The sequence below is a fragment of the Zingiber officinale genome, chromosome 6A, assembly GCF_018446385.1.
Source record: "Zingiber officinale cultivar Zhangliang chromosome 6A, Zo_v1.1, whole genome shotgun sequence".
In the NCBI taxonomy this organism is placed as follows: Eukaryota; Viridiplantae; Streptophyta; class Magnoliopsida; order Zingiberales; family Zingiberaceae; genus Zingiber; species Zingiber officinale.
Window position 1 is genome coordinate 117,803,334 of NC_055997.1, and position 112,292 is coordinate 117,915,625.

The 112,292-nt window shown below is 41.8% G+C and overlaps 5 protein-coding genes across 6 annotated transcripts; 4 read left to right on the top strand and 1 right to left on the bottom strand.

Annotated features, from left to right (window-relative positions):
• Nucleotides 1-9,320: 9,320 nt before the first annotated feature.
• Nucleotides 9,321-15,971, bottom strand: LOC121997680 (S-formylglutathione hydrolase-like). 2 transcript variants are annotated; one of them, XM_042552232.1, is made up of 8 exons: nucleotides 15,835-15,971; nucleotides 15,290-15,479; nucleotides 13,474-13,591; nucleotides 12,640-12,687; nucleotides 10,942-11,138; nucleotides 10,756-10,854; nucleotides 10,605-10,670; nucleotides 9,321-9,722 (listed from the first exon to the last, which is right to left on the bottom strand). In XM_042552232.1, the coding sequence occupies exons 2-8, from the start codon at nucleotides 15,434-15,436 to the stop codon at nucleotides 9,546-9,548; spliced, it is 852 nt and encodes a 283-aa protein (XP_042408166.1). In that variant the 5' UTR covers nucleotides 15,437-15,479; nucleotides 15,835-15,971; the 3' UTR covers nucleotides 9,321-9,545. The 2 variants fall into 2 exon arrangements, with proteins under 2 accessions (XP_042408166.1, XP_042408167.1); XM_042552233.1 differs by having other exon boundaries at nucleotides 15,290-15,470; nucleotides 15,835-15,969.
• On the top strand, nucleotides 15,866-24,019 carry LOC121997681 (stress response protein NST1-like). Its single transcript, XM_042552234.1, has 3 exons — nucleotides 15,866-16,005; nucleotides 22,810-23,121; nucleotides 23,774-24,019. The coding sequence occupies exons 1-3, from the start codon at nucleotides 15,866-15,868 to the stop codon at nucleotides 23,829-23,831; spliced, it is 510 nt and encodes a 169-aa protein (XP_042408168.1). The 3' UTR covers nucleotides 23,832-24,019.
• Nucleotides 24,020-25,935: 1,916 nt separating this feature from the next.
• On the top strand, nucleotides 25,936-35,452 carry LOC121997679 (4-alpha-glucanotransferase DPE2-like). Its single transcript, XM_042552231.1, has 22 exons — nucleotides 25,936-26,491; nucleotides 26,579-26,699; nucleotides 26,785-26,840; nucleotides 26,952-27,079; nucleotides 27,213-27,342; nucleotides 27,473-27,669; nucleotides 28,228-28,306; nucleotides 28,421-28,459; nucleotides 28,963-29,082; nucleotides 29,220-29,321; nucleotides 29,470-29,553; nucleotides 29,655-29,897; nucleotides 29,991-30,116; nucleotides 30,270-30,344; nucleotides 30,435-30,506; nucleotides 31,267-31,386; nucleotides 31,480-31,577; nucleotides 32,700-32,859; nucleotides 33,012-33,110; nucleotides 33,996-34,193; nucleotides 34,271-34,364; nucleotides 34,900-35,452. The coding sequence occupies exons 1-22, from the start codon at nucleotides 26,135-26,137 to the stop codon at nucleotides 35,118-35,120; spliced, it is 2,919 nt and encodes a 972-aa protein (XP_042408165.1). The 5' UTR covers nucleotides 25,936-26,134; the 3' UTR covers nucleotides 35,121-35,452.
• Nucleotides 35,453-37,306: 1,854 nt separating this feature from the next.
• Nucleotides 37,307-39,670, top strand: LOC121997682 (ubiquitin-conjugating enzyme E2 19-like). Its single transcript, XM_042552235.1, has 6 exons — nucleotides 37,307-37,493; nucleotides 38,358-38,385; nucleotides 38,635-38,862; nucleotides 39,034-39,097; nucleotides 39,187-39,246; nucleotides 39,331-39,670. The coding sequence occupies exons 1-6, from the start codon at nucleotides 37,372-37,374 to the stop codon at nucleotides 39,369-39,371; spliced, it is 543 nt and encodes a 180-aa protein (XP_042408169.1). The 5' UTR covers nucleotides 37,307-37,371; the 3' UTR covers nucleotides 39,372-39,670.
• Nucleotides 39,671-42,268: 2,598 nt separating this feature from the next.
• On the top strand, nucleotides 42,269-43,453 carry LOC121994343 (bidirectional sugar transporter SWEET12-like). Its single transcript, XM_042548413.1, has 5 exons — nucleotides 42,269-42,403; nucleotides 42,523-42,767; nucleotides 42,846-43,007; nucleotides 43,081-43,200; nucleotides 43,269-43,453. The coding sequence occupies exons 1-5, from the start codon at nucleotides 42,352-42,354 to the stop codon at nucleotides 43,443-43,445; spliced, it is 756 nt and encodes a 251-aa protein (XP_042404347.1). The 5' UTR covers nucleotides 42,269-42,351; the 3' UTR covers nucleotides 43,446-43,453.
• Nucleotides 43,454-112,292: the final 68,839 nt, after the last annotated feature.

A 112,292-nucleotide genomic window follows, 5' to 3' on the forward strand; every position in this document is an offset into this window, starting at 1 on the left:
TCAGCCGAACGGATGCCTTGGCTCGCTCCTCGTCAATCATATCCAGCTCCATGTTCCTCCGATCGGCGTTGCCTTCATCGTACAATTGGACCCGGACGGACTCGACGCCGACTTCAACCGGGATGACTGCTTCGCCGCCGTACACCAGATGAAAAGGTGTGACGCCCGTTGCTTCCTTAGGAGTCGTCCGGATGGCCCATAAAACGCCCGGCACTTCATCCGGCCAACTTCCTCCCACGTGGTCGAGCCGAGCGCGCAGAATACGGAGAATTTCCCGGTTGGCTACTTCGGCTTGACCGTTGCTTTGGGGGTAAGCCACGGACGTGAAGTGTTGCTCAATGCCATAGCTTTTGCACCAATCTTCTAGCACCTTTCCTGTGAATTGCTGCCCATTGTCGGAAACCAATCGGCGAGGGATACCGAACCTGCAGATGATGTGTTGCCAGATGAATTTTTTGACCATCTGCTCGGTGATCCTGGCTAGTGGCTCGGCCTCCACCCACTTGGAAAAATAATCGACCGCCACCAGCAAAAATTTCCTCTGCCCGGTCGCCATCGGGAATGGACCCACAATATCCATTCCCCATTGATCGAAAGGACATGAAACGGCTGATGTCTTCATCTCCTCTGCCGGTCGGTGCGAGAAGTTGTGATACTTTTGGCATGAAAGGCACGTAGATACTGTCCGAGCGGCGTCCATTTGTAAGGTCGGCCAAAAGTATCCAGCTAGCAAAATCTTCTTGGCTAGTGATCGTCCGCCCGGATGTCCTCCGCACGATCCTTGATGTACCTCTTGAAGGATGTAAGCCGAGTCTTCCGAGCTCACACACTTCAACAGCGGGCGAGAGAAAGCCTTCTTGTAGAGCTGATCGTCGATGAGTGTGAATCGACCGGCCCTCCTTCTGAGCAGCTGGGCTTCATCCCGATCGGCAGGAGTGGTGCCCGAACGCAAAAACTCCATGATAGGTGTCCTCCAGTCGTCCGGAAACATGAGGCCTTCCATCCGGTCAACATGTGCCACCAAAGATACTTGTTCAATTGGCTTCGGGATAATGACCGGCGTTATAGAACTTGCTAGTTTGGCCAACTCATCGGCTGCCTGGTTCTCCGTTCGGGGAATCTTCTGAATAAGAACCTCGCGGAAATTAGCTTTGAGTTTTTCAAAGGCCTCAGCGTAGAGTTTAAGCCGAGCGCTGTTGATTTCAAAGGTGCCCGACAGTTGCTGAGCGGCCAACTGTGAATCCGAATAAAGTGTCACCCGACCGGCTCCCACATGCCGTGCTGCCTGCAATCCGGCTATGAGGGTCTCATACTCTGCTTCATTGTTGGTAGCCTTGTAATCCAGCCGGACGGATAAGTGCATCTTTTCTTCCTGAGGCGAGAGCAGCAATATTCCAATCCCACTTCCGAGCCGAGTGGAAGACCCATCCACATATATTCTCCACAGAGCTTCCGGCTCTGGCTTTTGCACTTCGGTCACAAAATCAGCCAAGGATTGCGCTTTGATCGCCGAGCGGGGCTGATATTGGATGTCAAATTCACTTAGTTCTGTCGTCCATTTGATGAGCCGTCCGGACGCTTCTGGATTCAACAGCACTCTTCCTAGTGGGTTGTTCGTCCGGACAATGATGGTGTGAGCCAAGAAATATGGTCGAAGGCGCCGAGCGGCTAGAACCAAAGCAAAGGCCAACTTCTCGAGCCCGGTGTAACGAGATTCAGCATCTTTTAAAATGTGGCTCAGAAAATACACCGGCTGCTCTTCGCCGCTCGCCCTCACAAGTGCTGAGCCTACGACAGATAAATATAAAGTGACTCACCCCCGATCGGCTTGGCAAGTACAGGCAGAGAATTGAGATATGTTTTCAATTCTCCGAACGCTCGGTCACATTCTTCATCCCACTGGAACTTAGTAGCCTTGCGCAAGATCTTGAAGAATGGTAGGCTCCGGTCGGCGGTTTTGGAGATGAATCTGGACAAAGTAGTTATCCGACCGGTCAACCGCTGCACTTCCCTTGTATTTCTGGGAGGCGGCATGTCTTGTAGAGCTTTCACTTTGCTGGGATTTGCTTCAATTCCCCGTTCAGTCACTATGTACCCCAAGAAACGCCCTCCTTTTGCTCCGAACAGGCACTTCTGGGGATTTAGCCTGACTCCATATTTGCGTAGCGTTCGGAAGGTTTCTTCCATGTCCTTGAAGAGATCGGCCGCTCGGACTGATTTGATAAGAATGTCGTCCACATAGACTTCCAGATTCCGCCCGATCTGCTCCCTGAACACTTTGTTCATCAAGCGTTGATAGGTGGCCCCGGCATTCTTCAATCCGAACGGCATCACATTGTAGCAATATGTGTCGTCTTTTTCTTGGTCTTCACGGGTGAGCGGCACTTGATGATAGCCTTGGTAGGCGTCGAGCATACATATTAACTCGCAGCCGGCCGTAGAGTCCACCAGCTGATCTATCCGGGGCAGGGGATAAAAATCTTTGGGGCATGCTTTGTTTAAGTCCCGAAAGTCGATGCAGACTCTCCACTTGCCGCCCGGCTTGGAGACTAATACTACGTTAGCCAGCCAGCTTGGGAACTGCACCTCGCGTATGTGGCCGGCTTCCAGAAGTTTTTCTACTTCCGCCCGGATGATGGCATTCTGCTCGACACTGAAATCTCTTTTTCTCTGCTTCACTGGCCGAGCGTCCGGTCGGACATGCAATTCATGCTGCGCTATGCTTGGCGAAATTCCGGGCAACTCATGTGTCGACCAGACGAAGACATCATGGTTTCGTTGGAGGCATTGGATTAGCTCCTCCTTCTGCTCCTCCTCCAGATCAGAAGCGATAAAAATCGTGGCCTCCGATCGGGTCGGATGGATCTGAACCTCCTCCTTTTCATCATAAATTAAAGTAGGAGGTTTCTCGGCTATGGCGTGTACCTCGATCCGGGGCGCCTTCCTCGATCCGGGGCGCCTTCCGAGCGGAACAGGCTTCTGCTCGAACCATTTCTATATAGCATCGCCGAGCCGCTAACTGATCTCCTCGTACTTCTCCCACCTTGTCTTCGACGGGGAACTTCATCTTCTGGTGGAAGGTTGAGACGACCGCTCGGAATTCACCGAGCGCCGGTCGTCCCAAAATAACGTTGTAGGACGAGGGAGAGTCGACCACCACGAAATTTATTGTCCTGGTCCTCCTGAGCGGCTCTTCTCCCAGTGAGGTAGCCAACCGGATCTATCCGACCGGCTGTACTTCGTTACCCGTGAACCCGTAGAGCGGCGTCGTCATGGGTAGCAGCTCGGCTTGATCAATGTGCAGCTGATCGAACGCCTTCTTGAATATAATGTTGACCGAGCTCCCTGTGTCAACAAATATGCGGTGAATAGTGTAATTTGCTATTACCGCTTTAATGAGCAGAGCGTCGTCGTGGGGCACTTCTACTCCTTCTAAGTCTCCGGGCCCGAAAGTGATTTCCGGCCCACTTGCACGCTCTTGGCTACAACCGACTGTGTGGATATGTAGCTGCCGGACGCCCGCCTTTCTGGCTCGGTTGGAGTCTCCTCCGGTCGGCCCACCAGCAATAACGTTGATCTCGCCTCGGGAAGTATTGCTTCTATTTTCCTCTTCCCGAGCGGACGGCCGGGATCGTTCTCTTGACGCTCGGCGATTTTCCTGCCTTGGAGATCTATGCCGATCGGGCGTCTGTTGATGTCGCCTCTCGGTGCGAGTCCGGTCGGCTTCATGGGTCCTTCGCCTCCTGTCGATGGAAGGAGACCGTCGCTCGGCCTTCCTGGGAACGGGATTAGCCACGAAGGGAAGACTTCGACAATCCCTTGTGTTGTGCGTATCCGTCCGGTGGAAGGAGCAGAACATAGGGGTCCATTTCTTCTTTGGCTTGGTTTGAGCGGCAGCTACTTCTTGTACTTGGGACCTTACACGAGGGGAGCGGATTGCTTCGGCCCTTGGTCCTCTCGGCGGTTGATGAGCGGCGTGCTGTTTCCGTTCGGCCTGAATAGGTGCCCGCTCGGTTGGAGCTTCCTTTTTCCGGGCAGCTTGCGCTTCTTCCACGTTAATGTACTCGTTGGCTCGGTGTAGCATGTGATCATAATCCCGGGGCGGCTTTCGGATGAGCGATCAGAAGAAATCTCCATCCACTAGGCCTTGTGTGAAGGCATTCATCATGGTTTCCGAAGTGGCCGTTGGAATGTCCATCGCCACTTGGTTGAATCTCTGGATGTAAGCTCGAAGCGATTCCCGGGCCTCTTGCTTGATGGCGAACAGACTTACGCTTGTTTTTTGATAACGCCGACTGCTGGCGAAGTGGTGGAGGAAGGCCGTTCGGAAGTCCTTGAAGCTTGTGATGGATCCGTCCGGCAGCCTTCGAAACCACCGTTGAGCCGATCCCGAGAGAGTGGTAAGGAAGACTCGGCACTTTACTCCATCGGTGTATTGATGGAGCGTGGTTGTGTTATCAAACTTACCCAGATGATCATCCGGGTCAGTTGTTCCATTGTACTCGCCGATCGTCGGAGGCACGTAGTGCTTGGGCAGAGGGTCTCGCAGGATAGCCTCCGAAAATTGGCGATTGATCCGCTCGGGAGATGAGTCCGCTCGGGGAGCTTTCCCCTTTCTGTCATCTCGCCTAGGCATCTCGTCTGAAGAAGATCCTCTATCCCTTCGAGCTGGTATGGCTTCAGGGGTACGAAATAAGGCTCGATGGAATGCGACAGTGGCTGGAGGTGCTTCCGCTCGGCCACCTGACGCAGACGTTGCTTGTTGCTCCGGTCGTTCGACTGTTGATTTCTGTTTTTGCTCCACAAGTTTGGCGGCCCTTATCTCGACCAGAGCGTCCAACTCTTCTTGTGAGAGTGCCACGGTATGTATTCTTCCAGCCTCGTCCATTGCCTTTGCTCAGATGCAGGTGCGTTCCCACAGACGGCGCCAAATTGATCCTGTCCGAACCAGGGGTCAACGAACGCTGGGGACGTGGCGCTCCCTGCTGGATCCTCGAGTGCTCCGGCGAACCTGCAACAAAACCGAGCTGGGAGGGATGTCCCGGCGACGGCCCTCCGACGCTCAAGTTAGGCGAAGGAATAGATGAAAGTGGTTGCCGGATGAAGACTCGCGTATCTCCGGTTGAAGAAGTGGAGACCTTATATAGACTTCTGAGGAGGCTGATGTACATATACCGAGGCACACACACGTGTCCTCAACCCATACCCAGTATGGGCTTGTCAGAGGAGCTTGCCTGACTCCTTACTGCTACAGTACGAGCACGTCTTTGATGAGACAGTGAGCGCATATCCTAAGATCCTGCATATCATCTGCTGTCAGAAGATGTTTCTATCCTTGCCTTTTCTTACTCCCCGTCGATCGTCCGACCGGTCGGCGGTTTCCTCGCGTCCGGCCGATCGGGTGTTCTGATCCGCGCGGGAGCTTCCTGGTCATGTGCTCTCTGGACTGTTCGCAGCGTTGATGTTTTATTCCTTCGGCCGAGCAGGCCCTCTGCTCGGCCTTTCCTACTGTTCATCATGAGCGTCGGAACCCCGACTCCGGCGGGGTGTATTGCTTCCGCTCGGAAGCTTCAGCTGGTCGTCGCCCTCCTTATCCGCTCGGCCAAGGCCTTTGGCCCTCCTCGCGGTGTTGACTGCTAAATGGGGTCCCCTATTCTTACTATCAGATCAAATACCATTTCAAATGTTTTTTTAGAAACCCTTGATATCATTTATAGGGTAAAAGATTACTCATTCATCTCAAATGTCTCTAATCGCTGGCCTCATAATGAAATAAAAGGAAAGAAATCATGATGACCGAATGAAAATAATTTTAGAGCTAATAAAAATGACTCATCTTCACTAATTAATCAAAAGGTATAGCTCATGCATGCCAGATCAGATATTTCCAAAAGGGGAGCAGGACCATCGTAAAGCAAAAGGCTAATTATGGGAACAAAATTATACCTCTCCTTTCATGCCTCTTACAACTCACTATGTTCCATTTAGGTCTTGTCCCTTAGGTTGGAACGAGAATTTCCATAGAGGGGACCCTCCGGCCATAAGATTTTCGACCAAGGATTACAATTTGGCTTTCCGATCGATCGGGTGAGAGTTAATTAGCTCAACTCATAATAGCTAAATCACTTGGAGTCCTCCGAAGGAAACACACAATTTAAGGAACAAAATTGTAGTCCTTTGTCTTTAGAGGGCTTTTGAAAGGAAAGAGATTGATAATTATAATGATAGAATTATTAGACGATGGAAAATTTGTGAATGAAAAGTCGATGAAAGTTTAAACTTAGCTCCTAACATCTTTAGTACCATCCGTCAAAAGTGATATGGCCACTAGCTAATATCAAGGAGGAATTATAGCTAGCCATGTGCTACGATATTGTTTCAACTTTACGAGATTGACATCGGTTATTCCCTAGTAATTAACATCGAGAACTCATTGAATATCACATCTAATGAATCTAAATAGATCTAGAAGGGGTCCCAAATGCTTCAAGAAATGAACTCATCAAATGAGGTGATGTAATTAGCCATGGAACTTTTGGACATCATGTGGGGAGCAAAATACATGGCATTGGACCAACCTAAACCCACCTCGCATTGCTTAGTACAAAATGTGTCTTTACTCTTTTGTGGCCCTCTCCCTATGAGAATGAGATATCGCTATCTTGCTTTTCTTCGCACGGGTAAATATTGCTAGGTTAGATCTAAACTATGTACTCGAATCCTAATCAAACATCGTCAAATTTCTCGGTTCATAGCTTAGCAAGAACAACATCAATTCACCCTTCATTCAGTCGTGGAGCTGGCCATGAGAGGCGCTTGACGTAAGTGTCATCATCATTTGTCACCGTATATTCATTTAAAATTACAAAATGAGGACAAAACTTTATTGAGATGACATGTCGTTGGTTAAGTTTGGTCATTAGTAGTAGAAGAGTTTCATGTGAACCCTTCGAGAGGTACACTTGTGGAGGAGGTGGGGTTAAGAGTACACAAAGAATCCAATTGATTTAAGTAGCAAAGATTGTGTTGTCTCGGAGGTTATTGTCATCTAGATCTTCCCTATGAATTTTATTACACATGTTTTGTTGGAGATTCAATCGTGAAATGTCAATACATTATACACAAGCTAAGGCCAGAAGGAAAAAAAACATCCCTATCTAGATATTGTTGATTACCGATTACTAGGGCTAAAAGAAAGGTTAAAAAGATGATGCTAATTGAGGATGTTAAAGTCAAAGCTACAATTGAAGTAGATTTGACCAACAATAAATTATATGGCTTAGTCAACCTAATTCAAGTCAACTTAGATGAGCTTAATTAGTTTTTTAATATTTCTAAGTAGTAAGGACAATTTTGATTTGTAGGTTCAATTTATACCTTTATTTGGGTTATAATGTCTCTTCTAAATGATCTTTTAGGATTTTTTAGGTTATCTTATAATTATAAATAAAGAGGGAGGTGGCATCAAATGTATCTTTTGATATGTTTCAAAAATGCCTAAGAATCTACGTCATGTACGAAAAATACCCTCTTGCCTTTTTAAATTATTGTAATGAAAAATAATTTAATAAAAAGTTTGCATAGCAATACTCACATCACATTTCCATAGAAATTTTCTATTAACTATTACGATAAATTAAAAATACTCATATTAAATGACCAATCATCTCATTATTTTTTAGTCAACCGTTCATTAAAGATATTCATATATAAATTTATTAAAATTGGAAATTAATTTTTAAATATTTGCAAATTTAGAAGATGAAGAGATTGAAAAATTAATAATATATAAGAAAATAAAAATAGATAAAAAGTTTAAAATAGATTTTAATATTATACATATATTGGGCCGGGTCACCTCAAGTAGCAATGTCAATAATTATAATCCTAAAATGACAGAATTTTAAAAATAATGAAGGATATTTTCATGATTTACTTAAAAATAAATCTAAAATGAAAAAAAACTCTGATTCTATTAATTGTTCTTTTGAGTATTTATTAACACGATACTTATGTGCACACTTTCGAGAGACAACATATTTCCACAAAAGATGCCTAAATTATTTCGACTTTTTTTGTCCACAAACTGTGAGGCAAAGTGGATACGTGATTGCTTCATGATAAGACTAGGAACTTGAATATTATCCACCATTACTTATGCGAGAAAAGGCATCATTGTAGCAATATATTGGGGGTGGCAACATTGACTTCGAAGATGAGATGAATGATATTATTCTCGTAATATTTCCTTTTTTTCAAAAAATGAGAATAGCAATATTATTATTCTTGTGGTGTTTCTTTTCGAACTTGAGTGGATAATATTGTTCTACATGTTTATTGTTCTCGCCATATTTCTTTTTTTAAAAAAGTGGTGACTCATATGTTGTCGACTATTCCTTCTTATCATGTGTATCTTTAGAAAGATTTTGTGTCGATGGATATGTCGATTGGACATTGTATTTCACACACAAAGTTAATGTGACAATTTATGCCTTTAATAAATCTAACTTAACTTTAGTGCCCCGTCTCAAACATAGTGTAACAATCAAATTTTTTGTGCTTATGGACAAAACATTTAAAATTTGAATCTAAAGGCTTTTCATAAAAGATTTCTCCTATCGTATCTCTTCCTCATGTGTCTTAGCCCCATAAAAAGATACCTTAAGGGAATGCTAATCTCTTCGAAATATTATGGACTTAAATTTTGTGCGTTTCAAATAATTGTTAGCATTAATGAAATAACAAATCATTTTTTTAAAAAATTATAAAATAAAATAAAAAGCAATGGACTTCCCTTTAAATCTACGCACAATTTCAACGAAAACGACACTTGAATTATTTTTTTCTTTCCCTCATCCCGCATTTTCGCCAAGGAAACACTACACTTTAGGGTTAGCTTTTGAAGGAATAGTTATCACACAATTCGAGCATTAGCTCACTCATGGCTCAACCAGGCCCCTACCTTATGGTATATGCCTTGCTAGGGCCTCTCCAACTCAACCTAGCTCAATAAGATATGATGTTGGATTTAATATACAAAATCAAATGAGCATTTGATGTCTATCATGTCTTTTAGAATTAGGGTTAGTTATTGTTGATAATTATCATACAACATTAAGTACTGAGGAGGGAGCTAGAATTAGTGTTAAAACCCGTACTCTAGATTTTTTTTTATTGTTACAAAAGGTAATTACGCACACTTCATGCGTCTCTCAAAGCCAATCCCCAGATTATGTGAAGGAGGGCAAAATACTAGATTAGGTTATAGTCGACTGTCAAATGACTAAGGATTACCTATAAGGGTTATGAAATGCAAATGGTGAAATCCCAAGTGAAATCATATTTTTCATAATATCAAGAAAGTAGGGAAACAAACATGCTACGGACCTGCAACTCTTAAAAGAAAGTTTTAGCCAATACAGAGTGAAATACCTGGTTCAGTTGAAACAAGCAAGCACACAAACATACCGATAAGCTGATAAAGTACTGCTATGAAAAGTGATACATCTTCTGTGTCCAGAAACAGCAGCATTGGTGGTAGATTTTTATTTGAGAGCTTGGGCATGGTGGTGGATGTGGTCGTCTATGAAGGTTGAGATGAAGAAATAAGAATGGTCGTAACCAGGCTGCATTCGAAGTACTAATGGAACGTTTGCAGCTTTGCAGGCTGCCTCAAAGCTAGTTGGAAGAAGTTGGTTGTGAAGGAAGTTGTCATTCTCTCCCTGTCATTCAAATCACAATTGTGTCAGAATTTGAAAATTTGGTATCATTGAAAAATCAAAGCTATAATTCATGAATCATAGTATTGAATGATGTCGATTGTGTATTTGTCCAAGGGGAATATAAGTGATGCTGCAAACTTAAAAGAGTACCCATTTTGTGCTGCCAAATAGCTTTTTTCCGGCTGGAACATAACTTGTGATGAACTCATATCAAGTAAGATAGCTAGATTCTCTCCAAAGTGTGGTGCAGGTGGAATTGTGCATTGTTTAGGAACATTGGAAACCACTGGAAACAAAATCACACCAGGCTGGCTTCTTTACACACTGTGGATGGCACAATGCTACAAAATCTTTAGAGGTAAAGAACTATTAGACGAGTTTTAGCAATCATCTGACTGGAGCTGCTGTTAAACTGGAGTGCCAAAGCACAGAATACTTGAGTTGAGTGAGTCAAACGGGTCGCATGAGCTGAAAGGTCACTCAAAATAGGAAAATGGACTAAAGGGCCAATTAGCCTGGTCAGGTTGGACAGGGCAAATGGGTAGGGAAGTTTTGTCACACCCGACTGAGTAGATCATGCAAGTTAGACGAGGCAGATAAAATAGTTCATACAGAGATATTTAATCATTATGTAAACTATTCCTTGTTTATTCTTTAACTTCTTATGAACCAAATATAAAAATAATTGTTTCATATCTATTTCATTTCATAAACTAAACTAATGAATACTTATTTCTTCTTTTATTCCTTAATCATGCTATTCCATTCCTGAAACCAAGCATCCTAGAAAAGGTGTTACCATCAAGGATGCATTTACTTTGCAAAAGGCAAAAGAAAGATGGCCGACAAAAAAATTGTAAATAAACAAAACAATATTAATACCTGGTCAATTAAGATGGTTGTTGAAATATTGGTGGTCTTTCCAACTAAAGATGTCGCATCATATTCCTGAAAGTAATAGAAAATAGAAGTTAAATTTTAATGTTCTCAAGAATTCAACAGTTATCTGACAGATTAATTGCAAGATGCATACCTCCCAGTCTGATTTATTGCTGCCAAGATAGTTTGAAAATGCCTTTTGACCCCAAGGGCAATTTATGGGATTTGCAATGGGTGCAAAAGCCGAAACTGACTGAAAGCAATAGCAAGATGAACTGACATACACTTATGTAATTTTCTTACTTAGCTGTTGTTAATTCAAGCCAACATTTCAGAGTACCTTATATTTTTCCTGATTTTTCAAGTATATAGTCAATGCGCCATGCCCACCCATCGAATGCCCAGAGATTGATGCTCTTGTGATGTCAAGTTGTTCGAAATTTTCAGTGAGAACTTTCGGTAATTCCTTTATGATGTAGTCATACATACGCCAATTTCTCCACTTCTCCTCGGTGGCATTTAGATAAAACCCAGCACCTACAGAAAACAAAAAATGAGTTCGATCAAGAAATGACAGGAAATTATTCCTTAATGTTAAGAATGAGATAGCAGTAGGTATCATACAGCAGGGAAGACATGCGAATTAAGGACTAGACTTGAAAATTAAAGCCAATTTTGAAACTGATATGCAATCTGAGGATAGAAAATTTCCCTGTTATTAGTAATTTCCAGATAGGTTTGAAACAAAAAATTAGTTTTAATTGGTAATATTACCTTGAAGGGTTTAACAAATTAGAGATTATCTCTGAGAGTATTGCTATGAGAATGAAACATAGGAATTGTTTTTCCCCCTATGCTATTGGCCTATTGCAAAAGTAACTGTCAAATAACCTAAGACAATTTATATGAATGAAAATTCAAATATCGGATAAAGAAGCTGCATAAATAAATTACACGAATTATATAATACTCATGTAAATGAGTTTTGTGTGAACTTTTGATAGGTTCATTTCCTAAAATTATGATTTACGTGTTATGCTTCAATAGTTTTATTAAATGCAAAGTAAAGTAATCCAAGATGAACATAATCTCATTAAATATTGCAGGCACTAATATATATATATATATATATATATAAGTTTTAGCCTGCACACTCATGGGCGACCCTCGGCGGTCCAGGCCCGGACCTATGAGGATCGCCCATAAGTGTGCAGAGTAAGGGTGTGCAAGGTATCATCTCTCTCTCTCTCTCTCTCTCTCTCTCTCTATATATATATATATATATATATCAGCCTGCACACTCATGGGCGACCCTCGGCGGTCCAGGCCCGGACCTATGAGGATCGCCCATAAGTGTGCAGAGTAAGGGTGTGCAAGGTATCATCTCTCTCTCTCTCTCTCTCTCTCTCTCTCTCTCTATATATATATATATATATTAGCCTGCACACTCATGGGCGGTCCAGGCCTGGACCTACGAGGATCGCCCATAAGTGTGCAGAGTAAGGATGTGCAAGGTATCATCTCTCTCTCTCTCTCTCTCTCTCTCTCTATATATATATATATATATATATATATATATATGTGTGTGTGTGTGTGTGGAGAACAAAGTAGACCCACTAAAAATAAAAATGCAGACTGAAGTATAATATTGGATCTATATGTTCCAATCAGGCTTAAAAATACAAGCTACATATTCAGAATGAGATTGGTAATTCTATATAGTTATACTGAATTTGGAAGGTAAATTGCAATCTTTGTTTCTTCCCCACATACATCAAAGCCACATCCATGCTTCACCAGCTTTTTTTTTTTTTTTGTCTCAAAGCAATGATCAATTTCCAGTGCATCATATTATCAATTGATTTAGACATTGACCTAGTTCAGCTGCATACCAAAAAGGCATGTAGGAAGATTTTCAAAGTCCCTGAGAAACACTATCCTGTGGAACCAACAATGTTCTTTGCTTGAATGAAATATGAAAGGGAGATAGAATCTCACTCAATCAAATATGCTTAAAACATGATCTTTCTATGCTTACCAACTCCAAAGTCCCAGTTATCTGCCTCCCCTTCCACATTTAGCCCCCCTGCGTGGACCACAAAGAAACATATTATGTGCTGCATAATCCTAGTCCATCTGCTGAGCAGTCAAAATTCAAAACACATTAAATCTTATCAACCATAAAAGTAATAATGGTGGGAACAAACACGAAGAACCAATATTTATGATGCTTATGGGACACATAGAAATACACCTGAATATGGTTTTTCTAATTTAGTATAGAAATTGCTGGCAGAGCAGGAGGATAAAATTTGCACTTCGCATCTCATTCTGACAAAGAAAAATGATACCCATCACCGTGTGATAACATGATGGTGGTTCCCCAAAATTGTATGTCATAAAGTAGCATAAAGTCATAAACTTCTCTTAAAAGGTGATACACTAATTTGAAATACCTTAATCCTTTTTTGCTCTATTGTTTTTTCTTTGACGATGAACTTTAATAAATTGAAAAAATAATAAGTGGCTTCTATATTGAACAATGATTTTGACAAACTTGTGCAAAATGATTTGTTAATAAATTTATACAAAAATATATAATATCTCAGTAACATCAGAATTTCAATAATGCATTCAAGGACAATCTCTATCTCATTTTAGACTTTTAAACTTCTCCCCAAATAGGGAACTATTATAAAGAGATATCTTAAAGTCACTAATATCGGATTGCCTGGGATGAGTCGTGTATGACAAATCTCCTATGCTCATTGGCTTTCTGTAAAAAATCTGGTAGTAAAGCAATATTGAAGGATAAAAGAAGAAAAAGAACACCTAAATCCCAGTAACTATTACTCCTTAGCAAATAGCTTACTTGGAGATGTGTCAGGAGCAACTAAAGCGATGCCCTCACTTGAAGCAACTCGCTGTGCTCCAGATTTGATAATAAAATTTTCATCGGTACATGACAATCCAGATAGCCAGTAAAGGATCTGACATAATATTGAAGTTTACTGGTTAGGCCAAAAACTTGAAGCAGTATCAGCAAAGCAACTAACAGAACACCCCAATTTTGTTTTATTGTAAATTTTCAGAAAAAAATTTACCAAAGACCAGAAAAAATCAAATAAACTACATATATACAAAACAAAAGTCATAATCAGAAGTGACAAGTTAATTGCAATCTGTACAAGGAGAAGAAAAAGCATCAAATTACATCCAGAAGTCTAGGTAATGTAATAATCTTGTTAGGAGAAAAAATTGTTCCTTTATCTACTTTTCTTTGCCCTGATTTTATCCATTTGTTTCTAATTGTATCATAATTATGTGACAAATAATATGATGAAGTACTATGCAATAACATTACAAATCATTTATGTACAGATGGAAAAGCCAATTTAATCATCCTCCTTCCTATTTTGTCTAGTTACCAAGTTAATCTATCATATGTTCAACAGAGCATGAAAGATGTAGCACATGTGTGCAGTAGCTTCAAGGCACTAATCCACCCGAAAAACATCCAGTTCATCCATGCTAAAGCCACAAAATGTAACAAACTAACAACTACTTTGACAGCTCCTCAAAGTTCATGTTCTTCAACAGGTGCTCCTTGTCCAATTCCAGATGAAGTCATTCTGTCGATGCCCTAGCCATTAATGCTGAAACGAAGTTTGACATCCCTTATTGCGGCATCACTATACATATTCACGATACTCTGTCAACTGCCATGAGTGCATTTCCTTCAACTCATTTTTTTCATCTGTGATCTCTTGCATCCTGTCTGCATGTCACTATTGTCAGCCAATTACCAAGTGAAGCCAAGGACAATCAAATGAGCAACTCAACCAGCAAAGTTCGCTGAGTTATTTCTGATCGATTGCTGTCAAAGTTGAAACCTCTAAGACACTTGGTGGACCTCTTCTAGACTATGTGGCCACTTGATATCTCTATTTGAAACTTTATCTATCAGTGGAATCTCAGCTTGAGGGGGTGTCAAAGGAAAGATTATTTCTTCCATATCTGCTTTGATTTACCCCAGTGCCAATGCTATTCTCATCCAAATTTTCCTCCCACATATGATACTCATGCCTATAAAATAGGGCATCTAACCCATGGATGATGAATCATGCTTCACAAAAAGCTTTATCAATACTACAAGGCCCAATGTGTGCCTGTATAAAATGTCTCCTCCTCAACACGTTAGCTCGTCTCATATTTCTACTTTATTTATTTATAACAAAAATCTAAAATGGACAAGGTCAACAAAGCATTACAGTATTATAGCATAATTATCATAAAACGTCGATTCAAAAATGAAAATTCTTGTATATTAAATAACTGCAAAGATGAATTCGGATTAGTCATTACTCGTCCAGATCTTCAGTGACGAAAGAGTTCACTAGGTTTACGTTCCGTACAATACCCAAGGAAGAAAATTCTTTGTTACGTATAATACAAAGAAATTTATAAAAATGACTTTTTTTATTATTTCCAAATATCCTAATTTTGTAACCTTAGAAGTGAAACACAGATGCACATCCAAGAGGAAAGGCTAAAAGGCAGGCTTCATTATCGCGTACAAAAGATTAACAATTTCAATAATGCAGCATAAATTAACAAAATAAGGTCACTAATCTGGTGGCCAGAGTAAAAGAAAAAGGAATCCAAATAGAGAGAAGTGGCAAGCGTACCGGGAACTTCTGGGAAGGGGAAGAGGACGGGGGGAAATAGACGGTGAAGGTCATGGCGCAGCCCAGAGTGGGGCTGAAGTGGCGGAAGCGACGGTTGTAGCCGCCGAACATCTTGGAGCTGCTGATCTCCGCCGGCTTTTGGTCCATCTCGATCAGGAATCTTGAATCGGTTTGCCTCGATCTGGAATGTCTTATCGATACAAGGGGAACAAATCATTTCACACCTCCACAGTTTATATTTTGTCGGAAAATAACTTTTACAGTTTTAAAAATCTCAAAAACCTTCAAAATTTTAAACTCTTATTATCTGTGAAATTATTAATTAATAGTTGAAAATAAAATGGCTGAGTTTAAAAATGACATAATTTTTTTATTGGTGAAAATGTGAAATTATTTATTATTTATTATTTATTATAAATAATAAAATTAAACTATTTTTAAGAATGTTAATATAAATGAATTTAGAAATCCTAAAGTATTTTTTTAACAATTCTGAAATTCTGAGGGTTTCTCTGAAGAGTCTTCTAAAATGAACTAGAGATCACCTAGAAACAAAAAAAGCTGAAGGAGGCGAACATGTCAGCGCTGGTGGATTACGCCGCCTCCGACGAAGAGGAGGAGATCGACGAGGTGAAGGAATCTGCTGCTCCTCCTCTCTCTTCACCCGCTCCGCCGCGGCTGCCGGCTTCGATTCCGCCTCCTAATTCCCGGAATCGGTAACCCTTGCTTCCTCTCGCTCTCTTTACAACTTGTCGCTGTTCGACTTACGATGGTTAGGGTTTTTTTAATGGGTGCAATTCTCCTATATTATGGTTCAACTCGTCGAGAGGTTGACCTATTGGGAGGTGGATTAGGTTCATAATCTTTCTTGCCCTGCTGAATTCGTGATTGTTTTGTGATAGGAACCCAAGGGCCTATCACGTGAAAAAAATCGAAAGAGAAAGGGAAAAGGGGGATAGGGTGATCGCTTCGAGGGGATCGGCCTCCAATAATCAAACGAAATTGATTAATTAAAAGGGAAATTGCTTATCTTCCAAAGTTACATAACGTCTCTTTAAATAGAGACCTAAATTACCTTTTCAAAAAGAAAAGGTCTAAAAGAAAAATAAAATAAAACTACCTTTTCAAAAGAAAAGGTGTAAAAGAAAAATAAAATAAAAATACATTTTCATGAGAAAATGTCAAATTAAAACTTATCTAAAATAAAAAAGAAAAAATCTAAAACTTATTTTAAAAAGGAAATAAAGTTAATGGATTTATTTGAATAGATCCATTAAAGGATCTTATCATTCCACCGCCCTTCAAAACAACCTTGTCCTCAAGGTTGTTTATCAATAAACTCTGAAAATTTTCTTGAATGATATCATATAATTCCCATGTTGCATCATCGATAGATAAATTGTCCCATTGAATTAATAGCTCAACCGTTGCTTGATTGTTCTTCTTCACAAGTCTCCTTTCTAAAATAGCATGAGGTTGAAATTTAACTTCACCATCTGAATTCACTTCAGGAAGATGTTGTTGAGGAGTAAATTTATCGCCTAGTTTCTTCTTTAAACAAGACACGTGAAATACAGGGTGTATTTTAGAATCTTGTGGAAGCTCCAAGCGATAAGCAACAGGTCCAATACGTTCCATCACTTTATAAGGGCCATAAAATTTCGGTGACAACTTCATAGAGTTTGAACGACGAATTGAAACTTGTTTGTATGGTTGTAGTTTTAGAAAAACCCAATCTCCTATTGCAAATTCTCTTTCCGAACGATGCATGTCGGCCAATTGCTTCATTCTTGCTTGTGCATCGCATAAGTTATTTTTCAAAAGTTGCAATATTTGGTCCCTTGTGCGTAGATTTTGGTCGACTTGATGCACATTTGTTGATCCACGTGTGTATGAGCTAACTGAGGGTGGTATACATCCATAAACGGCCTCAAATGGGGTAATCTTAGTAGCTGAGTGGTAGGTCGTATTGTACCACCATTCTGCCCATGGAAGCCAACGAACCCACTCCTTGGGTCTATCACCAGTTAAGCAACGTAAATAATTCTCTAAACATCGATTAACAACCTCTGTTTGTCCATCAGACTGTGGGTGGTAAGATGTGCTAAAATTAAGTTTAGTACCTTGCAATTGGAATAATTCTCTCCAAAATTTACTTGTGAAAACCGGATCTCTATCAGTGACAATAGATCTTGGTAGACCATGTAGTTTGATTATATGGTCAACAAATGCTTGAGCAACACGGGCAGCAGTATAAGGATGCGATAATGTACAAAAATGGGCATACTTTGTCAGACGATCAACGACCACCATGATAGTACTTTGTCCTTGTGAAGTGGGTAACCCATCTATGAAATCCATGGAAATGTCTGTCCAAATTTGTTCAGGTATAGGAAGGGGTTGAAGAAGACCTGGTCTTGCTACATTTTCTCCTTTGTTTCTTTGACATATATCACATTCAGCAACAAAGTTTTTGGTATCCTTCTTCATTCCCTTCCAATAGAAAGCTCTTGAAATCCGTTTATACGTGCGTAGGAAGCCAGAATGCCCTGCAATTGGTGAACAATGAAATTCCTCCAGTATTACTTCCTTTTCTTCTGAGTTTGTTGGAAGGACGATTCTATTTTTATATCGTAAAATTTCTCCATCCCAAGAATAGTGGGGTTCTGGCGATGAATTTTGTAATATGTTTTGGATGAGAGCCTGTGCCGCTGAATTTTCCTTTTGCTCTTTTTTTATGTTCTCCAAGTTTTTGCAAGTTACTAAGGATATAGCAGTGAACTCTATTTGGTTAGGAAGGCGAGATAAAGCATCAGCTACTGTATTTTCCGTTCCCTTCTTGTAAACGATTTCATAATCATATCCTAAAAGTCTCTTGATCCATTTTTGTTGATCCATATTTGAGATACGTTGATCCAAGATGAACTTAAGACTCTTATGATCAGTTCGTATTTGAAAGCGTCGGCCAAGAAGATAGGGTCTCTATTTTGTAACGGCATGTATGATAGCCAACATTTCCTTGTCATAAATTGACATCTGTTGATGTAGAGGAGATAGTGCCTTGCTAGTAAAAGCTAATGGTTGTCCTTCTTGCATAAGTACTGCTCCGATTCCAACTCCAGATGCATCGGCTTCAATGACAAATTGCTTATTGAAATTAGGTAGTGCAAGAACTGGTGTTGTCGTCATAGCCTCCTTTAAATTTTGAAATGCGTTTTCTGCTTCAGGACACCATCTAAATGCATCTTTCTTTAACAAAGCCATTAGTGGAGCGCTAATCTTTCCATAATTTTTTACAAATTTACGATAATAACCTGTGAGACCCAGAAAACCACGTAATGCCTTGATATTCTTTGGGGTGGGCCACTCCTTCATAACTAGCACCTTTGAGGGATCAGTAGCTACTCCTTTTTTACTTACAATATGACCAAGGTATTCCACCTTAGTTGTCCCAAAGCTGCACTTAGATCTTTTCACAAAAAGGGAATGCTCACGTAAAAGAGTGAGTACTTTATAAAGGTGATGCAAATGATCTTCGAATGATGAACTATAAACAAGGATATCATCAAAGAAAATCAAAACAAACTTGCGGAGATAAGGCCTGAAAATATCGTTCATCAAACTTTGGAATGTAGAAGGTGCATTAGTTAAACCGAAAGGCATGACTAAAAATTCATAATGACCATCATGAGTCCGAAAGGCTGTTTTTGGAATGTCCGGCTGATAGATCCTTATCTGATGGAAGCCTGAGCGAAGATCCAATTTTGAGAAGAATGAGGAACCTCCTAATTCATCAAGTAATTCATCAATGATGGGGATGGGATACTTATCTTTCACCGTAATTTTATTGAGTGCCCGATAATCTACACACATTCGCCAACTTCCATCTTTCTTTCGCACAAGCAGTACTGGAGATGAGTATGGGCTTACACTTGGGCGAACAATACCAGCTTCAAGCATCTCTTGTACAATCTTCTCAATTACCTCCTTCTGTATGTAAGGGTAGCGATAAGGTCTAACATTTGCTGGTGCACTCCCCGGTATTAGAGGTATACGATGATCATGTGAACGTGATGGAGGAAGTCCCTTTGGCTCAGCAAATATCATAGAAAATTTAGAAAGAAGTGTCTCTAATTCTGGAGGGGTATATGAGGTACCTTTATGATCCTTTTTGATGGAGAGTTGCATAAGAAAAATGGAGCAATCTTTCTTTAATAGCCGCTCTGCCTGATAACTACTGATTGATGTGATAGTATCTTGTCTCTTGCCTCTGATGCAAACTTCTTTTCCTTGATCTTGGAAGCGCATTGTTAGTTGAGAGAAATTCCATATTATGTCTCCTAATGTTCTCAACCATTGTGCTCCAAGTACAACATCGCATCCATCCAGGGGTAGAAGAAAAAGATCTGTGATTAATTCATAATTTGGTAAGATAATTTTAATACCTTCGCATTTTCCTGGACTTGTAAGTGATCTTCCATCCGCCACCTTAACATCAAATGTAGATGCTCGCTCTATTTTTTGTTTAAGCCTTCTTGCTAAGGTTGAGTCTAGAAAATTGTTGGTGCTTCCTGAATCTATAAGTATCATTACTGGTTGCTTTTTAATGAATCCTTTTACCTTCATTGTTTGTGGAGTTTGTAGTCCTTCTAAGGCATGTACTGATATTGCCATAGAGTCATCTTGTACTTCGTTGATATTATCTTGTGTTTCACCTTCATAGAAATCATCTTCTTCCTCAGAGTTCTCTATTGGTTCAATCATCAGTATCCTCTTTTGCTTGCATTGATGACCACGGTGCCACTTTTCATCGCAATGCCAACATAATCCCTTTGCCATCCTTTCCTTGATCTCTTCTTTTGTCAATCTACGAGGTGTTGAATAATGTGATGGGTTTTCACGAATTACCTTGTTATTTCTTCTTCCTTCCTCATTGATCTTCTCTTCTTGTAGTCGTGCAAAGGATAAGGCAGCCTTCATGGTGCGGGGTTGATTCATTTTTACTTCTCGTCGTATATCAAGGCGAAGTCCTTCAATAAAAGTGCCTAGTAGTTGCTTTTCTGACCAATCACGTGTTCGATTAGAGAGTCGCTCGAATCGCCCTTGGTACTCTAGTACGGTTGAAGTCTGTCGAATTTTGGCCAATTCTCCATCAACATTCTCATAACCGGAGGGACCAAATCGATTAATGAGTTCTTCCTTGAATTCCTCCCATTTTGGAGGCCCATGGCATGCTTCAAGCCAGTCATACCATTGGATGGCATCGCCTTCAAGATTTATAGATGCTAGTTCTACCTTTGCATTGTCCGACGTGCCGTGGAAGCGAAAATATTTTTCAGCCCTTGAAATCCATCCAATCGGATCGTTGTTCTCCCAGCGAGGAAATTCCACCTTCATACGTAGATGGTTGTGCTCTCGATCTTCATTTGAGTTTGCTCCTTGGTCATAATGTTGTCGAGATTGTTGATTTATTCCCTTTTTGATTAGTATGCTTGAGCTGGAATCTGCTTCTAAACGATCCTTCAATTCTTGCACTATTGTGACCAACGATGCCATAGTTTTTTCGAGTTTATCCATCCTTGTCTCGTGCTTAGCTTCAAATTCCAAGGCCCATTTGGCGTCAGGATGAGATCCTCCGGTCGCCATGACAGAGTGAATTTTCTTTTCTTGAAGTCGGGTTAAGACCATGCGCTTGTTGAAGTTGCTGCGAGATACTATAGGACGAAGATGAAATGAACTTGCTCTGATACCAAGTTGATAGGAACCCAAGGGCCTATCACGTGAAAAAAATCGAAAGAGAAAGGGAAAAGGGGGATAGGGTGATCGCTTCGAGGGGATCGGCCTCCAATAATCAAACGAAATTGATTAATTAAAAGGGCAATTGCTTATCTTCCAAAGTTACATAACGTCTCTTTAAATAGAGACCTAAATTACCTTTTCAAAAAGAAAAGGTCTAAAAGAAAAATAAAATAAAACTACCTTTTCAAAAGAAAAGGTGTAAAAGAAAAATAAAATAAAAATACATTTTCATGAGAAAATGTCAAATTAAAACTTATCTAAAATAAAAAAGAAAAAATCTAAAACTTATTTTAAAAAGGAAATAAAATTAATAGATTTATTTGAAAAGATCCATTAAAGGATCTTATCATTTTGTGAGGTGGACTAGGTTCATAAGGTTTCGAGTTTGTGCTTGACCCCAAGCACGAGGTACGTGGGAATTGTTGGCGGTGGTTCCCTTTGTTTTGCAAGTGGGTGATCAGATAGATGTGTTCATGTGGAGCACTTATCTGCTCTTCTTCTAAAGATGTTAATTGTGGTCATTGTCGTGTCCCTTGCAGCTGTAGTTCCTTGCTTTGTGAATCCCATGTTCATGGTGTTGAAGTCCGAGAGGATGGAACCCTACGTGCTTGACCATTCAGTATCTACTATGTCATCAAATTTTGTTAATGGAAGAATAAGGAAATCAACCGTTATAGTCTTAGTGCCCATTAGTGCTTTAGTAGCTAAATTCCCAAGTATACCTTGGTCTCTTGGTGTCATTCTTAATTGGCAATCAACACCAAAAAGTTGAGATTCTCATATTGTTTTTTTATCTATTGGGAGCTGCTTGCTTGCTGATAAAATTGTATGTTCTTCATAAATGATAAGGACAGAAATAGCGTGCAAGTTGGTGGTGGTAGGTGCTTGCATTACTGGGAACTAAGGAACTTCATGGATAATTATCATTGAGTAGTTAGGAGGTTCCTTTGATCCTTTATCTTCATCATGTATTGAGTTTGATGGTCTTTGCCGTCTCTCCTATGCCACCTTTGGATAGCTTTTATTGTTTTCATAAATTGCTGAGACCTGCATGAAGCACTTTTATTCTTCTTCTCATTCTTGGGCATATAGAGTATGCTGTTCATTATGATCTTCTAGTATTTCTTTGGAAAATTCCAACATGGTTTGTTGGAAATCATCACCCATGATTGGCTCTTATACCAATTAATACTATTTCAGAAATCAGAGGGAAAGTATAATAAAAATTCTCTCTTCTTATCTCTTCTTGTACCTTTCTTCTACCTCTCTCTCCCGTTTGATTCTTCACCTCTTCCTCATTTGTCTTCTCCTTCTCCTTCTCACTTTCCTTTTCTCTTTATTGACATTGCAGTGCTGGACTCCTGGGGTTGTAATAGTTTTTCACCATGTTTTCATGGAAGAAATTTCTCCTTCGAGCCTTCGAGGTTGTAGGCATTGGTGTTGTAATCTTTATAGAGTTCATATAACTAGCTTCTGATAGTTTTAAAGTTTCCATTTTTTCCCCTAAATACCAGTGTCGTTCAGAAACTAGACAGATGTTGAGTCGTTGAAAAACAACCCAAATGCAGTATCTTTATCATGATAGAATTCTTTGTCTATGATTGTTATACTGTTTTTTTTTTATTGATTTTCAAAATATAAGGAGAGCTTGTATTTTGGGTTCTTCATATTATTGATATTAATCTTCTTCACTTCATTTCCCTTCACACATTGTATCCCAGTGGTAACATGGCAACAAATCAACATCCAAATGTAATCTCTCCCTTGCCACCGCCATCACTGGAGGGACTCCCAAGTGTATCAGCTCTATTTGCTGCACCATCACCTGCTTTGCAATCAAACCAAATGGTTGGCAATGACCATTCCTCTAGAGTTGCTGCAGCAGTTGCAGAAAGTGCATCACGAAAGAGACAAGAAAATGGATCAAACAATCATCAACCGCCTAAGAAGCATCCTAGAGGAAAATTATTACATCTAAGAAATGTTCCGGACACACATGATGGCTCGTTAGTACCACCCCAGCTCCGTGGAAGGTTAGCTTTTAACTTGATCTTCTCCCTTTGTTATCATAAGAAAAGTAGCTGAGATTTCATTTGAAAGCATCTATGTAATTTGGCAATGAAAAAAAAAAAACATTCTTAGTGTCTCTTGCATCACTAGAATGAGTTTGATCCTATAATGTCTTTCACTTAGTTTGTTGCTTTTGAATGCAAGTCTATAATAATTATACAATCAATATCATTTAAATTTTAGAGCAGCATATTAGAAAAATATATGAAGAACCTCAACCAATAATTATACTTTACTAATACCAAAATGAGTGCGGTTCATCGGATGCGAGCTTTCTTCTTGTAGCATCCTATTGAGATTAGATCCATAATTTGTTAAGATTTATATTAAATGATGTTCCTATGAGATTTGACATGTGCATAAATATATTTCTGATTGTCAAAGGAGTGTTTCTTTGGCCCTTGATTTCCATACAAAGAACACAATGAGTATAATTTTGTTTTTAACCTCTATTCTGATTGATTGTGTCTCTCTCATAAGGAACCAAAGGAAGTTGCCATGATTTATCCTAGGAAACCCCTAAAAAAGATCCACACTATATGTAGATATATATAATTACATCTTTCTCTTGATATAGAATTTATCTAATTTCGATCTGTTTTTCTGTTTTGACAGGAGTAATGTGGTTACTGAAGATATAGGGAAGTTATTTGTTAGCAGGCGCACGGAATAAAATTAGTAACCTAAAAAGCGAAGGACACTATCTTGCTTATGATCTTTGAGAGGAGCATTGGCAGCTAATGGATTTCTATCTACTTCATTAGGACACTGACAACCATGATACTAGACCAACAATCATGTATTATGGGCATCCTTGGTTTGTCTTTCTTGTAACCATGGTTTTCTTGGTTCTTCTCCACCTTCGCATGGTATTCCTCGATCATACTTTTATGCGGTCAGCTCGTAATACCAAACAAAGTGTTCGTTACGATCATCGACCAATTGCGGTGGAGAATAGCGTAGGGAAACATTCGAATTAAGTAAATAAAATGAAATACATAAACGAAAGAGACTAAGTATTTTTACATGATTTACAATTAATCAGTTACTAGTCCAAGAATTATACCATCTTCTCCTCTTTGGAAATGTCTAAGAGGCGGAGAAATATTTTATAGCAATAAAGCACAAGAGTACAATGAAATTTGAGTGTGTCTTTATAGTTGAGCTCCTCGTGTTTATTTATAGACATTGTTTAGAGTGTTGTTAAGGTATGTTCAATTGAACTGTTCGATCGATCGAAAAAGTTGACATGACAGATCAGCTTTTATACATGCAACGGTCGCTTGCTCGATCGTTTGTTGACATGGCGGATTAGCATTATATGTTGTAACGGCCAACTTCTCTGTCGTTTACTGACATGGCATATGACTATTTGTTGATGTGGCTGCCACTGTCATCCACTCAAAGGATCATTTCTCTCTGCTAATGTGATATTTGATTGATCGATCTGTAGGTTTGGTTTACCAATTCTTATATTTGATCAACCGATCTCACTTGCTCGATCAATTGGATCTAGCTCCTCACACAACTTCCTTCGACTCCTCAGATGCTCACTTCTCGTGTCATCCTTTTTGCTCTAGAGTATTCTTCCGTAGCTCCTCATTTCTCAGATGCACTTAGTTTGTTGGCTCTCTTCTCATGTCTCGCATCATCGTCTGCTAAGGCTTGTCATGTCTCATTGTCTGCTAAGGCTTGTCATGTCCGATGCTCTTTATCCTTTTCGATTCCTCGAGTGTTTCATTCCACTCTTTATCGTACTTCATCTGACCCTTAATATACTTAGATAAACACATTAGAGACCTAACAAATCCTAATTTTTTTTATTTAAGAAAATATCAAGAGTAGATCGTAGAAAAATCCCCAACTACAATTTCAACTTTGCATGTAGTCCTCATATAAAAAAAAATATTTCTATTTCCTACATGTAAAATTTTATTTGCTTCAACTCCTTTATGCAAACATCACTATATAATTGTCCTCATATTTTTTAAATATAAAAAGTCCAAAAATAAGTATAATTCCTCTTAAATTCAACACTTTAAAATAGAGTCGAGTATATTTTTCTATTATATTGAGCATGATTTTTTTCCCGCTTAATTTAAAGAGAATTTACTATATTTTCCATCCAATTGAGCATCATTTAAAGAGAATCTAATATATTTTACATCTAAATGAGATAGAAAAAGAGTCGTGCTTAATTTGATAGAAAATATACTAAATTTTAATTTAATGTACTAAATTTAAGATGAATTATACTCATTTTTAGACTTTTTTATCTAAAAATATATAAAAAAATAATTAAATAAATTGATATCTATTATATTTAGTTAAGGAGTGGGAATAAAATTTTCAAAGTACGAGGACTATATACAAAATTTAAATTATGATTGAAGAGTGGATATAAATTTTCCCTAATATGAAAGCAACTGTGGCTCGTCACTTGAGGTTCAACATGAACATCACCCATTTGATGAAGTTTACTCATAATTAATCAAATGGAGATGGAGCCACATTTTTAGAAAATTTTAAGAGATCTATAATGTTGGCTTATTTCAAAAATTAAAATTGATTGTTATTACGTTTATCACGTAAAATAGAAAAGGATCTATAAGAGATCTATTTAGAAAAGGATTGAAAGAATAAAAAAACAGAGAAGAAAAAATCTACGCTAAATGTTTATCACGTTTATATTTTATTGCATCGTTAATTTTTTTTAAAAAAGTTGATCTTTTAATTAAATCACTAAAAAAAAACACTCCTCCACCGTTCAATCCTCGACGCACAGAGACGTAGATATTTTTGCAGCAATTCGCGCATCACGACGAGCAGTCTCGTGAGCTCGTCGCTGCGGAAAAGCGAGATCCCCATCGCATTGTTCGCTTTTTCTTCCCCACCGCAATCGCAGAAGAGGTCTCCATCCACCGATTGTCCCTACCGGATCTGCCCTGCTCCAGACCCCCTTGGCTTCGACGAGCCATGCTGCTCAATCTGGGATCGCACTCCGGGATCAAGTCCCGCAGCACCGTCACCCTTGTCTTCCGGTTGCCTTACTACACCCAATGGGGGCAGAGTCTCCTCATCTGCGGCTCCCAGCCCCCGCTCGGCTCCGGGAACGTCAAGCAAGGGCTGGCCTTGAGCCCGTCGCACCAGGGCGATGAGTTGATCTGGTACGCTAAGGTCTCCGTCTCCGCTGGTTTCAGTTGCGAGTACAGTTACTATGTCGTCGACGATAATCGAAATGTGCTGAGGCGGGAGGCGGGGAAGAAACGGAGGTTTACGCTGCCGAGTGACGTACCGGAAAAAGCCGTAGTGGAAATTCGTGATCTTTGGCAGGTGGGTTTTGAGTTTTGTTGGAAATTTTCCATCGTGTAGCGTGTTTCTTTTGTTTGCGATTGCAATGTTCGTTTGTCGTGGTTGCAGGAAGCTTCGGAATCTTTGTTCCTTAGCAGCGCATTCAAAGATGTCATTTTTGGCGGAGAGAAAGACTTGGACACTGACGAAGAGGGTCCTGATGTTTCTCTGAAAAGCTTGGACTGGCAAGGTATTTCACTATTCAAATTCTCATTGTTTCGCATTACATATATGTATATACGTTTAAGGATTCTGATTCCAGATGTTTTTCCCAGATTCAATCGTTGTTCAATTCATGATTAGATGCTCAAAAATAGAACACGGAGCTTCAGTAAGTCTATATCACTTTCCTGTAATTAGAAAAAAAAAAAGATAATCAATATTTGTCAAACTTTTCAACTTATATTTTCTTATTGGAGTTCTCAAAAGAGATACTTTGCAGATTGGTGTTACTGGAAGTGCCTCCCAATTAGGCAAATGGAAGACCCAGGATGGACTAAGGCTAAAATATGCAGGAGACAATACTTGGAAAGCAGAATGTGTGTTGAGGAAATATGAGTTCCCACTTAAATATCCTTTTCTTTGGCCATCCAAATTTAAATTATTAAAATTGTTTTTTTTCCCTTTTAGTGGATTGCCTGGTTCTATTTATTGTGTATTTTACTGGCCTACTTCATATTTTTGTCCTTAATCATAGTCACACATATAAATATTATCAAGTTCATGAATTGACTGATCCTACTCTTGAACTTGGACCCAACAGAGAGTTATCTGTTGACTCCCAGTCAATTCATCCTCCCAACTACATTGTACTAGCAGATGGCCCCTTTCGGGTAAAGTATATTGTTGGATTCAAGCTTCTAACTATCAAGGAAAACCTAATTTGTTAGGTTGATTAGATCATGTCATCTCTGAGCTGATTGGCATTGGCAGATTCTTACCAATAAACATTTACTTTGACAGGTAACTGCGTGGAGGGGTTCTGGTGTTGCTATACCAATGTTCTCCATTAGATCCACTGACGATCTTGGAGTTGGAGAATTCCTAGATCTGAAGTTGCTTGTTGATTGGGCTGTTGAATCTGGTTTTCACCTCGTACAGCTTCTTCCAATCAATGACACCTCAGTTCATAGAATGTGGTGGGATTCTTATCCATACAGGTATCGAAGATCTTTCGGTAATTATGCTTCAAGAACTGATCGGGCCTGTGTAAATGCAAAGGGATAATCATTCTACTGAAGGCATCTTTGTTGCCTTAATTATGTGAATATTTATATAATTTCTGGTGTTTCTAATGATATGTTAAAATCAGTTTCCTTGCCCATTGAGATGCACAAATTTGTAGACAGTAATGCCCAGCAGCATATATTAGTTAAGACTTTAGAATGCAAGCATATCATAACATTTCTTTGCCAGCAGTTCTGAATGCTTTCTTGTACATTATTTACCAGTCTTTTTTTTCCACAAAAAGATATTTACCAGATTGATATATTATGTATTTAGTTAAAACTAATGCCAACAAACCCCACCAAATTTTCCTCTCTTTTTCAGTGGCTAGTTGCTTAAGACAGTAATTCAATCACAGTGCCTTTCTATCAACATCCATGCTATTTAGCATCTATTATCTTTTCCACTGTAGCAAATTTAAACTTCTAATATATTAAAGTTCTGAAATTGTTGGTCCCTCGTCTAATATTTTAAACTTCTGAAATTGCTAGTTCTCTCTCTGTATTTGCACTGCATCCTTTGTACCTGAGAGTTCAAGCCCTTTCAGATGACATCCCAGAAAACATTAAGGTTTTCTCATTAACCTTTAAATACGTGACATTAAGTATTTGACACCATGAGATTTCATCTGTTCAGTGCCTCAAGACTTTTTGTTGTGTTTTTTATGTTCTTTTCTTATTGCAGGAAGAGATACTGAAGATGAAACAACAATTGGACAAAAAGGTAATTTTGCATAGCATTAACTAGCTTTGCTTCAGGACTGAAATCCACACCACGCCATAATTCCTGAATGGTTTGGAGGGAGCTTTCCTTTTGAACTATTATGTATGGAAGAATATTGGTATTAATTGGATTGAATATCAATCTAGAACTTTTATAGTGCTCTTCATTTATAACCTCCATTAATCCAAAGAAATGTGAAATTTATAAAACTTTCAATCCCAAATCCCTTTCTGTCAAAACACACCTTCAATCTATGCTATTCTTGTTAGGAGAAAAATTCAATCTAGAAATTTGCTGATTGCACAAAACTTAAATGCAATTCTATGCTCATGATTTAATCTATGATAATATGGTTTGTTGTGAGAAGTCCACTTTGTAATTTTCAACTGTGTTATATTTGTATGTCAAACTTTACCTTCTTTTGAGTAGATTGCATGTCTTTTTATTGATTGACTCTTTGAACTTCAATTTTTCCTATTTTTAAACTCCTTTTCTGTATACAGGATGTTGATTATGAGGCTACAATGGCTGCTAAATTATCAATTTCAAAGAAAATATTTGATCTAGAAAAGGAAAAAATACTAAATTCTGGCTCTTTTAAAACGTTCATCTCTGAGAATGAGGTATTCAACAATTCAAACGTGTGTTGTATGATGTTGCAATATTTATGACGGAAGTCTAAGTTGACTACGAGTTAACTTTTTCACTTAATTAAGGCAATGTATTTCTTTTCCTCTGAATCTAGAATTTCCTTGAACAGAATTGGTTGAAACCATATGCAGCATATTGTTTTCTAAGGGACTTCTTTGAGACATCAGATCGCACTCAATGGGGTAGCTTTTCTCATTTCTCCAGTGAAAAGGTACTACAGAATTTCCTTTAAAATTTTCATGGATTTTTTTTTTTGGCTATAAACTGTATCTTTTTTCTCACCCTTAGATTTTTGGTGGCATATATTATCTAACTTATTAGTGTATGTCTTCTCAGCTGATAAACTACTTCTTTCTCAGCTCGAGAAACTGGTCTCAGAGGATGCCTTACATCATGATGTTATATTCTTTCACTACTATATTCAGTTCCATCTACATAAGCAAGTAAGAGTGGATGTTCGTGGCTGTATTTATTAGTCACAATACCTGCGTTGGCCTTTTTTTCCTGTTGGGCTTGTAATTCGTTCTGTTTTTCTTTCTGATAGTTATCAGAAGCAGCAGATTATGCAAGGAAGAAAAAAATTGTATTGAAAGGTGATTTGCCAATAGGTGTTGACAGGAACAGTGTAGATACATGGGTATATCCAAACTTATTTCGTATGAACACATCCACTGGAGCTCCTCCAGATTATTTTGACAAAAATGGACAGAATTGGGGTTTTCCTACATATAACTGGGAGGAAATGTCAAAGGACAATTATGCATGGTGGCGAGCTCGGCTGACACAGGTTATAAAGTGTGTTATTATCATCTTTTGTGTTATGTGTCAGTTCAGGCTGATTTCTTCTCTCATATCTCTGCGGTTTTCTTGCTATTAACAGATGGCAAAGTATTTTACAGCCTATAGGATAGATCACATCCTAGGTTTCTTTAGAATTTGGGAACTTCCTGATCATGCTGCTACTGGTTTAGTTGGAAAATTCCGTCCATCTATTGCCTTGAGTCAGGTAATACAATATGTCATCAATTACAAAGAATTTTTGTCAATGAATAGCTAACAATCTTTCAAAAGCATACTAAGTTCTTTGTTATCACTCTTTGAGGTATATTCTTGTTATATTGTGCTCATTATATCTAGTCAAATAATCTTCCATTTTTAGGAGGAGCTTGAAAAGGAAGGCATATGGGATTTCAATCGGTTGAGCTGTCCATATGTTCGGCAAGAAATCTTACAGGTTTCTGTTGATTTACTTTCCTTGCAAAGCTTGGCCACGAATGATAGGTAACATGATATTCTAATTTAGAATTACATTTTTTTTCTGCAGGAGAAATTTGGAACATTTTGGACTGTGATTGCATCGAATTTTTTCAATGAATACCAAAAGCTCTGTTACGAGGTAGGGTCGTAAGGGATGAAGTTGAGCATTATACATTTCAATTTTGAACTAACTTGGATTCTAGTGTTGGATGTCATAGATATTTAGACAAGCTAATGCAGGCAAAATACAACTAGATTAATGGTTCCATTCCATATCATATAATATTGGATGTTATCCCCCCAATACTGAATTTGTGTTGATATAACTAATTGCAAGACTAACAAGAACTTGGCAATTCGAGTAGGATTGCAGGAGAACCCATTATTCTGTAATTATCTTAAAATAAAAAATATAATCTACTAAATCAATTTTTTTGCTTTCAAAATGGTTCAACTTGATTTGAGAAGTCTTATATATAATTTGAAGAGGAGCCTTGGTGCAACGGTAAAGTTGTTGCTTTGTGACTTAAAGGTCACGGGTTCGAATACTGGAAATAGCCTCTTGCGAAAATCAGAGTAATGCTGCGTACAATGGATCCTTCCCTGGACCCACATGGCGGGAGCTTCGTGCGGGCTACCCTTTTTTTTAAGTCTTATATATAATTTCTTTTGGTACAGTTTTCACAAGAATGTTTGTTGAATTATTATAGTTTGGAAGCTCTAGAATTAATTGGCGCAGCAACATAATCAAACATATTCAGCTACATATATTTGCTTGAATCCAGAGACAGTTCTAGATTGTTTTATTTTAATGCACATTTAGATTTCCAGAACCTTTTTAATTAGATAATGCTATCAACTCAAAGACAACCAATCTCTTAAGTTGCTTCGCATTTCAGTTCAAGGAAGATTGCAATACAGAGAAAAATATTATATCCAAACTCAAAACCCTTCCTGAAAAGTCACTGTGGTTGGAGAAAGAAAGCAAGATACAAAGTGATCTTTTGGAGCTTATACAGGTTAGAATAACATGTCCGTGAATGCAAAAAATGGTGTTTTCCAAGAGAGGACCTTGAAAAAATTCTTGTTGGTTAAACATTATGTTTGTGCAGAATATTGTTCTTATCAGAGATCCTGAAGACCCAAGGAAATTTTATCCTCGTTTTAATCTCGAAGACACATCCAATTTTAAAGCTTTAGATGAACACAGGTACATGCTCTTATGCTGGGGAATAAATTTCTTTCCTCCTATTTGGTTTAAGGCTGTTTCTTTTTCTTTGATGGTGCATTTGGTTCATAGCTCATGAAAATAACTACTTTATTCTATACGAATATCCTTGGAATAAGCATTTCTATGTTTAGTTGCAACAATGAGCTCGGAGTACCAATTTTTATGAAAGTGTGATTATTTTAGAAATAACTATTCTGTTTGTATTCCATTCTTCAAATAATACATATTCTTTCTTCTTCTATTCAACCCTTATATATATCTTACAAACAAGTAATCAAGGGGCTAGACTTTTGAATCAATCAGGTTAGGTGGGCCAAGTAATCTACTGTTCAGCAGCCAGCTCAGTCATACCAGGTAGGCCAATTTGACACAGTTGAATTGGTTGACCTCTCATGTTGGACTAACCTGATGGGTCGGTTGGGGTCAAGTTGATAGGTTTGGGCTAGCCATGCAAGCATGTCAAGCCAAACCATTGGATGGATTGATCCGGTCAGATGATCAAACATGTTGGTCAGGACTGATAGGCCTAATATGCTAGTCAGGCCAGACCAGTTGATGGGCTGGCCATGCTGGACAAACAGATTCACTTTATAATTACGTTTATTGGTTTGAGTTGGACAAGCAGGCCGGTTTTGTTAGTCAAGACAAGTGGGTCAAATGGTTGATTGGGCAGATAAGTTAGGCTGGGTGAGAAGATTGGTCTGGTCAGACTCACTGATTGGATTGAATGTTTGGACTAGATGAGTCAGTTGAACTTGCCAAATGAGTCAAATGGATCAGTCATCCCCATATGGGCCAGTCAGACTAGAAGGGTGAACTAACAAGCCAATTAACTGAGTATGGTTGGCTGGGTAAAGTAGATCATTGAACTGGACAAACCATGTAAACTATGAGTCAGACAAAATAATTCATGTAAGGATACTTTTTCATTGTGAAAATTGTTTCTTGTCTATTCCTATTAAACATTCATATCAATAGTTATTCCATTGGGTATTTTCCAATCTAGAACCAATAAATGATAAATCTGTCTTAAAGTACGTGTACATTCTCCAATCTGCATTATTAGTTTCTAATTCTCTTGGCAAACTTTGCTTCCCACAGCAAAAATGTACTTAAGAGATTATACTACGATTACTATTTTTGCCGGCAAGAAGATCTATGGCGTCAGAATGCAATGAAAACTCTGCCTGTACTATTGAACTCCTCTGATATGTTGGCCTGTGGGGAGGATCTTGGACTCATCCCTTCTTGTGTCCATCCCGTATGTCCTCTTACTTGCAAGTTCAGCCATTGTTCTTTATCTTTACATATCAACTAATGTTTCTCTATTCTAATAATGCAGTGAACTTTTGTTCACACGTATCATTTTCAGAGACAAAAAGCTAATGTTTCCCTGCTACCTGTTCTGCTCAGGTAATGCAAGAATTGGGTTTAATTGGCTTACGCATTCAGAGAATGCCTAATGAACCAGACAGAGAATTTGGTATACCATCTCAATACCCTTATATGACGGTAAGCATGACCACTCCTTATTTCAGATATTGAAGATTGTGTTGGTTAACCTGATCTTCCCTAGAACACCAATCACGAGCTCTTTTCCATTACTTTTGTATATCATCGTCTCTGTATTCCCTTTTATGTTTCAATTTCAATCATTATGGCACTGGTACCTCTTCCTTGGAGCAAATTTTGAAAAGTCAGTAGGTTGATTCATTCTTATAAATTATAATTCAAGTATATTCATTAGCTTTCATCATCAACATCCTGAAGTCATATTAGTCCAAAATATTTGGAGTTATATATGTTAATTTTATTCTTAAGCTCATCCAAAACCGAGATTATGAGGTTGAGTGTTGCGTCTAGATATTGAACATTATAAATTTCTGAACCCAAGTGAGTATGAATCTTAATCTTATTTATTACTGGATATCGAGATAAGAACTATGTAGTCAACCTCATAGAGTTGGAGCAAATACAACAACTCTCCATTAAGCTCTATGTCAGGAGTTATCATAAGAGTATTTCAGATGATCACAATGCTAAGAAACTACTTTCATTTTCAAATCATCTCTTGCAATGCTACGGTTAGATTTCTCTTTTGCAACAAAAAAAAAGGCAATGCTAATTTTAGATTTCACCCTCTTTAATTTTTTTTCACCAATAAAATATAATAAACATTTATCATTTTCCAGTGAATAAATGTTCTCTGATTGATTAACTAGAATACTTCAGATGCTCATCTTGTATCTCGGCTTATTTGATTCTCCTTTTCAAACATTGATATTGGCTTATTAACTTGATGTTAGAACAGTTAACTAATCTACTTGATTGATTACCATCTTCAGAGTAATTGTACAGGGTTCGCTCACATTCTTTTAACCCCCTTTGATTGTCTAGGTCTGTGCACCATCTTGCCATGACTGCTCCACCATGCGCGCTTGGTGGGAGGAAGATGAAGAAAGGAGATGCCGGTTTTACAGAGATGTTGTTGGTTGTAATGATATTCCTCCTCCTCGTTGCACCCCAGACATAGCATACTACATTATTCAGCAGCACATTCAAGCACCATCGATGTGGGCAATTTTCCCACTTCAGGTGCTCACTGAAACTCTTTCTGGTATTAATCCATACTTGCAGGTATTCATGTTGGTAACCTTTGTTTGCTTTGTTAGGACATGTTGGCACTAAAAGATGAATACACAACTAGACCGGCAGTAGAGGAGACCATAAATGATCCAACAAATCCAAAGCATTATTGGCGATATAGTAAGTGAAACTTCGTTCTGGGTCCAGAACTATTTGCAGTTTCCATTCTAATTCAAAATGTCAGTTATTCTCGAAATAATAGTCTAAAAACTAGAACAAGTACTCAGATAAACCCAGTAATAAATAATTATGTTTGTTTATCATCTTGTCAAAAATATTCCTATAAAGTTAATGTATATGGATTGAAAATTCATCAATTTCACACTCCTGACATCTTATAATTAATCAGTATGTTTCAATGTCTTGGCACTACTATGTTAATTTTTAGCAAGATTTTAACGAAAAATCTTATTAAGTTGCAATAGAAACAAACTTGTTAAACTAAAAATTGTCAATTTCACAACATATTTGAGTGTCCAATGATTTTGATTTGGTCTCAAATCGGCTTACATCCTTATGCAGTAGGAAAAGATTATGTAGAAAAAGTCCGTTTAACAACCGATGATTTTGATTTGGTCTCAATTCAGACTTACATCCTTATTCAATTTAGTTTGCACCAACAAGTATCTTGATATTTGTTATTTCACATCTACAGGATTACATATCACCTTAGATTCCCTGTTGCTTGATAACGATCTCAAAAACCTCGTAAAAGACATGGTGATTAACAGTGGAAGATCATATCCTGTGGAGAAGAACAATGGAATTGGTGTTGCTGCTGCCTCAGAAAAGAAGCAGGCAGAGAAAGTTCAAGAAGGAATTGCCACCATCCAAATAAATGGCAGTTCATCAAACAGAAGCTCCATCCCTGTTTGATTCAACTCTCACTAGAGCTCTCTCTATGTGTGTCTTTTCTTTAATAGAAAGCTATGAAAGTACAAGGATTATAAATTTGAGGTCATAATTTAGCTTCATAGAAGAATGAGGTTGATGAATAATAGTGCCTCATAGCATGAAGCACCCCCTCAATTTAAATTTGAGGCATCAACTTGAATGGAGCTCAAACTTGAATTATAACAGATTTTACTGCATCTGTTTATGTTTTTTTAACACATTCGAAGTCCTAAGGAGAGGCTCCACTGTTGTAATTCTTTACATTAGGGTTTGTAGTGGTCAGAATTATATGGTTCTAGATTCATATGTTAAAAGGTGATTCGTGTATCGTCTCTGCCGGTCCGTCCCCAGGCCATCATGGTAGATTCATATGTTACATGATGTGTGCAGGATGGACTATGATTTACATTAAAAATGATATGACTTTTATATACATAAGAAATGAGAAGAATCATGAGGATTTGATTTGGTACTTGCATATCTATTTAGAGGTGAGTAAAATTTTGATTAAATCAAAATGATCAAATTAATTTAATTCAAAATTTTAATTTGATTAATCTAGAAATTTATTTTTTAAAAGAAGTTATTTCAATTGATTTGGTTGGATTTAAAATTTAATTAAATCAATTAAATTGAATTGGTTTAATGTATTAGTCTAGGTTTGTGATAATTTTTTTTTAAAAAAATGCTTAAATCATTGTAATCATGAAGTTGCTACTTGGATTTGACATTACTGACATGATTAATCATTTTCTTTAGAAGTCAAATTTTTCTTACTAAAAATTAAAAATTAAGTTGAGTTTAACATTTTTATCGCAAATTAAATTAATGATTATAAAGGAATAAAGAAAGAAGGGTAAAAATTCAAAGAGCATTCGTATTTTTTTAAAATTATCAAAAAGACAACTTATTTTAAATTTTTTTTTATCAAAAGCGTCCTAGCCCAACCAATCCATATAAAAGGACACGATTACCTCTAATATTATTCTTATTATTATCCTAGTTACGAAATAATAACTATTACAACTATAACAATTACAATTTATAGTTATAACAGTTACAATTTCATAATTACTACAATATAGAAAATAATCTTAATAAAGATAATTAAAATTAGAGCATCCGAAAATACTTTAAATAATACTTTTTTGGGCTTAAGACTCGGTCATTATAAGTTACACCTAATAACAAATGTAGATATTTGAATGAGTTTCGATTTAATATATTATACGTCCTGTGATTCAATCCGAGTTAAAAGTTATGGTCTGTCAAAATTTACCTAACATTCATATTGTATAAAGTTGTCAGATGGACTGACCTATAGCAGGATGGGCTGACCCATAGTAAGCTGACCGTTTGGCAAGGCGGGACCTATCATCTTAGCATATTGGGAAATCCCAACCCAACCTAAGGTGGATTACGGATTAGGCGGACCAATCCACGAGCCTACTGGCCAACTCAAGCCCGCCCGGATCGTCTCGTGCGGATGGTGGGCCTAGGCAAGCCGCTGGTCTATGCTCATCTTTAAATTGATTGATAAAATTTTAACCAAATTTACTTAAATTGTCTGGTGGGACAGACCAATCTACGAGTCAAATCTAAATTGACAACTCTAACATTATATCAGTTATAGTTTCATAATAACTATATTATGTAGCAACTCAACTATAGTAATTATAATTGTGTAATAATTACAGATTCGTAGCTACTATAACACACATCCGATTTATGATTTAGATGAAAAATATAAGTAAAAGATAATAATGATTAATATAATAAAAGATAATCGAGGAATTATAAATGGGGTGAGAGACCCTAAATAAAAGGATTTTAAAAATAAATTGTGCCCTTACGAATTTCAGAAGAGATTTTATATTATATTATAGAAATAAATATAAAGTTAAGTTGTAGTTTCAAATGATTAAAGGGTGAATAATTTAAGTTTGAATTTTTTTTATATGCCATTTTAATGAAAAGAAGGTAAACTAGAAAGAAATTTAAATTCGTCTAAAATATATATTTAAAATGAGAATAAATATTTCAGCTGCGCTCTTGAGGAAAAGAAAAGAAAAGGAAAGGAAAGAGCCGTTGGAGGAGGCCAGCCCAACGGTCAAAAAGCCAAAGTATGCCTTTATAAATCGCCGCCTCCTTATCGCCCCCTTAATATTCACTCTCTCTTCCTCCTGTCTCGCTCTCGTCAGTGAAACAAAGAAGAGCGGAAAGGAACGACGAGATGGCGAGGGAGAACCAGGACGTTCAAGATAACATCCCCACTTCCACCGCCGACGCTCCTTCCGCCGCCAAGCAGCCGGCTCCTGTCACAAAGGGCACGGACAGCCAAGCCGTCCTCAAGAGGTATTCTTCTCTGACTCTCCTAATCTCGATGTATTTGTCCGTTTTCTTTTTTCTAAGGATTATTATCGGGAACGCTCGTGATGAGAGCCAAACCCTAGGTGTTCCCCTTTGATTTTTGTTTTTTGTTTTTGTTTTTTCATCGGCTTATTGGGGTTTTTAGCGTTAATCTTGTTTCTCTGGAACAATTACGAGGAGCAGAAGCTGTTTTCTTTCTTTCGATTGAATTCATTGGGTTTTCCCCCACCTAAACTTGAGGGCTGAAGTATTTTTTTTTTTTTTGGATTTTCCCATTGACTTTTCATGGATTGATTGGACTTTCTGTTCACAGTTAATCGTGTTTCTCCTTGTAATTTTTCAAATCTTGTTTTTCATTTATTCAATCCCAATTTTCAGAAAAGAAATTTCACAGTTAATCTGTCAATATCCCGCTTTTAGGGTATCAACGTTTTAAATTTGATTTCTTTGTATTAAAGATTTTGTCTTTAGAAATCATGCAGATCTGGTTTTAATTATCACTCTCCTTTCCATTAGTGCCTATTTATCTGTTTCGATAGCAAGAATTTATTAAATTCGATCTCTCTTTGGTAACGATTTCGTCTTAGAAGAGCATATCTGGTTTTAATTAGCACACTTTTCCATTAATGTCTATTTATCTGCTTCAATGCCATCAATCTATCAAATTCGCTTGCTTTCCCCGCGGTAAAGCTTTCATCTTTGATTGTCAAATCTGGTTTTAGTTCATACTTAGATCGACCTTGCTTCTTCCTGTAATTTACCTGGTCAAAATCTCTCTTTCTTTTGCTCGCTAATATCTAAATATGTGACGACGTATACTCACTTTTGTTTCTATCTTTATGCAAACAGGTTGCAGTCTGAACTAATGGCATTAATGGTGAGCAAGCTGAATACATAGAAAAATTGTAGCTTGATAATTAATTGTATATGGGGGTGTTACCCTGTGTACCTCCTGTGAACGCCTCCGTGGACAACTGAGGGGGGCTGCCCACGTGGCAGACACCGGTCAACTCTGCCATGTGGCTAGCTCCTCTCAGTCGCGCACGGAGGCGTGCACAAGGGTGTGGGCAGGGTATCATTACTCGGTCGACTAATTGTTGTTGATTGATGATCCCAATTTTTTTAGATGGGTGGAGATCCTGGCATATCGGCCTTCCCCGAGGGAGACAACATCTTTTGCTGGAGGGGAACGATCACTGGCAGTAAGGACACAGTTTATGAGGGCACGATCTACAAGCTCTCTCTTGTCTTCCCCACTGATTACCCATTCAAGCCTCCAAAGGTGAAGTTTGACACTATCTGCTTCCATCCAAATGTGGATCTCTCCGGCAACATCTGCTTGGATATTCTTCAGGTATGAAACATGAAATAATTGGCCACCTTCCTCGTTCTTGTAGAGTCGATTATTCTCCATCATCATTCACTAGTTGTATTTGCTCAATTCACCAGCTTTGTGTTTTATTATATTAATTAAAATTATCTTGTAGAATCTGTATTGATCTTGTTTAACAATTGTTGTAATCAGGATAAGTGGTCGTCTGCGTATGATGTTAGGACCATATTACTTTCAATCCAAAGTCTTTTGGGTGGTAAGTAGAAAGGAAAATTTGCCACAATCTGAGAGATTAAGAGCATTTTCATGCTTAAAATTTATTGAATTGCTTGATGATTATTGTAGAGCCAAACAATGACTCTCCCCTCAACACCCAGGCAGCAGCTCTTTGGTCCAACCAAGAAGGTATATGTTGTTATTATTATTATTTTCTGAAATCCATATAAATGAGCATTTTCTGATTTTCTTTATCCAATGTAATGGAACCAGAGTTCAGGAAAATGGTGGAGAAGCTGTACAAACCAACTTAGTCTGTGGGAACATGGATTTGAAGATTCATTTGGTTTCTATGCTTTTTGCTCATGGATGGCTTTTCAATTTACAAGCTATACAGATTGTTCTTGAGCGTCGAGTGCACTTTTAAGATTGTCAAAGAGGATGCCTGAAATATTCAATTTTGTTTTGTGTTCTCATTGTTTTACATATTGTTTATTTAAACTGGTAGAACTCAATGGATGAACTATTCGATCTTGAGCTAAAAGATAATTGCTGAAATGGACTGTTGTTCTATTCGATCTTGAGCTAAACTAATGGCTGAAATATTCAATTTTGTTTTGGGCTCTAAACTATTTGTCAATTGTGTTCTCACAATGACAATATTGGATGAAAGTTTTAATGATTCTAAACAATGCTATAAAGAAATTTTCAATCACAATTGTCGATCATCTCCAAGTCATAAGACCATACAAGTGGTTCCAAGTCATAAGACCATACAAGTGGTTCCCTTAACAACTAAAAAGCATTACATTTATCGCAAGAACTCGACCATCTCCTTGGGTTAATACATCATGACTTTCCATAGTATGAGTGGGTGAAGCTTCGGAGCAACTTGTGAGACTTTAAAGCATGAAGCATTGAATAATTTGACTCAATGGGATCAAGTGGCATGGAGAGAGCTCGTGGAGTTTGGTGCACTCTATAGATTGATGACTTGGGTTAAGGAAGCTAAGAACTAGAGTCTGGAGGCATGAAAGAACCAAGTGCATATAATCTTGGATTTTGCTTTTTGAGGAACTAGAGTCTGGAGCTAAAGAACTTGGGTCGATTGGAAATGATTTTCATTCAAATTGGTAGAAGATTTTGAACAAACAAGACTTAGCTTCTACTAATTCCAATCGAGTATAGACTAAATCACAACTGGTGAATTTGAAAGCAAACTCATATAGCTATTGTCCGATCGAGAACCAATCCATGACTACTAGGATTAAGTCCCAATTAAGGAGTTGGGAAGCATGACTGCGAAATCCATAAAATATTCAACCCAATGATTGAACTTATATAATCAAGGGAGGCAAGGAACATTCAAGCACTACTTTTGTGGTTTGAATAATTTCTGTATAAATACAAAGAAAGCTCATAACGTATCAAACATTTGTCCTAGTCTAATTTGTCTTCCTTCCATTTAGTCTTAGATTTCTTTCTAATTTCATAGTGCCATCTTATCTTTAGTTAAGGTGAACACTAAGATTCACATCTATCGAAAATACATTGGCCGGCTCGAGAAAGATACTCGAATGCCATCATCTAAATTTGCTAAGGTTAGCATATGTTGATAAGTCTTAGCTCATCAACACTTGCGAGGGTAACTTGGCAACCATGAGTAGGTTGGAGCAAAGTTATACTCTTTAGTTAGTGTTGAATCAAAACCATAGTTTTCTCCTAATGTGGCCGTATTAGGTTTGCATCTGATGATTAATTAGAGTATGATAATACGAGTTAAAGGTAGCTAGATAATCTATGTATATTAACTTGGTGCTGTAGGTTAAAGTGCCACTTGAAGCATGCAAAAGTGCTAATTAAACTAAGAGTCCATGGCCTACGAGGACACTCCTTGTGGCAGATGAAGATAATGCCACAGATGAGATCATCACCAAAGAGTTCTTAGAGCGACAGGTAACATTTCATCAAACACATTCAATAATTAGTGCTTTGAACCTTACTTGAAATTTTATACCATACCATTTGGACGAAATAGTTAAAATATATTATTTTGATAAATCATCAAAATTCTATACCACTTGATACCAAGACTTAAAATATCTAATCAAAGAGTATTGGAAAGATATTGTTTCAGCTTTGTGTGGGCACTTCAATGCATAGAACAAATTAAATGGCAGATTAGAGATGGAAAGAGGAAGGAGATGAAAAAAAAAAATATTAAGTGGTATTAGTTTTGATAATTTATCAAAATGATAAGTTTTCACTATTTTATCTCACATTGGAACAAGATACAAAACTTGACTGACATAAATTCCTTGGTTCTTCAATTCTAATTCCTTATCAACATTATACATCGAAATATTAGCACCATATCAAAATAGTAACATTTCAATGAAAGATTGAAACTCTAGTCCGATTCAAATTTTGAACCTTACCCTTAAGCCATATATCAATTTATATGGGGCGGTTAGACTGAAATGGACTGAAATTGGTTAAAACTTATTAAATAAAAAAGAGGTAATAAATAATTATCTATTTAATTGTGCTTTAGTAAGTAATCTACGTATCTAGTTTTGAATTGAATAATTTTGAAGGTGATCGATCTGGTTTCACGAAAAATTTTCATCAACTATCAGAACAAATCAAGAAACACTCACAGATACTGATTCATGTTGTTAGCGTTTTTAGAATTATCATTCTACTAAAAGAAGATCCCTACAGTACATCACAGTTGAAATATGATTCTTAAATGTCTAACTAATTATTTTAAGGATCTAACTACTACATTATTATTCTGGAACACTTAATTTTATTTAAAAAAATAATATAAAAAAATAATAAATCAGGTAACATTAAATTTGAGATGACTGATTCAATCCTATAAAAATTTTTCACTGGTTTCAAAAAATACTGACGACCCAAAAATCAAGAGATTAATTAGAAAGATTTAAATTTTAACTACAATATATTGCATCACGGATTAATCTCCTTTGGACGAACAATCACGAGTGCTCCCCGCATATCCCAAATTAATCGGTATATATATAATTCACATTAATAAAGCTTACACTAGTCGTCAACGGTCAACCTAATCATAACCTTTTCATCCGAGCTTGCTTTTTTTTAAAAAAAAAAAAAAAAACTTATTCTCATACATCTTTATGGCATATAAATAGGGAGCCAAAGAAGCCTCAGCAGAAGCAGGGCAAACAAACTTCTCCCTTAGCTTCCTCCCTTCTCTTTTCTAACTCCAAAGGAAAGAGAAGAAGAGAGGCGCTTCGTGGGTCAAAGATGCTTGTCATCACCATTGTAAACCCTGCTCTCACATTCTCAGGCCTTTTAGGTGACACACCTTCTTCCTCGACCCCATTCCATTCCTCGATCTCTCGTCGAATTAAGCGAATTAAACTGGCTAGTCCAATTTTGATGAGCATTAATGCCCTTTCGATATTCTCTGTGCAGGCAATCTGCTGTCCGCAATGGTGGTGCTGGCCCCGGTGCCGACCTTTTACAGGATCTGCAAGAAGAAGTCGACCGAATCCTTCCACTCAGTGCCGTACGTGGTGGGTCTGTTCAGCGCGACGATGTGGGTCTACTACGGCATCCTCACCGCCGACGTCCTGCTCCTCACCATCAACATCGCCGTCTGCTTCATCGAAGTCATCTACCTCTTCATCTTCCTCCTTTACGCGCCAGCAAAGTCCAGGGTACGTAAACCAGTCCTCCTATTCGCTTCCTAATCCATCAACAACTAAACAATATCCCTGGTTTCGTTCTCGATTCAGACATTCACGACGAAGCTGATAGTGATGATCAATTTGGGGGTATTTGGCTGCCTGCTCCTCGTGAGCAACCTCTTCATCAAGGAAAGCCGCAGAGCTCAGATTACGGGAGGGATATGCGCCTCCTTCGCAGTCAGTGTCTTTGTGGCTCCCCTCAGCATCATAGTAAGCGAACACCCCGAAGCTTAGAGGCCAAACATCACTGTAACCGCCGCTAACTAATTAACCATTTTTTCAGAGGCTGGTGATAAGGACCAAGAGCGTAGAGTACATGCCATTTTCACTGTCCTTCTTCCTCACGCTGTCGGCCATCGCGTGGTTCAGCTACGGAATGCTCCTCGGGGACCTATTCGTCGCGGTATGCCAACTCGATCGAGCATCGACGGGATGTCTGAATACTAATTCCCGCGCTCGTTTCTGTGTCAGGTGCCGAATGTGTTTGGGTTCCTGTTGGGGATCACGCAAATCATCATATACTTGATCTACATGAACCACAACAAGGACGGGAGCAAGGCCAAGATGGGGAGCCAGGAGCTCCCTGAGAAGAAGAGCAGCGCACAGGGCGAGGCAGGAGAGTGTGCTCAGGTGGCAGAAGAAGTGTAGGGGATTGAGGAAGAAGAAGAAGGTGACTGAGTCCCAAAATTGACTCGTCTTTATGAATCAAATTTAGAGAATGATATTTTTATCTATTAATTATATGTGCACTAATAACGGGCATGGTCTGCGTATATGTATATTGATCGTATAATCTACGATTAAACTCATTGAATTGTCTCTGGCAACGGGGTTGGGTATTAGGATAGCCTCCACGAGTATTTTTTTTAATGTATTTTGATAATTAATAAAAAAAAAATATGGAACCTGACTGATCACACAAATACCTTATACCAATTAAAAAAATTAAACTCATTGAATTAATTAACTATTTTCAATTTAAATCAATTTAAGAGGGTGTAGTTGCTGGGATATATGTATGCCAGTCAAAATATATTCTGATTTTCTTTGAGATAATTCTGAATGATAAATCATATTATAGATCTTTATGAATATAAACAAATTCTATATTATTATTATTATCATATTATAGGCTTTAAAATATTATATATAAGTGTTACACCGAGGATAATATTTAAAATATAATAATCTGAATTTGTCCAAATTAAAGTTGAAATTTTTAATTTAAAATTACTAGTGCTGTTTTATAATTAAATAGAATATTTGTTATTAATCCATGACAGTCATATATGAATTGAGTAATTAATAAACTCTTATTTATAATATTATTATTTTTTTGATTTATCAAGTAATGGCACCAATGAGGTAAAACAAATTTGGTATATTAGAAATACAAAATAAAATAGTTGAGAATATTAATATACAAGATGGAATTTATTCTTTCATGAAGAAAAAGTATATTATTCATTAGAAAATTAATAGATTTAAAGAAAAAAAAAATATATAATTAAAGAGGTTAGTAGTGGTTATGAGTTTTATGAATGATAATGACTATATTAATTATTATTCTTCAATAATTTTATGTCTATAATATTAACGTGTAATTTCAAATTTATAGCGGATTATTTTGAAATTAATGATATTGGCATATTATTTATTATTGGAGTTGAGATTATTGGTCCATAGTTTTCTTTGTGATCTCCTAATTACTTTAAACAATTATGATAAAATTAAGTATTAGATTTAATAACTTAAAATTATATTTTTTTTTAAGTTACTACACAATTAAGGTGGGTAAAAAACTATAAATGGAAACTATTTTCTTTTATAAGTTAATACCCAAAAATTAGATTTTCTTTCAATCAATTAATTTGAATTAGTTGAATTTTATTAGATATTATTTTGAAATGTAGGTCATAAAATTATATTCATTCCATTTTAATAAGTTTTGACTTATTATTAATTTTTTTAATGATTATTTGATGATTCAACTAAAAGGAATAATAATGAAACACGGGGAGCATTCAAAACAACTGGCGCTCAAAAAAGAATGAGGTGCAGAAGCTGAGCCGAACAGCTATCTCGCTCGGTCAAACAGTAAAACATGACATCAACAGAGTTCAACTTTGGCTGAGCGGCTTCTCTGCTCGGCCTAGCAGCAGGCTTGAGATTAGCCGAGCATGCGGACAGTGAACTTCCTGCTGAGCGGCTATTCCACTCGGTCGAGCAATAGAGCATGTGGACAGTGGGCTTCCAACCGAGTGACTATCCCGCTCTGCCCGACAACGGACAAAACTTGGACAGTGGACTTCCAGCCGAGTGGCTATCCCGCTCGGCGCGACAGCAAACATCACATGGATAGCAGAATTCCGGCCGAGCGGCTATTCTGCTTGGCCAAGCAATAGACACAGCAGGATATCTTTTGACATACTTTTGGGAGCTAGTGTCGTTGACAGGCGGCATGGTCAGATAGAGGATCGTACGATGGAAGCTTCCACTGATACCTCAGAGATATGCTCGGCCCATTAAGGTACTGTGTAAGAGATATTTTATTGACACGTCTTTTCAGGAAAAGATTTGAGATGCGTGCTCATCTTGGGAAACGTGCATGCGCACTTCCGGAGCTCTATATAAAGGGGGGTCTAAGCATCGACGGAGGTATGTGTTACATGCGATATTTACTGTTGCACTACAATTCTTATTGATCCGTTTCTTTGCTTCTTCTTGCTTCGTCGGAGACTGACTTGAGTATCGAAGGGCCATCGCGGGAGACCCCTTCCTTGGCTCATCATTGACGCTACTTGTGTTCCAGGTAGGAGCAAGGTCCACAGGAGGTCAGCGGGAGTGTTACATCTCCAGCATCCATCTCATCAACTTTCGGACATGATCATATTTAGCGTCGTATGTGGGAATATAGCATGCACCCGAGCTGAGAAGATGGAGGACGCTGGACGACTAACCACCGTGACGCTCACTCAGGAGAAGCTGGAGATGCTCGTGCAAGCATGAGCAGCGAAAATGATCGAGCAACAACAACAATAGGTGCTAGCCGATCGGCCAGCGCCGTAGCCTGCAACATCGGCGGGCAACGGGCAAGCAAGGCAAGAAGACCGAGTGGAGCAACTCTCTATATGGGGGTAGAACTGAAGGTCGACCGACACCCAAGGGGAAGCGCCGCCCGCACCGATCCCCTTCCACCAAGCTCTATTCCAAACTCCCTCGGAGTAGCCCAAGCGCATCAAGAGCGAGGATCGTCTTCAGACTATGCCCCCGTTCGAGATGCACGGAAAGGCAAATGTCTCGAGGTGCCAAGTCTCCCGAATGGATCAACAGGCAGTTCTCAGAGGAGGTCTTACAAGACCTTCTGCCCCGACACTACACCTCGTTGGCGATCGGGACGTACAACAGGTCGACCAACCTAGATGATCATTTGGATCGGTTCGATAATGAGGTCACACTGCACCAATACACGGACAGAGTAAAGTGTCGTGTCTTCCTCACGACTCTCTCCGGATCGGCACAGTGCTGGTTCAGAAGACTACCGGAAGGCTCGATACAAAGCTTCAAAGATTTCCGAGCTATTTTCCAGCACCACTTCGCCAGCAGCCAACGCTACCAAAAGACGAGCATCAGCCTCTTCACCCTGAAGCAAGGGCCCAAAGAAGCGCTCCAAGCGTACATTCAACGCTTCAATCAAGTGGCCATGGACATCCCCTCGGTCTCGTCCGAGACCATGATGAACACCTTCACCTAGGGGCTCATCGAGGGAGATTTTTTCCGATCACTCATCAGGAAGCCACCCAGGGACTTCGACCACATGCTCAAGAAAGCAACGAGTATATCAACGTGGAAGAAGCCCAGGCGGCTAGAAGAAAAGACGAGCTGACCGAGCATACGACGCCGACCGAGCGCCGACCATCAAGCATCCATCAGCCACCCAAGGGGCCGAGAGCTAAGGGAGTACGACCGCACCAGGAGACCAGGTCACATGCCGTGCAGCTTGTGGCGTCCGGTCGGCCTAAGGCATCGAAGGGAAAGATATGGACACCTATATTTTGTTCATTCCACCAGTTGGCAATGCACAACACGCAGGACTACAGAGGACTGACACCAATCGTCAGTTGACCGACCCCGAGAGGATACCGCCCCCAATCACCTTCTCCCGATTGACGACAAAGACACAGATCCGCTTAGCGACGGGAGGACGACACGAGGGCGCTAGAATGCCATCACCATCAGCGGAGGGGGGACACCGAGTTCGCCCGAGTCTCAGCCGAGTGAAATAGGTCATCCACTCGGGAAGAAAAGAACAGGAATAACACTTCCCGAGGAGAGATAGGCATGATCGTCGGAGGGCCGACCGATGGCGACTCCAATCGAGCCCGGAAGTCATACACTCGGCGGTTGGAGATCCACGCCGTGGGATACAACAAGGAGAAGGCTGAAGACCCCCAGATCAACTTCGCCCCGAGAGACTTGGAGGGAGTAGAGATCCCTCATGACGATGCTCTCATCATCCGAGCGGTGATTGCCAACTACACCATTCATCAGACCTTCGTCGACACGGGGAGTTCGGTGAACATCATTTTCAAGAAGGCATTCGATCAGCTGCAGATCGATCGAAGTGAGTTGCTGCCTATGGCAACTCTGCTTTACGGATTCACAGGCAACGAAGTTTTATCGATTGACCAAGCAAGGTTGGCCATCTCGCTGGGAGAAGAGCCGTTGAAGAGGACCCGGACCACCAACTTCATAGTGGTGGATGCACCACCTACTACCAGAAGATAAAGTTCCCAGTGGACGATCAGGTGGGCGAGGTCAAAGGTGACCAACTGGCTGCTCGGCGCTGCTACATGGAAATGGTCAAGACTGAGGCAAAAGCTGCTCGGAAGACCCCACGGCTAGAGGTAAATGCTATCACTGAGAAGCCTCCCGCTCTGGTATACGAGGAAAAGGAGGAGGTCCAAATCCATCTCAGTCGAGCGGAGACAACAACCTTCATCACCACTGACCTAGAGGAGGAGAAGAAGGCAAAGTGGTCATCTGCCTTAAACAAAATCATGACGTATTCACCTGGTCGACCCATGAGCTTCCCGACATCTCCCCAAGCATGACTCAACATGAGCTTCATGTCCGACAGAACGCTCGGCCGGTGAAGCAAAGGAAAAGGGATTTCAGCGTGGAGCAGAACGTGATCATCTAGGCAGAGATAGAGAAGCTACTGGAGGTCGGCCACATTAGGAAAGTCCAGTTCCCGAGATGGCTAGCCAATATTGTGCTAGTCTCTAAGCCGTGCAATAAATAGTGGGTTTGCATCGACTTCCGCTATTTAAACAAGGCATGCCCAAAGGATTTCTATCCGCTGCCCAGGATAGACCAAATGGTGGACTCAACAACGGGCTGTGAGCTGATCTGCATGCTTGATGCATATCAAGGGTACCACCAAGTGTCGCTCGCCCGGGAATACCAAGAAAAGGTCAGCTTCATTACAACCAACAAAACATACTGCTACAACGTCATGCCATTCGGACTAAAGAATGTCGGAGCCATCTACCAGAGGCTGATAAACAAAGTATTCTGACGGTAGATCGACTGTAATATGGAGGTATACGTCGACGACATACTGATTAAATCCCTCCGAGCTACTGACCTATGCGTTGATATCACCGAGACTTGTCAGACGCTAAAGACATATAGAACAAAGCTGAACCCGAGCAAGTGTCTGTTCAGCGTGAAGAGCGGACGCTTCCTGAGCTATATCGTCACCGAGCGGGGCATTGAAGTCAACCCAAGCAAGGTCAAAGTTTTGCAAGATATGCTACCGCTTCGGAACTTGAAGGAAACTCAAAGGCTGACCAATCGGATCACGATGCTATCCAAATTCATATCAAAGTCATCCGATCGGAGTCTGCCATTCTTCAAGGTGCTTTGCCGAGCCACGAAGTTCCAGTGGGATGCCGAGTGTTACCAGGCACTAGAGGAGCTGAAGGAGTATCTAAACTCACTGCCTATGTTAGCCAAGCCGGTTGTGAGTGAGCCACTATGGATTTATTTGTCATCTAACGAACATGTCATTGGATCGGCTCTGGTTAGGCAGAACGGTCACGATCAATGGCCTATATATTTTTTGAGTTATATATTAAAGGATGTTGAATCGCGTTATACCAGTCTCGAAAAGCTAGCATACGCTTTAATTCTAGCCGCTCGGAGGCTTCATTTGTACTTCTTGACGTACACGATCATCATGCTGACTAACAGTGCCCTGGGACGAGTCCTTCTCAACCCAAAGGCATCGGGAAGGTTGATCAAATGGACGATCGAGCTGAGGAAATTTGACATTCAGTATCAACCCTGAGCGGTGATCTGTTGGAGTGTATACTAAAAGCCTAGATTTTGTAAACATTTATTTTTGAAATAAAAGAATCACATTGGTCAATATCTACATTTATTTGTTAAATGTAATTGTTCAATTAATTTATATAGTATACAACATGGTATGTGGTGTCACACACAAAAGATCATGTTGATGACTCTTTATAAATTATAAACATTTGCTCACGACTAAGATGGAAAGAAACAAACCATCGGAATAGTCGTAGTGTAATTAAGTATTAGTTTATCTTGATTAATAAATTATACTGGTACACTCTAAGTGTATTGAGTAGGACCATTTAGATAAGTTCTTTTTGTACTGACTTAATAAAAGAACTAAACCTTAGTTATTATGGAAGTGTGTGCTCTTAATCCTAATATAATAACAAGCATACATATTTAATATTTATTTCTTTGACTTATCAAAGGGTGAGGTTTAGCTCGATAAATCAATATGCCCGATAAGTTGGGAAATGATATTACTTATAGTGTGTGTTATTGATTATAGAAGGAATCTGTGTCCTAGTTATCTAGATTGAGAATGTTCCCAAGAGGAGCTCATAAGGATTGTCATGTTAAACCCTACAGGTGGACTTAGTTCGACATGACAATAAAGTTGAGTGGTACTACTCTGTAACGACCCGCCTCCTACTGACTAGGCTGTGAGGTCGGACCGTCACATTATGCTGTGCTAAGTTATATTATAAGGTGCGGAAACGTGAAACTAATTTAAAATTTACTAAACCCATGCCAATTGCTTCTAAATCTGAACTGATGCTTAAAGATACCTTTTCAAATGTTGTACCTTTACTCCAAAGAGAAGATCTAGCCTTCACATGTGATTAAGGACTGAACTTAAGTGTTTCCAGCTGGAACAGGCATTTCAATCGATCGGCTGATCGATTGAGATGTTCGGATCGATTCACTGATCGATCCAGCATGCCACTGTATACGAAAACTTTGATTGGATCGATCGGTTGACTGATCCAGACTTGTTGATCGATCCATTGATCGATTCAGCTCGCTATTGTGCACGGGATAAATTCTGGATCGATCGGCTGATCGATCCAGGCTTGCCAATCGATCTAGGGATCGATTCCAAGACTCTCTGTTCGCGAGGCTAATTCCCCGATTGATCCAGTGATCGATTCCAGAGCTTACTGTTCGCGAAATCAAGCTCCCCAATCGATCAGCTGATCGATTGGGGGCCTCCAATCGATCGACTGATCAATTGGGGTTTCTGATTTCGCAGCTGAGTTATGATTTCAACACTGTTTCGTGCCCAAATCACATATACAAGTTCTAAAATGGCTGGGAAGCATTCTAACATCAAATATTTAGTATTCTAAGCTTGGCCTAGTGCATAGTTCACTAGTTCATGGCATTTAAACATACTTAAGTGCGGAACAAATAAATTGCTAAGGAGTTCTAATGCTTAAAACAAAACTTGCTAGATCCCTAAGATCTTTATTCCAAGTTCCACCCACACACATCTTCATCGCATTGTCCTCCAGCCTCCGCTAGTCCATCTTTCCTTTATCTTTATCTATAGTATAAGGAAAAGAGTATCTGTAAGCCTGGGAGCTTAGTAAGAAACCATCTACCTCACAAAACATGCATACGATGAAATTTATGTTTTAAAACATGCTATTTGAAATACATGTTGAACATGGCTAAATATGGATTCTAAAACATGGCATAAACACATACGATACATGTCAATCATAGCTAAGCCTAAAAAAAACCATCATGTGGATCTGTAAGAAGTAAACTGAAATAAAACTGAACTGAACTAATGCTAACTGATGCTAAGCTGTACTGTTTTCACATAACATATTTCGTGAGGTTTTTGAAAAACTATTTATCATAGATAGATGAAAATAGATAATCATGCTGCTGATGGGCCCGACAACTATACTTGCTGTGCGCGCATCCCTAACTAGACCCGAGGTAGCTAATCCCAAATCTAGTAGGGTTACTAAGTTATCTAAACCTAGGGACGACTATGGGAGCCCAACCCAAGAACATATAGTCCAGTACAGTGTCACTGAATAAGGTAAAATACTGAACTATAAGCTGAATATCTTGTCTTGCTTTTATTAGGTTGTCTGAACCTAATGCTAGATTATCTGAACCTAGAGGCGACTGTGGGAGCCCACCCATTGGACCGTAGTCCCATGTAAGCTATAGCAAGACTAGAAAAACTAATTTAAACGCTTCTATTGCATTTACTGAGCTATTAAAATGCTAACTGTAACATTTTACTGAGCTAAGCATTTTATCGAACACTTGGTGTACTCCAACTCTCCCCTCTATTAGGGAGACCACCTCTAGGCACCCGACAACATCTAAAACCTCCACTGAAGGGAAAAACGTGTCTGACCTATCTAGAGGTGCTCACTAAATCCCTAAGTCTGTGAGGAGGGTTAAATACACCCTATGTGTCGAAACACTACATATAGCTAATTTAAAAACATGCGATCATACGAAAAGCTACTTATACTGCAGGCGAGGGGTTTCTTACCTCCTGCTCGAAGTTTCTTACAAATCTAAATGCTAGGTTTCCGGTGGAGAAGATCCCTTCGGCGATCTCCTTGCGTCTACGTGTTCCTCTCGCGGAGAGGAGCGTCCTCGTATCCGAGATGTCGCCGGAAGGAGCCCTTATGACCCTAAGGATGGAACCCTAGGCTTGCTTGTGGTTGGCGCCAAGAGATGAGGGAGAAGAGAGGGGCGGCGTGACTAGGGTGAGGGTGAAGAAAAGTCACGATAAAAAATAACTCTTCACTAAATTATTTTCCCTATTATATTAAGTGGTTAATTCGCCCAACTTAAATATAAATACAATTGATTCTCTCTTCTTTCAGCATGGCCCTGCTGGGTTCACTTGGTTACTAGAGTTCACCATAAGTCGTAGGACCCAATAGGTCTCGGGTTTAATTCCCGTGTAGGTTATTTTACGATTCTATTTATTTTTGCTACTTCCGCTACTCTAAAAGTTTTGTAAAAATATCCTAAAATTCTAGAAAAATACTAGGATATTTCTAATAATTATTTTGGAAATTTTTGGGCGTTACAATCCCCCATACCTTATAAAAAGTTCATCCTCGAACTTAGAATAACTCTGGGTATTTCTGTCTCATACTGGCTTCTGTCTCCCAAGTTGCCTCTTCTGTTGTGTGATTTTGCCAAATCACTTTTACTAATGGTACTTCCTTATTCCGCAATTTCTTAACTGCCCGGTCTATTATCTGAATAGGCCGACTGTCATAGCTGAGGTCTTCACGGACTTGTACCGACTGTGGCTCAATCACCTGAGTGGCATCTGGGATATGCTTCTTCAGCATAGAGACATGAAATACATTATGGATAGCTGACATCTCCTGGGGTAGCTCTAGTTCATATGCTACCTTGCCAACTCTTCTGCTGATAAGGTATGGTCCCACATATCTGGGACTTAATTTGCCCTTCTTCCCAAAACGCATTACTCCCTTCATGGGAGCCACTCAGAGGAACACTGTATCCCCAACTGAAAACTCTAAAGGTCGGCGCCGTATATCAACATAGCTTTTCTGGCGGCTCTGAGCTGTCTCTATCCTCTGGCGGATCTGCTGTATGGCTGTGGTGGTATCTGCTACTAGATTTGTCTGAAGTTCTAGTTCCTTCTGTACACCACTCTCGTACCAGCCTCGTAAGGTGCCATGCCGATGGTGGCCTGATAGCTATTGTTGTATGCAAATTCTGCTAAACTCAGATATTTGCACCAACTTCCCTTGAATTCTAGGGCACAAGCTCGGAGCATATCTTCGAGTACCTGATTTATTCGCTCCGTCTGACCATCTGTCTGAGGATGGAAAGCTGTGCTAAATTTTAACTTAGTGCCCAATGCTGACTGTACACACTCCCAGAAGTGTGACATGAACCTACTGTCTTTGTCTGAAATAATGGTTCGTGGGACTCCATATAGTCTAACGATCTCCTTGAGATACAACCGAGCTAGCTGCTCCATGGAATAGGATATCCTGATAGCTAAGAAGTGGGCTGATTTAGTTAATCTATCTACTATTACCCAGATGGCGTCAAAACCATTCGTGGTTCTGGGTAGTCCCACTATGAAGTCCATGGAAATATCTTCCCACTTCCATTCTGGAATCGGAATAGGCTGCAGAGCTCATCCTGGTCTCTGGTGTTCTGCCTTGACCCTCTGACAGGTTAGACAGGTGCTGACATATCTAGCGATGTCTCTTTTCATCCCAGGCCACCAAAAACGTCTCTTCAAGTCCTAGTACATCTTGGTGGAACCAGGATGCATCGCATAGGGAGTCCTGTGAGCCTCATCTAAAATCTTTCTTCGTAGTTCCTCCTGATCTGGAACACATAGCCTGTCACCGAAATATACTGCCCCATTATCAGCTATTCTGAACTCTCCACTTTCTGGTTTTGCTATCCCTTGCTTGATCTTCTGAATTTCAGGATCCTGTTCCTGAGCTGTCTGGATGTCACCAAGCAGGGTAGATGCTAAGGTCATAGTAGAGAGTTGCCCCACTATAAGTTCGAGACTGAAATCTGTAATCTCTTTTTGTAAGGGTGGTGACATGGCTGCTAGGGATAATAAGGTAGCACTGGACTTCCTGCTAAGTGCGTTTGCCACCTTATTTGCTTTCCCTGGGTGGTAGAGGATGTCTATGTCATAGTCCTTGACCAGCTCTAGCCATCTGCGTTGTCGCATATTCAGATCCTTCTGAGTGAAGAAATACTTCAGACTCTGATGATCTATATATACTCTACACTGAGCTCCATACAAGTAGTGTCTCCAAATTTTGAGAGCAAACACGACTGCCGCAAGCTCAAGATCATGAGTAGGATAGTTCCTCTCATAGTCTTTGAGTTGTCTGGAGGCGTAGGCGATTACCTTGCCCTTTTGCAACAGTACTGCTCCTAGTCCCAATTTAGAGGCGTCACTATAAATATCAAAGCTGTCTGTGTTTTCTGGTAGAGTCAAAATGGGAGCACTGGTCAATCTCCTCTTTAGCTCACTGAAGCTGTTCTCACAGTCCTCTGTCCATTGAAATTTTCTGTTCTTCCTGGTGAGAGCTGTCAATGGGGAGGCTATTCTGGAGAAATCCTCTACAAACTTCCTGTAATAACCTGCTAATCCCAGAAAGCTTCTGACTTCACTGGCGTTCTTGGGTCTTTTCCAATTACTCACAACTTCTATCTTACTGGGGTCTACCATGATACCATCCTTTGAGATGATGCGACCCAGGAAGGACACCTAATCTAACCAAAATTCATATTTCGTGAACTTGGCGTACAGCTAGTTCTGCTGAAGGGTCTGCAATACTATTCTCAGATGCTCTGCGTGTTCTTCCTGAGTTCCTGAATAGATAAGAATGTCATCGATAAACACAATAATGAATCTATCTAGGTAGTCCCTGAATACTCTGTTCATGAGGTCCATGAAAGTAGCTGGAGCATTTGTCACGCCAAAGGGCATGACTACGAACTCGTAGTGTCCGTATCTAGTCCTGAATGCTGTCTTGGGTATATCCCCTTCTTTAACTTTCACCTGATGATAACCTGATCTGAGGTCTATCTTAGAGAACACTGCTGCTCCCTTTAGCTGATCGAACAGGTCATCTATTCTGGGAAGAGGATACCTGTTCTTGATTGTGACTTGGTTCAGTGCCCGGTAGTCTATACATAGGTGCATGCTCCCGTCTTTCTTCTTCACGAACATTACAGGCGCTCCCCATGGTGAGTGACTAGGACGTATGAAGCCCTTGTCAAGCAGCTCCTGTAGTTACTCATGAAGTTCCTTCAGTTCTGCTGGAGCCATGCGGTAGGGCGCTTTGGAGATAGGATTCGTACGGGGAATGAGTTCTATCTCGAATTCAATCTCCCTGTCTGGTGCTAGGCCGGGTAACTCTTCAGGGAAGACTGCTGGGTAGTCACATACAACTCGGACCCCTTCTAGCTGTGGGTCCTTGTTCTGACTGGTATTGACTACATGTGCTAGGAATCCCGTACATCCTGAATCCATTAATTTCTGTGCTTTTAGAGCTAAGAGAAACTTCTTGGCCTTTCTCTTTGGTTCTCCGATGTACTCAAACTGTACTTCTGCTTCAGGTTGGAATACGACTTTCTGTTTACGGCACTCTATAGAGGCACCGTATCTGATCAGGAAGTCCATTCCAAGGATGACATCATAATTCGTCATATCTAGCACTATCAGATCACAAAAGAGTTCTCTGTCTGCTATAATGACTGGCACTGCTCTGAGCCAGTACGTGGATGCCATAATTTTTCCTGAAGGTAGCGTTGTCAAAAACTGACCACTGAGTCCCTCTGGAGGTATTGCTATCTTTTCGGCAAATGCCCTGGATATATATGAATGGGTTGCCCCAGTATCGAATAAGACAGTTGTACTTTGCTGTAAAATACTAATCTGACCTGAAACAACTGTCGAGGCATTCGTTACGTCCTCTCTGGTGAGTGAGTAGATCCTTGCATTGGTCGTAGCTAGAGGGGCTTCTAGTCTGCCCTGGCTGATGTGTGGACCATCTAAAGCGGCCTGCATCTGATGTAACTGAGCTGGCTGGCCTCCGTACTGAATCGGCTATGGTTGAGGAAGACTGGTCTTATTTGGGCACTGCTTAGCCATATGCCCTTCTTGTCCACACTCAAAGCATCCTCGTGTGCCCTTACGACAAACTCCAGGGTGGAATTTCCCACAAGTAGCACATTTGGGGTAACTAGGCTGTTTACTAGCTAGTCCTCCTTTTGGGTAACTCCCTGGTTTGCGTTTGTTGCTGGAGTTCCCTTTCCAGTTAGAGCCATGGGAGCTATTGCCCTGGTGTTTCTGAGTACCCGAACCTCCTTGACCTTTGGACTCTGAGAAGGATTGCTTCTGCTTCTTGATGCTATTCTGGTAATGCTCCGTGATGAGAGCACTACTTACTAGTTCTTCTGTGGTTTGTGGCCTATGAACGCCACTGGCTACATTCAGTGCTATGTCCGGCCTCAGCATCTTAAGCATCATTCGGACCCTTTCCTTTTCAGTGCTGACTAATTCGGGACACAGACGAGCCAGCCTGTTGAATTTCTTCATGGCCTCCTCAACTGAAAGGTTGCCCTTGCAGAATTCAGTGAACTCGTCGTAGTAACAGTTTGTGACCCGCATGTGAAAGAACTCCTCAAAGAATTCTTTCTCGAAGTCAGCCCATGTCATCTGGTTTACTGGGCGCTTCGCTCTAATTCTCTCCCACCACATGCGTGCATCTCCTACTAGGCAGAAGGAGGCGCACTTCACCTTCTCATGTTCTGGCCAGTCCAGAAGCTCCATCGTACTCTCCAGTGTTTTGAACCAGGCCTGAGCATCCCATGGTTCACTGGTGCCCGAGAAGTTCTCTGGCTTAATTTTCTGCCACTGGATCAGATAGGCTTCTCTCCTTGGCCCGGCTGCTGGGGCTATTGGTGCTGCAGGCTGGACTGGTGGAACCTCTATAACTACTAGAGTTGCTAAGTTATGTTCTAGGGTGACAGTGGGGGTGTTCTGCTGATTAGCCCTTAAAGTGGCTATCTTTTGTTGTTGTTCAGCTAGTTGCTGTTGTAACTGAGCCACTACTGCTGTAAGGTCTGGGGGAGGCACTGAACTGCCTGCCTCTTGCTGGGGCTCAGTAGCTGGTGCCCTTCTAGCTGAGTGTCCTCGTGCCATTTCTAGAGACATAGAGGACATACATAACTAATACAATCATAATTGCATAACTATTGTTATCATGTTAGATGCTATCATAAATAAACCTGCTTTAGCTATCTCTAAACATGAAAACAAGAAACATAAATAAAGTGAGAGATGTTCTTACTTGGAAGTTGCAGGTTCAATGCTGATGTGTGTATAGGAAGTATGGAACTTTTTCTCTGATACCACTCTGTAATGACCCACCTCCTACTGACTAGGCTGTGAGGCCGGACCGTCACATTATGCTATGCTAAGCTATATTATAAGGTGCGGAAACGTGAAACTAATTTAAAATTTACTAAACCCATGCCAATTGCTTCTAAATCTGAACTGATGCTTAAAGATACCTTTTTAAATGTTGTACCTTTATTCCAAAGAGAAGATCTAGCCTTCACATGTGATTAAGGACTGAACTTAAGTGTTTCCAGCTGGAACAGGCATTTCAATCGATCGACTGATCGATTGGGATGTTCGGATCGATTCACTGATCGATCCAGCATGCCACTGTATACGAAAACTTTGATTGGATCAATCGGTTGACTGATCCAGACTTGTTGATCGATCCATTGATCGATTCAGCTCGCTACTATGCACGGGGTAAATTCTAGATCGATCGGCTGATCGATCCAGGGATCGATTCCAAGGCTCTCTGTTCACGAGGCTAATTCCCCGATCGATCCAGTGATCGATTCCAGAGCTTACTGTTCGCGAAATCAAGCTCCCCAATCGATCAACTGATCGATTGGGGGCCTCCAATCGATCGACTGATCGATTGGGGTTTCTGATTTCGCAGCTGAGTTATGATTTCAGCACTGTTTCATGCCCAAATCACATATACAAGTTCTAAAATGGCTGGGAAGCATTCTAACATCAAATATTTAGTATTCTAAGCTTGGCCTAGTGCATAGTTCACTAGTTCATGGCATTTAAACATACTTAAGTGCGGAACAAATAAATTGCTAAGGAGTTCTAATGCTTAAAACAAAACTTGCTAGATCCCTAAGATCTTTATTCCAAGTTCCACCCACACACATCTTCATCGCATTGTCCTCCAGCCTCCGCTAGTCCATCTTGTTGGTGCAATTTCCAGTAGGTCAAGGTTGACCTAGTTGACCAAGCGTAAACCTTGGTCATGGTTTCGATGTTTGACAATACAGAAAGACATGTAGACATGGACAATGCAGGTGCAGTTGTCCATGCGGAGAGATACTGATCAGGGTCTGATCAGGTTGGATGAAGAAGAGTCAAGTAGGTCAAGGTTGACCGGATACTTGACTGGGAAGTCCTAACTGGGAAGTCCTAACTGGGATGTTAGGCAGTTCGGAAAGTCCTGGTGAGTGAAGCCAGGTGAAAATCCTAGTGAGTGAAGCTAGGTGAAAGTGAAAGTCCTGGTGAGTGAAGCCAGGCAGTTGGAGAAAGTCCTGGTGAGTGAAGCCAGGCAGTCGGGAAATCCTGGTGAGTGAAGCCAGGTGAAAATCCTAGTAAGTGAAGTTAGGTGAAAGTGAAAGTCCTGGTGAGTGAAGCCAGGCAGTTGGAGAAAGTCCTGGTGAGTGAAGCTAGGCGCTTGGGAAAGACCTGGTGAGTGAAGCCAGGCAGGGGAAAGACCTAGTGAGTGAAGCTAGGCAGTTTGGAAGTCCTGGTGAGTGAAGCCAGGCAAGGGAAATCCAGATGGGTCAAGGTTGACCAGACATCTGGTGAAAAGTCCAAGCAGGGAGCTTGGCACGGGAAAAGTCCAAGTATGGAGACTTGGCACGGGGAAGACCAAGTTGGAGACTTGGCACAGAAAGTCGGAGAGGGCTCGGTAGCTCGTTCTCCGGACTGTGGTCAGAGAGGGCTCGGTAGCTCGTTCTCCGGACCGGACGAAGTCGGAGAGGGCTCGGTAGCTCGTTCTCCGGACTAGGTCAAGAGAGGGCTCGGTGGCTCGCTCGGGACCATTTAGGGTTTAGGGCTGGAGCTCTAAACCTGGATCGGTCTGGTGACCGATCCAGAATACGCTGAGTATCGATCGGTGCGGTGACCGATCGGATAACAAACGAAGGGTTCGTAAGTCATCCGATCGGTGCGAGACCGATCGAGGAGTTGAGCCAACTTCAGTGAGTGAACGGTCGATCCGGGGACCGATCGGCAGGAGTCTGATCGGTCTCCACGAGCGATCGAGACGCAACCACCTCTTCAGAGGTGGGATCGTCCGAGGACCGATCCTGATCGGTTCCCGGACCGATCGAGGTGCCGACCGATCAAAGCACCGATCGGTCAGCTATCCGCTCTGGCGGTCTTACATCTTCGCCTTCTTACGGCTTCTTCTTCGGTGGATGCGGTATAAAAGAGGCCGAGGGCTTCTAGAGGGATTGCTTCTTCCTTCTTCTTCCTCCTCGAAACTGAGCTTTCTTCTGAAAGCTGTGCTCTTGAGCTTTCCTTCTCGAAGCTTCGTGTGAGCTTCTTCGATGAGTTGCTTGTTGGCATTCGTCCGTGAAGTTGGTGCTTCATCCGGGACTTCGTCGAGAAGGCAAGCGAGTATTTGTACATTCATTGTGTATTTTGTTCTTGCTCTTCTTTGTATTTCCATATTGCTGTTGCAAGCTATTGTGGCGAGGTTTCTCCACCCACAAGGAGTATTTATTAGCCGGTTCTCGGGGACTCATCCACCGACGGATTGATAGGGCTCGTCCACCTTACGAACACGCCGAGGAGTAGGAGTATCACCTTCGAACCTCGTTACATCCATCGAGTTTGAGGTTTGTCTTCTTCCTTTTCGTTTCTACGATTTCATTTCCGCTGCGCTAACCCTAATCGTAGGAAGAAACGCGAAGAATTTGGGGTCGGCTATTCACACCCCCCTCTCTAGCCGAGTACGACGATCCTAACAAGTGGTATCAGAGCGAGGTCGCTCTTCGTTGGATCAACACCCGGGGGAGCATGAGCTAGAGAATGGAGTTATTTGGAGAAGACGTCACAATTCCACCTTTCTACGATCGCGACGACTTCGCATTTTGGAAGGTAAGAATGAAGTACTTTCTTATGACTAACCTTGAAAATTGGAGTTGTGTTCAATTAGGTTTCAAGCCTCCGATGGACAAGAAAGGAGAAACCCTAGAGAAGAAGGAGTGGACCAAGGAACAAGTCCACCAATCCCTAGTCAATGATGAGGTATTGAAAATTTTTGAATTTTCTTTACCTAATGATGTTTTGTGTAGGATAGGTGGATATAACGATGCCAAGGAATTGTGGAACAACTTGGCAAAGTTCCATGAGGAGAACTCCACTTCAAGTCATGAAGAGGAGTCAAGTGAGCCAAGTAGCTCACTTCATGGAGGAATGGATTTAGAAGTTGAGGGCCACTCAACATCTAAAGAAGAAGAGGAGGAGAGTTCTTCTTCAAGTTCGGAGCAAGAAGAAGAAGCTTCTACCTCCGGAAGGGATGAAGGAGAGAGCGTTCATCCATCCTCAACTCTAGGTAACTCAAGCCATTTAGTTTCTAGCAAATTACACATAATGTGCTTTGAGTGTAGGGAATTTGGACATTACAAGAGTAAATGTCCAAAGAGGGTTAGAAAGACTCCACCGGCGCCAAAGGTCAAGGAAGCCGGAGTCCCAACACGCAAGGGCAAGGAGCACGTGGTGTGCTTCCAATGCAAGCGAAGGGGACACTATAGGAGTCAATGTCCGAGGGGGAGGCAACCTCACAAGGACAAAAGACCGAGCACGTCAATAGGGGGAGCGAAGGCAAACCCTAAGGTAACATTTAAGTCTTACTCTTGCAATAAGACACATGCTAGTAGTTTTGTTGCAATTGTTAATAATGATAAGCATGTTAACTTTAGGAACCAATATATGTGCTTAGGTGCTAAACATGTTAGCCTAGGTAAGGACAACACTAGAAATGTCAATCCTAGGATTAACTCATCTAAGGTTAGGGAGAACCTAGGTAGAAATCCCAAATCAACTAGACACATGCCTAGGAATACCTCAAAGAAAAAGGATAAATTAAAGCTTGAGGTATTAGAGAAAGAAAATCTAGTCTTGAGGTCAAGACTTGACTCTCTAGAAAAGGCTCTTAAGGATTTGACTCTAGGGTCTAGGGGTCAAAAACCCAAGTCCAAGGACAAGAAAGGTTTGGGTCACAAACCTAAGTCCCAAGTGGTCAAGCCCACTTATCACAATGTTCCATTAGATTATGGAACAAAATCTAGGGCAAGGAAGACCATCACCAAGGTCACAAGGGGAGTCACCCCTAGAGTTGATCTTGATGAGTCCCAAATGACCAAGGCTTCAAAGCCTAGGAGGGTCATTAGAAGGGTTGCTAGGGAAGTCATCCCTAGTGAATACTTAGTGAACCTAATGAGCTCCAATAGGTATTGAGTTCCTAGGAGCGTGATTCCATCACACTAGATGGTTTAGGGTGTGCCAACCTTACTTGAATAGGTAGTTAACCTAATCATGGCAAAAGGTGGCACCTTAGGAATTTTCAAGGTCTAATCAAGCCTTGAAAATGAAAGTGAAAATTATTCCTAAGATAATTAGGATGTGCCAACCACATTTGAGGAATTTTTCTAGAGTCAATCTAGTTGGCACATAGTGATCTAAAAGTCTTGAGGATATGATTTTAGGTCTATTACACTTAGGAATATAGAATTTATGGCAAAATGATCAAAACTATCAAAAATGGCAATTAAGGCTAGAATTAGGTATCTTTTATACCTTTACATGTTATTTGCCATATATTGTTTGTCATATGTCATGTCATGACATCATATTTAATTTAGTATCATTTGAAATGTCATGATAATGCTTAGGTTATTTAGATGTCATGCCTTATTTAAGTTTCATACTTTATGCCATGACATCATGACATTGGCACATGTTTTTACTTATGATATCATTATATGTCATGTCATCATCTTTTGCATTTATAATCAATTAATTTGATTTAAGGACAAAAACATAATTTGATACGGAAATCAAATTGTTGTTTAGAAAATGCATGAGAACTTAGCTTAAGATGACCTAAACCCATATCTCACATCAAAATTGACTTGGATGTGTTTGATACACCTTAGATGTGTGTGAGATATTAGGATTATGAGTTAGGATCAAGGTGCATAGTTCTTGTACCTAGATGAGCCTAATTTGAAATTGAGGATCATAGGGAAAGCTTGTGTACAAGTCATGTACATTTAGCCCTAAGATTGTGATCCTAAATTAAAGGGTTTAAAATCATTTTAAAATTGATTTGAAAAACCTTGATGAAGCTTTTCTAGTGATAGCATTCATCATTGAACAAGGTGATACAAAGATGAGTTAACTTTGAGCTATTTCAAAGACTTGTGAACTTTGTATCAAGATTGAAAAATGGAAGCTATTTTCATAGAAAACTATTTTTCCATGATAGTATATGTTATGAGGAATGTATCCTCAAAATTTTATAATTTTTGAAATTTTCTGTGATTTTCTAGAGGTTTCTGAATTTCGGGAGAAGAAAAATTCAGAAATCAGGAGGTTCCCTGATCGGTCCAGGTCTGTGTGGATCGGTCACTGGACCGATCCAGAGGGAGCCTGATCGGTCTGGTGACCGATCAGGGCGTGCCAAATTGCTGAAATTCGACTGGTTGTCTGAAATTTCAGCTCGGGAGTTGGTATTTTGAAGGTTTGAAACTCTCCAAGACATTGTTGGTGCAATGGTCAAGGGGGAGTTGACCTTTAGGGGGAATTTTACCTATTAGTCAAGGGGAGTTGACTTTTAGGGGGAGTTTTTACTCCTAAAGACTTGAGTGATATGGGATTATCACTAAGTTAATTGTTGACCTTAGTATCAAGGGGGAAATTAAGGGTTTCAATGAAAGGTATGAGACTTTCATTAGGAAGAAACTCTTGACCTTGATTCACTCTTTTTGATGTGTGTCAAAAAGGGGGAGAATGGAGAATGTCTATAGAATGTTCAAGGAAGAACATTGGAGTTAGTGGGAGAGTTTGTTGATCACAATGAGTGAAGTTGTGAACAATGATAACTTACTCTTCATGGGGAGAGTTTGTTGATGTGTGCCAATAGGGGGAGAATGAAGGGTTTAAGTTAAGCCTTCATTATTTAAGAAGAAGGTTGACTTCTTAGAAGGAGAATGTAAGGTTGTAACTTATGTTTCATTACCTAGTGGCATGAAGAAAGTTGAGGCTATTGGATTAGCCTAACTTAAAGGTATTGTCAAACATCAAAAAGGGGGAGATTGTTGGTGCAATTTCCAGTAGGTCAAGGTTGACCTAGTTGACCAAGCGTAAACCTTGGTCATGGTTTTGATGTTTGACAATACAAAAAGACATGTAGACATGGACAATGCAGGTGCAGTTGTCCATGCGGAGAGATACTGATCAGGGTCTGATCAGGTTGGATGAAGAAGAGTCAAGTAGGTTAAGGTTGACCGGATACTTGACTGGGAAGTCCTAACTGGGATGTTAGGCAGTTCAGAAAGTCCTGGTGAGTGAAGCCAGGTGAAAATCCTAGTGAGTGAAGCTAGGTGAAAGTGAAAGTCCTGGTGAGTGAAGCCAGGCAGTTGGAGAAAGTCCTGGTGAGTGAAGCCAGGCAGTCGGGAAATCCTGGTGAGTGAAGCCAGGTGAAAATCCTAGTGAGTGAAGCTAGGTGAAAGTGAAAGTCCTGGTGAGTGAAGCCAGGCAGTTGGAGAAAGTCCTGGTGAGTGAAGCTAGGCGCTTGGGAAAGACCTGGTGAGTGAAGCCAGGCAGGGGAAAGACCTAGTGAGTGAAGCTAGGCAGTTTGGAAGTCCTGGTGAGTGAAGCCAGGCAAGGGAAATCCAGATGGGTCAAGGTTGACCAGACATCTGGTGAAAAGTCCAAGCAGGGAGCTTGGCACGGGAAAAGTCCAAGTATGGAGACTTGGCACGGGGAAGACCAAGTTGGAGACTTGGCACGGAAAGTCAGAGAGGGCTCGGTAGCTCGTTCTCCGGACTGTGGTCAGAGAGGGCTCGGTAGCTCGTTCTCCGGACCGGACGAAGTCAGAGAGGGCTCGGTAGCTCGTTCTCAGGACCATTTAGGGTTTAGGGCTGGAGCTCTAAACCTGGATCGGTCTGGTGACCGATCTAGCAATACGCCTGAGTATCTGATCGGTCTGGTGACCGATCAGATAACAAACAGAAGGGTTCTGTAAGTCATCTGATCGGTCTGGAGACCGATCAGAGGAGTTGAGCCAACTTTCTGTGAGTGAACTGATCAGTCTGGGGACCGATCAGCAGGGAGTCTGATCGGTCTCCACGAACGATCAGAGACGCAGCCACCTCTCTTACAGAGAGGTGGGATCGGTCCGGGGACCGATCAGACTGGGGCCTGATCGGTTCCCAGGACCGATCAGAGGTGCCCTGGACCGATCAGGCTTCAGCCTGATCGGTCCAGAACTATCCGTTGGCTCACAACGGTCTTCTGTCTTCTGCTGTCTTCTGGCTTCTTCTTCGCAGGTGGATGCAGGTATAAAAGAGGCTGAGGGCTTCTACAGTGTGGTTACTGCTCTCTCTTCTTCTTCCTCCTCCTGACTGTGCTCTTGAGCTTTGCTGAGCTCCGAAGCTTCGTGTGAGCTTCTTCGACTGAGTTGCTTGTTGGCATTCGTCCGTGAAGTTGGTGCTTCATCCGAGACTTCAGTCGACAAGAAGGCAAGCGAGTATTTGTACATTCATTGTGTATTTTGTTCTTGCTCTTCTTTGTATTTCCATATTGCTGTTGCAAGCTATTGTGGCGAGGTTTCTCCACCCATAAGGAGTATTTATTAGCCGGTTCTCCGGGGACTCATCCACCGACGGATTGATAGGGCTCGTCCACCTTACGGACACGCCGAGGAGTAGGAGTATCACCTCCGAACCTCGTTACATCCATCGAGTTTGAGGTTTGTCTTCTTCCTTTTCGTTTCTACGGTTTCATTTCCGCTGCGCTAACCCTAATCGTAGGAAGAAACGCGAAGAATTTGGGGTCGGCTATTCACACCCCCCCCTCTCTAGCCGAGTACGACGATCCTAACATATCTTTCCTTTACCTTTATCTGCAGTATAAGGAAAAGAGTATCTGTAAGCCTGGGAGCTTAGTAAGAAACCATCTACCTCACAAAACATGCATACGATGAAATTTATGTTTTAAAACATGCTATTTGAAATACATGCTGAACATGGCTAAATATGAATTCTAAAACATGGCATAAACATATACGATACATGTCAATCATAGCTAAGCCTAAAAAAAAAACCATCATGTGGATCTGTAAGAACTAAACTGAAATAAAACTGAACTGAACTAATGCTAACTGATGCTAAGCTGTACTATTTTCACATAACATATTTCGTGAGGTTTTTGAAAAACTATTTATCATAGATAGATGAAAATAGATAATCATGCTGCTGATGGGCCCGACAACTGTACTTGCTGTGCGCGCATCCCTAACTAGACCCGAGGTAGCTAATCCCAAATCTAGTAGGGTTACTAGGTTATCTAAACCTAGGGACGACTATGGGAGCCCAACCCAAGGACATATAATCCAGTAAAGTGCCATTGAATAAGGTAAAATACTGAACTATAAGCTGAATATCTTGTCTTGCTTTTATTAGGTTGTCTGAACCTAATGCTAGATTATCTGAACCTAGAGGCGATTGTGGGAGCTCACCCATTGGACCGTAGTCCCATGTAAGCTATAGCAAGACTAGAAAAACTAATTTAAACGCTTCTATTGCATTTACTGAGCTATTAAAATGCTAACTGTAACATTTTACTGAGCTAAGCATTTTATCGAACACTTGGTGTACTCCAACTCTCCCCTCTATTAGGGAGACCACCTCTAGGCACCCGACAACATCGAAAACCTCCAATGAAGGGGAAAACGTGTCTGGCCCATCTAGAGGTGCTCACTAAATCCCTAAGTCTGCGAGGAGGGTTAAATACACCCTATGTGTCGAAACACTACATATAGCTAATTTAAAAACATGCGATCATACGAAAAGCTACTTATACTGCAGGTGAGGGGTTTCTTACCTCCTGCTCGAAATTTCTTACAAATCTAAACGCTAGGTTTCCGGTGGAGAAGATCCCTTCGGCGATCTCCTTGCGTCTACGTGTTCCTCTCGCGGAGAGGAGCGTCCTTGTATCCGAGATGTCGCCGGAAGGAGCCCTTATGACCCTAGGGATGGAACCCTAGGCTTGCTTGTGGTTGATGCCGAGAGATGAGGGAGAAGAGAGGGGTGGCGTGACTAGGGTGAGGGTGAAGAAAAGTCACGATCAAAAATAAATCTTCACTAAATTATTTTCCCTATTATATTAAGTGGTTAATTCCCCCAACTTAAATATAAATTCAATTGATTCCCTCTTCTTTCATCACGGCCCTGCTGGGTTCACTTGGTTACTAGAGTTCACCATAAGTCGTAGGACCCAATAGGTCTCGGGTTCAATTCCCGCGTAGGCTATTTTACGATTCTATTTATTTTTGCTACTTCCGCTACTCTAAAAATTTTGTAAAAATATCCTAAAATTCCAGAAAAATACTAGGATATTTCTAATAATTATTTTGAGAATTTTCGGGCATTACATACTCTTGGAGTTAGATATTAATTAAGTGAGTTGTCGGTAACTTACTTAATTAGTGGGCATTCGTAATCTTAAGCACAGGGAGACTAACACACTCATGATAAGAAGGAGCCCATAATATAATTTGGGATTGGTGCGGTAGTGCGATAATAACTCTCTAGTGGAATGAGTTATTATCGATGAACTTGAGTTGTGTGTTCGGGGCGAAAACATAATACTCAAGCTCATCGGAAGGCCAAAACCAATTTCTCCTCTAGGTCCCTGTCGTAGCCTCATTATAGCCTCAAGTCCATCTAAATGTAAGGCTCTTCTTGGTGTCCAAGAAGGGGGCCGGTCCAATGCTTGGTGACTAAGCAAGGGCCGGCCACATCCTCTTCTATAGGGGTCGACCCTTTGCTTGGTGACTAAGCATGAAGGGGCCGACCACAATAATTCAAAAAGGGAGGGTTGTTTTGAATTTTTAAAATCTTCTCTTTGTAGAAAATTATATGTTTTAAAAGAGAGATTTTAATTTTTTTTAAAATTTTTCTTATTTGAATTAGGTCACATGTTTTAAAAGAAAGTTTAAAAGATTTTAAAACTTTCCTTTTTTAACCATCCTCATGGTTTAAGAAAAAAAAGGAGGATAAGCTTTAAAATTTAAATTTTCTATCACCATGTTAAAAAAGGAAATTTTATAAGAGAAGTTTTAAATTTTAAAACATGGTTTTAATTTTTAGAACTTTCCTTTTTTAACTCCTACTTTAGGAAAGAGAGCTTGTAAAATTTGATAAGAGTTTTTCTTCTTGTAAAATTTTATAAAAAAATATATTTCCTTTTTCCCTTGATGGGGTGGTTGTCCACCTTACTTGGTGCCCAAGCAAGGGGCCGGCCATAATTAAAATAAATAAAATCATCATCAATTAATTTTGGTGATTGATTCAATCAAGAGGAAAGAAAAGGGAAAATTAAAAGGGAAAAGGAAAATTAGAGGAAGATTTTAATTTTTGTAAAAATTCTTCCCTTATTTGCCTTGGGCAACTAATATAAAAGAAGGGGTGAGGGGGTTTCATGAAAAATAATTGTTATTCTCTTGCTTGGAGACTCTCTTGGTGTGGCCGACCCTCTCCCTTCTCTTTTCCCTTTTGCTCTCTTCTCCTTGGTGGTGGTGGTGGCCGGATTTTAGAAGAAGAGGAAGAAGCTTTTGGGTGGTGTTCATCTTGGAGGATCGTCGCCCACACGACATCCAAGGCGAGGAATATGGCAGAAGATCTCGAGGTCATTAGCTTACAAAGAGAAGGTATAACTAGTAATTTTCTTCCGCATCATACTAGTTATTTTCTTTATAAGAATTCTAAATACAAGAGGCAATTAGATTTAGTTTTTCGAATTAGTTTTTCGAGTTTGTGTTTTCTTCTTTTTTGAATTTGTGATTCGATTGTTCTTTTTGGTTAACCTAGAGTTATTTAAGGAAATTAAATATTAGCTTTCCTTAAAAGGCTTTGTTTAGGCGGTGGTAGTTGCTCCCATATCCAAGAAGGTCATGTGCCTCGCCATGCAGTCCTGGAAGCCAATTTTGGAAATTAATATTTAATGGAATTAATAACATAGAAAGTATTAAGTTCCGCTTGCGATTCAAATCTAAACCATTAAGAACAGATAAGTTAAATTTGGAATCAATGATGTTAAGTTCCGTCTGTGATTCTTAATTTAACTTCTAAAGAACACAATAGGTTATTTAAGGAAAGGTTCGACACTTGTACAAAAAAATTTTGTACAGCAGAACCAATACGTTTCCTAGGACTAACCAACATGATCAAGGTTCAAGCCCTGGTTGATTTCGTCATAGAGGTCTAGAGTGACGAGCCGACAACAACATAGAAGATATATGTGGACACTTCATATATCTAATGGCTTTTTCTATGTTACCATGGCTACATAGAAGATATATGTGGACACTTCATATATTCAACTCATAACAATCATATGTACACTTCATAGATATGCATAATCAGCATATTTTAAATCCAATCTACCACACAAACCCTACGCCACCTTCTAAGTTATCCTACAAGATACAAACAGTCTAAATTTAAGGTACCCACGAAATAGGATAAATCAATCCTCTAAAGACTGACCAAAATCGACAATGATATACGATCAACTCAGTCTTTTCCACGTCAGTACAAAACATGTACTCAAATGTGCTCTAGATACCAAACTAAGCACAAACAACCCAAAGATCAGCATCTCCATAAAAATAGGGTATACAATCCCCTACTTATCGAACCAACAAAACTATATTGATAATATACTAACTGATCAAGGTTACATTAATCCTCTACCAGCAGCTAAAACTACTGGGGTATGATATGAAAAATCACCAGAGACTGTAATCCTTGATCTCTATTCCGGTCTACCATGATCAGTGGTGTACCTAACACATAAAATATATGATATATCAACTAGACAGGTACCAATAAATAATGCTAATACAGGTCATAAACTGTAATAGTGAACAGGGCATATACTAACAAAAAGGTAGGACAACAGTATACCAACATACCTCCTATAGCTTGGAGATGTCCTGCTGCTGCCAGGTCCCAAAATCCGAAAAGTCACATCGAGAAGACCAAAACACAAAATCCGAAACACCGGAAAAATAAGACACGTAAGTCGATCTCTGATACCAAATAAATTGATATCAGATAAATCTCGAAAATCCAAAACACATAGCAAGTATCGTATACCTGCTCTGATACCACTAAATTATCACGCCCCGAGGGAGTCTCTGTCCGAAGAAATTTCGGCAGCATCTCCCCTGTACGGCGGACAATCTGAAACTTCTCAGCCACATGCGGCTGGAATAATAACAATAAAAGAAAACAAACACCACGCAGTTAATATCAAATTCAGCCTCTGCCAAATTAAGCCCACTCGGCTGTACCAAAACCAAACACAAAACTGCTAGCCGGCTAGACTTACACAACCAATAACATAAATACAAAAATACCACATAACAACGTCAACACTCCAAAAATAAAACCAGCGTACAGAGCTAAACAAACTGATACATAAAACAAACAAAACATACGTGAAACCGATAAGTCATCTGATGTGACGTGGGGACCAGCAGACAGGATGCTCCAAGCGACACCATAAATAACCTGGTACCTGAAAAAGATAGTATCAACGGGGGTGAGTTCAACAACTCAGCGAATACCACTGGACATGAGTAGTAAGATATATCTAACAGCAACAAACATGGAATACAGCTTCCTAATCATATATAGGGAATATGCAAAACTGAAAGGTAACTGAGGAAGCTGTACTCACCAGGAACTCCTATCCAGACAAAAGGGCCGTCAAACCGAAAGTGTCAATAATCCTGTATGCAGGTCAAAAGTATGCATCCAACCAAAATGCAGCAAACACAATCATAAGAATATAAATACATCAATGCATATGATGCTAATGATGCGTCCTGGTCACCCCTGACGCCAGTCAGTCATCTCACACTCAAATGGTGAGACCGAGTGGGTAGGGCTGTGACAACCGTGCACTCTGTCGTCACTGCTCCTGATGAGTGACCGAGTGGACGGGATGCTGTCGGAGTACTCTTGTCCTGTGACCCCAAATCATAAATGGGGGAGCTCAATGCTCTCAACTCCCGGTACACGATGACGGGGAGGTATCTCTGTCGGCTACCACGCTGAGTCACCTGACCAACGGAGCCAAACAGAGTCCACCGTCTGCCGGCTACTACGCTGCTACACTAAATGCCAGCGGAGCCAAACAGAGCGGAACTGACTGCCGGCTACCACGCTGGGTCATATGACCAACGGAGCCAAACAGCAGAACCGCCACACACCTGCCTGATATACCACTAAACCATGAGTGGGGGTGTGTGCAGTACATGTAACTGACGATGGGCTCAACCATAGTGGAGCCGACAATCGCACAGCATGCAATCATGATGCATGTCACTATGCATAACAAAAACTGATCAACATAACCATATCCATATATACAAAATGGGCACTGTAAAAGCGATGGTCACATACCAAAACCTATAGTACACAGGTCAGATAGAATATCAAAAAAACCTATGTCCTGAACATAATAAGTATGGAATATCCTGATCAGCATAGAAAAATCCATATATACATAATATGGGTACCACAGTATCAGTAGGTCAAATCCACGGATCTAGGGTATACAAGTCCTCTAAGGTATAACAACCTAGACCCTAATCATATCCCTCTTCCATAGCATATGTACCAACAATATACACAGATCAAAGAATCGGGGTCTAGGAACACGAATCATATATGATATACAAATAGAGGTACACAAATCTGATATGGCACAAAAATCTAAGTATCAAATAATTTAGATACACATGCCAGAAACAAAAATCCAGAACCTAGTCCTATCCTCAGTAGAGCATGGTATGTCACTCTAGAAACTAAGATACTCATGGTAATAGAGTACTCATGGCAATAAGATACTCATGGTAACAATTCACGAGATATAAGCACGAATACATAACAAGCGACAAACCTAACATGCTATGGATATCAAACAGTGACATACCAAAGACGAACATATTCATTGCTTGTAGTTATAAAATACTATGCATATCCAATGACAATATCATAAAAGATAAGTCAAGAGGTACCCGCCTCCAATAAAAAGATCGTATCCGAATAAATCCTCGTCGAGACACCGTCTCAAATCAAAGTCCTGTAATACATGATATACAGATTCCACTAAGTACATATGAATAAATTAGCTAAATCAAATCCTCAAGAAACTAACATAAATCCAGATCCAATCATAAACCCTAATTGGATCATCGAACTCCTCAATCGTTTTTAATTAATCCAAAGTCTAAATCCAATTATACATGAATCTAAAACATGATTAACCACATGTTCCACTCTAAATTCATAGACCACATAAATTACAAACTGTATTAAGATTCCTACACTTACCTCGATTCACAACCGAACAAGATGTTGGAACTAAGTGGCTATTGCTATAGGAAGGGTTGCTGCCGGAACAAGCATATCCCACATCACAGAACAGAACCTCTCCTAACCGCACTGCCCTGTTCAAGCGGCTGTCCACCAACCTAAAATACCTCAGATTAGTGCTAAGATCATACTTAACATCCACAAAATAAGTGGCAGCAGTTTACCTTACGAGTGCCGACAAGAAAACACTACAAGTTCTAGCGCCGATGGTTGCGATGCACTTCCGACAAAGGATGTAGTGCGGCGATGTCTGAGATTTACACACTGAATTGCACATCAGAGCTACAAACCGCTCCAAATCATCACTGATCACACTCTAATTCACAAAACATAACTTACCTCAACCTAGTTGCTCGCGGAAACAGGGAACGAAGGAATAAGGTGTTGAGGTTGGCTGCCCCGCACCAGCAGCAGAGGGGGATTGCAGAGAGGGTCGGCGACGGTTAGGGCACGCGGCTTTGGGTTCGGCAGTGAGGGAGAGGGAAGCAGCGTGGAAGAGGAGAAGGAGGGCCGGCGCTAGTACTCCTGTGGCCGGCGATGTCTCGGAAAGAAAGAGGAGGCGATCGGAGTTGGTGCCGGCAATGAAGTCAGCGTCGGCAGAAGTGAGGAAGGGGGAAAATGGCAGTGGGGAAGATCGCTAGGGCTTCCTTTTGCCACTCTCTTGTACCAGAGGGGAAGAGAGCAAACCGTCGCGAGCATTGGCGACGTCGGGTGGTCGACGTCGGCGCCGTAGGGCACAGATCGGGTGAGGGAAGGGCACGGGCACGCGAGAAAGGAAATAGCACAGTAAGGGATCGGAGGAAATAAGAATAAGGAAAAAGAAAAGAAATTAAAAAGAAATCAAGCATTCCTCATTTAAATGGGGAAACCCAAACAGGCCTTTTCTGGGCCCCGTTTTTATCCCCGTTAACTCGACCATACGAGCTCCGAAATATTCCCAGAAAATTTCTAAAAATTCCGGAAAATTCCCTTATCATTATCCGACATTTTTTCGGTATTTTACATTCTCCCCCACTAATAAAAATTTGGTCCCCAAATTTCGTTATCTACCATCAGCAAATACCAACAACGGGTAACGAGTATAAATGCTGAACGGTAAATAAAATCACATATCTCAAATGAAAAATGGGGTATCGAGCTCGGATAGTATCCTCGAGCTCCCAAATAACCTCCTCATCCAAATGATACTGTCATCCGACTTTAACCAGTCGGATAGTCTTGTCCAGCAACTAATGCTCTTTCCGGTCTAGAATCTTTACCGGAATCTCCTCATAAGTGACGTCAGGCTGAACCGGAACTGGTATATCATACAGTACATGAGCTGGGTCAGCTACGTATCTCCTCAGCACGGATACGTCGTGAACGCCTACTAGGGACGGTGGCAGTGTCAGCTGGTAAGCTACTGCTCAAATCCTCTCCAAGCTCTGGAAAGGTCCAATATATCACAGAGCTAGCTTACCTCTGAGATCAAATCTCTTCACCCCTTTTGCGGGTGAAATTCACAGAAATACCTGGTCGCAAATGGAGAACTTTAAAAATCTCTAACTCCGGTCAGTATAACTCTTCTGGCAGTCTTATGCCTCTAACATCCTCCGTCCGATAGTATGGACCAACTCTGTCTCAAGCTGAGCTCTATGAGGTCCCAACAACTGGGCCTCCCCAACCCATCCTAGAAGGTGGGTGTCCGACAAGGTCTACCATACAACGCCTCAAACGGTTCCATCTGGACAAGCGAATGTAAGCTGTTGTTGTAGGAGAACTCTACCAATGGCAAGTGATCCTTCCAACTGCCTCCGAAATTCATAACACGTGACCTCAGGAAATCCTCTAGTGTCTGTATGGTCCGCTCTAACTGTCCATCTGTCTGCGGATGGAAAACTGTACTAAAATAGAACTGAATGTCCAAGGTCTGCTGCAGACTCTGTCAAAAACGAGACGTGAACCGAGGGTCTCTATCCGAAATAATACTCAATGGGCCACCACGCTTCTGCTGCGCAACTCTGATGATTTCTCGGCAATACTACTCTGCCAATCGATCTAGGAAACAAATCTTCCAGATCATTAAGAAATACGCGGATTTGGTTAATCGATCAACGATTACCCAAATCGCTTCATGGCCTCGTCGTGTCCTAGGCAAATCCACTTTAAAGTCCATGGTAATATGTTCCCATCTCCACTCAGGAATAGGAATCCGCTGAAATAATCTGGCAGGTATCTGGTGCTCTACCATCACCTGCTGACAGACAAGACATCTAGCTACAAATTCCGCGATGTCTTTCTTCATACCGTTCCACCATAGGAACGCCTCAAATCCCGATATATGCGAGTCCCACCTGGATGGATCATAAATCGAGAGCAATGGGCCTCCTGAAGTAGCTCCTGTAAGACCGGATGAGACTGAGGTACGCATAATCTGCCTCGGAAGTATATAACACCCTCCTCGTCTCGTGTGAACTCGGTCTGCTGCCCGGAAGCTATCTGACTGCTAATGAACTGCAAATGCTGATCACTGGCCTAGGGCTCTCGGATCCTCGTCCTGATCGACAACTAAGCAGCCATGGTAACAAGAATACCCTGCTCTGTCTGTAGCCACAACTCGGTGGCAAGCCAAAGTCACTCTAGACTTCCGGCTAAGTGCGTCGACAATCACATTAGCTTTTCCTGGGTGATAGCTAATGGTACAATCAAAATCTTTTAGGAACACCATCCATCTTCCCTGTCGGAGATTAGATTCCTTTCAAAGTGAACAAATATTTGAGACTCTTATGGTCCGTGAGAATCTCAAATGTAACACTGTATAGATAAGGCTGCCAAATCTTCAAGGCACAAAATAATGACGGCCAGCCACAAGTCATATACTGGGTAGTTCTACTCATGCTCCTACAACTGTCGAGAAGCATAGGAGACTACTCTATCGTGCTGCATCAGAACAGTGCTCAAACCCTGAATAGGTGCGTCGGTGTAGAGGACATATCTGTCCTCTCCAGAAAGGTAACCCAAAACCGGAGCCGACACTAGTCTCCGCCTCAGCTCCTAAAGGCTGGTCTCGTAGTCCTCGAACCACGTAAACTTCACGCATTTCCTAGTCAGGCGTGTCAGTGGCATAACAACGCGTGGAAAACCCTCAACGAGCCTCCGATAATTACTAGCTCGACAAAGGGAGTTGCGAGTCTCATGTATAGACTATGGTAACTCCCAACTGGTATCAACCTCTATCTCCTGTGGATCCACGGTATACCCCTACTGGTGACCATGTGTCTCAATCATCTCACAGAAGACAATCAAAATACGCACTGATCTTCACATATAGACGTTTCCGTCGAAACATCTCTAGAACTATGCGAAGGTGGTGCACGTGACTCACCTCGGATCCGAAATAGATCACCACATCGTCAACAAAGACAATGGAAACCAATCTAAACATCCTAGAAATACCAATATCATCGAGTCCATGATAACATCTAGGGCACCTCAAGCACTAATGGTAAAACCAAGACACATAATGTCCGTATCACAGACATTCCTAACAATAAGATCCTCAACAATACACAGATCTAATCACCAACGATATATAATCACCAAAGAATAGAACCTCCAGTGTGAGAGCAATGCTCTATCACACGAAATACCACATATGTGGGAGCAACGCTCTACCACAAGAAATCCTCCATATGTGGGAGCAACGCTCCACCACAAATAATCCAAAATATGTATCCACAATAAATATGGGAGCAATGCTCCGCTACAAACAATCCGCAATATGTAGGAGCAACACTCCACTACAAAACAATCCCTAAATATGTGGGAATCCAGAATATGTGGAAGCTACGCTCTACCACAAACGATCCATAACATGTGGGAGCTACGCTCTACCACAACAATACATAAGGGCCCAAAGCACCTAACTATCTAGCTAGAGATTGCATGAGATCTCTCTACCACAGATCACTGTAGGTAGCCTAGGGTATAACCACCCAATAAGCAAATCAAATCCATAGTCAACTCTATCATCCTCTTAGTGGGTCGATCACCCACTAATGGGAGAATTAGTTGACAGCGTAAAACAACCAATATCATAATGTAGACATTTAACATTCTACATTTAACATAGGTAGAATCATCATGATGCTACCAACCATACATCTGACATACATGCAAACACCACATATGTATGATCGACATAATCCTCCAATTGGTTCACACCAAAAATACCCATATCTTAGGTATAAATTACCGTGATACCTCCAACAATGTATACCGAACTCGTGTGCATATATCATCGTAGGTAAAATCAACAATACCCCTCAAACAATACTCACAAATGAACTATCCATCATAGAACTCCTTCAACTCATAACAATCATATGTACACTTCATAGATATGCATAATCAGCATATTTTAAATCCAATCTACCACACAAACCCTACGCCACCTTCTAAGTTATCCTACAAGATACAAACAGTCTAAATTTAAGGTACCCACGAAATAGGATAAATCAATCCTCTAAAGACTGACCAAAATCGACAATGATATACGATCAACTCAGTCTTTTCCACGTCAGTACAAAACATGTACTCAAATGTGCTCTAGATACCAAACTAAGCACAAACAACCCAAAGATCAGCATCTCCATAAAAATAGGGTATACAATCCCCTACTGATCGAACCAACAAAACTATATCGATAATATACTAACTGATCAAGGTTACATTAATCCTCTACCAGCAGCTAAAACTACTGGGGTATGATATGAAAAATCACCAGAGACTGTAATCCTTGATCTCTATTCCGGTCTACCATGATCAGTGGTGTACCTAACACATAAAATATATGATATATCAACTAGACAGGTACCAATAAATAATGCTAATACAGGTCATAAACTGTAATAGTGAACAGGGCATATACTAACAAAAAGGTAGGACAACAGTATACCAACATACCTCCTATAGCTTGGAGATGTCCTGCTGCTGCCAGGTCCCAAAATCCGAAAAGTCACATCGAGAAGACCAAAACACAAAATCCGAAACACCGGAAAAATAAGACACATAAGTCGATCTCTGATACCAAATAAATTGATATCAGATAAATCTCGAAAATCCAAAACACATAGCAAGTATCGTATACCTGCTCTAATACCACTAAATTATCACGCCCCGAGGGAGTCTCTGTCCGAAGAAATTTCGGTAGCATCTCCCCTGTACGGCGGACAATCTGAAACTTTTCTACAAGCACTATATACCTCAGCCACATGCGGCTGGAATAATAACAATAAAAGAAAACAAACACCACGCAGTTAATATCAAATTCAGCCTCTGGCTGACACAACCACGCAATTAAAAATAAAGTAGCCCACTCGGCTGTACCAAAACCAAACACAAAACTGCTAGCCGGCTAGACTTACACAACCAATAACATAAATACAAAAATACCACATAACAACGTCAACACTCCAACAATAAAACCAGCGTACAGAGCTAAACAAACTGATACATAAAACAAACAAAACATACGTGAAACCGATAAGTCATTTGATGTGACATGGGGACCAGCAGACAGGATGCTCCAAGCGACACCATAAATAACCTGGTACCTGAAAAAGATAGTATCAACGGGGGTGAGTTCAACAACTCAAAAACCATTGGACATGAGTAAAAGATATTTCTGACTAAACATGGAAAAAGCTATCCTAATCAATATAGGAAATTGCAAAACCGAAAGGTAACGAGGCGTGCAATTCACCCAGCTCCAACACATCAAACGAAGTCAGCCGAAGTGTCAATAATCCTGTATGCAGGTCAAAGTATGCATCCAACCAAAATGCAGCAAACACAATCATAAGAATATAAATACATCAATGCATATGATGCTAATGATGCGCCCTGGTCACCCAGTCAGTCATCTCACACTCAAATGGTGAGACCGAGTGGGTAGGGTGGTGACAACCACTCTGCCGTCACTGCCCCCGATGAGTGACCGAGTGGACGGATGTTGTCGAGTACTCTTGTCCCGTGACCCCAAATCATAAATGGGGAGCTCAATGCTCTCAACTCCCAGTACACGATGACGGGAGGTATCTCTGCTACCACGCCGAGTCACCGACCAACGGAGCCAAACAGTAGTCACCGTCTGCCGGCTACTACGCTACACTAAATGCCAGCGGAGCCAGACAGAGCCGTCTGCCGGCTACCACGCTGGGTCATATGACCAACGGAGCCAAACAGAGAACCGCCACACACCTGCCCGATATACCACTAAACCATGAGTGGGGGTGTGCGCATGTAACTGACTATGGGCTCAACCATAGTGGAGCCGACAATCGCACAGCATGCAATCATGATGCATGTCACTATGCATAACAAAAACTGATCAACATAACCATATCCATATATACAAAATGGGCACTGTAAAAGCGATGGTCACATACCAAAACCTATAGTACACAGGTCAGATAGAATATCAAAAAAACCTATGTCCTGAACATAATAAGTATGGAATATCCTGATCAGCATAGAAAAATCCATATATACATAATATGGGTACCACAGTATCAGTAGGTCAAATCCACGGATCTAGGGTATACAAGTCCTCTAAGGTATAACAACCTAGACCCTAATCATATCCCTCTTCCATAGCATATGTACCAACAATATACACAGATCAAAGAATCAGGGTCTAAACACCCGAATCATATATGATATACAAATAGAGGTACACAAATCTGATATGGCACAAAAATCTAAGTATCAAATAATTTAGATACACATGCCAGAAACAAAAATCCAGAACCTAGTCCTATCCTCAGTAGAGCATGGTATGTCACTCTAGAAACTAAGATACTCATGGTAATAGAGTACTCATGGCAATAAGATACTCATGGTAACAATTCACGAGATATAAGCACGAATACATAACAAGCGACAAACCTAACATGCTATGGATATCAAACAGTGACATACCAAAGACGAACATATTCATTGCTTGTAGTTATAAAATACTATGCATATCCAATGACAATATCATAAAAGATAAGTCAAGAGGTACCCGCCTCCAATAAAAAGATCGTATCCGAATAAATCCTCGTCGAGACACCGTCTCAAATCAAAGTCCTATAATACATGATATACAGATTCCACTAAGTACATATGAATAAATTAGCTAAATCAAATCCTCAAGAAACTAACATAAATCCAGATCCAATCATAAACCCTAATTGGATCATCGAACTCCTCAATCGTTTTTAATTAATCCAAAGTCTAAATCCAATTATACATGAATCTAAAACATGATTAACCACATGTTCCACTCTAAATTCATAGACCACATAAATTACAAACTGTATTAAGATTCCTACACTTACCTCGATTCACAGCCGAACAAGATGTTGGAACTAAGTGGCTATTGCTATAGGAAGGGTTGCTGCCGGAACAAGCATATCCCACATCACAGAACAGAACCTCTCCTAACCGCACTGCCCTGTTCAAGCGGCTGTCCACCAACCTAAAATACCTCAGATTAGTGCTAAGATCATACTTAACATCCACAAAATAAGTGGCAGCAGTTTACCTTACGAGTGCCGACAAGAAAACACTACAAGTTCTAGCGCCGATGGTTGCGATGCACTTCCGACAAAGGATGTAGTGCGGCGATGTTTGAGATTTACCACTGAATTGCACATCAGAGCTACAAACCGCTCCAAATCATCACTGATCACACTCTAATTCACAAAACATAACTTACCTCAACCTAGTTGCTCGCGGAAACAGGGAACGAAGGAATAAGGTGTTGAGGTTGGCTGCCCCGCACCAGCAGCAGAGGGGGACTGCAGAGAGGGTCGGCGACGGTTAGGGCACGCGGCTTTGGGTTCGGCAGTGAGGGAGAGGGAAGCAGCGTGGAAGAGGAGAAGGAGGGCCGGCGCTAGTACTCCTGTGGCCGGCGATGTCTCGGAAAGAAAGAGGAGGCGATCGGAGTTGGTGCCGGCAATGAAGTCAGCGTTGGCAGAAGTGAGGAAGGGGGAAAATGGCAGTGGGGAAGATCGCTAGGGCTTCCTTTGGCCACTCTCTTGTACCGGAGGGGAAGAGAGCAAACCGTCGCGAGCATTGGCGACGTCGGGTGGTCGGCGTCGGCGTCGTAGGGCACAGATCGGGTGAGGGAAGGGCACGGGCACGCGAGAAAGGAAATAGCACAGGGATCGGAGGAAATAAGAATAAGGAAAAAGAAAAGAAATTAAAAAGAAATCAAGCATTTCCTCATTTAAATGGGGAAACCCAAACAGGCCTTTTCTGGGCCCCGTTTTTATCCCCGTTAACTCGACCATACGAGCTCCGAAAAATTCCCAAAAAATTTCTAAAAATTCCGGAAAATTCCCTTATCATTATCCGACATTTTTTTGGTATTTTACATTACGGACACGTCGTGGAGTAGGAGCAAGTTATCTCCAAACCACGTAAACGAACGTGTTAGCGAAAGCGAGCGATTTGGGGGCGCCGTCTATCCAACCCCCCTTCTAGCCGACCACCGATCCTCCAACAAGTGGTATCAGAGCGAGGACGCTCTCCGTTGGACTAACCGCCAAGGAAGCACAAGATGACCGGCTTGATAGAACCGCCAAAGTTTGAAGGCGGAGGCTTGTAGGACTTCACATATTGGATGATGAAGATGGAGGTCTTCTTCAACACAGATTGGGACACCATGATGGTGGTCAAAGAGCCGTTCGAAGTTCCGAAAGACAAGAAAGGAAAGAAGCTTCGACCACGACATTGGACGGAGGAGCAAACCTCACGATCAAAGGCAAACGATAAGGTAATATCTACTTTGATTAATATTTTGCCTAATGACGTGATGAGCCGTGTAGGTAAATACGAGAATGGCCACGATTTGTGGAGCAAAATAAAGAAGGTTCAATGGGAAGAAATCATGCCTATACAAGAAGAAGAAGAAAAAGAAAAATCCGAAGAAGAGGATGTAGAAGCTCGAGTAGATGAAGTGGTCCAAGAGGAGAAGAAGGACCAATCGGATGTGGAGACTAATTCAACATCTAAAGAGGAAGAGGAAGTGAATTCGGTCACATCCGAGGAGAAGGAAGATGAGGCATCATCTACATCCTCAAAGGTTGAAGATGAATCCAAGACAAGTAAAGAGGATGAAGAAGAAATCTTGGAGGAGGTCAACCTAGTGAGCACCTCCACCGAAGCAATGTCAAAAGATCATATTGTATGCTTCGGATGCAATGAGAAGGGGCACTACAAGAGCAGGTGTCCAATGGGTAAGAAGAAGGTAAATCCTAAACCCAATCAAGTTATTTTAAATACTAACATGGGTTGTAGGAAGGAAGAAGTCCAAAAGAAGAAGATGCGCATTGTGTGCTTCACGTGTGGGGAGAAGGGCGACTACCACACAAAATGCCCCAAGAAGAGGGAAATTAGGAAGCTTGCACATCTAAAGAAATGGGAGAAGAAGATGAGGAACTTAAATCAAGGGGGAGCTTCAAGGGTATGGGAGGTATACTCTAGTTTGAATCGTAATACAAGTTTAAATTCTTATACTCCCATGCATGCTAGGAATAATTCTTATTATTTACCCATGCAAAATTTTAGTTTTAGATATCATGATAGGAATAGGGTTAATGTAGATCAAAACCCTAGGAAACCCATGCATGATAAACCTAGAAATGGTAAGCCTAAGGAGAACCAAGGCATTAATCCCAAGAAGGGGAGACATATGCCTAGAAAGGGTAAGTCTAGGAATGTCCAATGTGGACATGTTGACTCTAGAGTTAGGAACCTAGAAAGGGAAAATCAAGCTTTGAAGTCAAAGCTTGATAATTTGGAGAAATTCCTTAAGAGATTCACTATTGGATCTAAGGGATTAAATATGGTGTTGGGTAGTCAAAGACCCAATAATGATAGATTGGGCTTGGGATACCGATCTAGTCCCTCCAAGGCCAAAAGGAGACCATGTGATAGGGTGGAACATGATAAGGGCAAGGGAGAGTCATCTAAAACCAATGAGAAGAAATATGCTAGGGTTACATATGATTATGACAAGGATGATGTGTCCAAGGTGCACCACTGTGGTTTAGCCATAATGGAGAAAGCATCTAAGAAGATGGCTAAGGTTAAGAGCTCTAGGGGGAGCTCAAAGAGTCAAATTGGGACCCATGGCCAATGGATCTCAGGTGGGTACCACTTGGGAGTCTAGAGGAACCATGAAGTGTGCCAAATGGTTTGGAAACGGACTTGAGTCTCAAACCTAGGGATTTGGCACACATGGTTTGTGTTTCATGCAAGAAATATGACATTTGGGGTCATATAGCATGATAATTGGTTTTGGATGTATAGATGCCATATAAACCAATGCTAGGGATGCATTGTGGGTTGGTATGGGCAAATACATCAAGAGGAAGCCAAAACTAGGACTTTAGGTCAATGTTCAATTGAACCATTTAGCCAGTTTTGGATTTTGTGTCAATCTTGAGATTGGTGATAGATACATTTTGTAATTTATTTTTCCCAAGTAGACAAGGGTACAATATACCTCTTCACAAAATTTGGGAATTTTTAGAGGTCTAGGGAATTTCTGGTGCATTTCTGAAGTTGGCCTGAAAATGCTGATTTTTTCATAAATAGGGTACCAGTCGACTGGTACAGATACCAGTCGACTGGTAACAGTGTTTTTGAGCACAGAATGTCTCTGTAAGCTCATTTTGTCGATACCAGTCGACTGGTGCCAATACCAGTCGACTGGTAACAGTAGATTACGACTACAGAATGTTTCTGTAAGGTTCTGTCAAGGGGGCAGTTGACTGGCACTTAGGGCAGTCGACTGATACCAGTCTGAAATTGTTTTCAGCATTGGTTTGTGACCATGTCAACTCTCTTAGATGTATGGGATCCAAGGGGGATTAATACATGAGTTTAGGGTCAGTTTGGATGATAAGTTTTCAACAATTGGGATATTGTTGGAGAACTTTTTGGATGTTAGGCAAAGGGGGAGAAGTAAGGTTTAATTGGGAAAACCTTAAGTTCCTTTGCGTAGGGGGAGCCTTGGGATAGGTTCTTAAAAAGCCTTATGATAAAATCCTAGCTCAATGGGGAGCTTAGGTGTAGGGGGAGCCTTGGGATAGGTTCTTAAAAAGCCCTGTGGGAAAATCCTAGCTCAATGGGGAGCTTAGGTGTAGGGGGAGCCTTGTGATAGGTTCCAATGCTTGGTGCATTGTTTCGGCGGTTGCCAAGTGTGTAGCCTTGGCAACGTAAGTCCATTCGGCATTATAAGTCTAAGTGTGTAGCCTTGGCATCGTAAGTCCATTCGGCGGAGTAAGTCCAAGTGTGTAGCCTTGGCATCGTAAGTCCATTGTATTAGCATGTTTATTTGCTATTTGTTTTCCCTAACTTAAACGTATTGTCAAACACCAAAAAGGGAGAGATTGTTGGAGCAATCCCAATGGTCTGCGGGACCATGTGTTTTGGTGTTTGGGCAAAGGGTTTAAGTTAGGTTTACCCTTGTTATTTGATATGTGTACTTGAGTTGTGCAGGACTGCAGGTGACACATATGACTCAGGTTGACGGCTTCGGGTCCGGTGAAGGATGGAGCATCCGAGGGACCGTGGACAAGGCAGCGAGGACAAGGGTCGAGGGAAGCGACTTCGAGGCATACGCGAAGGATGGCATTGGAGACGAGCCGCGGGCTTGGATGCATCCGAGGGACGAGAGCCAAAGGAAGTAGGCTTGAAGGCAAGAGGTCAAGGCTGCAAAGAAGAGTCAAATGAGTCGTGAGGGTACGAGTGCATGAGAGATTGTACTCGGAATAAAAATCTTAGCTTTAGGGTTTTACTGTAGCGGCACTGCAGCAGTTACTGTAGTGTACTGTAGCAGTTATTGTAGCGCACTGTAGCAGTCGACTGGTGTATGGACCAGTCGACTGATGCACTGTAGCAGAGAGCCGTTGAGATAGCCGTTGGGCTAGCACCAGTCGACTGGTGTCGATACCAGTCGACTGGTAATGGGCAAATCAGGTTCTGATTTGTTCCAAGCTCTATAAGAAGGAGCTTGGTATGGTCGGCCAAGGCGACGAAATTAGACTTGGTTAAAGCCTAATTAGTAGTCACCAAAGTGCTCAAGGTTCCCTTGTGTCCAAGTGTTGTTGGTGAGTGTTGTGGTGAGGTTTCTCCACCCACAAGGAGGTTTGAGCTAGCCGGAGTTTGCCGGGGACTAATCCACCGACGGATTGAGGGATCGTCCACCTTACGGGCACGCCGTGGAGTAGGAGCAAGTTATCTCCGAACCACGTAAACGAACGTGTTAGCGAAAGCGAGTGATTTGGGGGCGCCGTCTATCCAACCCCCCTTCAAGCCGGCCACCGATCCTCCAACATGATCTTCCTAAGTTAAACCATATTACAGAAGTTATCAAATATCTATTTCAAAGATCGGCTTCCAGGTTAAACATGGCGAGGCACTAGGCCTTCTTGGGTATGAGATCATCCGCCACTTCCTAGACAAAGCCTCACAAAGAAATCGGATATTTAACTTCTTACAGTAAACTAGGTTTAACTATAGAGACCTCAATAGAAACACATTATCAAAACATGAAAATCGAAAAAAAAAAATAGATAACAAAAACGATAACTTAAAACTGATAACCTCTTGTGTTTGATTTTTCAAAATCTATACAAAAGATGAACTAGTTATGATGCGGAAACTAATAACTAGTTATACCTTTTATAGCTTATAGACCTCTTGATCTTCTATTGTATTCCTCTCCTTCTCTTGGACGTCGTGTGGGCGACGATCTTCCAAGATGAAATCCACTCAAGCTTCTTCCAAAGCTTCCAAGATCCGGCCACCAAATAACCTTCAAGGGATGCTAGATAAGAGAGCTTCATTCTCTTCTTCTTCTCCTTCAAGCAACCGACCACCAAGAGATCTCCCACAATTGATGCCGCCTGCCTCTAAGAGAGAAAACAAAAGGAGAGAAGAGAAAGAACAAGGGCCGGCCACCAAGGAAGAATAGAGAGGAATAGAAGATGTATTCTGAGGTGAGCCCCCCCCCCCCTCCTTCTCTTTTATATTTCTTGGTCTTATCAAAAAAGGAAAGTTTTATAACAAAAAATAAAACTTCCTTTTCTCCCAAGACATGGCCGGCCACAAGCTTGTGCTCCAAGCAAGGAAAGATTTTAAACAAAAATTAAAATCTCTCTTTTAAAATCCCTTTTGTGGATAGTTATAAAAGGAATGTTTTATAAATTAAAATCTCTCTCTTTTTTAAATCCTTTTATGGATATCTATAAAAGAAAAGATTTAAAATAAAACATGGTTACAAAAAGGAAAGTTTTATAACAAAAATTAAAATCTTTCTTTCACATTATAGATAACTACAAATAAGGAAAGATTTCAAATATCTCTTTTATTCCTTTGTAAAAAGCTATAAAAGGAAAGATTTTAAAATTTAAAACTCTCTTTTAAAACCATCATAAAAGGAAAGTTTTTAACAAACTAAAAACTCCTTTTATTTCCTTTTGTGACAAATCGAAAAAAGGAAAGTTTTATATTAAAATCATCCCTTTAAATCCTTTTTATGGATATCTATAAAAGGAAAGATTTTACAAAAAATAAAACTTCCTTTTCTTCTTGTGTGTGGTCAGCCCCTTGCTTGGGCACCAAGCAAGGCTTTGGTCGGCCCTAGCTTGGGCTCCAAGCTTAGCTTGGCCGGCCCTAGCTTGGAACTTAAGAAGCTAGACTTTTTGGTGGATATAAGGCTTTATATAAGAGGCTATAATAGGGACCTAGAGGAGAAATTGGTTTTGGTCTCCTGATGAGCTTGAGCTTCCCGTGTTCGCCCCGAACACTCAACTCAAGTTCATCAATAATATCTCATTCCACTAAAGAGTTATTATTGCACTACCGCACCAATCCCATATTACAATATAGACTCCTTCTTATCATGAGTGTGTTAGTATCCCTGTGTTTAAGATATTGAATGCCCACTAATTAAATGAGTTACTGACAACTCACTTAATTAATATCTAGCTCCATGAGTAGTACCACTCAACTTTATTATCATGTCGGACTAATTCCACCTGCAGGGTTTACATGACAATCCTTATGAACTCCTCAAGGGGATATCATCAACCTAGATTACTAGGACACAGTTTTATTCTATAATCAACAACACACCATATAAATAATATCATTTCCCAACTTATCGGGCCTATTGATTTAACGAGATAAATCACACCCTTTGATAAATTAAAGAAATAAATATTAAGTATACGTGCTTGTTATTATATCATGATTAAGAGTACGCACTTCCATAATAACAGAGGCTTTGTTCTTTTATGTATTCAGTATAAAAGAAACTACCTCAAATAGTCCTGCTCAATACACTTGATCCGGTGATAAGGTCGGGGGGCCCTCACGATGGCAAGGTCAACGACACGTGGAGGTCAACGGTTAAAGGGAGGTCAACCCCACGGGCTTGATGAGTGGGCGGGAAAGGCCAAGCACTAGGCAACGACCTTCGTCCGAGAGAACAACCATCTGGTCGTGAGCCCAAACTTCCAATGAAGGGAAAAAGATCATATGGCCGAGCGGACAGTTCGCTCGGCCGCATTGCAAATCAAGAGTAAAAGCCGAGCGGATGCCCGCTCGGCCAGGGTGTCAGGCTATGAGAGCCGAGCGGGCGACGACTCTAAACCCTCCTGGACGGACGACCACCGACGCCAAACCAAAGGCGAATAGTCTGGCCGAGCGGTTTGATGGCCGATCCGGGAAGAGGAAGTCAAAGAGTGTGGGACAGCGGGTACGTCATCTTAGTAATCCCTACTGCTGACAACAAGCATGTTTGAGGACCAGGCCATACTCAGTATCAGTATCGTACGACAAAGGATTCTGCTGTCCCATCAAGGAGACGCTCAGACTGTAGCAGTATGGCGTCAGACATGCTCCTCTGACAAGCCCATGCTGCGGCATGGTATAAGACACGTGTACACCTCGGTTTGTGTGCACCAAGCTCCCATAGCTCTATATAAGAGCTCTTAGACTTCACCGGAGGTATATAATCTCGAATCCTGGAAGCCACCTTCTTGTTTTCATTTGCCTGACTTGAGCGTCGGAGGGTCGTCACCGGGAACCCCTTCCCGGCTCGACTTCTGTGCAGGTTCGCCGGAGCACCTTGCGATCAACCGGAGATCTACGTCAGCAGCTTAGAGAACGCCACGTGCCCAGCGTCCATTGATTCAGCTTTTGGACAGGATCAATTTGGCGCCGTCTGTGGGAACGCTCCTGCATCCGATCGGAAGTAATGGACTAAGCTGGACGACCGCATACAGTGACGCTCTCCACAGAGGAACTTGACGCTCTGATTGAATCGAGGGTCGCTAAGCTTGTGGAACAAAAACAGAATGCACAAGCCGAGCGGATTGAGCAGCAAGCAACATTCGCGTCAGGTGGCCGAGCGGAAGCGCCACCGGCCACCGTTCTATTCCATCGGGCCCTATTCCGGACGCCTCCTGAAGCTGCAGCAGTGAATCGTGATCGAGGATCTTCGTCAAAGGAAATACCGATACGGGACAGCAGAAAAGGCAAAGCCCCCCGAGCGGACGCCTCGCCCGAACGGATCAACCGTCAATTCTCAGAGGCTATTCTACGAGACCCTCTGCCAAAGCACTATGTGCCTCCAGCGATCGGTGAATACAATGGAACCACCGATCCGGATGATCATTTGGGTAAGTTCGACAACACAGCTACTCTTCATCAATACACAGATGGAGTGAAGTGTCGAGTTTTTCTTACCACCCTCTCGGGATCGGCTCAACGGTGGTTTCGGAGACTGCCGGACGGATCTATCTCAAGTTTCAAAGACTTCCGAACGGCCTTCCTTCACCACTTTGCAAGTAGTCGGCGCTATCAGAAGACTAGTGTCAGTCTATTTTCCATCAAACAAGAAGCCCGCGAATCGCTCCGAGCCTATATTCAGCGGTTCAACAGGGTGGCCATGGATATTCCTACGGCCACCTCGGAAACCATGATGAACGCCTTCACACAAGGCCTCGTGGATGGGGACTTCTTCCGATCGCTCATTCGGAAACCGCCCCGAGACTACGACCACATGCTACACCGGGCCAACGAATACATCAACGTGGTCCAACCAAGCGGGCCCCTCATGCCGAGCGGAAGCCGCACACTACTCATCAACCGCCTAGAGGACCGAGGGTCGAAGCAATCCGCTCCCCCCATGCTAAGTCCCATGTATAGGAGGTAGCTGCAGAACGGCCCAGACCGAAGAAAAAGGTGTGGACCCCTATGTTTTGCTCATTCCACCAGACGGACACGCACAATACCAGAGATTGCCGGAGTCTTCCCTTGATCGCTCATCCCGTTCCTCGGAGTGGTGGCCGTCGATCGCCATCATCCGACAGGCGACAGAAGCCTCGTGAAGTCGATCGGATGGTAGCCGACAGGCGACAACAACAGACTCCCGAGCGACATCACACTCCGAGGCGTGAGAATCCCCGGATGTCTAGGGAGCGGCCCCGACCGTCCGCTATGGAAGAAGAAAATAGAAGTAACACTTCCCGAGGTGAAATCAACATTATAGCTGGCGGGCCGACCGGAGGCGACTCTAACCGAGCAAGGAAGGCGAGCGTCCGGCAGCTCCAGATCCATGCGGTCAGCTGCAGCCAGGAACGGGCGAGCGGACCCGAAATCAGTTTCGGGCCCAGGGACTTGGAAGGAGTTGAAGTTCCCCACGACGACGCTCTTCTCATTAAAGCGGTAATAGCCAATTATACTATTCACCGCGTTTTTATTGACACAGGAAGCTCTGTCAATATCATATTCAAAAAGGCCTTCGATTAACTATAAATTGATCAAGCCGAGCTGCTGCCCATGACAACCCCCCTCTACGGATTTACGGGCAATGAAGTTCAGCCGGTCGGACAGATCCGGCTGGCCATATCGCTAGGAGAGGAGCCGCTCAGAAGGACGCGGACTGCAAATTTCGTTGTGGTGGACTCTCCGTCAGCGTACAATGTCATATTGGGACGACCGGCTCTCAGTGAATTCCGAGCGGCCGTCTCCACCTTCCACCAGAAAACCAAGTTCCCGGTAGAAGACAAAGTGGGAGAAGTACGAGGAGATCAACTAGCGGCTCCGCGATGTTACGTCGAGATGGTCCGAGCAGAAGCCAATTCCGCTCGGAAGACGCCACGGATCGAGGTGAACGCTATAACTGAAAAACCTCCCTCTTTGGTTTATGAAGAAAAAAAGGAAGTGCAGATTCACCTGACCCGATCGGAGGTCACAACGTTTATTGCGGCCGATCTGGAGGCCAACCAGAAAGAGGAAGTGATCAAATGCCTCCAAAGAAACCGTGATGTCTTCGTCTGGTCGACGCATGAGCTGCACGGAATTTCACCGAGTATAGCGCAGCATAAGCTCCACGTCCGACCAGACGCTCGGCCGGTGAAGCAGAGAAAGAGGGACTTCAGCGCCGAACAAAATGCAATCATCCGAGCGGAGGTCGAGAAACTCTTGGAGGCCGGCCACATACGCGAGGTCCAGTTCCCTAGCTGGTTGGCGAACGTGGTACTAGTCTCCAAGCCGGGCAACAAATGGAGAGTGTGCATCGATTTCCGGGACCTTAACAAGGCGTGCCCAAAAAATTTTTATCCTCTGCCCCGGATCGATCAACTGGTGGATTCTACGGCCGGCTGCGAGTTGATATGCATGCTCGACGCATATCAAGGCTACCATCAAGTGCCGCTCTCCCGAGAAGATCAAGAAAAAGTCAGCTTCGTTACAGCCGATGGCACCTATTGCTATAATGTGATGTCGTTCGGACTGAAGAATGCGGGAGCCACTTATCAGCGCTTGATGAACAAAGTGTTCAAAGAGCAGATCGGGCGAAATCTGGAAGTATACGTGGACGACATTCTCATCAAGTCCGTCCGAGCGGCCGATATCTTTGAAGACATGGAAGAGTCTTTCAGAACGCTACGGAAATATGGAGTTAAGCTAAACCCTCAGAAGTGCCTGCTCGGAGCAAAAGGCGGGCGTTTCTTGGGATACATAGTAATAGAGCGGGGCATCGAGGCAAATCCCAGCAAAGTGAAAGCCTTACAAGATATGCCGCCTCCAAGAAATCTGAGGGAAGTGCAGCGCTTGACCGGTCGGATAACTGCTCTGTCCAGATTCATCTCCAAGACCGCTGACCGGAGCCTGCCTTTTTTCAAAATCTTGCGCAAGGCCACTAAGTTTCGCTGGGACGAAGAATGCGATCGGTCGTTCCAAGATTTGAAGACATACTTGAGCTCTCTGCCGGTGCTAGCCAAGCCAGCTGTGGGTGAGCCACTTTGTATCTACTTATCTTCAACCGAGCAAGCAGTCGGCTCGGCACTAGTAAGGGCGAGCGGAGAAGAACCTGTATATTTTCTAAGCCATATTTTAAAAGATGCTGAATCTCGCTACGCTGGGCTCGAGAAGCTGGCTTTCGCTTTGGTCCTCGCCGCTCGGCGCCTCCGTCCCTATTTCTTGGCTCATACTATCATTGTCCGGACGAACAACCCATTGGGAAGAGTGCTGTTGAACCCAGAAGCGTCCGAGCGGCTCATCAAATGGACAACGGAGTTGAGCGAATTTGACATTCAATACCAGCCTCGTTCGGCGATAAAGGCGCAATCCTTGGCGGATTTTCTCACCGAAGTACAAAGGCCAGAACCCGAAGCCATGTGGAAAATATTCGTGGACGGATCGTCCACTCGGCTCGGAAGCGGGATTGACGTATTATTACTCTCTCCTCAAAAAGAAAAGATGCACTTGTCCGTCCGGCTGGATTATAGAGCTACAAATAACGAAGCAGAGTACGAGGCCCTTATAGCTGGCTTACAGGCCGCCCGGCATGTAGGGGTTGGACGGGTGACGCTGCATTCAGACTCTCAGTTGGCCGCTCAGCAGCTCTCTGGTACCTTTGAGATTAACAACGCTCGGCTCAAACTCTACGCCGAAGCCTTTGAAAAATTCAAGGCCAACTTTAGAGAGGTTATTATCCAGAAGATACCCCGAGTGGAGAACCAAGCTGTAGATGAACTAGCTAAACTCGCGAGTTCAATATCCCCGGTCGTCATCCAGAGGCCAATTGAACAAGTATCTTTAGTGGCGCATGTTAGGATCGATGGTCGCGGCTAGAGAGGGGGGGTGTGAATAGCCGCCCAAAATCTTCGCGTTTCTTCCTACGATTAGGGTTAGCGCAGCTGAAATAAACAATAGAAACGACAACGGAGAATAACAAACCTCAAACTCGTCGATGTAACGAGGTTCGGAGATGAAACTCCTACTTCTCGGCGTGTCCGTAAGGTGGACGAAGCCTATCAATCCGTCGGTGGATGAGACCCCGGAAAATCGACTAATATGAACTCCTTCTGGGTGGAGAAACCTCGCCACAGAAACTTCTTGCAACAGCAAGAAAGGTGTACAAAAATACAGCACAAAACAGAAGACAATTTGAATGTACAAAACAAAGTTTGCCTACTGTTCTTGTCGATTGGAATCCGAAGCAGCAACTTCAGGAAACTCACAGCAGCAGCTGATCAGTCGAGGAAAGCTCACCCGAAGCTTCAAGAAGGAGCTCACACGAAGCTCAGTAAGCTAAGAGCTCAGCAAAGCTCGATCACAGTCAGGAGTAGGAAGAAGAAGAGAAGCAGTAGTCCTGCTGTGGAAGCCCTTGATCTCCTTTTATAACCTGCACTGCAAAGAAGACAGCGAAGAAGACGGAGATAACCGTTGTCTCTCAACGGATAGTTCTGGACCGATCAGGCCCCAGTCTGATCGGTCCTCGGACCGATCCCACCTCTCTTTAAGAGAGGTGGCTGCGTCTCTGATCGTTCGTGGAGACCGATCAGACTCCCTGCTGATCGGTCCCCGATCGACCGCTCACTCACGAAGTTGGTCAACTCCTCCGATCGGTCTCCGCATCGATCGATGACTTACGTAACCCTTCGTTTGTTATCCGACGGTCACCGCACCGATCGACATCAGCGTATCGGATCGGTCACTGACCGATCCGTGTTTAGAGCTCCACCCCAAACCCTAAATGGTCCCGAGAACGAGCCACCGAGCCCTCTCTTGACCTAGTCCGGAGAACGAGCTACCGAGCCCTCTCCGACTTGGTCCAGAGAACGAGCTACCGAGCCCTCTCTGACCACAGTCCGGAGAACGAGCTACCGAGCCCTCTCCGACTTCGTCTGGTCCAGAGAACGAGCTACCGAGCCCTCTCCGACTTTCCGTGCCAAGTCTCTAACTTGGTCTTCCCCGTGCCAAGTCTCCATACTTGGACTTTTCCCGTGCCAAGCTCCCTGCTTGGACTTTTCACCAGATGTCTGGTCAACCTTGACCCATCTGGATTTCCCTTGCCTGACTTCACTCACCAGGACTTCCAAACTGCCTAGCTTCACTCACTAGGTCTTTCCCCTGCCTGGCTTCACTCACCAGGTCTTTCCCAAGCGCCTAGCTTCACTCACCAGGACTTTCTCCAACTGCCTGGCTTCACTCACCAGGACTTTCTCCAACTGCCTGGCTTCACTCACCAGGACTTTCCGAACTGCCTAACATCCCAGTTAGGACTTCCCAGTCAAGTATCCGGTCAACCTTGACCTACTTGACTCTTCTTCATCCAATCTGATCAGACCCTGATTAGTATCTCTCCGCATGGAAAATTGCAATTGCATTGTCCATGTCTACATGTCTTTCTGTATTGTCAAACATCGAAACCATGACCAAGGTTTACGCTTGGTCAACTAGGTCAACCTTGACCTACTGGAAATTGCACCAACAGCGCATGTCGACCGGATGGAGGGCCTCACGTTTCCGAGCGATTGGAGGACACCCATCACGGAATATCTCCGCTCGGGAGCTATGCCATCCGATCGGGATGAAGCCCAGCTGCTGAGGAGGAGAGCCGGTCGGTTCACACTTATTGGAGACCAACTATACAAGAAGGCTTTTTCCCTCCCACTGTTGAAATCCGTGAGCTCGGAAGACGCGGCGTACATCCTCCAAGAAGTGCATCAAGGATCGTGCGGAGGGCATCCGGGTGGACGATCGCTGGCTAAGAAGATCCTGCTGGCCGGATACTTCTGGCCAACCTTACAAGCAGACGCCGCTCGGACCATGTCGACGTGCCTTTCTTGCCAAAAGTATCATAACTTATCACATCGACCGACGGAGGAAATGAAAGCAGCTACTGTGTCCTGTCCGTTTGACCAATGGGGAATGGATATTGTGGGTCCATTTCCTATGGCGACCGGGCAGCGGAAATTTCTACTGGTGGCGGTCGATTATTTTTCCAAGTGGGTGGAGGCCGAGCCGCTAGCCAAGATCACCGAGCAGATGGTCAAGAAGTTTATCTGGCAACATATCATCTGCCGGTTCGGCATCCCCCGTCGACTTGTTTCCGATAACGGGCGGCAGTTCGCGGGAAAGTTGCTCGAAGATTGGTGCAAAAGCTATGACATTGAGCAACACTTCACGTCCGTGGCGTACCCCCAAAGCAATGGTCAAGCCGAAGTAGCCAACCGAGAAATTCTTCGCATTTTGCGCGCTCGGCTCGACCATTTGGGAGGAAGTTGGGTGGATGAAGTGCCGGGTGTCATATGGGCCATCCGAACGACCCCGAAGGAAGGAACGGGCGTCACGCCGTTCCATCTGGTGTATGGCGGTGAAGCGGTCATTCCTGTCGAAGTCGGCGTCGAGTCCGTCCAGATCTAGAATTATGATGATGATAACGCCGAGAGGAGGAACATGGAGCTGGATTTGGTCGAAGAAGAGCGAGCCAAGGCGTCCGTCCGGCTGATGGCGTACCGGCAACGAATGAAGCAAAATTACAACCGGCGCGTAATCCCCAGAGCATTCTAGGTTGGTGACCTTGTCTGGAAGAAAGTAAACCGGTCGGCGACGTCGGCAAGCTGGAAGCTCCTTGGGCGGGCCCCTTCAAAATTATTGAAAAGCTCCGCTCGGGCGCTTATTATTTGGAGGATGAAGACGGGCGGCAGCTGGATCGACAATGGAGCGCGAACCATCTCCAGCCTTACCGAGCTGGGTAAGAGGTGCGCTGATGTAATTTTTGCATACGTTTTGGTCGCCTATGTACTTGTAATGCAGGCAGCAAAATTGATAAAGGATGACAAATAATTTCGTCGAACGGCAGTGTTAAAGTTAGCCTTAAAGGCCGTCGAGCTCCGACGTTAAAAATCGAGAGACGAGCCGACGTCTATAAACTCTCCAAGCGGAAGACCGTCGAGCTCCAACGTTAAAAATCGAGAGACGAGCCGGCGTCTATAAACTCTCCGAGCGGAAGGCCGTCGAGCTCTGACGTTAAAAATCGAGAGACGAGCGGAAGGCCGTCGAGCTCCGACATAAAAAATTGAGAGACGAGCCAACGTCTATAAACTCTCCGAGCGGAAGACCGTCGAGCTCCGACGTTAAAAATCGAGAGATGAGCCGGCGTCTATAAACTCTCCGAGCGGAAGACCGTCGAGCTCCGACGTTAAAAATCGAGAGACGAGCCGGCGTATATAAACTCTCCGAGTGGAAGGCCGTCGAGCTCCGACGTTAAAAATCGAGAGACGAGCCGGCGTCTATAAACTCTCCGAGCGGAAGACCGTCGAGCTCCGACGTTAAAAATCGAGAGACGAGCCGGCGTCTATAAACTCTCCGAGTGGAAGGCCGTCGAGCTCCAACGTTAAAAATCAAGAGACGAGCCGGCGTCTATAAACTCTCCGAGCGGAAGACCGTCGAGCTCCGACGTTAAAAATCGAGAGACGAGCCGGCGTCTATAAACTCTCCGAGCGGAAGGCCGTCGAGCTCCGACGTTAAAAATCGAGAGACGAGCCGGCGTCTATAAACTCTCCGAGCGGAAGACCGTCAAGCTCCGACGTTAAAAATCAAGAGACGAGCCACGTCTATAAACTCTCCGAGCGGAAGGCCGTCGAGCTCCGACGTTAAAAATCGAGAGACGAGCCGGCGTCTATAAACTCTCCTAGCGGAAGGCCGTCGAGATCCGACGTTAAAAATCGAGAGACGAGCCGGCGTCTATAAACTCTCCAAGCGGAAGACCGTTGAGCTCCGACGTTAAAAATCGAGAGACGAACCATCATCTATAAACTCTCCGAGCGGAAGACCGTCGAGCTCCGACGTTAAAAATCGAGAGACGAGCCGGCGTCTATAAACTCTCCGAGCGGAAGACCGTCGAGCTCCGACGTTAAAAATCGAGAGACGAGCCGGCGTCTATAAACTCTCCGAGCGGAAGACCGTCGAGCTTCGACGTTAAAAATCGAGAGACGAGCCGGCGTCTATAAACTCTCCGAGCGGAAGGTCGTCGAGCTCCGACGTTAAAAATCGAGAGACGAGCCGGCGTCTATAAACTCTCCGAGCGGAAGACCGTCGAGCTCCGACGTTAAAAATCGAGAGACGAGCCGGCGTCTATAAACTCTCCGAGCGGAAGGCCGTCGAGCTCCGACGTTAAAAATCGAGAGACGAGCCGGCGTCTATAAACTCTCCGAGCGGAAGGTCGTCGAGCTCCGACGTTAAAAATCGAGAGACGAGCCGGCGTCTATAAACTCTCCGAGCGAAAGACCGTCAAGCTCCGACGTTAAAAATTGAGAGACGAGCCAGCGTCTATAAACTCTCCGAGCGGAAGACCGTAGAGCTCCGACGTTAAAAATCGAGAGACGAGCCGGCGTCTATAAACTCTCCGAGCGGAAGGCCGTCGAGCTCCGACGTTAAAAATCGAGAGACGAGCCGACGTCTATAAACTCTCCGAGAGGAAGACCGTCGAGCTCCGACGTTAAAAATCGAGAGACGAGTCGGCGTCTATAAACTCTCCGAGCGGAAGGTCGTCGAGCTCCGACGTTAAAAATCGAGAGACGAGCCGGCGTCTATAAACTCTCCGAGCGGAAGACCGTCGAGCTCCAACGTTAAAAATCGAGAGCGACAGCTCCGACGTTAAAAATCGAGAGACGAGCCGGCGTCTATAAACTCTCCGAGCGGAAGACCGTCGAGCTCCGACGTTAAAAATCGAGAGACGAGCCGGCGTCTATAAACTCTCCGAGCGGAAGGCCGTCGAGCTCCGACGTTAAAAATCGAGAGACGAGCCGGCGTCTATAAACTCTCCGAGCGGAAGACCGTCGAGCTCCGGCATTAAAAATCGAGAGACGAGCCGACATCTATAAACTCTCCGAGCGGAAGACCGTCGAGCTCCGACGTTAAAAATCGAGAGACAAGTCGGCGTCTATAAACTCTCTGAGCGGAAGGCCGTCGAGCTCCGACGTTAAAAATCGAGAGACGAGCCGGCATCTATAAACTCTCCGAGCAGAAGGTCGTTGAGCTCTGATGTTAAAAATCGAGAGACGAGCCGGTGTCTATAAACTCTCCGAGCGGAAGGCCGTCGAGCTCCGACGTTAAAAATCGAGAGACGAGCCGGCGTCTATAAACTCTCCGAGCGGAAGACCGTCGAACTCCGACGTTAATAATCGAGAGACGAGCCAGCGTCTATAAACTCTCCGAGCAGAAGATCGTCGAGCTCCGACGTTAAAAATCGAGATACGAGCCGGCGTCTATAAACCCTCCGAACGGAAGCCCGTCGGGCTCGGACGGTAAAAATCGACGTTAAAAAGCGAGCAACCGGAGTCTATAAAGCCTCCGGACGGATAGCTTTTTGCGTGGTCCTACTCGGTTGTAAAGGCCGACCCATAATCGGGCCTGCCATTAAGGCAAGAATAAAGACATCATACGGCCGAGCGGCTCCTTTATAAATTATACTTAGCGCGAGAAAATTTGGACCGAAACAAAAGCTAAGGATTGAATACTGGTCAAGCAAACAAATAACAAAATAGAGTTCATTTACGCCGAACAAAGGACAGGCAAAAGTAATAACAGTGTTCGCCCCAAACGACGGGCATACAAAAAACAGCAAAGAGATACTCCAAAGACTCCTCACTCATCAAAATTAAAAAGGGCGTCAGGGATAGAGCCCATCATGACAGCCAGATCTTCGGGGGGGGGACAGACAGCTCGGCTGGTAGGTGGCCCTTAGTCTTCAAATAATCAACCGCCACCTTGATAGCCTCTTCAAAAGTTAGGGACAGCTTGTCGCTGAACTTTTCACCAAATTCGTCCGAGAGGATGAAAGCTTTGCGCACTTCAGCCGACCGGCCGGGCTCCCCGTCTTGATATTCTTTGAGCGTGGCTTGGGAAGCGTCAAGGGCAGCCTGAAGATCTTTCAAAGCCCCTTCAGATTTTGCCTGGTCAGCCGAGCGGCTCTCCCGTTCAGTGGCCAGCAAGGCGTCCAAGTCCTTCACGCGCTGTTCCAGCCCTTGGTTTTCCACCTTCATCAAGTCCATATCGTCGATGGCCTTGAGCTTCCGGGTGGTCGCGAGCTTTATTTCTTTATCGCGCTGCTTGACCAGAGCGTTGAGGCAAGTCACTTCACCTACCAAGTCAGAGGATCTATTCCGTTCGGCTTCCAAGAGCTTCTTGGCCTTCTCCAAAGCAGCCGTGGATTGTCCTCTGCTTTCGCTCGAGGTTTTGAGCTTTTTCAGCTCATCCTCCAACTCGGCCAGGCGGTTGCTACTCGGAAAGCCTAGAGGTTCCACTGTACAAAAATTTTGTACAAAGGTCTGAACCTTTTCCTAGCTACCATGTGTTCTTTTAAATTAAATTTTGGATCGCCTGCGGAACTTAACACGCTTGATCCAAAACTTAATCTATTCGTTCTTTTAGGTTTTGACTTGGGTCTCCTGCGGAACTTAACACGTTCGACCCAAATCACCTTAAGTTATTAATTCCATTAAATATTAATTTCCATAATCGGTTCCCAGTACTGATGTGGCGAGGCACATGGCCTTCTTGGATATGGGAGCAACCACCACCGACTAGACAAAACCTTTTATAGAAAGCTAATATTTAATTTCCTAAAATAACTTTAGGTTAACCGAAAAGAACAATCAAATCACAAGGAAAAGAAAAACAAAAGAACACTATATCGAAAACAAATTCGAAACTCTAGAATCATATGCCTCTTGTATTTAGTATTATTTCCAAAAATAACTAGTATGATGCGGAAAGAAAAATTACTAGTTATACCTTTTAGAAAGACCTCTTGATCTTCTACCGTATTCCTCTTCTAACCTCGGACGTTGTGTGGGCAACGATCTTCCGAGATGAGAACCACCAAGCACCTTCTTCTTCCTTGCAAGTTTCGGCCATCAAAACTTCTTCTAGGATGAAGAGGTTCGGCCACCACCACCATGCTCCAAGGGATGCTAGAAAAGAGGCTTCTTTTCTCTCCTTCTTCTCCTTCTTAGATCCGGCCACCAAAGCTACCTCCACCATGAGAAAGTTTCGGCCACACAAAGGAGAGGAAAGAAAAGAAAGGGCCGGCCACACCCAAAGAAGAAAAGAGGGAGAAAAATAAATAGAGACATTCACCTTGAAGCCTCCTCTACCCCCTCTTTTATAATCCTTGGTCTTGGCAAATAAGGAAAATTTAATAAAAACTTCCTTAATTCTTTTGCCATTAAAAAGGAAAATTTATTTAATTAAAAAAATTTTCTTTTCTATTTGTAATGGCCGGCCACCTTAATCCCTTTAATCAAGGAAATTTTAATTCACACAAGAATTAAAACTTCCTAATTTGCTTTTGGAAATTTATAAAAATTTCTCAAATAATTTTTCCCTTCATGGTGGTTAATAAAAAGGAAATTTAATAAATTAAAATCTTTCTTTTAAACATGTGGATAAAAAGAAAGTTATCTCTAAAAAATTAAAATCTCTCTTAATCTACAAATAAGGAAAGATATCAAATCTTTTCTTAATCTTTTGTAGAAACTAATAAAAGAGAATTATTAATTTTTAAACTTTCTTTTAAATCATGAACATGGTTAAAAAGGAAAGTTTCTTAAAATTTAAAATCCTCCTTTAATCAACAAATAAGGAAAGATTTCAAATTTTAAACTCTCTTTTAAACATGTAGATGATTTACAAATAAGGAAAGTTTTTACCAAAAATTAAAACCATCCTTTTAAACTACAAATAAGGAAAGAGATTAATCTCTTCTCTTAATCTTTTGTAGAAAGCTATAAAAGGAAATTTTTAATTTTTAAACTCTCTTTTAAAACCATGATATCCACATAAGAAATAATTTTAATAAAATTCCTTTTTAATATTCTAGTGGCCGGCCACCTAAGCTTGGGACCCATGCTTTGGCCGGCCACCTGCATGGCTCATCCACTTGGTCTTGGCCGGCCCTAGCTTGGGTTCCAAGCTAGCTTGGCCGGCCCCATTGGATGGGTAAGAAGGTGGGTATGCGGTGGGTATAAATCTCTATATACTAGAGGCTACGATAGGGACCGAGAGGAGGAATTGGTTTTGGTCTCCCGATGAAATTAAGCATCCCGTGTTCGCCCCGAACACACAACTTAATTTCATCAATAATAATTCATTCCACTAAAGAACTATTATTGAACTACCGCACCAATCCCAAATTACATTTTGGGCTCCTTCTTATTATGAGTGTGTTAGTCTCCCTGTGTTTAAGATAACAAATGTCCACTAATTAAGTAAGTTACTGACAACTCACTTAATTAATATCTAGCTCCAAGAGTAGTACCACTCAACTTCATTGTCATGTCGAACTAAGTCCACCTGCAGGGTTTAACATGACAATCCTTATGAGCTCCTCTTGGGGACATTCTCAACCTAGATCACTAGGACACAGTTTCCTTCTATAATCAACAACACACACTATAAGTGATATCATTTCCCAACTTATCGGGCTTTTGATTCATCGAACTAAATCTCACCCATTGATAAATTAAAGAAATAAATATCAAATATATGTGCTTGTTATTATATTAGGATTAAGAGCACACACTTCCATAATAACTGAGGTCTTTGTCTCTTTATAAAGTCAGTATAAAAGAAACGACCTCTAATGGTCCTACTCAATACACTCTATGTGTACTAGTGTAATTATATAGTTAAGATAAACTAATACCTAATTACACTACGACCTTCAAATGGTTTGTTCCTTTCCATCTTGGTCGTGAGCTACTGCTTATAATTTATAAGGAAACCGATAACATGATCCTCTGTGTGTGACACCACACACCATGTTATGTACAATATAAATTAATTGAACAACTACATTTATCATAAATGTAGACATTTGACCAATGTGATTCTTATTTCTAGATAAATGTTTATACCAAAAGCTAGGCTTTTAGTATACATCCTAACAATCTCCCACTTATACTAAAAGACTAAGCTGCCATATCTGCTGCCATACATCTGATTCCCAACCCTTCAACATGCCCATCAAAAGCTCTTGCCTTAAGGACCTTAGTGAAAGGATCTATAGGTCATCACCTGATGCAATCTAGGCGGCAACAACTTCTCCTCGTTATACAATTTCTCGTATTGGTTAGTACTTGCGCTCTATTGTATTTACTTGCCTTATAGACTTATGGTTTCTTCGAGTTTTATCGCACCAACATTATTACAATAAATTGTAATAATTTTTGGACAAACCAGAAATCATATCTAAGTCTATCTTGAGGTTATTGAGTCATTCAGCTTTTATGGCTACCTCAGAGGCTTGCCATATACTAAGCTTCTATGGTGGAGTCCAGAAAAACACCTATGCTTATCACTCTTCCATAGTTATGACTTTACCTCCTAAAGTAAACACAAAACCCCGAGGTTGACTTATTATTGTCCCTATCCGATTGGAAGTCAAAATCCATGCAACCCACAAGGACTAAATTAACTGCCTTGTAAGCTAGCATATAATCTCTAGTGCCTCTAAGGTACTACAATATATGCTTTACTGCAGTCCACTGTCCTTGTCCAGGGTTACTTTGATATCTGCTAACTATGCCCTTGGCAAAACAGATTTCTGATCTCGTGCATAGCATACATTAGGCTTCCAACACCCGTAGCATAAAAAACTGCCTTTATTTCCTTTATCTCCTTTGAAGTCTACAGAGACATATCTTTAGATAAAGTTACTCCATCCTGAAAATGTAAGAAACCTTTCTTGGAGTTTTGTATGCTTAAAACGAGCAGGGATTTTTCTGATGTATGAAGCTTGGGATAAGTAAAATATTCTTTTCTTGTGATCCCTTATTACTTTGATCTCAAGAATATATACATTCTCCCAAGTCCTTTATATCGAATTGTTTGGACAACCATACCCTTACTTCTGACAACATTTTAATATTATTTCCAACTACCAAAAATGTTATCTAAGTATAGTACAAGAAATACCACCACGTTTCCATCACATCTTTTGTATACACAAGACTTATCCGGTTACTAAATCCATAGATCTGGATTACTTTGATAAACCGGATGTTCCAAGACCTTGAAGCTTTGCCTCAGTCCATAGACTGATTGAGCTTACACACAAAATGCTCTTAGCCCTTTGCAATGAACCCTTCTGGTTGCTTTATATGGATGTTTTCTTCAAGACTTCCATTAAGGAATGCTGTCTTGACATCCACTTGCCAAATAGATAAAAGAATCCGGATAGACTTAAGCATGACTACCAGTGAAAAAGTTTCCTTTTTCATCTAGCCTTGCTTTGAAAGTTTCTACCTTCCTGTCTATCCCTCTTTTCCTAATATAGACCTTTTTACACCCAAAGGCTTTTATACCATTTGGTGGTTCTATAAGCTTCCAGATTTTATTAGAATGCATATATTCTAATTCTGTTATTCATTACTCTTTGCCAAGATATTGCATCTTTACTTGGAGTGCTTCGTCATATGTCCGGAGATCAGATTCATGTCCTCCAGGGATCGAGTCCAAAAACTCTCCCAAAACATAAATCTTTTTAGGTTGCCTAACAACCCTCCCACTACGATGAGGCACTTTCTTCAATTGTGTATCATTTGTGATACGTGTTGCAGTTTCCTTGTGGTATCTCATCTTGTACAGTTGGTACTAGATTAGACATGTCTTTTATTATTTCCTTAAGAACAAATTTTCTTATGGGCATGAGGTTTATTACATAGTTCTTTTCTAAAAATCGATCATTGATGCTAATAATGACCTTCTGATTTTTAAGACTATAAACCTACTTTCATTTCTCTAGGATAACCCACAAACAAGTGAATTCCTGTCCAACTTATCATTGTCTCTCTTCAGCATATGTGCTGGACTACCTGAATCCGAATATGCTTCAAAATAGGCTTACGCTTATTCAGCAATTCTATATGAGTAGAGAGTTATGAATTTGGAAGGTACTATGTTCACTTCCGTTTCTAGAGTATATCCTTAAAATGAATTTGGTAATTTTCTAAATAACTCATCATCAATCTACTTATTTCCATAAGAGTCCTATACCTTCCTTTTTTCTACACCATTCTGTTGGGATATACCTAGGTGTAGTTAGTTGAGATTGAATCCCTACTTCTGATAAGTGACTCCTAAATTCTCCCAAGAGGTACTTGCCACTACGATCTCACCATAGTGTCTTGATACTTTTACCTTGACATTTCTCCACATCAGCCTCATACTCTTTGAACTAATCAAAGCACTTAGACTTGTGGCACATCAAGTAAATGTATCCGTATATCAAATAGTTGTCTATAAAATACATGAAATATTTGAAACAACCTCTTGCTTGGATAGTCATAGGATCACACAAATCAGAATGAACCAATTTCAACATATCTTTGACTCCATACCCCTTAGACTTGAAAGCTTCTTGGTTATTTTTCCTTCCAAGTAAGACTTGCAGGTTGGAAAGATTTCCACTACTAATGAACCGAAAAGTTCATCAGCTACCAATGAATCATACTCAAGTTAATATAACCTAGCCTTAGATGCCAAAGATATAATTGGTTCATTTCCGAAGGTTACTTTCTCTTAAAGTTAGAAGATGTGTTACTAATTTCCATTTGTTGCATCGTGAGAGTTATTGGATTTTAAATTTTCAACCAACATACCAGAATAGATAACTTCCCTATTTTTCTTGATAACAACTTTGTTATCAAAATAGACACAATATCTATTCTATAATAGTTTAGAAACTGAAATCAGGTTCTTTCTAAACTTAGTATGTAAAGACAATTTCTAATAATCCATATTTTATTCTTTTTAGAGAATAAACCTCTCCCACTGCAACAGCTGCTATTTTTACAATAATGCCCATGTGGACGGTGCTTTTATTTTCATTTAGTTGTCAGGTTTCCTGGAACCCTGCAATGAATTGCAGACATGTATCTACACTCCAGGTTCTGGTAGATAACACCACTAGACATGTTTCAACTAATGAATTAAATACACCTAAATTGTTCTTAGTTCTAATAGGTCAGTCTACCTTAATGTCCAAATCCTATTTCCAATCAATTATTATTGGGACCACTAAGTCTATCCTAAAGTATATCAGCTAGGGATTGACCATCATCCTAAGAATCACAAAAATATTTGGTTAAGACCAACTCCTTAAAAATCCCCATGAATTTTGTATGCCACGTATACAAATTCAAAGAGGAAATTTTATCATTTAATTTTATTATCTCGTCAACCTTACTTTATGACGAATAAAATTAATAGTTGGTCTATCTTTAATCAAATATTTGGTCAAGACTCTAAATTTAAAATAATATTGATTCCTCTAACAATACTATTTAAATTTACCAACACCTCAAAACATCGTGAATTTTGCATGCCACGTTAGTGTGGACGTATACAAAATCAACATTTGTAAGAGGAGGGTTTTACCCATTAACTATCTTGTCAACGTAACTTTATGACAAATAAAATTATCTCAAACACCGTTAATTTTGTATGCCACGTTAGTGTGGACGTATACAAAATCAATCATTTGTAAGAGGGGTTTTAACCCTTTAATTTTATTATCTTGTCAACCTAGTTTTATGACAAATTAATAGTTGGTTTCATTTGGTCACACAAATAATAACAATGACTCCGATGGGGAGGATACTATTAGATGTGTCTAAGCGTATACCATTACTTGACACTAAGTCCATTAATAAGATTATGCCCCTTCCGTTGGGGAAGATCACACGCTCTTAATTAACTTCCTATAGTCATCCAAAAATGGAAGTCTGTTCTAGTGATCTGCAAACTAGCTCATCCATTATGGAGGAAGGCACTCAGAGCCAACGCGCAAACTTGTTTGCATCACTTACAAATCAGTAATGGAGACCATGGGATTTACTTAAAAATCCCTCTCCCACTTAGTTATTTATTAATGAGGAATTTTAACTATGCTAGCCTACTAAACTTGTAAACTAACATGCATACACAGCACAATATAAAAGCAATAAATAGAAAATCTAATTTTCAACTATTATGGCTTTTATCTCTAGTTGTCCTCCGTGCGTTGTCATCCCAAGCTGCTGCCATATTTGGCCACCGCCACCGGGTCTAGCTGTCGCATCCATCTTGCTCCTTGTTCCGCTGCGCCTCTGGTCCTTAGAAGGTTCCACGCTTTGCAAGATTCGATCCGCGACATAAATAGAATTTTACAATTTTGATCCTATATTCCATAAAAGGAATGTACATGTATCTAGATCAAAAATAAAATCCTAATAAAACTAAATACAACTCCTGTATTTTATAATACAATCATGCACACACATATAAATGCCCTTGACATGTCCAAGGGTCCAATCACACACATAAAACTATAAGCCATAATAGTTGGATCCTGCATCCACAAAGTTAGCACATCCTACTATTATCCTGCCTAAATTATGTATGACATGTGCATAATTAAACTAATACCAAATACACAGAGGCAAAACCCTAGCTGCTATAATTGTTGGTTGCTACTCGGAAAGCCTAGAGGTTCCACTGTACAAAAATTTTGTACAAAGGTCTGAACCTTTTCCTAGCTACCATGTGTTCTTTTAAATTAAATTTTGGATTGCCTGCGGAACTTAACACGTTTGATCCAAAACTTAATCTATTCGTTCTTTTAGGTTTTGACTTGGGTCTCCTGCGGAACACGTTCGACCCAAATCACCTTAAGTTATTAATTCCATTAAATATTAATTTCCATAATCGGTTCGACGTGGCGAGGCACATGGCCTTCTTGGATATGGGAGCAACCACCACCGACTAGACAAAACCTTTTATAGAAAGCTAATATTTAATTTCCTAAAATAACTTTAGGTTAACCGAAAAGAACAATCAAATCACAAGGAAAAGAAAAACAAAAGAACACTATATCGAAAACAAATTCGAAACTCTAGAATCATATGCCTCTTGTATTTAGTATTATTTCCAAAAATAACTAGTATGATGCGGAAAGAAAAATTACTAGTTATACCTTTAAGAAAAACCTCTTGATCTTCTACCGTATTCCTCTTCTAACCTCGGACGTTGTGTGGGCAATGATCTTCCGAGATGAGAACCACCAAGCACCTTCTTCTTCCTTGCAAGTTTCGGCCATCAAAACTTCTTCTAGGATGAAGAGGTTTGGCCACCACCACCATGCTCCAAGGGGTGCTAGAAAAAAGAGGCTTCTTTTCTCTCCTTCTTCTCCTTCTTAGATCCGGCCACCAAAGCTATCTCCACCATGAGAAGGTTTCGGCCACACAAAGGAGAGGAGAGGAAAGAAAGGGCCGGCCACACCCAAGGAGAAAAGAGAGTAAAAATAGAATAGAGTCGTTAGCCTTGAAGCCTCCTCTACCCCCTCTTTATAATCCTTGGTCTTGGCAAATAAGGAAAATTTAATAAAAACTTCCTTAATTCTTTTGCCATTGAAAAGGAAAATTTATTTAATTAAAATAATTTTCTCTTTTCTATTTGTAATGGCCGGCCACCTTAATCCTTTAATCAAGGAAATTTTAATTCACACAAGAATTAAAACTTCCTAATTTGCTTTGAAATTTATAAAATTTCTCAAATAATTTTTCCTTCATGGTGGTTAATAAAAAGGAAATTTAATAAATTAAAATCTTTCTTTTAAACATGTGGATAAAAAGAAAGTTATCTCTAAAAAATTAAAATCTCTCTTAATCTACAAATAAGGAAAGATATCAAATCTTTTCTTAATCTTTTGTAGAAACTAATAAAAGAGAATTATTAATTTTTAAACTTTCTTTTAAATCATGAACATGGTTAAAAAGGAAAGTTTCTTAAAATTTAAAATCCTCCTTTAATCAACAAATAAGGAAAGATTTCAAATTTTAAACTCTCTTTTAAACATGTAGATGATTTACAAATAAGAAAAGTTTTTACCAAAAATTAAAAACCATCCTTTTAAACTACAAATAAGGAAAGAGATTAATCTCTTCTCTTAATCTTTTGTAGAAAGCTATAAAAGGAAATTTTTAATTTTTAAACTCTCTTTTAAAACCATGATATCCACATAAGAAATAATTTTAATAAAAATCCTTTTTAATATTCTAGTGGCCGGCCACCTAAGCTTGGGACCCATGGCCTCACCACCTACATGGCTCATCCACTTGGTCTTGGCCGGCCCTAGCTTGGGTTCCAAGCTAGCTTGGCCCCATTGGATGGGTAAGAAGGTGGTATGCGGTGGGTATAAATCTCTATATACTAGAGGCTACGATAGGACCGAGAGGAGGAATTGGTTTTGGTCTCCGATGAAATTAGCATTCCGTGTTCGCTTAACACACAACTTAATTTCATCAATAATAATTCATTCCACTAAAGAACTATTATTGAACTACGCACCAATCCCAAATTACATTTTGGGCTCCTTCTTATTATGAGTGTGTTAGTCTCCCTGTGTTTAAGATAACAAATGTCCACTAATTAAGTAAGTTACTAACAACTCACTTAATTAATATCTAGCTCCAAGAGTAGTACCACTCAACTTCATTGTCATGTCAGACTAAGTCCACCTGCAGGGTTTAACATGACAATCCTTATGAGCTCCTCTTGGGGACATTCTCAACCTAGATCACTAGGACACAGTTTCCTTCTATAATCAACAACACACACTATAAGTGATATCATTTCCCAACTTATCGGGCTTATTGATTCATCGAACTAAATCTCACCCATTGATAAATTAAAGAAATAAATATCAAATATATGTGCTTGTTATTATATTAGGATTAAGAGCACACACTTCCATAATAACTGAGATCTTTGTTTCTTTATAAAGTCAGTATAAAAGAAACGACCTCTAATGGTCCTACTCAATACACTCTAAGTGTACTAGTGTAATTATATAGTTAAGATAAACTAATACCTAATTACACTACGACATTCAAATGGTTTGTTCCTTTCCATCTTGGTCGTGAGCTACTGTTTATAATTTATAAGGTACTGATAACATGATCCTCTGTGTGTGACACCACACACCATGTTATCTACAATATAAATTAATTGAACAACTACATTTATCACAAATGTAGACATTTGACCAATGTGATTCTTATTTCTAGATAAATGTTTATACCAAAAGCTAGGCTTTTAGTATACACTCTAACAAGAGGATCTATTCCGTTCGGCTTCCAAGAGCTTCTTGGCCTTCTCCAAAGCAGCCGTGGATTGTCCTCTGCTTTCGCTCGAGGTTTTGAGCTTTTTCAGCTCGTCCTCCAACTCGACCAGGCGGTTGCTGATGGCGATCTGCTCCACCCAATTCTGTGAACGGATGTGATCAAGTTAGAAGCTAAACCAAATTAGCCAACAAAACAAAGGATATACCCCAATCGCCTGCTGCAAATTGCTGTCTCCTAGTTGGCTGGGGGTCATTAGAGCGATGCGAAGCCGAGCGTCCTCCCAAGCTTTGGCCAGAGGACCTGTGAGAGTGATTTTCTATTCGGGAACCGTTGGCCGATTGGCAGCCAATAAATATTCCTCCGACGGAAATCGTAGAACAGTTTTTATCAATCGCGGGCCGCTCGGATCATCTTGGGGCGCAGTTGCTGTGCCAGATGGCTCGCCAATTGTGGAAGGACGATCGCCCAATCGTCTTAGGCGACGCAGGGTCCGAGGAGGACTAGTAGGCGACACCTCGGAGGCAGCCCGGGGGGAGCCGAGCGACGTAGGGGTGCTCTCCGTGGAAACCGCCCCGGAGATCACGGGAGCATCATCACCCCGCTCGGAACGCTGCTCATCGGATGGGGTCGGTTGAGAGGCTTGCTCTTGCCGTCTGCGTTTCCTAGTCGCTAGAGGAGCCTCATCCGCCGAGCGGCCCTCTACCTCGGCTTGAGCAGAGGACACGATATCGCCCCCAGCCTCGTCTAGAGAGATAGAAGCGGTTACGGCTTCGGGGACAATTTGAGTCCCCTCACCCCCTCCAGCTGCTGAGCCAGCTAGGACCAATCCCCGTTCGGCGACCTCCTTATTCTTCGCCACCTCAATCTCAGCGGCTCTCAACTTTAGCCGCTCGATAGCCTTGGCACACCACATGATTTCAGCTGCAGAAACAAAGAATAAATCAGTTAGCACACAGGAAAGAGGACGATAAGAATGCTTACTCATGCTGCAAGGCAGATCGGCTTCGACGGGGGACAAGCCAAATATATACAGCACTCCCGGAAGGAGCAGCTTATCGATGTGGTAGCGCTGGCCGACCAGCCGGTTGGCTGTATGAAGATAGGCCGGATCGCTCTTAAACTTGTCGAGCTCCGGTTGTGTTGGTACCGCCGTCTGCCATTTGGTGCGGAAAGCCGGTGGCGCGGGAAAACACAGGTAGAAAAAATGTTCCTTCCAGTACTTGTTGGAGCTCGGCATATTGTCGAAAAGAACAAAACCTATCCTAGATTGGAAAATGAAAGTGCCCCACTCGGATTGTTTCGGATAGTAGAAGTAGTGAAAAATTTTGGGGTCCAGTGGGATGTCGTTCAGTTTAAAAAGAATTACCACCCCGCTCAGCAGCCTAATGGAGTTTGGAACAAGTTGGCCGAGCGGGATGCGAAAATAATTGCACACTTGTACAAGGAATCGGTGCGGAGGAAATCGCAGCCCGGCCAAAAATTGGTCTAGGAAAAAGTGAACGGTGCTGGACGGCGGTTCATGAGGCCGGTCGGTGGGGGTGGCTAATACTATATTGTGGTTAGCAGGGAGTTCATACGTCCGAGCGAGGCACAGGGCGTCCTCCTCGTCAAACCGACTCTCCATGGTCGTGTACTAAAGACCAGGAGCGCCGGCGGTCGGTTGGGAGGTGCTAGCCATGGTCGAAAGTAAGGAAGAAATGCAAGGCGGAAAGAAAACAAGAGAGCAAGCGGGGAAGGATGAGGACAAGATGAAAAGAACAGCTAACGAAAAATGCAATGGAAAGATGAAATGAAGGATGAGGGAAGCTTACGAACAAGAAAATGATCGAAGGGGCGGCGAGGTCGCTGGAGAGCCGAAAGATGAAGTCGCTGGAGAAGAAAGAGCGGCAAGGACGCAGAACACGAGGGAGCAGAAATGCGGCGGAGAGAAGAGATTGAAAGCTTTATAGTGTTGGCCCCGAATGACCTCAGCCGCCAGATCCAAGTCGCAAAAAACGAAGCTGTTATCGGGTCATTCATTTCAAACGGCGGTTGTCCCATCGGAGGTAACACCATCGCCGTACGCTGACAACAGTGGAAGCGCCACGTGTTAGCAAGACATAGGGTGCATTTAATGAACGCCCCTTACCGCGCGCAGCGCGCGTGCTTGGCGGTAATGGAGAAGATTCGGCATGAATTCCGAGGGGATACTGAAGGCGTCAGCATGATAGCGCCGAACGGGCATGAAGAAGAAGGTAAGCCGAGCAGATGAACCTTCCCGGGCCTAGCGTAGTGGTCGTCACTCAGTCAGACCGGCAGTCCAGTCAGTCGGACTTTGACGCCTCTTTCGACTGGACTTAAAGGGGAGGCAAGTGATCCGGTGATAAGGCCGAGGGGCCCTCACGATGGCAAGGTCAACGACACGTGGAGGTCAACAGTTAAAGGGAGGTCAACCCCATGGGCTCGATGAGCGGGCGGGAAAGGCCGAGCACTAGGCAACGACCTTCGTCTGAGAGAACAACCATCTGGCCGTGAGCCCAAACTTCCAATGAAGGGAAAAAGATCATATGGCCGAGCGGACAGTCCGCTCGGCCGCATTGCAAATCAAGAGTAAAAGCCAAGCGGATGCCCGCTCGGCCAGGGTGTCAGGCTATGAGAGCCGAGCGGGCGACGACTCTAAACCCTCCTGGACGGATGACCACCGACGCCAGACCAAAGGCGAATAGTCTGGTCGAGCGGTTTGATGGCCGATCCGGGAAGAGGAAGTCAAAGAGTGTGGGACAGCGGGTACGTCATCTTAGTAACCCCTACTGTTGACAACAAGCATGTTTGAGGACCAGGCCATACTCAGTATCGTACGACAAAGGATTCTGCTGTCCCATCAAGGAGACGCTCAGACTGTAGCAGTATGGCATCAGACATGCTCCTCTGACAAGCCCATGCTACGGCATGGTATAGGACACGTGTACACCTTGGTTTGTGTGCACCAAGCTCCCATAGCTCTATATAAGAGCTCTTAGACTTCACCGGAGGTATATAATCTTGAATCCTGAAAGCCACCCTCTTGTTTTCATCTGCCTGACTTGAGCGTCGGAGGGTCATCGCCGGGAACCCCTTCCCGGCCCGACTTCTGTGCAGGTTCGCCGGAGCACCTTGCGATCAACCGGAGATCTACGTCAGCAGCTTGGAGAGCGCCACGTGCCCAGCGTCCATTGATTCAGCTTTCGGATAGGATCAACACTCGTAGTGTACTAGTATAATTTTATAGTCAAGATAAACTAATATCAAATTACACTACAACCATTCCAATGGTTTGTCCCATTCCAATAGTTTTACCATTCCATCTTGGTTGTGAGCTACTATTTATAATTTATAAGGAACTGATAACATGATCTTCTGTGTGTCTCCTCACACCGTGTTATCTTCAATATAAATTAAATAGACACCTACACTTAGCAAAAATATAGACATTTGACCAATGTGATTCTTATAAATGTTTATACAAAAGTTAGGCTTTTAGTATACATCGTAACAGTATCACAGTCTGCCGCACCGACCGACTAAGGAAATGAAGACGTCCACAGTATCATGCCCGTTCAACCAATGGAGCATGGATATCGTTGGACAATTCCCAATGGCGACCGGTCAACGGAAGTTTCTCCTCGTCACGGTCGACTACTTCTCTAAGTGGGTGGAAGCCGAGCCGCTTGCACGAATTATCGAGCGGATGGTTATCAAATTTATTTGGCAAAACATTATTTGTCGGTTCGGAATCCCACGCCAACTCGTATACGACAACGGAAGACAGTTCGCTGGCCGGAAACTTAGAGAATGGTGTGAAGGCTATGACATCCAGCAAACCTTCACCTCAGTAGCTTACCCTTAGGGCAACGGGCAGACTGAAGTCACCAATCGGAAGATCCTCAATGCCTTACACGCTCGGCTCGATCACATGGGAGACAGCTAGGTCGACGAGCTCCCCAGTGTGTTGTGGGCTCTCCGCACGACTCTGAAGGAGGCAACTGGCATAACCCCATTCCAATTTGTGTACGGCAGCGAAGCAGTTGTCCCCATGGAGGTCAGAGTAGAATCCGATCAGGTGCAGCTCTACGACGGAGGGAACGCCTAGCGGAGGCATATGGAGCTCGACCTGGTGGACGAAACGCGCGCTAAAGCAGTTGTTCGGCTAATGGCATACCGGCAGCAAATGAAGTAGAACTACAACCAGCGAGTGATCACGAGGTCCTTCCAGGTTAACGATCTCGTTTGGAAGAAAGTAAAGTCGGTCGGCGATGACACCGAGCTCGAGGCACCATGGGCAGGACCGTTCAAGGTCGTGCGGCAGTTTCGTTCGGACGCCTACTATCTGGAGGATGAAGAGGGAAGGCAGCTCGAGAGGCTATGGAGTGCGAACCATCTTCAACCCTACAGGGCTGGATGAGAGGTACGCGAGTGAATACTATGTGCTGTATTTCTTGCGTGTCTCGAGCCCAGGGAAAAATTCGAATAAAAAACCAGAGGCCTTGAAGTACATCTTTCTCAATGGTCAAGCGGCGACCTTAAACCCGAGATCATGTCAACCGTCGAGTGGCGACGTTAAACGCGAGTCCACATCAAATCGTCGAGTGGCGACGTTAAATGTGTTGGTTGATACTCGGAATATCGTACTGGTTCTCCTGTACAAAAATTTTGTACAAGTCCTGAACCATTTCTAACAACCTATTATGTTCTTTAGAAATTAAATTAGGAATCACAAGCGGAACTTAACATTTTTTATTCCAAATTTAACTTATTTGTTCTTAGAGGTTTAGATTTGGATCGCAAACGATGTTTAATATTATTAATCCAAGTTCACCCATGTTACAAAGTTGATTAAATATTTATTTCTAAAATTGACTTCCAGGTTAAACATGGCGAGACACTAGGCCTTCTTGGTTATGGGATCATCCACCACTTCCTTGAGAAAGCCGTTTAAAGAGATTCAATATTCAATCTCCTTATAGTAATCCTAGGTTTAACCAAAAAGAACAATCGAATCACAAGATTGAAAAAGAAAAGAAAAGAACACAAAACTCGAATCACAAATTCGAAACCTAGAATCATATGCCTCTTGTGTTTGGTATTTCAAAATCTATACAAAAAAAAACTAGTATGATGCGGAATAGAATTACTAGTTATACCTTTCTTTGTAAGCAACAATCTCTTGATCTTCTATCATATTCCTCTTTTTATCTCGGACGTTGTGTGAGCAACGATCTACCGAGATGAGAACCACCAAGACTCCTTTCTTATTGCAAGTTTCGGCCACCAACCTTCAAGTTCC

Excerpts from the sequence above, each read along its gene's own strand:
- LOC121997681 (XM_042552234.1), top strand. The coding sequence starts at position 15,866 with ATGTCAGCGCTGGTGGATTACGCCGCCTCCGACGAAGAGGAGGAGATC. Across the intron at positions 16,006-22,809 it reads CCTCCTAATTCCCGGAATCG|TGGTAACATGGCAACAAATC; the intron begins GTAACCCTTGCT and ends ATTGTATCCCAG. Across the intron at positions 23,122-23,773 it reads CCACCCCAGCTCCGTGGAAG|GAGTAATGTGGTTACTGAAG; the intron begins GTTAGCTTTTAA and ends CTGTTTTGACAG.
- LOC121997682 (XM_042552235.1), top strand. The coding sequence starts at position 37,372 with ATGGCGAGGGAGAACCAGGACGTTCAAGATAACATCCCCACTTCCACC. Across the intron at positions 38,386-38,634 it reads CTGAACTAATGGCATTAATG|ATGGGTGGAGATCCTGGCAT; the intron begins GTGAGCAAGCTG and ends CAATTTTTTTAG. Across the intron at positions 39,098-39,186 it reads AATCCAAAGTCTTTTGGGTG|AGCCAAACAATGACTCTCCC; the intron begins GTAAGTAGAAAG and ends TGATTATTGTAG.
- LOC121997679 (XM_042552231.1), top strand. The coding sequence starts at position 26,135 with ATGCTGCTCAATCTGGGATCGCACTCCGGGATCAAGTCCCGCAGCACC. Across the intron at positions 29,322-29,469 it reads CTCATTTCTCCAGTGAAAAG|CTCGAGAAACTGGTCTCAGA; the intron begins GTACTACAGAAT and ends CTTCTTTCTCAG. Across the intron at positions 29,554-29,654 it reads AGTTCCATCTACATAAGCAA|TTATCAGAAGCAGCAGATTA; the intron begins GTAAGAGTGGAT and ends TCTTTCTGATAG.
- LOC121994343 (XM_042548413.1), top strand. The coding sequence starts at position 42,352 with ATGCTTGTCATCACCATTGTAAACCCTGCTCTCACATTCTCAGGCCTT. Across the intron at positions 43,008-43,080 it reads TGGCTCCCCTCAGCATCATA|AGGCTGGTGATAAGGACCAA; the intron begins GTAAGCGAACAC and ends CCATTTTTTCAG. Across the intron at positions 43,201-43,268 it reads TCGGGGACCTATTCGTCGCG|GTGCCGAATGTGTTTGGGTT; the intron begins GTATGCCAACTC and ends TTTCTGTGTCAG.
- LOC121997680 (XM_042552232.1), bottom strand. The coding sequence starts at position 15,436 with ATGGACCAAAAGCCGGCGGAGATCAGCAGCTCCAAGATGTTCGGCGGC. Across the intron at positions 12,688-13,473 it reads TGCTCCTGACACATCTCCAA|GGGGGCTAAATGTGGAAGGG; the intron begins GTAAGCTATTTG and ends TGGTCCACGCAG. Across the intron at positions 11,139-12,639 it reads TAACTGGGACTTTGGAGTTG|GTGCTGGGTTTTATCTAAAT; the intron begins GTAAGCATAGAA and ends TGTTTTCTGTAG.